We start from the raw sequence: 107,092 nt of genomic DNA, 5'->3' as shown, positions 1-107,092 counted from the left end.
CTCCAATTGACTCAAATGATGTCAATTAGCCTATCAGAAGCTTCTAAAGCCATGACATAATTTTCTGGAATTTTCCAAGCTGTTTAAAGGCACAGTCAACTTGTGTATGTAAACTTCTGACCCACTGGAATTGTGATACAGTGAGTTATAAGTGAAATAATCTGACTGTAAACAATTGTTGGGAAAATGACTTGTGTCATGCACAAAGCAGATGTCCTAACCGACTTACCAAAACTATAGTTTGTTAACAAGAAATTTGTGGAGTGGTTGAAAAACAAGTTTTAATGACTCCAACCTAAGTGTATGTAAAKGTCCGACTTCAACTGAATGTAAATTTGCAAACATTTCTAAAAACCTGTWTTCACTTTGTCATTATGGGGTATTGTGTGTAGATTGAGGAATTATTTTTATTTAACCAATTTTAGAATAAGGCTGTAACGTAACAAAATGTGGAAAAAGTCAAGGGGTCTGAATACTTTCCGAAAGCACTGTGCAAATATGCATTTAGAATGACAAAGCATTCTGATAAATCTTTGACTAGTTTAGCTTTAGAATAATCATGCTTAAAAAGTAGTCACATGAATGCAAGAGGTTGCTGAAGATGTGTGGAACTTGAAAGAGGTCAATATTTATCTCACATTCACCACCTACAGCAACAGTAAGCAGAGCCTCAACAAAATACCTGGATGTTGTTTCCCCTCTAGATCACCACTGACCTGCATCAGTCCTGCACCTCTGACCATACTGGGACCTCTGCCTCTGCCCCTCTGGCTGCTGGGATTATTGCACTGGCTCTGGAGGCAAAGTAACCACTCCCTTGTCTCTGTGCACCTGTAACTCAATAACGTATTTGTTGTAAGGCWTTGAGTCATTGAGAAAGATGATAAAATCCCAACTTCTCCCACAGCCCAAGACTTACCTGGCGTGATGTGCAACACCTTGTGGTGCGAGCATCAAGACTGGCAGATCTTCGAACGCATGATTGGCGGACCAATGGTGTTGGTAGACCTGGTGAGACATAAAGCACTACCTTCTATTGTTAGGTAGTTTACCATTCAGGGAAACTGAGATGTGATTTGCTAGACTGTAGGGCATGAAATTGAGTATAAAAAAAGAGTGAACTGCCATCTGATTTGCTTTATTATAGTCAGCCATTACTATGGATATGGGCTCCTGGATGCAGGCAGACTGGTGGACTTGGCCAGTAAATGGAAAACAGTCAAACCTCAAAAGAAGTGCACCATTGACCTCATTACCAGATCCTTGTAAAAAAAACACCCTTCTACTTTCATCTCACTTATGGATAGTCAGTAGGAATACAGCTACCTATCAGTGTGTTCTACAGCTGTTTACAGTACACATAAATAGGATCTTCAGATTTTATTGAGCATGAACTGTCATTAAACCAAATCATAATACCAACTTGGCCGGTTAGATTTGTTATACTTTATTTTATGTCTGTCCGATAGTGAATTCCGCATGAAACTAACATTGAGGTGGAATGTGACAGCTTGTCATGGCACCCGGAATTGGATTCGGTCTCTGGAGCACATCCAGGCACGTCTCACACTGACCTATAGCAGACGTGGAGATCTCTCCATCACCCTCATTAGCCCGAAGAAGACAATCTCCAATTTACTCACAACCAGGTAAGGCACAGCCAAGTAAATGGACAGCAAACTTGAAAACCAATAAATAGAAGTATGAAACCATTTATAGATACTCTGTCATAAGGTAGAATAAATATTATACATACAGCATAATGGTGAAGTATCAGGGTTTACAATATAATAACAATTATATAAATATATATATATATTTATATAAATATAAAAACAATAACAATATAACAATATGCAACAAGAGGTCCAAGTGTAACCCATCTTGTCTTTAATGTACAAAAATATTCCAATCCAATGTTGCATCACAGGCCCTACGATAAAACGTCTGCAGGGTTCTCAGACTSGGCCTTCATGAGTATACACTGCTGGGATGAGGATCCCTCTGGATATTGGGTTCTACGGATAGAAAACAACGGAGATTCAACCAACAGAGGTACACGGACTTCAGCAGACATTCTCAAACTGACGAAAACAACYTTTTTGGAATTTAAGGTGTCAACTTCAATAACACAGCGAGTCTCTTAAAACACATCTCTGGTATCTCAATTCAATTAGTTAATGGCAGAAAGAAATAGTATACATTACATCTAATGTGAACTAGAAAAATTTATTGTCATCCTTAACTAGGATTACAAATCAAAAGCACTCGGTGCTGCAGCTGACGTGACAGCAGCTGGCTCTCTGTTTGGCTCTGGCTTTCATCATCTGTTATAGTCCATATTGTTCAAACTCACTCCTTCACATCTCATCAAAATATACTACTTAATGTATTCATGTCATAACATGAAAATTATTTGGTTTTGTTCCCTGGTTTCCCACCGTTACTATTTATTTCTTTGTGCGCTATACATTATGCATAATGAGCATTTTCTACAATGTACTCAGCCACCAACTAGTTTATTTTTTCTTTGTTCAAAGGATTCCTGTTGAAATTTCAACTGGAGTTGCATGGGACAGCTGAACACATGATAGGCCGTCGCATGGAGAGGGCAGTGGTACAGCAGTGTGCAGTGAGGAACTCTGATGGCGGCTGTGAAGGCAGGCTGCTACATTATTCATACCCTGAATTTAGTTTACAATGAAACAGTTGCACACACACTGTCATTTCACTCTGGAAGACATCTAGAAAATGTTACTAACCAAGCAAGTATCCTCTGTTTATAGAGTGCATATACCCACTGTACGTATTTGAGAACCTCTGCCTGATGTCCTGTCCACCTCACTACTACGTATCAAATGGAAACAGCACCCGCTCCTATCAGAGGTGCTTACCCTGCCATCGCAACTGCCACACTTGTTTCGGCAAACAGGACACAAACTGTCTGGACTGCCCTCCGTATTCCACCTTGGATTCTCGTCGCAGTACCTGTAGTCCCCCCGTCTACCCCTGGGACCACAAAGGTAAAGTAACAAATGGCATGGATCGGACGGCAGCAGTTCTGGGTATTCTGATGGGAGGGCCGCTGGTGATTTTGTTTGTCATGTGGGCGATTGCATGGATGGTGAACAGGTCGTTTCTACCACGTGGTGCTGCCAGGAACCAGGTGGACATAAGCACCAGTCATAGCAGTGATGAGTCCAGGGATGTGGAGATGGTGGTATTCAGTATTACAGAAAGACAGGCAGAGAACAGCGAGAGTACATCTACATTCACCAACATTCCCAATACTTCAAGAGAAACATGACTCACTTCAGTCAGCATAGAATTCATTATTGGCTAATTTCATGTTGACTAACAGAAACAGAAGAAAACATTTTACAAATAGCTTTTATTGTTACTTAAGTATCATTCACAAACTTTTGGATGGATAAAATAAATATATTTTTAAGACCCAAGTTGCATTCATTGTTACTTAAGTATCATTCACAAACTTTTGGATGGATAAAATAAATATATTTTTAAGACCCAAGTTGCATTCAGTGGTTTTTATGAGAGCACATCTATTGGTAGAATATCCATCCATTTGCAATTATACATTTTAAGTCAAAGTACTTCACAGAACATGTTAAATATAGGCAGCGGAATAGCTTAAAATTACACATTAAGATGTAGAACATTGCTTAAAGACTTCCTCCACAACTAGAGGGAGGAACGGCTCTTGCATTTCAGATAATATGCATGAATCCACATAAAAAGGTCCTGTATATGATGAGCAAAATACAACTTAAGCCTTTACAGACTTAGAGGTTAGAGGCATTCTGTGTAGCTTCACTACACAGATCACAAGAATGGGCTATTTCTGGGATAAGCTTTCTCTTGAAGTTGAAAGGGAAAGTGCTCTCCTCCTCACTGAGTTTCCAAGATGTCTGTGGGTATGACCCTATCGGAATTTGCCACTGGGGCTCTGTGACATCTCTAGAGGCCAGGATGAAGGGGTGGTCTGATTACAGAGTGTGTCCCCAGACCCAAAGAGCAGCTGTCGGAGTCTAATGTCATACAGACAGTACAGATCGAAAGCCACCATGGGAAGGAGCGGGAAAATGGTAATCCCTGATCCAAAGRCTCTCCAGGGGCTACAAATATGGAGGCAGAGCCAGTAGACAAGCCAACAGGAATACAATGAGGAGAAACTCAAAACATGATCAGCTTTGCAATGTCAAACAATGAGCAATGGCTTTAAAACAACTCACCTCACTTCAACGAAAACTCCACAGTCAAAATGGGCACCACCCTCAGCTGGTTTTGAGGCAGGAATTTAGCCAGAACCAACAGATTGAGAATGTAGAGAAACAACTGCTCCATAGACGCATAGACAAACAGCTGCTGAATGGCCGGTCTTCCGGGGAGAGCCTTAGCTGCATTCAAAGACCCAGTGCAGAACTGGCACATCACACCAATCAGCATAGCTAGAGGGAGAGTAATGCAGTGTAAAAAGGCCTTAGGTCTCTTAGTATCCGAATTTGAAAACCTAACACAAAACACTTAATGGTCTGTTTGATTCTGTCTGGCATTATGTGTCTTCAGCATCCTTTCCCATCAGTCGGATAATATCTTCCGTTCCTGCTTGACCACCAATAGTTGAAGGGATTAGTTTTGCCATTGTTGCTTTCATCAGTCAGGTCCTTTCAGTAGAAATAAAGGAAATTAGGAAAGTAATGGAAACTATTAGGACACAGCCCAGGTGACTGGAGAACTAGTTATCCTCATCTTTTCTATTTTAGTTTAAGCTATTTATAAGGAGAGGGAGGAAATTGCCAGTAATCCAGTATGGTTAAAAGTGTTGACAATTAAAGACTAAGCTTTTGACAGACAGATTATGAGGCATTTGGAGAGACTTCTAAATGGCATATATTTAAAAAATGGATTGCTCCAACTAAATAAGTAGGTTTGTAGAGCCCAGTATACAGGCACAGTTGTTTGASTCTAACATGAAACAATGATTCAGACATACCCAACAAGATGGGGACTGCAGCTACAGAACAGCAAAGTGTGAAAGTGAGGCAGCTGACCATGTCAGGGCAGTCTGGGGCATCTATGGGAACGTAGAAATAGAGTGCATAGAGACTCCCCGCAGCAAACAGAAGGGAGGCCAGGACTGAGCACACAACAGGAACGTGGCCTCTTCGGCAGCATCTACAGCAGCAACAGAACGGTACCATGCCTGCCACCTCTGGGACAGCCTCACATAGTCAACTCTATGCCCTCCGGTGGCAAGCCGAGCAACGGTTGGCCTTCATCAATGGTGGACACCAGATTGTTGGATTCTGGACTCAATCTCTTTGTGTCTGTGTCATTGGCAATGTCTCTCAGAGAGGTTGACTTTGAAGTGCTGATGCAGTTTTCCACCGGGTCTTCCAAATTGTGCACTGTAACAATCAGAGTGGAAAGAGTTCCATCCTGAACTCCCTCTTCCCCCTCATGCGGTCTTCGCTCGGCCGTGAAGCCCTTGCTGGGTTGCTGGTGGCAGGAATCAAGCTCTATACAAAACAAAACATAACTKATCTTTCTGCCACCATATGTCAATGTTGTGAATAATTAATAATGAATGACACCCAATCTGTTTAATTAGTTGCACTCAAATTAAAAACTGGTTTGTTTGATTATCACTTTTGGACAAGTTGATTGGCTGGCTGGGTTTCCAGAGAGAGGTGAGAACCTGTAACAGAGTGAGGAGTAGAGCTCCTCCACTGAAGATTCAGGACTGTCCGACACTTGTGCCAAGGAGATCTGTGTGTCCAAGTCGAGGAACGGGGAGAATGACAGCCTGTCAAGATCAATGTCCTGCAGTTGATTGATGATGTCACCGATTGACTCCTTCATACTGTCAATCTCCTTGCCATGTTCTGGGTTGGTGGCTTGACGCCTTGTCATAGTTGTACAGCCTACAGAGCAAACAGCAGATAGGCAACTTCACATTAATAAAACCTGACAAGTAATATCAGTCATGTTGATATTGCTTGCTTTTCCTCATGGTTTTCTGCCATTAACCTTGTTCTGAACACCTCCAAAACAAAGGTAATGTGGTTTGGTAAGAAGAATTCCCCTCTCCCCACAGGTGTGAGAGACTCCCCGCACTGCTTCTGAGGGTTTAGAGCTTGAGGTAGTCACTCAAGTACTTGAGAGTATGGCTAGATGGTACACTGTCCTTCTCTCAGCACATATCAAAGCTGCAGGCTAAAGTTAAATCTAGACTTGGTTTCCTCTATCACATCAGCTACCAAACTAACTGTGATCAGATGACCATCGACCCATGCTAGATTACGGAGACGTACTTTATAGATCGGCAGTTAAGGGAGCTCTCCAGCAGCTAGATGTTATTTACCATTTGGACATCAGATTTGCCACCAATGCTCCTTATAGGACACATCACTGCACTCTATACTCTGTAAACTGGTCATCTCTGTATACCGTCGCAAGACCCACTGGTTGATGCGTATTTAGAAAACCCTCTTAGGCCCCACTCCCCCCTATCTGAGATATCTACTGCAGCCCTCATTCTCCACATACAACACACATTATTTAACTAGGCAAGTCAGTTAAGAACAAATTCGTATTTACAAGGACGACGCTGGGCCAATTGTGCGCCGCCGTATGGGACTCCCAATCACGGCCGGTTGTGATACAGCCTGGATTCAAACCAGGGTGTCTGTAGTGACGCCTCTGGCACTGAGATGCAGTGCCTTAGACCGCTGCGCCACTCGGGAGCCCGAGTGTTCTGTTCTGCCAGTCACATTCTGTTAAAGGTCCCCAAAGCACACACATCCCTGGGTCGCTCATCTTTTCAGTTCGCTGCAGCTAGCGACTGGAACGAGCTGCAACAAACACTCAAACTGGACAGTTTTATCTCAATCATGGACACTTGCTGACAGCTGTGGCTGCTTTGCGTGATGTATTGTTGTCTCTACTTTCTTGCTCTTTGTGTTGTCTGTGCCCAATAATGTTTGTACCATGTTTTGTGCTGCTACCATGTTGTCATGTTGTGTTGCTACCATGCTGCCTTGCTATGTTGTAGTTTTAGGTCTCTCTTGTCGTGATGTGTGTTTTGTCCTATATTTTTAATCCCAACTCCCTGTCCCCACAGGATGCATTTTGGTAGGCTATCATTGTGAATAAGAATTTGTTCTTAGTTAAATAACGGTTAGATAAATAAATGTTAAGGTTAAAATAGGCTGCTCCATTCGCGCCAGTCTGCATTATGAACATCTGGGCCGTTTTTCCAAAATGACCTGGATTTMACCTATTGGCTAGGATTAAAAGCATACAAATAGAATGAATAGAAGTTACTAATCATTGACTTGAATGAAGACTCCCGTTCTATTCATTCTATTTATATGCATTTAATCCTAACAGACAGGCGAAATCCAGATTGATAATTTTTGAAAATAGGCCCAGCGGATTATATTTGGAATCTCTGAGACATGCAATAAACCAAACAAGTCACGAGTAGGGTACATTAGCCAAACAAAATACAGATTTACTACGTAAACTATAATAACAGTTGTGCAGATTTTGAAAAGTGGGTAAACAGACTAAGGCATCGAATTGAACTCATACAGAATTTGTATGTAAGAAGAAATGTGCATTTGCCGTTCATTTGCATGTGAACGAATGCCAATTGCAATCATTAGGAGACTAGTGATTTTCTTTATTGACAAGGATACTTGAAGTGGTAGTCTATTGATCAATAGTACATAAATCTAATTCTCCCGTTTCAAATTACAAGAGGAGCAATATGCAAGATAGCCTCATTTGTCTGATTGTACCACTACTCAATGTTTAGTTTATAAATAGTACAGTGAGCCATATGACCAGGCAGTCCAAATATCTTTACAACAGAGAATGTACAGCGAATGTGCCGCCCACACGTATAAAAAAATAAAATAATAATAAGTTACATACTTTCGAGGGATGCAGAATTACTGTTGTTTAAATGTATTTGTAACATTTCTTCCACCCAACTTCGTTTTTTTCCCCTTCCCCCAACTTTTGTCTTATTGCACATTGAACTTCTCAATCAAATTTCAAGTKGAACAAAATACTAAGGTTCAGCCACCGCCCACCATAGGCTTTCATAGGATCGCGATGCCCCCCCATACACTTTTCTCCGTACCATGTCACACAGACCATATGGCGCAAATAAATCAAAAGCGTAGACTATACACCAGGGGGTTGGGGCTCTGTTGTGTCCAGATCGAAAACAAATCTTACTTCAATCTTAATAGYAAGTCACCAGCAGGTGGTCAATCAAATAAAAACATTCTGTAATGCACACCGTTCCTCCCAAGGCATTCTGAAATTAACCTACCCAAAAACCTTTGTTTCGACTGAAAGGTGACCATGTGCCAACCCCTGAGTGACCGATTTGTGAAYTATGTTGGAACTTAAATGTAAGAGAATAGGGAAACCAACAATAGCCGTCTTTGGGTTCTAACCGCATGTGGGGGGAAACAGAGTAGAATTTCACAGTAGCTTTGGCGAGACCGTCCGTTTAAAGGGGGGATGGGGATATGTTCAAGTTTGACAAGTTAGTTCTTAAAATTKATTCTTCCAGGTCACTACATTGTCAGAATTCCATATAAATATACATTTCACAGATTAGTACAAAAAACGACAAAATATGCTAACCATGAACGTCATAGGTTGGGAGTAGGCTACACATTCGTGACATTTCTGCAGTGTAGGCCTACTAAAAAGGCACGCATAAAGGGAGACGATATGCGCGTAAAAATTCCCAGAATTATCCAAACAGAAGACTAAATCATGACATTTCTCAAATAAAATCTGAAAAAAAAAAACATTATGGTTAAAGTTGTTTGTTAGTTACAGAAATTGCTCTGGCTTTTGTTGAGGTGATACATACTGTCACTAAAATAATCAAACAATATGTAGATCACTTTAAAAAAAGCTATTTTCTGTCAATAAATTGGCATGATTAAGTATACACATTTTAAGTTGCTATTTCAAGTTGTGTTCTTTTTTTAACAATTAGGAATGTTTTGCTCTGCAGAGTGATATTGTGTGGAAACATATCCCAACTGTACATGTTTGAAATTAACACACTACATCAGTAACCGACTGGTCATTCAGGGATCATACAGAAGGGCTAGGATAGTACACAAAGATCCAGTTCATGTTCACAATTAAACATATTACAGGATAAGGATGATCCATCCTGTTTGGTTCTCAATCCTCAGAGAGCAATCTGTGAAAGTGGTCCGTCCTCCTCTCTAGTACTTCCCGGAAATCATCCTACAAAAAAATTGTGATTTCAAATTAGTAAACATCAACTATTTCTTTGGTAGGTCAATTGCTGGTGATGTTTCTTGTGGAATACAAGTGGTGGCCCAGTCTTGAACGACATTTCCAAACATAAGACAAGTTTGACTTGTGGTATTTTGTAGAATACTGGCTAAGTGTTTGAGATTGATTCAAGGTTTGTTCCTCTGCTTTCTCTACACCCAAGGGAACATGTTTTTCACAAGGATCCCATTTTATACCCACTTCCCGAATTAGATCTCTATAGCATGCGACATTTGTTTTGTCAAACTGGATTTAATCCTAGAAGACAAGTATACTGAACATAAATAAATGTAACATGAAACGATTTCAACAATCCTACTGAGTTTATACATAGAAATCATTCAATTGAAATATATTCATTAGGCCCTAATCTATGGATTTTACATGACTGGGCAGGGGTGCAGCCATGGGTGGGCCTGGGAGGGCATAGGCCCAGTCAATCAGAATGAGTTTTCCCCCACAACAGACAGAAATATTCCTCATTTTTATCAACTGTCCAGGTGGCTGGTCTCAGACGATCGCACAACTGAAGAAGCCAGATGGAGACCCTGGGCTGGCCTGGTTACATGTGGTGTGAAGCCGGTTGGACRTAATTCCATATTCTCTCAAAATACGTTGGAGACGGCTTATGGTAGAGCAATGAACATTCAATTATATGGCAACAGCTCTAGTGGACATTCATGCAGTCAGCATGCCAATTGCACGCTCCTTCAAAACTTGAGACATCTGTGGCCTATTATTGTCCCCAGCACAAGGTGCACCTGTGTAATGATCATGCTGTTTAATCAGCTTCTTGATATGCCACACCTGTCCGGTAGATGGATTATCCTATCAAAAGGAGAAATGCTCACTAACAGGGATGTCAACAAACTTGTGCACAACATTTGAGAGAAATAAGCTTTTTGTGCATATGAAACATGAGACCAACACTTTACATGTTGGGTTAATATTGTTGTTCAGTATAGGTAGCAAATTATGGAAATGTCAAGATTTCTTTAAAAAGACAATACCCAAAATAAAAACACTTATGCCCTGTGAGGTGGGATACCAAATCATTGTCAACTTACTGCTCCTGACAGTCTCTCAAGACACGGGATGAGCTTCTGAAGTTCTTTGTCATCATCATTTCCAGACCAGCTCTTGATGGGAAGCACATTCATCAGCTGCAGAAATAAAGTAGGAAGTTAAGTTTATTAAAACCACTCTGCATCCCAAAAAAACAACAAAGCATTTTATAATTAAGTGAATAACATCACAGCAAATGTACATGGTAGGGGTACGTGTGTGGAGCGTTGTCCAAAACCACTGTCTTAGCAAGGTCCCTCTCAAGTACACCCAAGTCCTTGACATAGTGCCCCAGAACACAGGTACAGTCCTGTTGATACAAACGGTGTCTATAAAAGGAAATTTAAAAAAGGAGAGTTAAGTARATCCAAATATCAACTGAAATACGGTCCTCAAATCAGATGATATTGTCAGCCTGTCTCTGGTAAACAAAACTCTGCAGCTGCAATATCTCTAAAACAATACAGCAAAACAAGTATGGCTAAAATAACAGACAGCAACACAAGTTACAATGTTAACTTCTCATACCGAAAAAGCCTTCTCTTCGGGTCCAAGATGTCCAGTATTTTCTCTGCATATTCTTTCTTCGCAGATGTATAAACAAACATCTGAAAACAAACACATTTGATATATTTAATTAAATGTCCTTAACCCTCTTGAGTTGGTCCATGCCCCTGCAGAAATCAATTAGCATAATAAAAAAATCCCTATACAAATCCATCAGTTTAAACCAGATGTTTTTTTTTGTTACATTGAATGTGTCTCAATCCAACACATCTGTGGTAAAAGGTGACAGAGCTACAGTGGTGTTTGCCAGACCATGAGACATCCTGAAAATTGGTCTTCTCACAAAATCAACTGTAGCGTCCAAACGGTTTGGCCTACAAACTATTATGACCCCCCCTATGGAAAGACGACTCTCACGAACACGATGGTGTTCGTAAAGTATTCAGACGCCTTGACTTTCTCCACATTATTCTAAAATGTATTATATTGTTCCCCTCCTTATCAATCTACACACAATTCCCAATAGTGACAAAGCAAAAACATGTTTTTCATTTTTATATATATAAAAACTGATATCACATTTACATAAGTACTCAGACCCTTTACTCAGTACTTTGTTGAAGCATCGTTGGCAGTGATTACAGTCTTGGGTATGACTCTACAAGCTTGGCACACCTGTATTCTCCCATTTTTTTCTGCAGATCCTCTCAAGCTCTGTCAGGTTGGACGGGGAGCGTCGCTGCACAGCTATTTTCAGGTCTCTCCAGAGATGTTCAATCTGGGCCACTCAAGGACATTCCGAGAATTTACCCAAAGCCACTCCTGTGTTGTATTGGCTGTGTGCTTAGGGTCGTTGTCCTGTTGGAAGGTGAACCTTTGCCCCAGTATGAGTTCCTGAGAACTCTGGAGCAGGTTCTCATCAAGGATCTTTCTGTACATTGCTCTGTTCAGCTTTTCCTTGATCCTGACTAGTATTCCAGTCCCTGATATTGAAAAACATCCCCACAGCATGATGCTGGAGGCACCATTCTTCACCGAAGGGYTGGTGCCAGGTTTCCTCCAGACATGACGCTTGGCATTCAGGCCAAAGACTTCAATCTGGTTTCATTAGACCAGAGAATCTTTTTTCTCATTGTCGGAATCCTTTAGGTGCCTTTTGGCAAAGTCCAAGCGGGCTGTCATGTGCCATTTACTGAGGAGTGGCTTCCTTCCATCTGCCCACTCTACCATAAAGGCCTGATTGGTTGTCCTTCTGGAAGGTTCTCCCATCTCCACAGAGGAACTCTTGAGCTCTGTTAGAGTGACCATCGGGTTCTTGGTCACCTCCCTGACCAAGGTCCTTCCCCCCCGATTGAGAGTCTGGAACTACCAAAACTTATTTTCATTTAAGAATGGAGGCAACTGTGACCTTAAATGCTGCGGAATTGTATCTTGTCTCGGAGCTCTACTGACAATTCCTTCGACCGCATGGCTTGGTTTTTGCTCTGACATGCACTGTCAACTGTGGGACTTTATAGACAGGTGTGTGCCTTTCCAAATAATTTCCAATCAATTAAATTTACCATAGGTGGACTCCAATCACATTGTATTTACATCTTAAGGATGATCAATGGAAACAGGATGCACCTGAGGTCAATTTCAAATCTCATACCAAATGGTTTAAATACTTATTTACATAAGGTATGTTTTTTTTAAACATTTGCAAAAATTCTAAAAACCTAACAAAATGTGGAAAAGTCAAGGGGTCTGAATACTTTCCGAATGCACTGTAGCTTAGTAGAACCCCCACAATGGGGAAAAAGTTGAGTAGGTTGCAAAAAAACCTAATATATATGGGTACATCACACATAAGAACTTAGCAATCAAGCCTYGAAGCTTACCTCAAAATGTTTTGTCATGGCTTCCAGAAATTCTTTCACATATGGTCGTAGAATCACGTAGACCTATTGAGTTAAGAGAAGATACTACAATCTTTTCTGTCATTATAAAACAGGCATTCATTCTACTTAAAAAAATATAATAATAAACARCAGTCATTACAAGTCTAGAAGGAACTGGTTGATTCACTCACCTTGTACGGATTGTCCTGGAAGCATGTGCGGAAGGTGTACTCTGCATCCTCAATCACATTCAGAGAGCTGTACATGAGCGTTTCATCCTAGAACACAGAAATAATTCCAAACAATTGGTACCACACATGATTTAATACATCAAATAAATATTAATATAATCAGGTAAATGCTTTGTTTAGTCACTGAACTCAAAAAGTTAAACCCAACACTCACCAGATCTAAAACTAGCGTGGCTTGGGGAGTACTCCTTGTCTTAGGTGGGATGTCTCTTATGCAGGGTTTGGATTGCTGGCACTTGGATGGAATGTTCTTGATGAAAGAGAAGCTAAAGACAACAATGCAACGGATTACAATTACTTTCAGGACAAGGCAGTGAGTCCTCCAGAACCACAGACAATGGGAAAGCGATTCTGGGCAGTGGATTATATCAGCAGAGGTGCATCACAAAGCAGGAACTATTAAGTTGGTCAAGCTGGCCAGCTAACTTGTAAGTTATTTGATACCATTTTGGTGGTTTGTTTGTAACTCTTTGATCCTGCATTTTAATATAACCCCATAGGTGATTCAACTCAATAAGTAGACATTGGATTTAATAATATATGGTATGGCGTGCAGAAGGGATGCACCGATATGACATTTTTGGCCGATTCCGATATTTTTTTCTGATACAGATAACCGATATTTTAAATTTTAACGGGCCTTTAAGCACTCTAGTACAGTTAAATAGATAACACACATGGACGCAGCGGTCTAAGGCACTGCATCTCAGTGTAAGAGGCGTCACTATAGTCCCTGGTTAGAATCCAGGCTTTATCACATCCGGCCGTGATTGGGAGTCCCATAGGGCGGCGCACAATTGGCCCAGGTTTGGCCCGGGAAGGCCGTCATTGTAAATAAGAATTTGTTCATAACTGACTTGCCTAGTTAAAATAAAGGTCATACACACCAAAAAGTTATTTTAATCGCCATTTACAAAATGTCCCCCATTACCAGTAAAACAATCAAAACCTATTTCTTTCACTTACTTGCTGTGCTGTTTCATTCTGTTCAGTCATTCATTCTCAACCAGGATTTCAACATACATGTCAAGCAGTGAAGTTTCAGCTGTCTGTCCGTGGCCTCTCTTCCTCGGTGCATACTGTCACTGTCCATTTCCATCTTGTCCAGTTGTGTATGTAACATTTCACGTAAACTCTGCTTCTTGTATGCGTCAAAGTAGCGGTCCTTGTACCTAGCATCAAGCATGGTGGCAACACAGTAAAAAGGCTCAGAGAGAATACCACCGAATCGCTTGTCCACAGCCTTCAGTACTTTTGTAAGTTTTAACCCCACGGTCTGTGTTGGGAGTTTTGTTGAGCAGGCGTTTCAATGCCATGACAGAGGGTATCACGTCTGCTGCAGACGCAGTTAATTAGCTTATTTCTCGAGTCAGTTCGATTGGCGATAGGAGTGTGTTCACGTTTCCAAGTTTCAAACATGTTCTCAAATGCCATTGAAATGGCAGCAGCGGTATGAGAACCAGCACATTCTTGAGCATGCAATATGGCCTTCCTCAGTACGAAATCCTCGTCGACCCACTGTGCTGTCAGACTCAGCATGCTCATGGGGCTGACATCGCTGGTCCAAATGTCAGTCGTGACGCCCATAGCAAGTAGCATAATGAATTCCATTATTTTGCCGTTAACGGATTTTGCCTGAGTTGTCTCGCTGAAATTTTCTTACTCTTTCAAATGACTGCTCAACCTGAACTTGTTAAGTTGTTGGAAGTGTGCACTTAGTATTTTTCTGCTTTTGTTCCGGTAGCGCTGTATTTTTCATGGCGTCATCTACCTACGTTATTCACATCAGCTTTGACATCGGTTTTGAACATTAGCAAACTAGACAATTTTTTTAGCTAATATCAGCCGATTCCGATATGCTCACCGATATATTGTGCAGCCCTATAATTGTATTCCACAGCACCAAGAACACAATATAAAAATGGCATAACTCACGGGCTGAAAGTGTCATTGCGGTCCTCATCTCCAGCGAGAAGGCTAATGGAACCATAGCCAAACACACACTGCTCTGGGCTCATCACATCACCACTGCTGGGGGTTCTCACATCTGAATAGGAAAAAACTGCCTCGATTAAAATGAATAGGGCTCATTCACCCTGGTATATCACTAGACCAATTAAGATGTTACTGTTTTGACCTCATCCACTCTTGCCTCAAGAATCACAGAATGACATGCATGTTTGATAAACAATGCAAGTCCTTGCTAGCCTATACAGTAATTTGTTTATTTGAAACTGACAAATTACCGTTTCTCTGTAAACAAAAAGGCCTACCCAATGGACCCAGGAAAGTGCCAAATCCAAGACGAAGAAAGAAATGTTTTGTGTAAAGCAGAACAGACTATCTGAACGCGGTGAAAAACTGCACACCCATGAACTAGCCTCTGGTCTTTCAGGCAGACTATCCCACCTGCATACAAAAGCTAACACACACACTCGTATGCTTACCTAATAATCAAATCTAATTTTGTCACATGCACTGAATACAAGACCTTACCGTAAAATGCTTACTTACAAGCCCTTAACCAACAATGCAGTTCAAGAAATCGAGTTAAGAAAATATTTACTAAATAATGTTTTTTTTTTTTATTATCCAAAAGTAACAAGAAAATGACATAACAATAACGAGGCTATATACAGGGGGTACCTGTACCGAGTCAATGTGCGAGGGTACAGGTTAGTCAATGTATTTTGTAAAGTGACTATGCATAGATAATAAACAGCGAGTAGCAGCAGTATTAAAACACGGGGGGGTCAATGTAAATAGTCCAGGTGGCCATTTGATTAATTATTCAGCAGTCTTATGGCTTGGGGGTAGAAGTGGTTAATGGGCCTTTTGGTCCTTGACTTGGCGCTCCGGTACCACTTGTGTGGAAGTATGCAATTTTGAACCTATACTTACTTTCCTTGGTAGGAGTGAGGAAATGGACAACAGGGGAGTAGATATTTCGCACAGTGGAATTGAGGGGAAAGGAGGGGTTTAGCTCCGACAGCACCCGGTGATGGCGCACATTAACAGGGGTCTTGAAGCCCAGATCTGGAAATGTATACAGAATGATTCAGTCAGTATTGTGTTGCCATTTAGAAATAAATGTCAATAGAGCAATTGCATTCACCAAAATAAACAGGTACCTTCTCTGTCTTCATAGTCTAGGGCTGCCACCCTTTTCCTCCCACGCCCTTGTACAAGAGGGCGCTTTGTAGCGGTGGGGATATCATCAGAGTAGAGTGACTGGTCGTCTGGCTGTTGTACCTCTTCATCCTACACACAGAAAATATAATTGAGACAACAGTATGAAAAAGTAGCCAAAAGTTCTCATTCAAAGGATCAGAATCTAAATGACGTAGAGAGAGCGGAGACTTACCGATTGATGGCCGAGTTAGCTACCAAAGCCTGCTAATTTTAGCCCTACCAACCTGCGTGAGTCAGCCAGTTGCTATCAACACCTAGCGTACAGCTACATTACACTAAACTAAAGTTTTGAAAATACATAAACTCCATCTAACCAGTTAGCCAACTAGCCTAGCCTGGCCGGCTGCCCAGCCTAGCTAGAGAACAACCACAGACAGGATTAGTTATAAATATATTTGGAAAAACCAGACAGGAACCCACAGAACACAAAGAATGCCAGCAGATAAAGTAGAGAAATCGACTTACCGATTGACTTAGCTACCAAAGTCAAAGAAGAGCCAAGGAGAAGCAGCTAGCTAACCAATAGGATATAGTAATATAGGTTACAGGCTTCACATTCACGCTCAGCACAGAACCTGGTTTCTGTCAGAATATCATTCCCCAACCCTGCCTTCCACTGGTTATACTAAGCCATCAAAGTCCTCCGGGGTGAAACGAGCACCACATACAGTAGACGCGAGCATGGTTCCCATACTCCAATACGCTAGCTTCAACCGGACAAACCGTTCCGACTTCAGTTTGCTTCTCATTTTTGGGCCACAAACGAGTCGTAATCCCATCCTTGTGGGTAGTACTGCACTGTGGGTATTACAGCACTAGCTACAAATGAAAACTACTCTAACATTCACTCGCTCGACTACCAAACACACAGGACATGGTTTCATTGTGGATGTACATAGTAGCTTACCAGCGCCAACACTTGGTTTGGAATGAAATTACATGCTAGTATGGCTAGTAGCTAACATTAGCAAGCTAGAACTAGCTTCTTCTTTTTTTATAGCAAGCTGGAACTAGCTAAGTAGGAAAAGTTCTCCATATGACGTTGAGAAATAGTGCATTGTGGGTAGTTCCTAAGATATCCGAAAATAAGTTAATATGTACTTAAAAACGCTAAAACTGAACGGTTTGTAGTTACAGGTAACCAGATCGTGACTACAACTACGTTACTAAGTCTTTGGTGAGTAAAAACTAAATGTGTCCTACCCTTTAAACGGAAGAAAACGGTTTAGGGACCTACCTGAATTTGTCCATTGGAAACTCGTTTTGCTCCGTTTGCCCCTGCAATGAGTGGTACATTGTAATGCCGCGTTCAAACTGGGAACTTGGAAATCTCCGACTTCCGGACGTTCTAGACAACTAGGAAAAACGTTTTGAATGGTCATCCAACTCGGGCATCTTTCTAGAGCTCCGTCTTTCCGACTTGAAAATCACTGACGTCATGATTTGACCTATTTTCCCGAGTTCCCAGTTGATGTGAAAGCACCATAAGTCGATTAGCCACATGTACGCAAGCGCGTAATTGTTTTACTTTTCGAATTGTACAAACATAGCTAGGGGTCGTCACAAGTTCCCACAGACAAAGTCATAAGACTAAACCCACCTATTTCTACAACCTGTCTCATAATAATCTGACTAAACCGTAACCACACTGCCAACCTTATGAATAACCTTAAATGAAGACCAAAAAGCATGTGTTTTCATAAATCTTTACGATATAACCAATTTTGACAACCATTAGCTAACTAACGTTAAACCAGTTAYCTATCAAGCTCCTATGGCAGTTAGCTACTGTAGTTTGTTCGCCAACGATAGTGCGTAATACGCATTCGAAGTTCACATTAAGCCAAGCAATTTTGGCAAAACAAGTTTCTCGACTTACCTTTTGAGTTACGTTCCGCGCCTTTCTCTTTGAGTTCCACCGACCGTTAAACCGTGCTGATGAAGGGTCAGCAATACTTCGAGACCGAAGTCTCATCTTCACAAACTGAAATGTGTTGTGTAGCTACACAAACATTACTCGTTATACAGCTCGTGAAAATAATCTTGGGCCTACTCAAAATTTCGAGAGAAAAAAACAGTTCCTGTTTGTGATTGTCTGTCGTCTCCCATTCGTTCTTGTTCCGTCTAGTTTATTTTTTTATCTACCGGAAAGGTTCACACGAAGAGAGCATAGTGTGAAGATAGGTAGAAACTGCTTCTCCGATATAAATCCCCGACCACGTTTATAGGCGATGTTGGTTATCTAAACTCGTGCCCACAATACGTTATCGGGTCTAACGGTCGTCTCGCGCCGAACTGTGCATGTAAAGGCCGTAAAATCAAAGGCACTCTGTCGATTTAAAGTTATTTTTGACGAAAATGAGATTGGAGTATTAACATGTTCAACTAACACTGGCTAGAATCTAGGTTGTGCCTTTAGATTTCTAGAAAAGTAACAACTAAGGAAGAATTCGATACAAAGTGATTTTCGCTAACCCTAACCCCCTTCTTGACATTAACCTCAGTCTCCTAACCTGCTACGAAAAAGTCACTTTGGTATGAAAATAGTGTTTCCCCTATGGAAAGAGCCTGTGACACAACTTGCGCTTTTGGATGTTAACAAGGCAACACTCAGAGATAATAGATCATGGATATAACCCTTTTTAGCATGGGCATGGCCATTGAGGACTTCCACCATGCTTCTGCCATTTTAAAGTAGTCAACTAGGTGGGGATTCAAATGGGTTGTAGCCTCAATGGTGCTGCCCATGCCGTCACAGACACTATGATGGCACCGATATAAAGATGAATACTTTATCTTATGGCGACACTCCTAATGTAGCAAGCATAAAATAAATGCCTGAAACTAGTTCTATTTCGCTTGAGGGTCTATGCTAGTCACTCAATGGGATATCCTTCCGCCTGGCAGCAGGATGAGTTGAGATATTAACGCAAGCAGGTGTTAAGATGCAGAGCGGCTTGGTGGGTCATGTTTCAGAGGATGCATGACTCGACCTTCGCCTCTCACGAGCCCGTTGGGGAGTTGCAGCGATGAGACAAGATTGTAACAACCAATTGGATATCACGAAATTGGGTGAGAAAAAGGGGGTAAAAAAAGAACAAAAGAGAGAGGAACACACAGTGCCCCCTCTGGTTCTCGATATCCAACCCCAACCCTCTAGTGGGCCTAGATGCCCTGGCCCACTAGTGGCTGATTCCATCGATCCTGGACAGAATCAGGGAAGTGGGTCACCAGGTCCTTCTGATTGCCCCGAGATGGCCGTAACGCCACTGGTTCAGCACAATACTGTCACTCCTAGAGGGGGCAGCATGGGAACTACCTCGGAGGCCGGGCCTATTGTCACAGGCGGGGGGCACATTGCGGCATCCGAATCCCTCCGGCCTGCAACTGTGGGCCTGGCCGCTGAACAGCGAAAATGGTCTGGTTTACATCTTGAGCCCTCTGTTGTTAACATCGTACAGACTGCCAGGAACCTGTCCACCATGTCAACCTATGACATAAGGTGGCACATGTTCTGCCAGTGGTGTGGGGAACAGCGGCTTGTTCCAGAATCTTGCGGCATAAAAACCGTTGTCCAGTTCTTGAGGTCTTTGTTCAATGCTGGCAGGGCTGCATCCACACTTAAGGTGTACGCAGCAGTCATTTAAGCATGTCATGATGAAGAGCAAGACGGTCCACTTGGCAGCCATCCGCTCATGGCAAGGTTTCTTAAGGGAGTCCGTCGATTACGCGCCTAAAGAGCCCCCAAATGGGATTTGGATCTGGTTCTTGGAGTACTATCTAGACCTCACTTTGAACCTTAAGACACTATAGACTTGAAACCTCTTCTTAAGACTGTGTTTCTGGTGACCATTGCCTCTACCAAGAGGATTGGCGAGCTCAATGCTTTATCTGTTAGTGTTTTTATTTGTTTAATTTTTATTTATTTAACCAGGCAAGTCAGTTAAGAACAAATTCTCATTTACAATGACGGCCTACCCCAGCCAAACCCGGACAACGCTGGGCCAATTGTGCGCCACCCTATGGGACTCCCAATCACGGCCGGATGTGATGCAGCCTGGATTCGAACCAGGGACTGCTGTGACGCCTGTTGCACTGAGATGCCATGCCTTAGACCGCTACGCCACCCGGGAGCCCCAGGCATGTGTTACAATGCGGCCTAATCCTGCCTTCCTACCAAAGGTCCTGCCCCCAGGTCACGTGAACAAATGGTGCTAACAGCCTTATCCACCTCCATGCCCACTGGGGCTAATGATGTTGATGGATGCACTCTTTGTCCTGTGAAATCCCTAAACATGTACGTGGAGCAAGGTGATCTGTGCTTTGGCGATAGAGTACAGAGCAAGCCTCTCACATTGGATTGTAGACATTATCCTGCAAGCCTAGCTGGCTGCTCAGTCACATAGTCTGTGGTAACGTTGCCACCTCCTGGGCACTGCTCTGTCTGACATGTGCGGCTGCCAGATGATGACTAGCATAGACCCTCAAGTGAAATAGAACAAAGGTTACTCACGTAACCACAGTTCTATTTTTTTATTTATTTTATTTTACCATTATTTTACCAGGTAAGTTGACTGAGAACACGTTCTCATTTGCAGCAACGACCTGGGGAATAGTTACAGGGGAGAGGAGGGGGATGAATGAGCCAATTGTAAACTGGGGATTATTAGGTGACCGTGATGGTTGAGGGCCAGATTGGGAATTTAGCCAGGACACCGGGGTTAACACCCCTACTCTTTACGATAAGTGCCATGGGATCTTTAATGACCTCAGAGAGTCAGAACACCCGTTTAACGTCCCATCCGAAAGACAGCACCCTACACAGAGCAGTGTCCCCAATCACTGCCCTGGGGCATTGGGATCTTTGTTTAGACCAGAGGAAAGAGTGCCTCCTACTGGCCCTCCAACACCACTTCCAGCAGCACCTGGTCTCCCATCCAGGGACTGACCAGGACCAACCCTGCTTAGCTTCAGAAGCAAGCCAGCAGTGGTATGCAGGGTGGTATGCTGCTGGCTATGAGCTAGGGACTATACTAGTCCAGATGTCGGTTCCCTTGTAGCCTCAGGAAGAGTCTCGAGGAAGTGATGCTATGCGCCCAGGTATTTATAAGAGGTGGGGGCACGTGCATCACACCCGCGGCACGGAATTACTCGGATAGTAATATCTCGACTCATCCTGCCGCCAGGCGGAAGGATATCCCATTGAATGACTAGCATAGTCCATAGCTCATAGAACTGTATGTGCGTAACCTTCTATTCACAGAGCTAGATCCCCTACAGCAGGGGTGTCCATCTCATTCAATGGACTGCCTAGGGTCTACAGGTTTTTGTTTTTTATTTTCAATTAAGTCCTAGACAACCATGTGTGGGGAGTTCCTTACTAATTAGTGACATTAATTCATCAATCAAGTACAAGGGAGGTGCAAAAACCCGCAGCCACTCTGCCCTTCGTGGAATGAGTTTGACACCTGTGCTCTACATTGGTCTTTGACGAGAAGAAAAAAAACTGTCGGGGGAGGTACTCTTCTGCACTGTTCAACCAGTCCAGTAAATGCGAAGGAGGAGTTAAGATGGAGAGTTGCCTTGTTAACACAGGGCGCGTTTGAATGGTAAGGCTACACCAACCGACAAGATGCAAGTCGGAGTGAAGTCGGGGGATGTGCATCTGCGACAGCCAAAAGTCTGACACTAATATGATTTTCCAACAGCAAAGCTCAGATTAACATGGCAGTGTTGCCATTGTATATATATAAAAATATATAATGTGGAAATACACATGTCTCCAAACCCCATATCACACACTCACAAACTGAAATCATGTGTGTACATTGTATAATCAGTGAGCCTTAAATATCACATTAACTTGTAGCCACTATGAATTATGGCAAAGTTGGTTGCTGTTTCCGTCATRGTGTGGGTCGAACAAAAACACCTTAATGATTGGTTGACAATGTATTAGATATATATAGAGCCTCCCACAATGCAGCCGATGGCTGCAGGATGAAGTTGGTGAAGAGCAACTGCAGAAACTTGTAGTCGACTGCAGTCAACTTCATGACCTTGTAAAGTTCATGCAGTCACCATGTAGGCACAAGTCAGACAATTTTATCCATGCAACACACTTTGAAAGGTGGTGACCCTTGACAAAAGTGATCCGCTTGAACAGGCCCACAGAGTTTCTAAACCAAGAAGTGCATCATCGCAAGACAACTGGGAGCCCTTGCAAAACAGACCAAGTAGATCAGGCCAGTGACGACTGGGGTTTGGGGTTTGACAAGTCAAATAAAATGTTATTGGTCACATACACATATTTAGCAGATGTTATTGCGGGTGTAGCGAAATGCTTGTGTTCCTTGCTCCAACAGTGCAGTAGTATCTAACAATTCACAAGAATACACGCATTTAAAGTAAAATAATGTAATTAAGAAATATATAAATATTAGGACGAGCAATGTCGGAGTGGCATTGGCTAAAATACAGTAGAATAGAATACAGTATATACATATGAGATGAGTAAACACTGCTAACGTTAAATGAAAACCAGAAAGTGGCTGTGGTAACTAGTGACAAGCCTTGTAACGCTGCACTTGTAATCAATGGATGGTGGTTCAGAAACAACCTGAGTCAACGGGCGCATTAGAGCGGATCACTTTTGTCAAAACATTGATCAACGTTGGTCACCGACTTTTAAAGTGTGTTGCAATATGGGTATAAAAGTTGTCTGACTTGCATGTCGACTATGAACTTGACAAAAATCATGTGATCAACGGTCATGCAGTTTTTGAAGTTGCCTTGGTTTTGATGAAGTCGCCGTCAAGTCGCTGCAGTTGCTTCCGACCAACTGCAACATGCAGCCATCCATAAGGATACCTGCTTTGCATGAGGTAACGATTTAATCATTACCATATAAACACCTGCTATGCTGATGAGTGACATAGGAAGCAATGTGAATTGTGTTTACTAAGATGAATTAAGTGACAAGCCATTCAGACCAGCCTTCCTGATTTAACTTTCATAAACTACAGTACCAGTCATAAGTTTGGACACACCTACTCATTACAGGGTTTTTCTTTATTTTTACTATTTCTCACATTGTAGAATAATAGTGAAGACATCAAAACTATTAAATAACACATATGGAATCATGTAGTAACCCAGATTGTTAAATCAAAATATATTTTCTATTTGAGATTCTTCAAAGTAGCCACGCTTTGCCTTGACAGCTTTGCACTCTTGGCATTCTCTCAACCAGCTTTGAGGTAGTCACCTGGAATACATTTCAATTAACAGGTGTGCCTTGTTAAGTTAATTTGTGGAATTTCTTTCCTTAATGCGTTTGAGCCAATCAGGTGTGTTGTGACAAGGGAGGGGTGGAATACAGAAGATAGTCCTATTTGGTATGGCAAGAACAGCTCAAATAAGCAAAGAGAAACGACAGTTCATCATTACTTTAAGACATGGTCAGTCAATCTGGAAAACTTCAACGTTTCTTCAAGGGCAGTCGCAAAAACCATCAAGCGCTATGATGAAACTGGCTCTCATGAGGARCACCACAAGAAAGGAAGACCCAGAGTTACATCTGCTGCAGACAATACATTCATTAGAGTTACCAGCCTCAGAAAATGCAGCCCAAATAAATGCTTCAGAGTTCAAGTAACAGACACATCTTAACATCAACTGTTCAGACTGCGTGAAATCAGGTCTTCATCATCGAATTTCTGCAAAGAAACCACTACTAAAGGACACCAATAATAAGAAGAGACTTGCTTGGGCCAAGAACCACGAGCATGGGACATTAGACCGGTGGAAATCTGTCCTTTGGTCTGATGAGTCCAAATTTGAGATTTTTGGTTCCAACCTCTGTCTTTGTGAGACGCAGAGTAGGTGAACGGATGATCTCCGAATGTGTGGTTCCCACCGTGAAGCATGGAGGAAGTGTGATGGTGTGGGGGTGCTTTGCTGGTAACTCTGTCGGTGGTTTATTTAGCATTGAAGGCACACTTAACCAGCATGGCTACCACAGCATTCTGCAGTGATACGCCATCCCATCTGGTTTGCGCTTAGTCCCACTATCATTTGTTTTTCAACAGGACAATGACCCAACACGCCTCCAGACTGTGTAAGGGCTATTAGACCAAGAAGGAGAGTGATGGAGTGCTGCATCAGATGACCTGGCCTCCACAAATCACCCAACCTCAACCCAATGGAGATGGTTAGGGATGAGTTGGACCGCAGAGTGAAGGAAAAGCAGCCAACAAGTGCTCAGCATATATGGGAACTCCTTKAAGACTGTTGGAAAAGCATTCCAGGTGAAGCTGGATGAGAGAATGCCAAGAGTGTGCAAAGCTGTCATCAAGGCAATGAGTGGCTACTTCAAAGAATCTCAAATATATTTTGATTCGTTTAACACTTTTTTGGTTACTACATGATTCCATGTGTTCGTTTTGATGTCTTCACTATTATTCTACAATGTAGATAATAGTAAAAAAGAAAAACCCTTGAATGAGTAGGTGTCCAAACTTTTGACTGGTACTGTATATTTGTGTTGACAAGAACAGCACGTAACACCTCAGCTGACATTCTAGGAAAAAGTGATATTTATTAAAATCCCAAATAAAACATTCACACAAACACATATTGATTAAATATGCAAGAATAGTTCATCACCCCTCAGAAAATGGTTAAAAGCATTAGAGGTCACACATTCTAAAAAGCATGTTGATGATCTGTTATTTGGGCACTACACCATACTAATAACTGGTTATTAAAGAGGCACCACATGCCACACTTCAACTTCACMTGTTTCCTCATATTTTGGGAAGCATCCCATTCAGTGGAAAGGTTCATCGTAGAAAATAATGAAAAAAAWAATAATTGCACACGTGTACAGAACAGATTAAAAAATACTTTTGTGCCTGTATCTATAAGAAGTAGTTGAAAGCTGAAAAACCAACTAGAACACCAATGAAGAGTGCGACCCCTTGTGCACCCACTAACTTTAGCCCTAGCAGGGATACATCTGTAAAACTGGAGGTAGAAGTATATTCCTGAGAAGTAAAAGACAAAAAGCCTCATTTATACTCTGAATTTCCAAGTACTGTACATGAAAACAAAATAGTTAACAAAACCAAGGCCGGTATGTCAACCTAGTGCTTCCCCAAATCTCACAATACTATTATCGTCATTAATATTATGACTGTTATTATTAATATTATGATACATGTCATCATGTAATCTCTGTGCTAGGTTTCTATATCATATTTTTTAAAGAAAGAACTTAAACGTGAAAACAAAGTAAGTCATATCTACAGCCATCCAAAGCCTTTTCAGAAGTGTTATCTATACAGGTTAATTCATAGAAGAATTGTCACAGCATAAGGCATCTTGCAATTACAGAAGATATTTTATCATAACATTTCATTTAATCTCCACATGTTTTGGTTGTCCCTGCGATATACTATCTACCAAACAAATTGTTAAAGCAAGTGGTAAATCTCATATCAAGGCTGAAAATTCATGGAATGATTTTGATTAGAAATAAGTAGGTCTCTTAACTTTGGTTGAGATTAAGAAATGGGGGGGGGCTTGCAATCAAATATAAACAGGGGAAAGGCAAGTAATTTTTTGAAAGAGAATACTTCTGTACGCTAGCTATAAGGGCCAAAAAACAACCATATCCATCCCTGAAACGTGATTGTGCGCTGTAACAAAGAAATCCACCAGGGGGCAGCATCCCAGAGCAATAAAATAAGTATTCCTGACTGAGGCTAACCTGGTCTCCATTGCATGTTGCCAAAACAATCCAAAGTAATTATCATCAGCTATGATAGAGGAAAGATTAAAGGTTTAATATGATTGTCTGCAATAATCTATCCTTCCAACCATTATTTATCAAAAGCTGAATTCCCTGACCACAATCTAACTACAATCTCTTATCTCTGTCAATGCATTGTACAGTATAAACCCAAGCCATGAAGCGCAGCATGATATTTCACACTTTAAGATATAACCGCAATATACTACTTCATTAAGGTACTGTGTAAGGATCTTACAAGAGACATAGTCTAATCATAGTCTTTGAGGTAGAGGGGCTTCATTGTGGAAAAATAGAACACACGAGGTATACAATGTTGTAACATCTCCTGATTGTCAGTACAATGAATTCAAAAATCCACCCTCGCTGAGGATTCTAAATTCAAAAAAAAAGTACTGAGTGTGAATCCATGCAGTTTCTTGAAGATGCAYAAACAACCTTCATAGTAGCTGTGGTACCTTAGCAGTTAAAATGCAAATATTTCTGAGCGCTGCAAATCAATGGATACCTACCTGATAAAAATAGATATTTTCTTAATTACCAGATGCTCAGATGTTGCCTTGGGGACAAGGGGGTCAAAAGGTCAATTTAAAGAGCAATGCTGATCCAAAGACAGGAATTGATTGGCTTTTCCACCCCAATCCTTTACATAAGCAGCGCTACATAATGCAAGCATGTAGCTAAATTCATAAACGCTTTGTTGTTATGAAGATGTCATATCAATGTGTAGGTGCTTTTAAGACATGATTTCAAGCCCCTAAGTAAAGCTACTTCAACCCCAAATCTCTGTTTTAAAGCCGCACTATTGCAGAGCTAAGAATTCCTGCACCCATCAATCCCCTACTAAAAGCTGTAAGTAAAGACATCCAAAAGAGCAGCTAACTTCAGAGTGATGATCCCTCTACTTATAAAAGTACAGAGGACCCTGGGTAATTGATGAGACAACCGGATAGAAAACTAAATTCTATAACTAAAAACAAATGGTTTAAATGGGTCATGAAAGAAACAAACACTCAAACCAGCAAATACAGTTGTATAGTTTGTAACTATGACAGAAACATAGAGCAGTGAAACACACAGTTATTGTTTCACAGCAAGCTGGCGGACACCTGAGAAAAACCAACATGTCTGCACATATAAGTACCAATGAGAATGAACAATTCCTGTTGACTTCCACCGGGGGAAAAAAAAAGTTATCTGTGTCTGAGGTACAATTAATAGAAAATCTCAGCAAAGATTGATTTGTGTGCGACTGCATTATGCAAATGTAGAGGTTTTCTATAACATGAGGTCACAATGTTACTTTGTTATGCCCTGAAGAAATAAAATCTTTAAAGCTTTTCTACTTAAAATAGAAGATATTTAAAATTTTATAGAATCCAAATATATATATTTTTTGCATTGACTATATTGTTAGTGATGATAATCATAATAATAATAAAGATGAGAATAATAATGTTAAAAATAAAATAAGTTTAATTGTGAGTCAGTAGCTGTGTTAAATGTGTAAACAGTGCATTACCCTTCCAACCTATTATTTTTATTTGTTCTTAGATAATCACTGCATTTATGTAGAAATAAATTATTCACAGGCTGTGCATATATCGTAATCATATACCGGCTCTTTGTTGGGTTATTCAAACTTATTTTGGCTAAAGAACAGAAGAGGGGAGAAGATATGAGAGAACCTGAGAGAGACCACTTGAAGTACACCGAGTTTTAGTTTGTGTTTTGCTGTATATGTTTTTTTGGCATAGGCTATTTAGAAAATGTGGTTGTTTCTTTTGGCTTTAGTTTTGGCATCAAAAAGGGAAGGAGTTGAGTTGTTAAGAGTTGTTAAGATGATGGGTTGATTGAGGTAGGTGTGTAGGGTAGCGGCTGGGCCCACCAGGGGCTTTGTTGTTACTTGATGATCCAGAGGGGCCTGACGAGGCTGACCCTGCTGCCTGAGCAAAAAGCACACCTGCATGAAAACAAAAAACAGAGTTACAGTAACATTTAGTGTAACATTTATGTCATTGCAAAAAGATAGCAAGTTGAAAGTTCAACTTGTGTTTTCCTGACCTACAACGGTCCAATGTTGTGAGTTGCAACAAGTCAGGAGTGACAGTTGTAACACAAGAGTGTTGTAGACTGACTGGTGACTCACCAGTGTACATGACTCCGTTGAGCTCCACTGACATACTGATGCTGCTCATGCCATTTGTGGTGAGATTGAGAGCGGAGTCCTGCCGGCCATCTGAGAAAACACACACAGCATGTAACGTACACAGCGGCAATCAGCAGTTGAAACAACGAGTTTTCCCTGCTCGTTTCCATAAAAAGCTGAGGGATGGGGCTGGAGAAACATAACCACTCTCAAATTCATAGACATCGATATGGATGCAAGGACAGACCATCCATATCAAAATGATAGTTTAGCCATGTTTTGAGGCTATATAGTGTTTGTTTACATTCATTTTGTTTACAAATCTGCTGGAGGGTGGTCCTGGAGTTGAGAGAGAACTTGGGCAAATACAATGGTGCAATTACACTTGACATGTGGACTGACGATTTTCGAAAAATAGGATACTTGTTTACAAACATTGGAGTAAAACATGCTTATATTTCAGGTTGATGGGGTATGACAGTTAAACTAAGCTCATGATGCATTTATATGTTATTCTTCAAGAATCAATGGGTAAATATCCTTAAATTATATGTACAATTATATGTGGTGAAGTTATTAATTGCACTTTGGATGGTGTATTAATACACCCAGTCACTACGAAGATACAGGTGTCCTTCCTAACTCAGTTGCTGGAGAGGATGGAAACACCTCAGGGATTTCACCATGACTTTAAAACAGTTACAGAATTTAATGGCTGTGATACAGGAAAACTGAGAATGGATCAACAACTTTATAGTTACTCCACAGTACTAACTTAATTGACAGAGTGAAAAGAAGGAAGCCTGTAAAGAAACAAATACTACAAAACATGCATCCTGTTTGCAACAAGGCACTAAAGTAATACTGCAAAAATGTGTCAAAGCAATTAAAAATTATGTTTGGGGCAAATCCCAATACAACACATGAATGAGTATCATTCTCCATATGTTCAAGCATAGTGGTGTCTGCATCATGTTATGGATATGCTTGTAATCGTTAAGGACTGGGCAGGTTTCTAGGATAAAAATGGAGCTAAGCACAGGCAAAATCCTAGAGGAAAACCTGGTTCAGTCCGCTTTCCACCAGACACTGGGAGATGAATTCACCTTTCAGCAGGACAATAACCTAAAACAGAAGGCCAAATCTACACTGGAGTTGCTTACTAAGAAGATAGTGAAAGTTCCTGAGTGGCCGAGTTACAGTTTTGACTTCAATCTACTTGAAAATCTATGGCAAGACCTGAAAATGGTTGTCTAGCAATGATCAAAAATGGATTTGACAGAGCTTGAAGAATTTTGAAAGGAACAATGGAAAAWTTTTGCACAATCCAGGTGTGGGAAGCTCTTAGAAACTTACCCAGAAAGACTCACAGCTGTAATTGCTGCCAAAGGTGGTTCTACAAAGTATTTACTCAGAGGTGTGAATAGTTATATAAATCAGATACTGTATTTCGTTTTCAAAAAACTTGCTAACATTTCTAAAAACAGGTTTTCACTTTGTCATTATGGGGTATTGTGTGTAGATGGGTGAGAAAAAAAATCCATTGAATACATTTTGAATTCAGGATGTAACAACAGTTTGGAATAAGTCAAGGGACAGGAATACTTCCTGAAGGCACTGTAAACTAATTAACTAACTGCACAACCTAATTTATAAACAAACAAATTCATTAAACAATCTAACACGTACAAATGGATATCTGAATAAACTAACTACGTGAACAACCCTAACAAACGGAACAACCTAATATATTAAACAAAGTCACTGAACAACCTAACATTTACATACTAACTGTACAACCTATTATGTAAACTGCCTTGCTGAACTATACATACAAACAGCCTGAACAACCAAACGTCTGAGCAACCATGAAAACACAACCCTACTACTGAAGCACAGACACACACACAACCTCATAAGTTTCTGTGAAGACTTGCAAACTACTGTTAAATAGACAGAAAACACAAAAGAGAAGAGTTGAGGGGGGAAAAGCTACATAGCTTTAGGTCATTTCCATGAAATAGTACTCATTCATTTGAACAAAAAAACTAAATGTCAAGGAAAATTCCCCAGCATTCTGTAATTTTACTAGACACTGATAAGAGCATAAGAAAGTTCTGCTGTTGAATCCCCTACGTATAGAGTCTGTATGCTGCTGGGGCACATTGTATGTGCAAAAGGGGTCAATGTACGCAATTGTTTGACATGGCCAGTTCAAGATCGACAATTTTGCTTCAGAACAGGAGGCCTGATCTACATGACATAAATACCCTTTTAGGACTGTACTGTAGACCAGTGTTTTCTCAGATGATGAGTTGAGAACCACTAATGGGTTGTGTGGCCAGTCCCTGGGTTGTAGCTACAGACTGGGTTGTGGCTTAGAGATACGGTTTTGTCTAATGTGGTGGTTGTCAAGGAGAAATTGAAAGGCCTTCATTAGCTAGGTCACAATGTAAAAAAGTTTGGGAACCAATGCTGTATATGTATTTACTATGGATCCCAATTAGCTGCTGCCAAAACTCTTCCTGGGGTCCGGCAAAATTAAGGCAATTTATACKATTTTAAAACATTACAATACATTCACAAATTTCACAACACACTGTGTGCCCTCAGGCCTCTACGCTGTGAGTGACATACTTTGGTTATTAACCATGCTAAGACATATGTTATTTTACTGGTGGGCTGCAATGGTGGCCCAATATTGGTACCTTCAAATCAAACTTTATTTAAAGTGCATCTAAAATTGCAACACTCTTTACCTTGGTTGTTGATGCGGATGTTCATGGGCATCTGGGCGGTCATGGCCAGCAGGTTGTGCTGCAACGCTCTCTGCAGCAGTCGCTGGTGCTCCTCGGCAGGCAGAGCCATCTTCTTCTCCGGGGGCTCGCCCGCCTCCAGTCTGTCCCTCAGCTGCTCCAGAGCCGCTACCTGGGCCGCCATGGCTGCCTGGGCCGCTGCCGCCTGCACCACTGCCACCGAGTGACCCGCCAGAGGATGCCCAGACATGCGGCCCACGCCAGACAGGGGCTGACCGCCCTCATCTTCTGCAGGGGAAATGGAGAAGTTTGGAACAGGATAGTGTTGGATGTGTTGGCATTTCAAATAAAATGTGTGATGCTATAGGTTACTGTTCACTTCAACTGTTCTGTGGTAATCTGTATGAACCCACCCAACACTTTGTGGTTGTGTTCGTGTTATGGTTTACTGTTCACTTCAATCTGAATGATATGAATGAACCCAAAGAAGAATTTAAATTAAATAAAACAAACTTCCTAATTTCAATGCAGCATAATTATCCTCTAAAAGATATCTGAGCAAAACCCGTTGCTCTCCAACAACACCTTTCTTGATTTTCTGGATGGGAGTGAGAGATGCTCCGTTGGTGGCCACGTTCATCCCCATGTTCTGCATGGACATCTTGGAGGAGGACAGCATGGTGGGGGTCCCATTGGGGGAGTAGGTGAAGAGGGAGCTGCCGAAGCTCTGCCGCCGGCCCTCCCGCCGGTTACTGTCGATAGCTGTCTGGAGCTCATTGGGGTTGCTGAGGCTCCTCTTGTCACATTCATATGGGTACAGGTACTTCATGTATCTGTGAAAACGTCATTTCAGTTGGTATTAGGAACATTATGAAATCATGTGAAAAACACTATTACAATGGATAAGTATACCTTGAAACAAGTTTACAAATTGTAAACTGGGACTAATTCAGATAATGTATATCATGACAACAAGATGCCCAGCGCTTCAAGCCAAGCCTCCTCCTCCATCCGCAAAATTTCAATCGCATCTCACACCCTACACTTGTCTGTCCAATGCATGTAAATAGCTTGCCCGCTCCATAGCAAGCTGCTCTATCCACACTGATTGGTGAAGTTATTTAATGTTGTGCTAAATGTACAAAATAAATGTAAAAAAGTTGATTTCAAAGGTTTAAAAAGGATCAGAAAGGAACGATATAAACAGTTACTTTGTTTATGTTGGTTCCAACCCCTGGTACTCACTGTGTCCTGAGAGTAAAGGCAGCACTGGTAATTGAGGTAGGCAGGTTGAGTCCTTTAGTGATCTCTCTCCACAGCTTCTTGTTGATGACCTCCACCAGGCCTCCCTTCTCTGTCACCAGCTGGTACAGCATGTACAGGTCCAGGACCTGCTTGGCCATGATGGGGATCCTGTTCACAGGGGTTCCTAGAGACAGGGAAAAGACAACTCACTGCCTGTGGTTACGCCATACTCTTTTGCTAGGTTTCTCTTTTGATACGTTGCTATGGAACTGAGTGTGAACTGACAAAGCCTTCTAGTAGTTTGAAACGGTTTGAACGCTTCAGGAGTACAACACTGCATTCAATGGGCGTGGCTTTGGTGACAGAAATGTCATGGTCTAATAGACAGAGGGTATTGTTTTCCTACAGAGTGTCACACCTTTTCTGAGCACACAATACTTCAATACATAATACATTGTCAATTCCATGTCTGTTTTATTCTTGTTATGGTATTGGGTCTTATTATCCTTTCAAATACYTGACATCTTCTTTAACAATTAAGAAAGCTATTGAAAAAAAAAAACGAAAGATATTTTTCTCCTTTGTCTTTTGTCAATTCCCTATATTGTCCCTAGAGGGCAGTGTCCAATTATTAGAGAAACTATGCACGCAGACCCGCCCATCCATTTGTTTGAGAGTAAACACACTGTAAACATCCAAAACTGGATTTTCCACACGGACTATCTTGACGTTTATTTATATTTATTGTTATTACATTTAACATGTTGGCCTTATACTTCCAAAGTAGAACTCATTTGTGTCTCAACATTATACAATGTACTGTGCTGTTTGAAATGCTTGAATAAAAACACTACATGAACCCACAATGACTACTCTCCATGATGTTTCTCTGCATCGTTTTGTAGATACAGTCTGACTATGATGAATAAAATATGCTTGTGTGCAATTGCCATGTTCTGAGGCAGCAATTCACACTTGGAATGCTGAACCAAACCAAACACCATAACTGAACGGAGCAACATACAAACTCTGGAGCCTAAACATATGCGTAAATACATTCCTAACTCAATACATGCACTCTTGTGTACGCTCTACTTTTAGACGCGCTGGGAACAGTGAGGGCTTGGCAATCATCTCCAAATGAATAACGATCCACCTATGGAGGTGAAAGCTGAGAGTGGTGTTTCGTATGTCAATGAAGGGGGGAGGGACGGGGACGGGGGGGTTAGAGCAGTGTTTCCCAACTCCAGTCCTCAAGTACACCCAACAGTACACATTTTGATTGTCGCCCTGGACAAACACACCCGATTCAACTAATCATCAAACCCTTTGAGTTGAATCAGGTGTGCTTGTCCGGGCCTACGATCAAAATGTGTACTGTTGGGGGTAGTTGAGGACTGGAGTTGGGAACCACTGGGCTAGAGAACAGAACACTGCCTCCCAGTACTAATCCACCAAGGCAAACAGTACAGCCTTCCAGTCTCCATTGAGTCATGGCAGTTACTGGCATTGATGTGGCTCTGCTAGATACAGGGACAGAAAGGTACAGTACTCTCTGGCACATTCGACACTCCCTCACCTCTCTTTTGCATGAAGCTGAATAGGTCATCCAGAAACTCTTTTCTCTTGGGGTCGCCATCTAGTTCATAGAGCTGTTGAGGAGATGAGAAGAGGGGAGGGGGAAGAGATGAAACAGGTTACAGCTGGGAGCAGATTACCAACGGAGGTTGAGAGCCATTATTGCCCCAAAATGGAGGATGGAGCCTCAGCCTTAGAATGCCATCAAGTCGAGAGACGAGGCCCAGTCTGATGAAAACCTGATGTGGCCCTGCTGCTATGGCTGAGAGCTCCGGAAAGCTCAGTGAAAGTTAACAGTAAAAGTGGATCACATGCTCAGTGGAATACAGTGGGCTATTGAGGCAACTTCCATTGCGGTATGAAGATTGTTCACAACAGCCTGATTCATACTTGCTGGTGTGAAGAGTATCTTTGACTGGCTAGAATGTTAAACAAATGTGCATCTTACAAACCAAATGTATACCTGAGGTGAAAGAAATTATATATATATATATATATATATATATATATATACCTGCTACACAAGGTTCTTCATCATTACAACAGTTCGGCCAGAACACACAATGTAAAACTCTACTCTGGTTTGGGAGTGCTTTTTTCAGGCTCTTGCTGTGTAACCACAAACAGGCCATTCTCTTTGTGGCATTTAGCGCTCATTAGTGACGCCAAGCTGCCGTAAGATCTTATTATCAGAGGGATGGGGGGCTGGATGATTAGGCGGGGAGAGCGGTAATGTAGGGCTGGAGGCAAGGCAAGTCTTAATTACAGGATGCCTGCATTTCGAGGAGTGCCGTGCCATAAATCTTCAAAATGGCTCCCCTCAGTCTCTCTCGCTCAAGTTTGTAATAGATCTCCCCCCCATGCCTCCCTCCACCTCTTCCTCCTCCACAGAGCAACTMCCGTGTTCTTCCTTCTCCTTCTATCCAATCCACACCGGTCTGCTCTGCCAGCATTCCTACTGTAGGCTCCTGAGATAGGCCTAACCTGCCTGGGACAAGACAATCGCCTTGACAATAGAACTGTCTGGACAAAATGAGATCACATAAGTTACAGCAAACATAAACAAGAGGGCATATCTGTTTGCCACAGAGCATCTACAGTTGAAGGCAGAGGTTTACATACACTTAAGTTGGAGTCATTAAAACTTGTTTTTCAACCACTCCACAAACTTCTTGTTAACAAACTATAGTTTTGGCAAGTCGGTTAGGACATCTATTTTGTGCATGACACAAGTAATTTTTCCAACAATTAGTTAGACAGATTATTTCACTTATAATTCACTGTATCACAATTCCAGTGGGTCAGAAGTTTACATACACTAAGTTGACAGTCCCTTTAAACAGCTTGGAAAATTCCAGAAAATTATGTCATGGCTTTAGAAGCTTCTGATAGGATAATGGACATAATTTGAGTCAATTAGAGGTGTACCTGTGGATGTATTTCAAGGCCTACCTTCAAACTCAGTGGCTCTTTGCTTGACATCATGGGAAAATTAAAAGAAATCAGCAAAGACATCAGAAAAAAATTGTAGACCCCCACAAGTCTGGTTCATCCTTGGGAGCAATTTCCAAACGCCTGAAGGTACCACGTTCTTCTGTACAAACAATAGTACGCAAGTATAAACACCATGGGACCACGCAGCCGTCATACCGCTCAGGAAGGAGACGCGTTCTTTCTCCTAGATATGAACGTACTCTGGTGCGAAAAGTGCAAATCAATCCCAGAACAATAGCAAAGGACCTTGTGAAGATGCTGGAGGAAACAGGTACAAAAGCATCTATATCCACAGTAAAACGAGTCTTATATCGACATACCCTGAATGGCCGCTCAGCAAGGAAGAAGCCACTGCTCCAAAACCACCATAAAAAGCCAGACTACGGTTTGCAACTGCACATGGGGACAAAGATTGTACTTTTTTGGAGAAATGTCCTCTGGTCTGATGAAACAAAAATAGAACTGTTTGGCCTTAATGAGCCAAACAGCCGAAGTGGGGAGGGGGTGGGAAGTGTGCTTTGCTGCAGGAGGGACTGGTGCACTTCACAAAATAGATGGCATCATGAGGAAGGACAATTATGTGAATATATTAAAGCAACATCTCAAGACATCGGTCAGGAAGTTAAAGCTTGGCCGCAAATGGGTCTTCCAAATGGACAATGACCCCAAGCATACTTCCAAATTTGTGGAAAATGGCTTAAGGACAACAAAGTCATGGTATTGGAGTGGCCATCACAAAGCCCTGACCTCATCCTATAGAAAATCTATGGGCAGAACTGAAAAAGCGTGTGCAAGCAAGGAGGCCTACAAACCTGACTCAGTTACACCAGCTCTGTCAGGAGGAATGGGTCAAAATTCACCCAACGTATTGTGGGAAGCTTGTGGAAGGCTACCTGAAATGTTTGAGCCAAGTTAAACAATTTAAAGGCAATGCTACCAAATACTAATTGAGTGTATGTAAACTTCTGACCCACTGGGAATGTGATGAAAGAAATAAAAGCTGAAATAAATCATTCTCTCTACAATTATTCTGACATTTCACATTCTTAAAATAAAGTGGTGATCCTAACTGACCTAAGACAGGGAATCTTTACTCGAATTAAATGTCAGGAATTGTGAAAAACTGAGTTTAAATGTATTTGGCTAAGGTGTATGTAAACTTCCGACTTCAACTGTGTGTAGTCAATAGGGAGATTTGTGTGCTCTCTTCATCTGGTATAGGATACCCTTTTGGCTTCATAGCTTAACCAGGGGTCTGAGACATGATGTCTGGGGGCCGAATTGTATCCAGCCATCTAATCTAATGTGAATCTCAATGAATTCAGTCAATTCTGATTTGGCAATGTGGTAATTGCTATACTGTGAGCCTGTACTGTATATTGAAAATAAGATTTTCTTTAAAAACAATGGGCCATTCGCTAAAATTACTTTGGAGGTCCCTGGTTTAGACTGGAGATTAGCATGAGATTCATGTCAAAGGAAAGTTGATTAGCTGGGCCAAGCCATAGCAAAGGGTTTGGAGTACCAGTGGCGGGTGAACAAGACAGTTGGAGAGGTTGAGGGACAGCAGCAACCACTCTGAACAAGATTACCGACACCATCCCTGACAAGCAGAATCAATTTACTTAGGCAAAGCCATGGAGCATGCTCCTCTTTCTTTAAACAGTTAACTTTCCTGACACTAGAGAAACCCACCAATCAGGTTCCCCTTACCCAACCCCCAGCCTGAACCCTCTCTCTATCACCACCACTCCCTTTAGTTGGGCCCCTCTCTCTCATATTACTGGATACAGCTGCATCCTTTTCCCAGGAAACTCTTAGAGACCCCCCACAACACACCCATCTAATCCCCCTCCAAACCAGACCCCCCCCCCCCCCCCCTCATACCTCTAGTAGAACACATCTGTTTATCTGGCCTGGGTGGGGTTTGGGGGCTACAGGTTGTCACATCAACCTAAATCTATAGTATACACACTGATAGGGGTTGACCGTCTCCTTGTGTGCGATTGTCTCGCAAAGAGCTGTGTCAATGAGCAAAAACATTGGTGGTGAGCATTACTGTACATTACTTTTACGTGTGCCCCAGTGATACTGCGGCAAAGTAGGCAGGCGTTTTAGATGTAACTTTTAGTAGCAGGGAGTTTAACGTGAGCAGGTTTCCTGCCAAACCAGATTTCCTTAGATCCACCCAGAATGTTACAATGTGAATAGGCAAACGGATAGTCAGAGACCACTTCAATGCATTGTCTGTGCAACTACATAAAATGGTTGAGCGTGCCAAGTTTATTTGGCTGTTTACAATGTTTCTTCATTCGTAACTCTTGGATCATTGGACACAAGATAAGCAACATGTTCATTTCAAAATGCTCTAACTACTGTGTGCAGGTCAAGCTTGTCGTGTGGCTGTTGGGTTAACACACACACACAAAAAAAATCTGTTTCATGTCAAATATCATAAATAATTCAAGCGCAGGTAGCTGGAATTGGTACTCAAACCAGTTAAGATAAACAACAGCAACCGGAATCCCATGCAAATCATCATGGCACGTAGCACATAATTGGGCTAGCATTTGAACCCTATCCCACACTGCAATTGAGAGGGACTGCATTGAGCTGATGTGTCACACAAACACTTACCCATCTTTCACACCTGACAATCACCCCCGGGCAGGGCTGAACACACACACACACACACACACACACACACACACACACACACACACACACACACACACACACACACACACACACACACACACACACACACACACACACCACACACACACACACACACACACACAACACACAACCACACACACAATCGTCACACACACACACACACACACGTGGGGGATGGGAGGGAAAGGTCAGGAGGGGGAGGGAGCAAACATGCAGCTCGACTTACCAGTGTGAGAAGGTTCTGGATATGGTTTGTGAACATCGGTACATGATCGCTCTTATTCAAATAGTGCATTGTTCCTAGCTGTATCCCTCCTATGCTAGCTTTCTGCGTTTTCACATGGCTGTCAAGTGAACAAGGACAGTTCAACACCACAATGTGGTGCTGGCTGTTCCCTTTCACTCATTATCACACTCATACACACTCAACTCAAAGAGATAATAAAAACCACAGTTCCAAATAAGAAACCACATTAATGGAAATGCATCACAGTGAGGTAAGGAAGATAAAGAGCTAACAGTACGCTAGCTGAGTTTGCTAGCATTGAATTAAAAGAACCAACTGTTCTGAATTTATCAATTTGAGTTGGCGTGTAGAAACAGATAAATTATTGAGTTGAGTATAATACCCTTATTTTATGCTAGGGCCTACTACATTACACAACTAAGAGCTTACCTTTTTATCCCCCTAAGAAAAAAATGATCATCATAATTGTGTATATTTTGTGCCTTCTAGAGAATATTTCCACTCAAGAGGAAAATCATTTGTAGAAGTCAAGTCAAAGTTTTACTGGGCTGCAGGAACAGGAAATTAAGACTACATGGTAACCTGGCGGGTAAACGAAAGGTCACTGGATCGAATCCCCGAGCCGACATGGTACAAATCTGTCGTTCTGCCACTGAGCAAGGCAGTTAACCCCCAAATACAACTGCTCCCCGGGAGCCGATGACGTGGATATCGATTTAAGGCAGCCCCCCCCGCACCTCTCTGCATCAGAGGGGTTGGGTTAAATGCTGACACATTTCAGTTGAATGCATTCAGTTGTACAACTGGTATCCCCCTTTCCCATAATCTAAGCTCAAGAAGAAGGAACCAGCAAAGTATACTGTAGTTTGTTGTTGAAGTGAAAATAAGGAGCTAATACCTACAGGGTAAGTGACTTGCAGAATATACCAACGTTGTATGTAAATAAAGATTAACGTCTTCCAAAATCATCCCCAGTCTGTACCTCTTTCTAGTGTAGTGCGAAGACATAATTAACACAGTAAGAAAGAATGCACACTTGCAGATGGTCAATGAATGAATAGCAAAAGAAGTTCCACTCTGTATTTGAATGAGTCTGAAACTAGTCCATTTATGACTTTCCAGTCTGTCTCTCTCCTCTTTCTATACCCAAACAAATACAGAAACCTATGCATGAGCAGACATTTACTCATTTTAAACCTGAGAACAAATGCAGCCTTTCTGAGCACTATACCTACAGAGACAGAAGCCACTGTCAAACACGCTCCAACACATCTTAATCCTGACTGAATTCCCGATCTTTAAATCCAAGATTCACCTTATGAACAGAGGGTTGGGGGCACAATCAAGGGACTAAGATGCAGGGAAGTAAGCATTTRGTTGAACGGTGTATACCATGTGTATCCTGTACATAATAGAACTTAAAACTGAAACTGAAATACTCAGAAGCAAAAACAAAAGCTGTTTCTCGTAGTGAGTATTGCTGCATTTTCTAAGAACTGAAGAGAGTTGAGAGGATTGTCAAAATCATTTCAAGGAATTGATTTGTGTGGATTAAGAGTAATGGTGATAGCACATGTAATATGTTTGAATTCTGCCAATTAATGTAGTCAATAAAATAACTACATTTAAATGATTCAAGTAATCCTATATAGGGCCTATGGCAAAGTAATAATCATGTCTTTCGTTGTATATATTTACATTTGAAGTGAAAAGAGAGTGAACACRACTTGACGATACATGACATGGAAATAGAATGAACAAAATTCAAATGATACATGTATCCCATTCCCACTAACCCCAGCTGTTCTTACATACAGCCAGTACAGACTTTGATAATGAATGTAGAATAGTTGGTAGCTTGTGAGAGCCTCTACATGGCTAACTGCATTGATGATGTATTAAAGGTCTATCCTTACTACACTTAAATGATAATGCCAGAGAAGCCGATGTTTGGAGGATATATTGGCATGGGTGTCGTTAGGCCCGAGACGAAGTTGAGGCCTGGCAAACCGTGCCAATATACCCTCCAAAACAACAGCTTACCAACCTATTCAAATAATGACCGACATATTTTCATGAAAAACCTTATTTAGATGAATTTATTCATACCATTTCATCATTCCACGAGATATAGTCCTGACACAAATCTGAGGTTGCTACCCAAGCCATCTGGTCATTCGTTCTATCGGTTTGGTTGCCAGAGACACGACCCAGTTGTGAAGTCTTTTTGTTCTGCATCTATGGATGCGACACAATCGTTTGTTCTAAATGTTATACTGGCTGGCAATGTTCTTATCCCTTGCTTGTTAGCTAGCCAACTATGGCTAACGTAGTCACGTCAAAAAGTGCTGCCAGAATAACAGCAAAATAGCTGCATTTGCATTTGTTAAAGCTGTTTTCTAGTGACATTTATTTGGATACATTCATAAGAATGAGCTAATGATGCGCGATTTCACCTGGCATAGAAAATGTACTCTCTCATCAGAACACGGTTGTTCAGAGGAGCTAGCCAACAACACAGCTATCACAATCACTTCAAACTGAAGCTGGAAAGACAGCTGCATTTCATTTCATTTCATTTGACCTGTTTTCTATTGACATTTCTTTGTTTATATACATACAAATTACGCTGATTCATGATTTCGACTGGCTGAGAAACGCTGCCTGCCTGTCTGTCTCGTCTCCCGACCCCGACATTATTATGGGACAGCTGGAGATCGAATTTCATTATTGAAACAATGTTGCAAATGTCAGACAGACAGACAGCAATGTTTAAACAAATCTCCACTATTGAAAAACAATTTCTAGTCTAAAAGAAATGGGAGATAATGTCTAGATGCTTTTTAAGTGGAGATAAAGTTTATAAATTGTCTGGCTGGGCTGAAGAGAGTGGATTGCGCAGTGAGATGGAACAGAGTAAAAAGGCATTTCAACGGCAGTTTTAGCCGGTGGTAACTTCTGGAATAGACACCGTCTGGAATGCGATTTTAACCAATCAGCGTCCAAGATTAGACCCACCCATTGTATACAGTCTAATGAATAGTATCATGTTTATAAACGACAAAGAAGGTAGGGCAGAACTGTGAGCAAGCTGCAGTTTCACATGGCAGCAATGTGAGTGGGTGGGGAAATGTTTTATTGGCACGAACAAGAACAGGTTCTAGGAACGACAACATCACCTAACAAAACAAAGAGGTCCTTTATATAGATTGCAACCTTTCCACACTACATTACCACGTTAGAGACTGATAAGCGTAATTAAAATTTCTGCTTAGCAACGAGATAAACATCTAATGACTATTCATGTGCAAGCTGGAAGCATTTATTCAGCGCCAGTGGAGATGAAGTGATAATGTTGTCTCTAAACGTTGGAGAGATGGAGACAGAGATAGGAGCGAAACTCATGGTTCAAGCCAGTGTCACAAAACAAACCAGAGCCTGCGTCACCTAACAGGACCAGCAGACAATCTGGAGGGAACAGAAGACGTTATGTCTGGAGAGAAAGGCTCCAGTTGTTTGTGCAGCAGAGGGCTGGGGTAAGGCGCCTCAAGTGTCAATCAGAATGATTGATGGCTTGGGCTATGAAGGTAATGGTTGACGACAGCCCAGGTCCTGCCCCCTCAGCAGCCCTTTCCATAGGGCTCTTTAGGGAAGGAGATGTCCTGGTCGCGTGACCGGACCATCCAGATCAATAGGTTGTATGGGTGAACGTTTAACCTCTGCTGACCCTTGATTTGTCCTCTCCTTGTCAGCTGTCCTCCCCCATGTTGTGGAGATTGAGTTAAAGAACAAAGAAAGGAACCACGGAGGTGGTAGGAGGTGTGCTACTCAGCCTGGACTTGGCAAGCCCATCTCCTACCAAGACAAAACAGCTGACAAAGACCCACCATTGTCATATGAAGATCAGGGGGAGTCATGACACTGTCCACTYTTTTGACTTGAATCCTAAACATCCTCCAGATGTAAATGTATTCCAAACAAGGTGTGGCTTGCTAATCTCACACATCATGCTTTGTATGAATGTCACGCTCATAATGGGTCTTTACGGATTAAATTGTAAYTTCATATTTTACCCTACTGACATTTTCCTATCAGACCAATCTATTTCAAATAAGGTGGATTCAAAAATGCGAGGCAGTGTGAAACACTAATACATATCTTTGTATTATTGCACAAGGTCACATTCTAGGCTTTCATACAGTAAGAAGGTGGGGAGAACCAAATGGAGACATGAGAGTTTAAGCCTTGTATAGAAATTTATAGATTAGACACTACAAAAGACACAAGGCATCCACAAAGACAGATGTATGGCTTGAGAAGTCCAGCAATGTCAACCATTTTAGTTTTTTTATTGCTTTAAGCCAATAAAGGAAATGAAAGTTGTATAATCTCAGTCCACTCCCTGACAATGTATTAGCAGACAACTCACGGTTATGCCTAAATCAAATCAAGTTATGAAGAAATACAAGGCTAGACTTTTCAGATAACTAAAAACACTGTATAGGTGCCTTCTCTGATTCAGAGGGGTTGGGTTAAATGTGGAAGACACATTTCAGTTGAATACATTCAGTTGGACAACTGACTAGGTTTCCCTTTCAAACCAAATACAAAAAAGTTCAAACACCAAAATGTGAACACGCAAAAAAGTGCTGGCCTTTATGCAATCTTTGTTTACATTCCTGCTACTAGCTACCCCCCTTCAACGCCATATTGAGCGCCTGCCAATTTCCAGAATTCCCTTGGTTGCACAGTTCTGACATCAGCTGCAKAGTAACTAGAAGCTGGACACTTTCCAACACTCTACTTCATAGCCAAAGGCCAGTATTCACTACACTTGTACTGCTTGGCTGTTGTTCAAACTGTAACTCCTCCCTGCTCTCTCCCTCCCAGACCCTTTAGTTACATCCCTTAATTTCTCCTTGATTCAACAGGAAGACTTTAATAGGGCTTCCCATGTCGCTGTTTCTTTTGTTTTCATTCCATAGTTTTTTGTGGGATGCCAAGTTCCATTAACCCTGTTCCTTCTTTGTGTTAAACGGAGCCTGTCGCACACCCAAAGGTTCCCCAGGGCACTTTAAGGCAGATCTGTAGAAAAATTCAGTTGTCAAACTGTCTTCAGCATATGATCCTCCAATGGTCTGTTGTGCACAATACAAAATGGTTGGATCACAAGTAAATGCTGTGCGAACTGGARGCAATACTTCACTGATTTTGCTCCAAGTTTTGATTTCATTTATTTATAATCCGGCCAATGGACTACATTTGTATGAGCAAACCTTTATAGGCTAAATGGTTTCAGAGAGACAAACTGTTTTACAGTGGTTACACCAAAGGCAAAAGGCTTAAGTCACATTTGAGCAAGACTGTGTGTTACAAGGATGTTTCACTAATATTCAGAGTCATTGGCTGATCAATATCATGTTTTTAGGATTTAGGCCTAAATGTAGAAGTCTGTTAAATTATATTAAAAGCTAAACCTCAGGATATAGTGAAATTGTTTTTTTAGACAGTTCATATTTTTTTAGAATGAAAAAATGTAATTGTTACAATAAATAGACAGCAGCTGGTAAACACCAAGTCATACAAAATAAATAACGGTTAGAAAAATACTGAGATAAGCTAAAACGCAAAACTGCATGGCAGTTGCTTTTGACACGAACAAGTATGCTYGCCTAGCTATAGGCTACATGTATTTTGTCATTTGAGCGCTGACTAAACAGTCAGGAAGAAACTGTTAACACATTTCAGAAGCGAACATTAAGGAATGCCATCGGTATAGGAGTTGTATCAGCAGAATCGTGCTGGCGAGCAATCCCAATAAGTGGCACTCTGTATTGGCTCCAATTCGCCCTTCATTTCCTGTGGTCACTGCCCTTCCCCCATTCCATGTGTGTGTGTGCAAATCAATATTTAATGCCAAGTCCCTGATAATAGGGAGTGCAATGAATTTTTAAAGAGATACCCTCTTTACTGTCCATCTGTGTTCCATCTTCCCTGCTGTGTGTATTTAAAAATACAGAAGGAGAGAGACAAGAGTGGGTACAAAGGTTTTTTTTGCTTCTGGAGTTTTCTAGCCTGAGAATGGTAGTGTAATGGGAGAAGGGTTAGGCAATGGACAGTCGGGAGGTCAACACAATTATTTCTGAAGCACTCTCCGCCTTGTTTGTGGACAAGCAGCAGATTCCCCTTCAACACAATGACTGTTGTGATTAGTCAACTTTAAGGAACGTGGTAATTGTTATCCTAAAAGGCCCAAAAATACAAAAATCCCAGATAGTGGTTTCGTCTGGAAATCGTTAAGTTAAACGCTAATAATTTTACTTAAAAATGTCTCTCTATTTAAAAAGTGCTTGCAATGATCTTTGAATTGGACATGTTTGTTATAGAGGTCTGAATACACTGCATGCTGTCATCATAATTAAAACGTGTTTGAACAAATAGAAGAGGTGAATATGTATGTCTACACACTAGCTGCAGGGTTAATCAGTCAGTTCTGAACAGGGAGGTAAAACATGGAGTTTACCCTCTCATGGTCCTACAGTGCATCCATTTTATGCTAAATATTTTGCTGTGCGACCTAGACTTAATTTAGGAGCCAAAGTGCGGCTAGAAAAATCTAAGATTCTAGCTTTAATAATTTCTAATATTTTTCATTGTGCTTCTAAATTCCTTTGCGTGCGCCTACATTTTCCAACTTAGGCGCACACGTGCTCCTTGTAAAAAAAGGTCAGTGTTGTCACGCCCTGACCATAGAGAGCCTTTTATGCTCTATGTTTGGTTAGGTCGGGGTGTGACTAGGGTGGGTTATCTAGGTTATTGTATGTCTATATTGGCCTGGTATGGTTCCCAATCAGAGGCAGCTGTTTATTGTTGTCTCTGATTGGGGATCATATTTAGGCAGCCTTTTCCCACTGGGTTTTTGTGGGATCTTGTTTTTTTTGGTTAGTTGCCTGTGAGCACGCCATTAGCTTCACGTTTCGTTTGTGCTTTATTGTTTTTTTGTGCCGGTTCACTAAATAAATATGTTGAACCCATACCACGCTGCACTTTGGTCCGACAATCCTTACAACGACGTTCGTGACAAGTGTAGATCCCTGCCTCTGGTGAATYAGCACCAAGGCTGCTTCTGAAATGGCACCCTATTCCCTAGATAGTGCACTACTTCCTGGACAAAAGTAGTACAGTGAACAGGGTGCCATTTTGGACATAACACAGGTACATTTTCACTGTGGAAGTAGCCCCAAAAGCACCAGATTCTCACCTCATGTGATTGTGATAATGGATGGTTATGATGACCTATGCCTTATCAGATGTCAAATAGTAACAGATACATGTAGGCCTACAGGTTGGTAGAGAAAAGAAAAGTGAAAGATTCTCCCTCGTGTTTGAGGGAGTAAACAACTCAGAATGGAAAAAGAGGGCCGGGTAGTAGTAAAACAAGTGCTGTCATATAAAAATATCTGAGGATAGGTGTATGTATAGGTGCCAGGGGGTGGGGATGGGTCTCACTAAAATAACACAGTTCAAATGGCACTATACCAGGGGCAAATCAGTTTAACTGGCAAACATTATCCACTGCTGGTATAATTTGATATCCACCCAATGAATCATTTTTCAAATTCAGCTGCCTCTGGCAGATATATTCTATCAGAGGCTACTGGCAACCTGCCTAGAAATGTTGATTAATTAATGACCACATATTTTATCAGACCTCCGCCCAGACCACATTGAGGCTGATTTAGTCAGACCTTTCTTCAGCCAAGAGGATAGACACTCCTATGTTTCATGACCAGGTTTGACTAAAGGCAGCTATACACTGGCTGTCATGTAACATGGACATCCATAATACGCTCACCTGAATGTCTAGTTTGTATGTAGGGCCCACATATCAGATTGGAATGGTTCCAACTGGCACAGACTGATAGAGACATGCAGCATTCTGAGAGGGTCTGGGTCCAGAACGGACAGATTATCACGCTCCCTCAGGCACATTCCAACTGCCTCCACCCACCTACCCAAAATAAACTCTACAGTCTTAACCCCTTCCTCCCCAGGGAGAGGCACAGACCATCACAATACTTCTACTCAGCTATTATCGTAAGAAAAACACATTTAACTGGGGGGGAGGGGTAGGCAAAGAAAYAAAACATACTGGCACTCTTAATTATTAACTGTCAACAATATTCATCATTTCTGAGGTAACCATGATATAACTCGGATCATTTCAGCAACACTAACCATGTTTCCATCCACAGTTATGCGAATAAAGTCATACCGTACAAAATAAAATCCCGACAGCTGTGATGGAAACAGGAAGTTTCGATACAAAWTTTTATAAATGCCGACAGATCATTTGTTTGTTTGACATGGTGGGATTTTTTGTGTCTGTAAAATGTATTCTGCGAGAAATGGTGGTGGAAATGCCAAATATTAATATAATGGCCATTGTATCGAAGTAAACTTGGAGTCACTCGATGATATGGTGTGTGGTCCTCCCACTACGACTCGGTAAACCATGRAGTTTGTCAGGCTGAAGATGAAATAAGATGAACTTCACAGGGTGGTGAAAGTGCACAGTGCTCCTTTCCAATAAATACCGAGGGCCTTATTCTGGTGACATGATGATCGATGCTTGACAGCCGTTTGACAAATWAAAATATTCTCTCTTATCCATAATAGTCTCACCATGTAGACTGTATCCTCAAGCTGTCGGCTAGAGTGCACGTGCCGAGACCAGAGTAGGCACATTTGCTATTTGTGAGAAAACTGTAGAGTTGAAAATGCGATGGAAACATATTGAACRTTTAAAAAATGATTCGGTARATGAAAACTTAAGGGKAAAGGTACATTTTTCAGGACGTCATCACGCGCTGATTTTTATCTGCAACAAGACAATTTGGTGGAAATCCACCACTGGTGGAAAAACGTGAATATTCACAGGGTAATCCGTCGCCAATTGGWTGGAAACCTAGCTACTGACATTTCCTGATAACATGTACTACAACATGACAAATGCAACACATTTTGCAGTGGGTCTTATAACACAGTCAAACATTTGTTGAAAGCAACAATTTAAGTAACTCACATTAAAAAGGCACATATCCTTTTAGATAAACTCATAAGACGTGTAATTATGGTTAAAAAAAATGTAGTTACAGTGCAATATGACCAAGTACACAAACTCCCCTATACATTACCACCATTTTTGTGTCATTATTACATAACTTCCYAAGTCTGATCAAATAATGACAATCTGTGTAGCAAACCTTGCATTTCCCAATTTTTCTAAAATACCCTGTGGCAGCGTTTACAGCGGCTGGCTTATGTAGAAGTGCATATTTCTGACAGCTAGGCATGTTAGTGCTAACAATCATGTTTTATGGTTGATAATACTTTGTTTTCACACCAGATAATATCATTTAGGTTTAAATAATGCAATTGAATTCACAGGTTTAACCTATTATTTTCCCACAACTAACCTTTAGCATTGCTAAACCAGGCATTAGCATTAGCTACAATGGAAACATATGCATAAACAATGTGGATGCAGGACTGCCCTGTGTCCTGCACATGTTTTTTTTGCCATTTGCCATTGTTTTACGCTAGGAGTATAAATGCAATGTCCCAGCTTTAAATGTATGTACCAAATGGTTAATGTTTGTTCTTGAGAGCAACTAAATGTACTACTGCGCTCAACTACAGCTGCTCATAACCAAAATCCTTTACAGTAAACACGAGACTGCTAAGGAAGTTTAAAGGTAGACTCAGCATATATGACATCCTCATACACAACTAGGCGTCTTCCTGCTTACATCAACAGAATTGAAATTTGCCAAGACTCTTTCCAATGTGAGCATACCTCAATGGAGGGAGGGTGCAAATGGGAGAGCCCCGCTGTGTATTATGATATCCTACTACTACTACTACTGAGTGTACTATAACATTTACATTTTTGTCATTTAGCAGACTCTCTATCCAGAGTATACAGGGGCAATATGGGTTAAGTGACATGCTACAGGGCTCATGACAGATCCCCCCCCCCCCCCCCCCCGAGTCCTACCTGTCTGAACTGCTCTTCGTAGGTCCAGTCCCCATGGTCCAGACCACCCAGCTGGCTCTGGGATCCGTGTGGGGGGAGGATGGCCGCTCGGGGCTCCTGGTCTAGGTCGGTGCTGGGCCGGGCCGGTTTCAGCAGCTGGGAGTGGGGGTGCAGCTGGCGGTGAGGCAGCAGCAGGATGCCCTTCCCCGGGGCCACCGCCTCCCGGCCTGTAGGCAGGCCCTCGTTGACTAGCTCGTCCTCGTAGTCCTCCTCCATCTCCCCCTCAAAGTCCTCCTCATCCCACTTCTGCTTTCTGCAGCCGAGAGAAAAGCCACGCCACCCGCATGTTACAACACCATACACAAAATGGCATATACCTGAAATATACCTGTATACTGGTGCACTTGTGTAACCAGTAAGGGCAATGATCACATTCGATGGAAAGCTAGCTAACACACTATTGAAACTTTAAAAAGGTGTTGCATTATATAGGCTAAATGGTAAAGATTGAGGAAATGTGTATGAAACGCTCACCCATTACAAGTGAACAAAGACCAGACAAAACCCTAGACCAGAGCAAAGCACCCAGTCAGACATTCAAGGTGAAATGAAGACAACAGGGTAGAAGAATGAGGCAGTCCTACTCACATCTGCTCCTCTTCCACAGAGTCCATCATATCCTTGTACTGCTCCTCTCCTTCCTCATCCTCGTCATCCTCCTCCTCTCCCTTAATGCTGCGCTCTGAAGTGGGGCTGTCTGAGGCCCTCTGCAGCCCTGCCGCCACTGCTCTCATGGCTGCCAGCGCCGCCATCTGGGCGTGCTCCGCCTCGGGGGCGGGGCTTCCCATCAGCTCATCCCCAATGCGGGCGGAGGTACATCCGTGACCCTGCAGAGCGCCACCCTGCTGCAGCTGCTGCTGCTCCAGTTCCATCAGCAACTTGGCCCTCTGCTGCCTGTGAAGGTTCTCCATCACGGCTTGAAGCTTCATCTCAAGGGAAAGTGATGCACCAGTCAGTGGTCTCCTTCCCRTCCCCCCTGAACAGCTCCAGTCACAGGGGCCGGTGGGGGCTGCCACCTCTCTAAGCCCTGATGCTYAGGGGCTGGATAGAAGGCCTGACCAACTAACTCAGCGGCTGCAGAGCTCTTTTGACGGGTAGGTTCTTGAAGAGTGGGAAGGGTTCTTAGAGCGATGAGACATGCACTCGGACACTGTCCACAGCTCCCGAGCCGGAAGACTCGTGCCGTTTCTCAGTGCAGGGAAGGTCAGTGAAGTCTCACCACTTAGCAGCGTCCATGTGAGTGCTGTACTTAAGAACTAGTGGCTGAAGAMCTCTCTGTGGACTTCACGGGAAGGGCTTTACCAGGGCCGGTGGAAAAGAGAAAAACACATGTGAGACAAAGCACCAGCCACTGCTTCAACATTTTTTCACATGTTGGTAAGCACATACAGTACCAGTCAAAACTTTAGACACCTACTCATTCAAGGGTTGTTCTTTATTTTTACTATTTTCTACATTGTAGYATAATAGTGAAGACATCAAAACTATGAAATAACAAATATGGAATCATGTAGTAAKCAAAATAAAGTGTTAAACAAATCAAAATATATTTTCTATTTGAGATTCTTCAAAGTAGCCACCCTTTGCCTTGATGACAGCTTTGCACACACTTGGCATTCTCTCAACCAGCTTCATGAGGTAGTCACCTGGAATYCATTTCAATTAACAGGTGTGCCTTGTTAAAAGTTAATTTGTGGAATTTCTTTCCTTCTTAATGTGTTTGAGCCAATCAGTTGTGTTGTGACAAGGTAGGGGTGGTATACAGAAGATAGCKCTATTTGGTAAAAGACCAAATCCATATTATGGCAAGAACAGCTCAAATAAGCAAAGAGAAATGACAATCCATCATTACTTTAAGACATGAAGGCCAGTCAATTCGYAAAATGTCTATGCATGCCAACCATGTGATCTCAATCAGTTTCATGGGAAGATGCATTTAGATCTTGAGTTATGTAAGCTACAGCAGGGTTTCCCCAAAGTCGGTCCTGGGGCCCCCCTGGGTACATGTTTTGCACTACACAGGTGATTCAAATTACCAACTCATCATCAAGCTTTGATTGGTTGAATCAGTTGTGTAGTGCCAAGGCAAAAACAAGACATGCATCGGACATGCATAAACAAGTTTATTTTGCCTAGTGGTGCGCGCTGTTGAGTATTGGCCACCATTCGCACAATCATTATAAAATCGTATAATTAAAGAGGTGGTATTTTTGTCTTAAAGTAACGTTATACTATGCTATTATATTCGGTTCTGTATAATACTGTCATTATGTGATCTTTCAGACATTGATTCAGCTTTRTTAAATGAGCACCATTCGCCAGAGTAGTCTGTTCTCTGGGTAGCCGAACGAGTAGAGACGGTGCGCAAAGTAAAGAATCCTGCACATGCGCAGAAGCTTCTGACCTTTAGCTGTCGGGAAGAGGGGTCTAGAGAAGTTGGATCCGCAGCCACTCAGTTTCATTTGAACGACAGGGTGGACTGTAACAGGGTTGACAATTTTCTCTTAAATGTGTGTTGTGTGCAACAGGGAGGGGCAATTGAATACAAGCCTAACAAAAAAWGTAAACTAGCCTATCTTTCTATGGGTAACAGGGTCGACGMGTTACGCTCATCAGCTTTGACACTATGATTTCACTAATAGATGTTCAATGTTTCTTAATTATAATATCTATATTTAAGGAATAGTTTTAACATATTAAAACGAGAGTTCAACTCACAGGAGAGGGTTGACCTTCAACCTGAGGGACAAACGTAAATGAATCACATTAGAAAAGTAAAAATCTTCAGAAATTCCTTTCCCAAAGTTACAAAATAACTAGGGCTTTACAGTGATGGTAGAAACTTGGGAAAATCTTGGGGTTAGGTGGGTTAAAATATTCCTAGAAGTTGGTCAAACATTACGTGAGACAAGCCAAAATTGGGATTTTCTGAGAAAACAAAGAACATACTTTAATGACAACACACTGCTATTAGAATGGTTTTGTTTAATTTAGTTAGATGTCTGTGATCCAACAGTTAAATTTACACACATAATGGCTGAAGAACATAAAAGGCACCCTATTCATGGTAGGACATATTTTTGGTCAGAAATTCAAATATAAGGGGGAAATCCATGACACAGCCCCGATTTGCATGACCAGTATGCAATTTGTCCAATAAAACATTACTCAGAGTATTTTCTAGGATGACTAAGACCTATTTGTACTGTACTCAAATGACTCACATGAACAGCAATTCATAGAGACATGCCAGATTTGACACCTACAGTGCCTTCAGAAAGTATTCATACCCCTTGACTTATTCCACATTTTGTTGTGTTACAGCCTGCATTCAAAATGGATTCAATATACATTTTTCTCTCGCCCATCGACAACCAATAACCCATAATGACAAAGTGAAAATATGTTTTTATAAATTGCTTTACATTTATTGAAAATGAAATACAGAAATGTCTCATTTACATAAGTATTCACACCCCTGAGTCAATACATGTTAGAATCCCCTTTGGCAGCGATTACAGCTCTGAGTCTTTCTGGGTAAGAGCTTTCCACACCTGGATTGTGCAACATTTGCCCATAATTCTTTTCAATGTTCTTCTGTTAAATTGGTTATTAATCATTGCTAGACAATCATTTTCAGGTCTTTCCATAGATTTTCAAGTAGATTTAAGTCAAAACTGTAACTCAGACATATTCACTGTCTTCCTGGTAACCATCAAATGTGGAAAAAGTCAAGGGGGTGTGAATACTTTCTGAAGACACTGTAGTTGCTTCTACGGTCTCCATTTTGACTGAACAAGGCCTAGGTCACATCTAGGTCAGAACAAAGATAACCTTTACACATGTTGCTCTAGAAACAATAGGACACACTGACAGGGATATGAAGACAGATTCTCCTAGCAGGTGTTGAAACAGACTAGGTTGCCTCTGGAATGACACCCTGGCCAATACCCTGTACTGCACTGCTTTTGACCATAGGCCTATGACTCCAGTCATGAGTGTTCACGATGAATGTGCTTCTTTACTCATTACAAAATCTACTGCTTTCACATAGGATTCACTGTATTTTGCCTGTAAAATAAATTGACCAATGCTTATATAACCCCCTTACAAACAGGCCCATTTTTACCACATTCTTGCCTGCATACTCCTTTTAAACCTCCCATGAGCATGCTGGGATGCCGGGGAGGAGTGGTAGTAGTGGTGTGCAGATGTGGGTGGGCGTCTATTTTAATAAATCCATTGAATATACACCATCAAAAAGAAATCCATTATTAATTCGTTTAGGCCGGTCCTAAGAAACATAAGACTAACGAAATGCATTTTCAAAACAATAAAATGGCATGGTTTGAGTTTAATTATTCTACACCCAAATTAATTAAATCAATAGTTCATTATTTTGTTCAATAAACAGACAAGACACACCTACCACGATCACAGTCAACACACATTTTGTATTAAGAATATAATGGAATATAACAGAATAAAATACAAAAMAATATTTTTCCAGACTGAAAATAATAGCAATCCTATTTTCAAAAGCTGTCTTGTGTTCATATTTCACGACCTCCGTTGGCTTTTGGAGTTGCCTATACGCGATCGGGCAAAATAATAGGCCTACACTTGATTTGGGCTGCATTGTTGCATGCTAAAAGTTTCTGATCAGTGATAGATGAGCAAACGAATAGATGAGCTATACCACCTCCACTTTTTTACCGAAATGATTACTAGGTCGTTAAGCGGAAAATAAAAAAGTTTTGGCTTTGATACCGGKAATACCTTTCAGAWWTAAGGAAAAGGCGGAAAAAAAGTTGGCGGTATGGTAAAGTTGGCAGAAAAACGTCTTAGTATGAATGGGATAATACAGTGACTAAAACAGCACTGGCAAATCTCTTTGTCCCTTCTATGGGCTTGTGTGTCAGGAGACAAGAAATAAACACCAGATGAACAGTTGTACTAGCAGAGGTGAGAGACATTCAATATTGATTCACGCAACATTATTTTCTGGCACAGAGGGCAACTGTGTCACTGCAGTTGTTGGATCCAAAATAGTAGCTATAGAACATCATACAATACATGGCCAAAAGTATGTAGACATGCTCGTCAAACATCTCATGCCAAAATCATGGGCATTAATATGGAGTTGGTCCTCCCTTTGCTACTATAACAGGCTCCACTCTTCTGGGAAGGCTTTTCACTAGATGTTGGAACATTGCTGCGGGGACTTGCTTCCATTCAGCCACAAGAGTATTAGTGAGGTCAGGTGCTAATGTTGGGGGATTAGGCCTGGCTCGCAGTCAGCGTTCCAATTTATCCCAAAGGTGTTTGATGGGGTTGAGGTCAGGGCTCTGTGCAGGCCAGTCAAGTTCTTCTACAACGACCTCGACAAACCGTTAAGATTTCCCTTCACTGGAACTAAGGGACCTAGCCCAAACCATTATTCCTCTTCCACCAAACTCTACAGTTGGCACTAAGCATTGGGGCAGGTAGTGTTCTCCTGCATCTGACAAACCCAGATTAGTCCGTCGGACTGCCAGATGGTGAAGCGTGATTCATTACTCTAGAGAACGCGTTTCCACTGCTCCAGAGTCCAATGGCGGCGACCTTTACACCACTCCAACCGATGAATGGCATTGCGCATGGTGATCTTAGGCTTGTGTGCGACTGCTCGGCCATACTTTTGGCCATATAGCYTATCATATTGTATCAACTTCTATAGCACTATGGTAACAAGTATCTTGTCTGTTTATTGCAACCATAAAACTAGACTAGGGGTTACAGACCAAAACTGTGGTGTTGCTATTACATTCTAAACATACATGTTGAATCATCAACAGTCAAATGCATTGACCATAATTATTTATCTTACGCCAATTTGCAGCCCCCAATGTTTCACAATACAGTTTCATTAGCCAGTGGTTAAGCCCAATTCAAAACTAACCGCTTCACGAATTTGGCACAAAATGTGCTTCCCTATATTTGGAAATATTCCATTACAGAGACACACCATAGCAGAACAGCAAACTGCTTTCAAGGTCTTTGCTGTTCCTGATTAAAATACATTGAATTGTCGGAGGTGTTAGTGGTTTCTCTGCTTCAAATGCCTTTTTTGGTGGCCAACATCTTTGATTTCCCACAGACATGGCAAGATAGAGTGAGGACTGTATGTGTTAGATCATCCATTCATCATTCTGATTGTCAATAGGGAACACTGAAGCACTGCATCGCATTAATCACCATTATATAAACAACTTTGGGACTATATCAATGATTCATGTGATTGCATAATAATGCCATTATCATTCATCTTTGTTGATGTAAAACTGATGTAGGTGTGGTCAGCCTTCTGGTACAAACAAGTTATTTTGCYTCACAGGTTATGGCTAGGGCAAACTGAGTAACTTCAGTATACTGCTCTACACTACACACAATGTCAACCACAACCTTGAGTCAATCACTGTATCATTGCAACCTATTTAAATGTATTTTGGCTTCAAACTACAGCAATGGACACCCATAAGTGATCTGACCATAGGGTTATTGTTGGAGGCTAGATGAAACTGGATGAGGGGGGAACTGCCACGAAGCCAACCGGGTGGACAGCCGGTTTAAAAGAAGGATAAGGGACGAATGATGAGAGCTATTGGGTTAATCCTCTGGTTACCTACTGGCACAGAGGCTGCGGGAGGGGTGAGGGTGGAAGATTGTGAGGTCTGAACAAACAGGACAAAGAGATAAGGAAAGCGCTAAGGGTCTAATTCCAAAGTGATAAAGGGTCTCTYCCGCCTCACATAAAGGGTGCTCTAATATTCAACTATAGTAAAGAACGCATGAGACAGTACAGAGCACTAAAATTGTGCATTGGTAACGTTTGTAATTTGCAGTGTATATTTAACCGGCAAGCTGGTATTGGACAGAAAAGCGCTAGTTGAGTTTGGAAGTGTGTAGGGATCTATCCAACATACTCTGAGACTACGGACCACATCTTGACATCTCCTTTTTGCTTAGAATACAGGTGGAGGCCTTTTGCAGACCAGATAATCACCATAATACATAAGGTCCGTTTCTAAAACCTGGTCAATAGTGCTGGTCTTGATTACTGGTACGTGGTATTCTGTCACATTCCTCCAAGTATTACCTCTGGAGAGAATAACACTGCTTCTATTGAGCCCATTACACTAACAACACGATCATTCAGGAAGTGTCACCTGCACTTTCCACCAACCTCTTCCACAATACATTCAGAATGGGACTCAAATCTGATTAGCAAAGCCAGCCATTAAATTACGTTGGTCGAATTTRAGAATAATCGTAATCCAATGATCTCCTTATTATAAAAGTTTAGAGGAATTTTGGGGAGTTTTCAATCAAACACACATATTCAGCCATTTTGAAAATGCTGACACAGGTAGTAACCTACTGACTATTCACTTCAATATAGTCCTGATGGAATGAAACTGCAAACCAGTTTTTATTCGTTTTTCAGAGCAAAAGCATGGTCAATCAATGGGACTGAAAATACATGAAGGGTGGATGGATTGACTATGGCCTGTGCTCATCTCTGAATGATAGGCTAACACTAGGCTAGCAACAAGGCTAGCAACAACCCTGCTATCAAGAGCAGCATTGTACTCTCCATTGAGCCATGGGAGGGAAATAGTGTGACGTGGAAGTCAACCTACGATTGGCGCAGTCAGGATTTCAGTTGAAACTAGGGCTGTGGCAATCACAAAATTGTCAGCCGCTGATTGTCAAACAAATAACGGTCAGTCTCACGGTAATTTACATGAACACATTTAGCATCTCCTGGATTCCACACAGATGCAGACCTTTGGGAACATCTACATTTTAAAAAGTCGAATAAATCCATGCAATATAGCCTACACCTTCACAAAAAATACATTATTTATTTTAGACAGGTCTAAAGAAGCATGACATGAAGAAAATTTGGTCTATTTCAGAAGAAAAGCATACAGAAGAAAAMAAAAGCATACTCTCTGTGGGCTACACTAGTTCATTTAGCAGACAAGATTTGCTTAGAATTCCGTGGCATTATTTTATATTATTATATACTATGAAGAATACAATTGAATAGAAAATATATTTTCTCCAAACGAGTGCGCACATGCAACTAATTTGTGTTGAGTGGTTAACAAAGAAATAGGTATTCCTATATGCTTAATTTAGAGTTATGTAACTTTAGTTCTACAAACYTATGGCTATAGGTTTAGATTTTTAATACACTGTAATGCTGTATGATGCAACTGTAATGATGATTTCAYAAAAGGTACTTGTAAGGCATGGGCTCTGCTTTGTTTTTTGTGRAGGCTGTACACACTTTATCAGTCTCTCATTCACAATTTGACAAGCACTTGATAATGCCTCGAATTTCACGGCGGCATCCGCTTTGTGTGGCTGTAATGCACCCTAAAAAAATCCATGCCTTCTGATATCCAATGGCCGTTGTGCTGGAGTGCTGCGTTGTGCCCTTCTCCCTGAGTGCTGCCCGCTCTCACATGGCTCTCAATCACGTGATTGGGTATTTCTCACAGGCTACAAGTGAAGACAGACACATCGGGGATGCAACTGCACCTGTCCTTATCTAATTGAGGTGCATATTGAAGATATTGGAAGAATTGTCCACATTTACTTTTCATCAGCCAACAAAAAGAGTAGGCCTAACAAACAACAAAAGCACTAGCCTATGTCAATCTARTATCCCCATAGTACAAAAGTTGACCTATTCTGTGCTAGAAATAAATATTCCAAACATAGTCTAGGACAGTTGTGGGATGTGATAGATCCCACTAGCATACAACCACTAGCATCAAAAATACATTTTTACGCAAAGTGGCTGACGCAACAGACCAGAACGTTTAGTTTTAAATGACAAATCAAAAAAAAWTATTAGTCACATCCGCCGAATACAACAACAGGTGTAGACCTTAGTGAAATGCTTACTTACGAGCCCCTAAACAACAATGCAGTTAAAAAAATACAGATAAGAATAAGAAATAAAAGTAAACAAGTAATTAAAGTGCAGCAGTAAAATAACAATAGCGAGACTATATACAGGGGGGTACCGGTACAGAGTCAATGTACGGGGCACCGGTTAGTTGAGGTAATAAACTCAGCAAAAAAAGAAACGTCCTCTCACTGTCACCTGCGTTTATTTTCAGTAAACTTAACATGTAAATATTTGTATGAACATAACAAGACTCAAAAACTGAGACATAAACTGAACAAGTTCCACAGACATGTGAATAACAGAAATTGAATAATGTGTCCGTGAACAAAGGGGGGGGGGGGGGGGRKAAAATKAAAAGTAAKAGTCAGTATCTGGTGTGGCCACCAGCTGCATTAAGTACTGCAGTGTATCTCCTCCTCATGGACAGCACCAGATTTGCCTGATCTTGCTGTGAGATGTTACCCCACTCTTCCACCAAGGCACCTGCAAGTTCCTGGACATTTCTGGGGGGAATGGCCCTAGCCCTCACGCTCCGATCCAACAGTTCCCAGACGTGCTCAATGGGATTGAGATCCGGGCTCTTCTCTGGCCATGGCAGAACACTGACATTCCTGTCTTGCAGGAAATCACGCACAGAACGAGCAGTATGGCTGGTGGAATTGTCATGCTGGAGGGTCATGTCAGGATGAGCCTGCAGGAAGGGTACCACATGAGGAAGGAGTATGTCTTCACTCATTCCTGTAAAGCTCATTCCTTCGACGATAAACGCGAATCCGACCATCACACCTGGTGAGACAAAACCGCGACTCGTCAGTGAAGAACACTTTTTGCCAGTCCTGTCTGGTCCAGTGATGGTGGGTTTGTGCCCATAGGCAACGTTGTTGCCAGTGTTGTCTGGTGAGGACCTGCCTTACAACAGGCCTACAAGCCCTCAGTCCAGCCTCTCTCAGCCTATTGCGGACAGTCTGAGCACTGATGGAGGGATTGTGCGTTCCTGGTGTAACTCGGGCAGTTGTTGTTGCCATCCTGTACCTGTTCCGCAGGTGTGATGTTCGGCTGTACCGATCCTGTGCAGGTGTTGTTACACGTGGTCTGTCACTGCGAGGATGATCAGCTGTCCGTCCGGTCTCCCTGTTGCGCCGTCTTAGGTGTCTTACACTACGGACATTGCAATTTATTGCCCTGGCCACATCTGCAGTCCTCATACCTCCTTGCCTAAGGCACGTTCACGCAGATGACCAGGGACCCTGGGCATCTTTCTTTTGGTGTTTTTCAGAGTCAGTAGAAAGGCCTCTTTAGTGTCCTAAGTTTTCATAACCTTGACCTTAATTGCTTACCGTCTGTAAGCTGTTAGTGTCTTAACGACAGTTCCACAGGTGCATGCTCATTAATTCTTTATGGTTCATTGAACAAGCATGGGAAACCATGTTTAAACCCTTTACAATGAAGATGTGTGAAGTTATTTGGATTTTTACGAATTATCTTTGAAAGACAGGGTCCTGAAAAAGGGACGTTCCTTTTTTTGCTGAGTTCATGAAGGTAGAGATATTAAAGTGACTATGCAAAGATGATAACAAGAGAGTAGCAGCGGTCAGCGGTGTAAGAGAGGTGGGGCAATGCAAATAGTCTGGGTAGCCATTTGACTAGGTGTTCAGGAGTCTTATGGCTTGACTTTGCGCTCTGGTACCGCTTGCTGTGCGGTAGCAGAGAGAACAGTCTTTGACTAGGGGGGCTGGAGTCTTTGACAATTTTTAGGGCCTTCCTCTGACACCGCCTGGTATAGAGGTCCTGGATGGCAGGAAGCTTGGCCCCAGTGATGTACTGGGCCGTTCGCACTACCCTCTGTAGTGCCTTGCGGTCGGAGACCAAGCAGTTGCCATACCAGGCAGTGATGCAACCAGTCAGGATGCTRTCYATGGTGCAGCTGTAAAACCTTTTGAGGATCTGAGGACCCATGCCAAATCTTTTCAGCCTACTGAGGGCGAATAGGTTTTGTCGTGCCTTCTTCTTGGTGTGCATGGACCATGTTAGTTTGTTGGTGATGTGGACACCAAGAAACTTGAAGCTCTCAACCTGCTCCACCGCAGCCCTGTCGATGAGAATGGAGGCGTGCTCGGTCCTCTTTTTCCTGTAGTCCACAATCATCTCCTTTGTTTTGATCATGTTGAGGGAGAGGTTGTTGATAAACTATTACGTTATTTCTTCATTATAAGTGCAGCAATGCGCACATGGCAGTAGGCTATAAGCATGAATGTTCCATTAGCGGGAAAACACCATTATCAAAATGGTGAWTTTTTTATGGTGAAAATGATCTTCCCCAAACTTGAAACTCACTCGCTGCTTATGTATGCCAGTTAGGCTCTACACCCCTTGTAAAGCGGCATAATGTGCTTAATTTTATGAAGTTATTTGGCCACTTTAGTTGTGATACAAACCTCATCAAAAAATAAGCCTAAGGGCTAGGCTACATGAGGTGTGCAACCACGATTCGAAAAAGTTTCAACAAAAATAAGGCAGTTTCTTATGCTGGGCATTATTCACAAGTGATATATAATTCACAGGTGATAGGCTAATAGTCAGTCATCAGACTATTCTTGATTTAATCTTGTCTTTACATATACTAAATAATATGRGTGTGATTCATTTTCAAGCCAGCCGGTGTGGCGGTAATACGGTCATCGCAACAGCCCTAACTGAGACTATACGTTCCAGATTGACCATGCAGAAGAGTAAACCAGCCACGTACTTCCAATAAGAAAGCTAAAATCAGAGAATAAGGTTGCTGTAATTGGAAAGTCATCAACAACTTTAAAGCAGATGTAACTAATTCAGTTTGATAGGTTCTCTCTACTGCAGCACCAGCAATGGCCATTGCAGTTTTGCTAGTGCTCAGTTGTCTAGATTCTGACAACAGCACTCTGGCTTCTGAATCAATGGTGATCTTAGTATATCAGATCTCCTGCGTAACAAACAACTAAACCTTGCACAGCTGTTGCAACTGTAAGACTACTCTTGTATAGGATGAATGAAACACACATAGATGTTATTTGACCCCTGAAATGAAATTCTGCCTGTCGATACAGTTAGTTCTCTCTTGTGGATATTGGCCTTTCACTGCCCATTATCCATTATTCCCTGTTTGCACATAACATTGATAATGTCTGATTCTATTAATTCCTTTAAAAAGCACCATTATTTATATAATTTCTCGGAGATTTCAGAAACAGCCCTAGAAATGCATTTCCTAGATAAGACGCAGTGAGACTCACTTCCATGTTCACTCTTTACGTGACACAGGAAAATAATTCTCCCTAAGGACTGAGCTGAAGAGGCGGAACTTAATATGCGTATGAAGTGTATTTACATTGAAACACCAATGCCCCAAACTGGATTAACTTGTTGATTCATAAAATTGCAGAGAGGCCTGTCTTGAACTCAGTCATTGTTACTAGCCAGCTACCACACAGTACTCTACCCTGCACCTTAGAGACTGCTGCCCTATGTACTGTACATAGTCATTTAACACTGATACCTTTAATCATGTTTACATACTGTTTTACCCACTTCATTTGCATATACTGTCTTCTAGTCATCCTATATAACTGCTGTACATACCTTTCCTATTCAGTATATATTCACACACACCGGACTCTGACATTGCTTGTTCTGATATTTCTTTGTATTTTTGGGATTTGTGTGCATTGTTAGGTATACTGCACTGTTGGAGCTAGAAACATAAGCATTTCGCTGCACCTATCATAACCTGCGATGCCAATAAAATTTGATTCAATTTAATCTTGTACAATCCAGCCATTGTCTGGGTAAGTGAGGAGCGATAGGCAGGAAACAGCTCTTTGGCATGGATTCCTAATCTAGTCTGGTGAAATAATTTACACGTACATGTGGGCTACATGACACATGCTGTGTGCCTGTGTATGCAAAACATGCAACCGACTCGGGAGCCCAGTCGGGAAAATATAGTTATCCAGTACCTCCGTCTTGATTTTATTCTGGAGGCAAGTTGCCAACTTGCTCATTCAGCACACATTCATGCCAAGGGGTGTAAATATGAAGCGCATATAAACTCCTAGATGGACACGTGCGAAGCTCTGTGTTGGTCTCAAGGCAGACACATGTAAGGATAGTCCTGGATGACTCTGGCTTTCAATAATTGCACTGGCAGTTGTCCACACAAAATGTATATCAATGTTATTGGTGGACAAATAACATGGCTCTTCCCACAGAAAGATTCTTACCCAAGCTTCATTCCACCTACATTACGTCACTATCAGTCTTCCGGGATTCCCCCATGGCTTCAACCCAAAGAGTGAAGTAGTGTTTTTCTTTTCCTTTTTTTGTCAGGAGAAACACAGAAACTGCTTGTGTGCCAGAAGGAGACTTTGATATGTGGGTTTTGGCAAAGGAACAGCTGAAAACGAGCCAACTCACTACACTTCCCCTTTAAATGGCAGGGAACCTACAGTAGTGGAGTAAAGAGGCAGGCAGTTGGGGACCAGTCACACACACACACACACACACATTTTGGGTTTGTGTGGTCACTGAGCAGCAGTAATAGAAAACGACATACGATATTACAATTATACAAGACAACAGATGTCAATTTACATTTTATAGTAACAAATATATCTGAGCAACAACAAGACGATGACAGTACAAAAGCATGATCACTACAAATAAAGCACTCAGTTCAAGCATACAGTATTTGACGTTGTTGAAGATTTATCCTCCTTTAAAAACAAAATCTCAATTCATTGGCCTTGTGGTTACTGTTCACTGATACTATGGACTTATTCAAATTGCTTACTTGTCTGTTATGAATATGTCTCGCAAATATCACAAGATGTATGTAATACGGCAAAACTAAATGTGTATTTAGAGGACGGTCATCCTTTGTGATATGAAGTCACTTGAAACCAATTACACTGTAGATGTAAGATTGGATAGTAACAATATTTCACCAGTCATTTCTGTCGTAACTATAGCTAAAACTGATATAAACTGAGCTACATTGAGATATAAACGTGTCTATAAAAACGTACATTTCAACAGCAAACATAGGCCACACTTTTCTTCTTCATATTTTGCCAGTGTGTTCATAAACAACTACGCTGTTAGGCGAGTCTGTATTTTCAATGCACCTGGGAAAAGGAGACATTCACACAAGGCTATAGCAGAGAACTATTGGACGGATGTTAAGCTCATAGCTTAGAAACACGATAGCTCATTTCAAATGGATTTTTAGCTATTGTAATGTATCGACAAGGATGAAGATGCTGTCACTGTTCTACAAATTGCCCTTGTTTGACTACTTTAAAAAAAGAAATAAAATGACTGCTGATTGAATTCCAGATGCAACAACAGGATTAGTGTCGTGTTACAGGAAATAGTGAATCATTCAGTTACAACACTGAATTTATATTGAGCGTTCAAGACACAATGTGCAGAATCTCATTGTTTATATAATTCCTGACATATTCTGTAAAACATAACTAAGTATCATTCCATTAAACAAGAGTATGAAGATCTCCAATAGTTTTTTTTTTCACACAAAAAAAACAAGAAATAAAAAAGGGAGGGACCAGGAATATTTTCCACAAAAGGTTAAAAAAAATTAAAAAGTCAGCTGACTCCCCGGCTTCCTAGAAAAATGACATTATCTCGAGACTACACCATATACAAATCATATGATAGATGGTACATGTCCAACCAAAAGTACTTGTTTGTTTTCCGGCTCACTATTTCAGTTACAGTTTCCACTTTGATGGAACTACAAAAGCGCTTTCTTAGTGAGCCCAGTTTGGGCTCTGAACACATTCTAAACAATTTCRTGGACACAACATGTGGCCAGCTGTAACATAAATTCTGCCTTGACAAGGCATGTTATTCATTAGACTGCCTTCATTATGCAAAGACATTGGGCCTTTAAGATCTGAGCTTGATCGCCTACCATACGTTTCTAATCCAAAGAGGTCCAATCACTGAGCAAATCCCCCTTTTCTTAACGAGGACTCATTGCAGGCTAATATGGAGAATGGCCCGCCATTGGAAAAGGAATATGTATGGGATGCTGAGTTACAGTAGGCTATAAATATGGAAAGGCACCAAGTGAGCAAATATGGTTTCATAATTTGGCATGCTGTCCACACAGATACTACCTTGGCTGGGTATGATAGTGAGATAAAATACTGTTTTGATGTATTTATTTTATTCATGTTAGCCTGACAAATAACAAACAAACAACAACATTGCATGTGTGTGTGTTTTCTGGACTCTTTTTTCCAAGAGTATATTGTAAGTCAGCCTCTGTATACACACAATGATTGAAAGTCTTAGCAAGTTCTTCCAGAGTTTAACCCTGGTTAGTCATCTCCAATGAAATCACAAATGTCATGCTTACAGCTCACCCAAGGGACATTTTTGTCACACACTTAAAAGAGACTTGTGATGAGGCTTTCTCAAAACCTTTACAGGCCAGAATCAATGGATTACCAAATTGAAACCATAGACACAGGGACCCTATGTCATGATGTAGTAACAGTCAAAGAGATGACATTTGATTGTTGCAGATTTCATTTCCTTCCATACTGCTAGACCCAAACACCCTTTTTTGGGCACTTACGTAAGACACTTCCTATCCCCTTGCTTTGCTCTACTTATTCAAATTTGCCATCTCAACATACAAGTTGGGCTGTCTAAACAAATATAGACATATAGATGAATATACCACACATATATACATTATGCACTATAGTTGATACACATGTAGGCATTCATTAGCAATTTACAAAGCAAGGATGGCTTGTGCAAATAAATATTGGGGTAACACTGCTTGTSTATTAAAAGTCTTAGAAAAAGGAGTTCCAAAGGGGTTTTTCAGCTGTCCCCACCTGGTTCCAGGTAGAACCCTTTTTGTTCCAGGTAGAACACTTTGGGTTTCATGTAGAAAGGGTTCTACATGGAACAGAAATGGGTTCTTTGTACCTGGAACCAAAAGGGTTCTATCTGGAACCACAAATTGTTATTCAAAGAGTTCTCCCATGGGGACAGCGGAAGAAACCTTGTAGGTTCTAAATAGCACCTTTTTTCCCAAGAGTGTAGTGTTTCCCCCTCACCATTCATCTAAATGCTGCAACTTTTATGCATCTACAAAAAGTCAATTCAATTCAAAAACAGACCAGCAGTGCTGAAAAGGCCCAATTGATTCCATGCAATATCATGTAATTTACCTGATAAATATAATAGGCCCATTGGTTTTTATATTCATAACTTTCATGAAAGTTTTTTGTTAACTATTTAACTTGGCTTCAGGCCAGTTGTAAATACAGCTACCATATCTGTTTGCAACTTCCCCATTCCCCAGACTAACGTGACCATCACATTAGTGAGTGGCGCAGGGGTCTAAGGCACTGCATTGCAGTGCTAGAAGCGTCACTACATACCCGGGGTCAATCCCAGGCTGTTTCACAACCGTCTGTGATCGAGAGTCCCATAGGGCAGCACACAATTGGTCCAGCGTTGTCTGGGTTAGGGGAAGGTTTGGCCGGTATAGGCCGTCATTGTAAATAAGAATTTGTTCTTAACTGACTCGCCTAGTTAAATAATGGTTAAATAAAATAAAAAACACAGCACACTTTTTTATATTAGAAAGTCTATTAAATAATTATTTGCAAATGCAAAATTAACCCAAACTCTGGATAACTGCAGTTGAAAAGGCTTCACAGAAACATATTGGTCACAGCTGGGTTCCATAATAATAACTGAAGCTTTTATATCATAACGATCATGGAATTACTTGGCACGTCGCCACATATCGAAAAGGGCATGTACTGCACACATGGCAGTATACGTATACGAATACATTAGACTGTATCCGATTAGTCAAGTTAAATCAGACATGATATATATTTTTTAAACATTAGGCAGAATAAGCCTGGCGCTTATTTGTATAAATCCAAATCAAATCGAATATGTGAGCCACAATAAGAGAGAGAAAAAAAAAGGGGAAAAAAACTTACCAAATCAGCTTCCGTTTTGTTTTTGCACTCGGAACAAACATTCCTGATTTCCCCTGAATCTACGGCGTTCTGGTGGTTATTGATTGTACATTTCATATATAGTAGTAAACTGATATCAATTGTTTGTGATACTTCTATTCGGTTGTATACATCTTATTCGATTTCAACGTATGGCTTTGATTCAGAGGTTACATTGTATATTTGCCTAATCCAAGGCGTGCTCACGGTCGTAGAGTCAAATCATTGGTTGACAAACAGCAATCGGATGCAAATTCCTAACCTCTGAATCAGAGGGGGCCAACCTACCCCAATACAAAGGGAATGTCGGCAAGTGTAATATATATGTGCTGTCAATGTGGGGGGAAATAATTGCATTATAAACCGACTTTATACGTTTCATGTTGTTGAAATAGCTAAGAGATGTTGAAACGTTCTATAATTCGAGGAATGCGTTAACAATTTTCTGCCTAAGCACACCTCGGCGTCGTCATGGTTGGAAACTTGGCAGATTGTCCCTTGAAATTATAATGAAGACTACCTAACCCATGTAGAGCTTTTGGCGACGTTCCCTTAGGTGGTGATCATTTTAACCCTATAGCGGGTAGGTGGGTGGTGTCTACTGTATGCTTAATATATAGCACAAGAAGTAAGCAGACCGAATGAAGAGTTAAGTCCACGCCTCCTAATTATCGCTTATACATTTAACTTATTCCTTACCAAACTTACCATGTGAATTTTCTTGGGAAATAAACGTCAATTTATTTCATTATTATAATATCATTAATAATGCTTATTATATTAACTATCATTAATGCATAACAATTAATAAGAGAAATCTAGCGTTTCTTCAGAGTTAGACTACTTGTCCTATAAAGGGGATATGCATTTCAATCACCCAGCAAAGGTTAGCTACAATACAGCTACAGTATTTGTAATTATAAATACCAATTACTAAACCGAAAATAACTGCATGAGCTCTAATAGATACATTTAAATGATTGTATCATTAATTAATGTATCAGATTACTACTACTCTCCTTAAATTATTTAAAGAGTCAATACAGTACAAGAATGGTCAAACTACTGACCATAGCAAGAATTAGTTGAGGTCACCTATTCTTGCCCAGACTGCAATCCTGATAAGATTTGGCTACTCATTTAAACAAATGCGATACTTGAGCAGAATTGCATTTCTGATTTAAGCAGCATAATGTGTTGATATCATTTATACTTTTAAATCAGGTTTGGTTCCATATATGTTTTTTCTTGCCATTGAAGGTGATATAATGAAGAATGTAGACCTTTGGCACAAATTGTATACATTTATAAAAATATTTGGTTTGCAGGCCTAGTGTAGGCCTGCTATATTTTATAGTCAAATATAGTCAAATGTCAGTTTTAACAATGCTGAAGTGAGACAGGACTTAAAGAGGCAATCTGCAGTTGCTACATCCATTTGTTTTACTTATATATTAATTATGTACCCATTCATTCTTGAAGAAAATAGTTCAACTTTCGTACCCCATCAGAACCCAAAATAAAGCTTGTTTTACTCCATGTTTGTAAACAAAGTAAATGTAAACAAACCCCATATAGCCTCAAATTTGATTGAAGCATAATTTCATTCTCATCAGTATCAACAATTTACCTATAAGACATTTTGTGTCAGTTAACAAATAAAATAAAATCGTTTATTGAAGTTTACTGAGGAAAACTTAAGTTTCTTCTAACACATGAAAGATTGTTTAAAAAAAAAATTCTAAGACATTAAAGTGACCTATGCAGAAATCTCAGTTTTCTGGTTACAAAAATTCTAATAGTTTGCCTAGTTTCAGTTTATGTGACAAAACAAGCAAGTACAGTGTAGAGAAACATTGTACTATCTAAACTGCTGTGAAATATATTTTCCATAACCAAAAATATTGTATTTTCAGCTGTTTGAAGCTGGTGTACAAAACCAGAAGTAAAAGATGCAAAAACAAAACTTTAAAACAGCAAGCACACACAGAAATAGCACACATAAAACAGATAAATCCCCTCTTTGACTTGCTTTCAATGAGAATGTCAGATTTATAACTAATTTCTACGTGAATTTTGTCAGGTTGCCCAAAAAGTTACATATTTACAGTTTTACCAACATCATGCATTACTAACATCATGCTGCCATCTAGTGGATAGATTCATGAATCATGGCAACTCTCAAAATAGAAGACACTGTCTTGCAAGCAATTTACTGTAGCAGAACTCTTGACAGCGTTGCAAAACAACTGACATGATCACTAACAAAACATTGTGTCATTTACCATGCACATATAGGCCTATGCTAAATGTGTGATTTATTTCCACACTGCTAACAGGAGGAAATACTGCCAGAAATGAACCAACTGTAACGGGCGTGACTGTGCAGCAGGCATATGCACAGACAGGCGTCAACCTGTGCCGAGCACATACCCCTTTGCCCTCCGACTTGCAAAATGCCCTTTTGGGTGGCGGTAAAATGAGACACTTTTGTATAAAGTTGTATCATTGTTGTTCTGAACCGTCAAGTGTGTTTAGCTAGCTACCTAGTTTAAATATCAACAGTACTGCCACAGCAGCATAACATTTGATCATCAATATTCGGTCTGATTGGCTAATACGCACAGCAGAAAGTCAAAAAGGAGTGGTAGCATCAAAGACCCTTGCTCCGACCCAACTCCATCCCTTCCTCAGTCTGCAACAGCAACACAGGTAGTCTAGCCTCTAACTAACCAACGCATAAAACGAAGTATGGTTTAAGTACAAAAATAAATGAACATTAAGTTAAACATACATCCTGAGTTTGTGCTTTCTTTCCCAATTTTCTGAAACTTTGACACAATCAAAGATACACGGTAAAAGCCCACTTTAGAAGTTGCAGCAGATATTTTATAAAATAATCTTTGGATGCAAGATCTATTGACCAATTGCACATACACTTTTTTGTTTAGTTCAGGTTTGTAATTGGTTAAAAATGTTCAGACTTTCACATTGTGGTACCCAACTCACAGAAAAGTAGATGTTTTGCCAGAGGTATTGCATTCTTGTGGACATTTCCTCACATTTGAAGCAGAATTACATTCTACATTTCCTGTTATGTAATCAATTATTTTAATTACTTTTGTAAATGACGTATTAAGTGTCATTCAACCAGTAATATTTTCTATGTTTTCTATACTGAATCCCTGCCAATCATTGAAACTCATGACTTATGGTAGGGAGTCTCTCTGCTCCATCATACTGCTCTGTCTTACTACCCTTTGTCTATTTCATATTACAAATGCAAAATTATATTTTAAGATGTTCCTGAAATACTGTTTGAATCAATGATTAAATAATCACCTAATTTAAGAGTCATTGAACACTAGAATTAACATTTATTGCAATTGTCTATTCAGACATGGCTATCAGCACTCTTTTCCAGTAAGGATTACACAACCAATTGCTTAGAAATAGGAGAAAAGTTAATATTTACAAGCTACACCACTATATTACGAATGTTGATTATTTTCCTAAACATGTACTGACTTTACTTAAGATATATACACTACTGTTCAAAAGTTTGAAAACAAATGTCCTTGTTTTTGAAAGAAAAGCACATTTTTTGTCCATTAAAATAACATTAAATTGATCAGAAATACAGTGTAGACATTGTTAATGTTGTAAATGACTATTGTAGCTGGAAACTGCAGATTTTTTATGGAATATCTACATAGGCGTACAGAGGCCCATTATCAGGAACCATCACTCCTGTGTTCCAATGGTACGTTGTGTTAGCTAATCCAAGTTTATCATTTTAAAAGGCTAATTGATCATTAGAAAACCCTTTTGCAATTATGTTAGCACAGCTGAAAACAGTTGTTCTGATTAAAGAAGCAATAAAACTGGCCTTCATTAGACTAGATGAGTATCTGGAGCATCAGCATTTGTGGGTTCGATTACAGGACTAAAATGGCCAGAAACAAAGAACTTTCTTTTGAAACTCGTCAGTCTTATTGCTTCTTTAATCAGAACAACAGTTTTCAGCTGTGCTAACATAAGATAGTCATCTGGAATGCATTTCAATTAACAGGTGTGCCTTGTTAAATGTTAATTTGTGGAATTTCTTTCCTTCCTCCTTAATGCGTTTGAGCCAATCACTTGTGTTGTGACAAGGTAGGGGTGGTATACAGAAGATAGCCATATTTGGTAAAAGACCAAGTCCATTTTATGACAAGAACAGCTCAAATAACCAAAGAGAAATGACATTCCATCATTACTCTAAGACATGAAGGTCAGTAGTAGCCTCTCAAAGCTAAATTAATAATCAATAACATCCTTCCATCTCATTTGTCTGGAAATTAGTTAATTGGGTCATAATTTCCCACAGTATCTATGCAAGTCCAGTCTTTCGCCAAGACGGACGTCTACATTTTCACCTCGGAAAATCTTCAGAGGGAAAAAGTACCTGCTTCCAAGGTTGGTGGCGTAAACAGAGTGAGGTTGAGCACCAAAGAAACTGAGAATGTTCTCTTCCAAGTACCTCAAGTGTCCCCTAAACCAATGTGAGTGAGGGAAGTAAAAGTGTCTATGACTAGGTTTCCATCCAATTGGTGACACATTTTCATATGAATCTTCTAAAATCTGTATTAAAAACAATACAGGGATTTTCTCACGAGAGGTATGTTTCCATCAAACTGACTTGTTGAGGATAAAAGGCTGTGCTGATGACGTAGTGCACATAAACTGGGCCGGATTACTGAACGGTCACGCAGTGCCCTGGAGGTTGATGCCCCGGCGCACCAAATGCGATAGTCCGGCCCTGCACATAAAAATAAATGTTGCATTAAGTTCCCATGTAACAAATAAAACATAAGTTAAATGGGTTTCTAACTCTACTGATGGTTTTGTCACAAAAACGGTTGCGATAAATAGAAAACTTGCCCATTCTGGTTTTGGCGCATGCTCTCTAGACAAGAGTTTGCTGTTAAAGTGGACAGGTTAGGCTTATTTGATGACATATGGATAAGAGCAAGATCATTTTATTTGAAAATTGGTAGCCAAGCACTGATCATCATGTCACCAGCATTCAATAGCCTATACTCGATATTTAGCCTATTGTAAATTTGCATTATCACCGTGCACTTAACCACCATGTGAAGTTCATAATTGTCACGCCCTGATCTGTTTCACTTGTGCTTGTCTCCACCCCCTCCAGGTGTTGCCCATCTTCCCCACTTATCCCCTGTGTATTTATACCTGTGTGTCTCAATCTGTTGCCAGTTTGTCTTGTTTGTCAGCTCCTATCTTTTCCCAGCCTCTTTTTCTCGTCCTCCTGGTTTTTGACCCCTGCCTGTCCCTGACCCTGACTGCCGTTCTCTACCTTTGCTTGACTTCTGGATTACTGAACTCTGCCTAACGCTGAGCCTGCCTGCCGTCCTGCTCCTACTCTGGATTATCGACCCCTGCCTGCCTTGACCTGTCATTTGCCTGCCCCTGTTACAATAAACATTGTTACTTCACACAGTCTGCACTTGGGTCTTACCTTGATACCTGATAATAATAACTTATTTCATCAGCCTATAAACATTTGATGCTCTTCCACGTTGTGGTAGGCCTACAACGTAACATCACTTCACATTTACATCGATATGATGGTTATTATATCAATATTTGCGCATCAAGGCATTTCCATCACCATTTCTCGATTCATTTTATGGACTCCATATCGAATTAACAGTGTGTCAACATTTATGAATTTGAATCGACATTTCCTGTTTCCATCAGCCCTGTCATTGTTCTTTTTTTATGAGTCAGGTAATTCATCTGCATGAAATGGTTGGATGGAAACCTGGTTAGTACGTGTCGAGGATGACACGTGTCACTAGCATGACTAACAGTGTCCCTATGTTTGGTTAAACCATGGTGTGGTTAACAAGCATGTCTCAAAATGACATTAATGATTAATCGTGACTCTTACAATGGGAATTTTTTGAGCGTAGCACACAGCCGAAGTAGTCTTGAGCATTGAAGTCTGGATTTACTGCAGAGTAGAACATTTATCAGTTCATGTCAACTTCATGTGTCCCAAAATATGCATGTTTCAAACTATGAAACATTGTTAACTAACTTGTAGTGATAAAACACCTCAAACCAAAACATAGGCTTGGTAATTAACTTTCTTTAAAAAGTTAATTTTGTGATATCCAATTGATAGTTATGATCTTGTCTCGTCGCTGCAACTCCCCAACAGACTCGGGATAGGTGAAGGTCAAGAGCCATGCGTCCTCCGAAACATGACCCGCCAAGCAGCACTGCATCTTGACACACTGCTCGCTTAACCCGGAAGCCAGCCGCGCCAATGTGTCGGATGAAACGGACAACCGAAGTTAGCTTGCAGGCTCCTGGCCCACCACAAGGTGTCGCTGGTGCACGATGAGCCAAGAAAATCCCCCCGGCCAAACCCTCCCCTAACCCGGACAACGCTAGGCCAAATTGTGCGCCGCACCATGGGTCTCCCAGTCACGGCCGGCTGTGACACAGGTAATGAACTTTCAACAGCTTAACTCTACAAGCTTGTTAGGGGAGTGTATGTTGTAGTGTGGCAGGCATTGACCCTGGGCTCTCACCCTTTCTCTGGTCCTTGAGGAGCTTCTCCTGCTCCTCTCCAGAGCGGTTCATGAAGTCATTCCATTGCTGGGAGACAAACAAGGGGACAATGAGCTACAGTTTAGGGGAAAACATTTAGTTAGGGGTAGTGGTGGTAAAACGTTCAGCGAGTCTCACTTGCAACAAGCGAGGCCTGATTGAAGATAAATTGTTGGGACCAGTAGAATCCTACCTCCACGTAGTTGCCATTGGTGCAGACCACAGTGAAGTTTGAAGGGAGGGCAGTCGCTGCATACCTCTGCCTCATCTTTGGAGGACTCATTTCTTTCAAGAAGATGGTAGCAACCTTTTATTTTTGGACAGAGGAAAAGAATAGGCATCGTTAAATGTTGATAAAMATGTTGATAAAATGCTGTGTGGCTAATGGCTATGACTAATGGATGTGTTCAGACATGCTGCAATCAAGCTAGTGGGTATTGATAATATGTGCTGAACAAGCATCTTCTATCTGTAGCAACCCAACATCTGCAGCAGAGTGAGAACTTACTGTTCTCCTGCCGCCTTTGGTTCTTCTTGCCTTTGACTCTGGGTGTGAGGTCAGAGTTGCGTATAGCCTGGTTGATGAAGAACTGTTTCTTCTTGGTCAGAGACACACATTTGGCTGGGGAGTTGGGCAGAGAGGTGCATTTGTGCTCCTCTATCAAGCTGGGAAAAATAGAGAGCATTCATTTTGAGGACTGATGCATTTGGAGGTGACCTCTTCACAAAATATTGATTTGTTCCTGTGTAGCTAGTTACTTCTAAATGGCCTTACTATAGAATAAAGTAGTATACCATCTTGCTATAACTATACTGAGCATAGAATAGGTTAGATTTCAAAGCCACGCTCCATTCAGATTCTCGAGCTCTGATTGGTCGTTTTTCACTGTTGCCACTTTTAGACCAGATGGCAACATTGTAGTTGAGAGAAGGTGCACAAACAAACACATTGCTCATGCAAATTAAGTTGCTGACGATCTGTCATGATGAGAAACAAAAAATTGTTGGCTGGCTACATCGTAAAAGTACGTAAGTGTATGTAGAAGAGGTCTAGTCAGAGAATATAACGACTGGCTATAAAAAAAGGCTGCCAGATATCTTGCATGAGCAGAGCAGAGGGGTAAAGGGCTCAAGCATTAAACTGCTAACCAGTTTAGCAACTTGCTTACTTACTAGGGTCTGATATTGAAATGGCTTCAATATCAATGTAACATCTGCCCCACACAGTATCTGTGCGTTGGCGATGTTGATGAGTATGACGTGTCTCGTCTCTGATGCCCAGGAAGCTACGATTCAAACTTCCATTAGACAACTCTGCAAGCGTTATAATGTCAACGTATTTTAGTTACTCAAAAAATATGGAGTTTCGCTGAGAAACTATCTTCATTTACTCCCGTTAATACCAGTATGTACTTCCAAAAAAGGTCTTAATAAAAATGTACAAGCAGCCAGGGTCACACGCCAACATTCAGACATCATTTAAAAACAAAGCATTTGTGTTTAGTGAGTCCGCCAGATCAGAGGCAGTAGGGATGACCAGGGATGTTCTCTTGATAAGTGTGCGAATTGGACCATGTTCTGTCCTGCTAAGCATTCAAAATGTAACGAGTACTATTAGTTGTCCGGGAAAATGTATGGAGTAAAAAGGACATCATTTTCTTTAGGAGTGTAGTGAAATAAAAGTAAAAGTTGATATAAATAGTAAAGTACAGATACCCCAAAAAAGTATTTAAGTATTTTTACTTAAGTACTTTACACCACTGATATTTAGTAACTAACATATTTCAACATTATAACCAGTGGTGATTTTAGCATGTAAATCTTGGTGGGGCAAACTAAAATTATATATTTTTTGATGCATGCCAGCAAAGCCACAACAACACTAAACAATATATTTATTGCACTATAACGGTGACAAACGGTGCACACAAACTGTTAGGGCCTACATAAAGCTGTCCCAACAGCAGTCCCAAAACCTTACTACTGCTACACCTGGTTATCAGCGGAGCCTTGTCTGGCAGTGAAACCGTTCATTCAGCCTCATTTACTGCCTTTAAAAAAATAAATAGCTGATATGGCTGACTTGTTTAAACAAATGTGGTTTCTATTGACAATTGAGATGTACAAACTATGGCAAAAGGGGAAGACGAGCGGATTAGAGGAAATATGTAATTTCGATTAAGACATTACTGAGCGAGCTAGGATATACACGTAGCCAATATAACTATTTGTTCAGCACGTTTGAAATGTTCTGAATTCCGTCGTTGTACATGGGCCGTTCTTACAGTATTCTCCCAGTAKACCAAGTCAGAACCGTAGGATAAATAAGGGGGATATAAGCAGACAATGAAAGCTCTTACAATATTCAATGATTACATTTCTATAAAACATGCTATAGGCTAGCTACATGTGCGCCACCAAGTCAGAACAGTAGGCAAAATTAAGAGGGAGAAAGGGACCAAATTATTAGGGTGAGGCACATGGGATACTAACAGCTTACTACACAACATACACTTAGTATTCACTTTCTTAGCTACAGTATACATATCTCCCTGGCATATTACATAATTCATGCAGCAGCATTCAATACATTTTTGGACTCAGCTTGTTGTGCGTTGCTCACTTGAACAGAAAGGTGGCGCGGCAGTCCTTCGTGGGCAAATTGTGTCATTAAACTTTGTCATTCTATGGATTTATAGTGCTTTCAAGACAATTGGGAACTCGGAAAAAAACAAGGTTGAATCATGATGACATCAGTGATCTTCAGGTCGGAGCTCTAGAAAGAGGCCAGAGTTCCCGACTGCAATTCCGAATTGGATGACCATTCAAAACGTATTTTCCCAGTCGGAGCTTGTTTTTTTTCTGAGTTCCCAGTTGTCTTGAACTCACTGAAGTTAGATTTCCCAGTCCTGAGTTTCCAGTTGTTTTGAGCACGGCAGAAGTCATGTTGGATTGACAGCATGGCCAATGTTGAATGTTTATCCTTTTAAGCTTGGAAAAGAGACCTTTAAATACAGACTTGGGACCACACATCCACTCAACTGAATAACAGGCTAGAGACTGCTTTGCAACACTTGCAGTTAGCCACCGGCAGTGGCTAACTTCCAAACCATTCATAGTTGAATTTGCGATTTCCAACTTGTGTAATGTTTATGTTCAATGGCCGATGAGCACCGATACGTTTTATCTATAATTTCTATTCATTATTTCTCCTCCTATGACAAGGATTTAAAAGGATTTGCCAGTAGATTGTCGACTTGATTCATGATGATGACTGCTAGCTTGCTAGCTAAGATTTTGAAAGTATGATGTTGACAGTCCAATTAAAACTACTGTAGATATAACGTGATTTGAAGTCATTTTCTCTGTGGTCAATGACCTTGAGCCTTCTTGGATGGCCCTTCTAATGTAACTCTGTGGAAGCACCCAAGGGGCTTGAATTTTCTAGCTCTCACCTGAAGTAGTGTCCCCATGAGTGACAGAAAACTGAGTCAATTAAGGCACAACTAGAGAACATTACCAACCCCTACGCTCCGTATTATCCGCGGGCTGCCCCACCACCACAGAAAGCACTGAGCTATGCTGAAACCCCTGCATTTTGGAGCTGCCTTACTCAAGAAAGCAAAAAAGAAACCATGTTTGTATGCGGCTTTAACTCAATGATTCAAAAAAAWTTTTTTACATTGTTTGCAAACTGATATGTGACTCATATCAAGAAACTAGGCGCATGTCGCGTCGTCTTCAACGTGAACTTTCATGTGCCTTAATAACAAACTTGTATGCCATCTGTAAATACGAATACAATTGTTAATTTATGAGCCTAGTTGGCTTAGCCACGGAAAAAGACAGGAACCTTCCCGCTAGCCATGATTAGCTGAAATAATGAGTGGACATGGACATGCCGAGAGATGAGTTCGGATTGGTCTGCAATGTAACACGCTTCTTTCTAATATGAGCTGGTCAGTATGTGTAGGTAATCCTTTTTAACACAGCTTTTTGGAAAGATATCACATAGTAGGACTGCATAAGTGTGTCCTACTTCCAGTGTGCGCTCTGAACACTCCGAGAGCGAAACGCTCTGAATTTACAAACGGCCAGAGCACACTCTGGCACTCCAGATTAAATTTACGAACACACCCGTAGTATAAGTAAGCCTTTAGTCGTGAAATCTTTGGTTGTTTAGTACATGGCCTCACATGTGAATCCTTGAAGAGATGGGTGGGGCTAAAGCTTAAGAGGGTCTGAAGGATACTGAATGGGTGTAGACAAAGAAGAGCTCTCAAGTAGGTACCAAAACTTGTAACCTCACTTTTGAGAAAATGGCCCTTGAATGTTTATCTTTCAAAGCAGAATTACTTTCCCATTGTTCCTCAACTGTAGTGTACGATATACAATTTTCTAGCTCGGAGTCTCTACTTTTATCCAATGTAAAAAGCATATTTTCAAATTTTGCTACATAAGACCCAATATAGCCGGTCGGTCACGTATGTGACACGTATTAATGCCAGAATAACATGCAAAACAGGCTAAACAGGTGGGCCTCTGCCTCAACTGCCCTGAATGACGGGTCACCACTGAATTCTATGATTTCATTTTTTCCCCGTTTTTGTGAGAGATATGGCCAATTTAGTTTGTTTCCCGGCGTTTCAACTGAAGGGTATTGCGCTACTCTGCTCAACATGGCTTTCCATACAAATCCCTCCATTAAAAAAGGAACCTGGTTTTTGGTCGCTTTCTCATTATAAAAACCGTCATGGTGAAATGAATCCTACCACTATGTATAGCTTTATTATGTGTGCCTGCGTCAGCCACATAGCCTAGAAAAACCGCCATGCATGCATCCAATTTATTTTGTCAGGCAAGTCCACATTATTCTCACATATTTTAGAATGTAATAATAATTTGAATATCAATCCATTGGCAAGGCCCAAAGTATTCATTATTCTTAAAGTGGTAATAGCCTACTTTGACACTTTTCTACAATCACCAGAGAGAACTCAAAGATAGTAAATCCGTGTTTCCTATCGAGTGACATGTGTGTAGATCTTTGTTTTGGTAGCACTGTGTGACGTACTGTCATCTACTTCTACACATGGACACAGCTGTGTCGCAGAGAAATGACTAGTTCTGGCAAAGATGCTGGAGAATTCTAGATGTGCGGCAGCTTGCGCGGTACAAAATGATTTACTATCTTTGAGTTTTCTCTGGTGTTTGTAGAACCACCTGCAACTGGACACTAAAATTTATAAGATTCGTTTTCCAGAATCGATAACGAAGAGAGTATCACCAATACCAGGTTAGTTGAAAAATCTATGGCTGTATTTGTCTAGGCAAACCTGTAATACTGACGAATGAGTTTAGAAATCAAGCTCTGTTTATCTTATTGCAGGGCACATTGGATACATTTTGCCCAGCTGTTTTTAGAGAAGATTATATTGCAATGTATGCTATGTGTGTTGGATATGCTGTGTTGGCTAATATGCATTCTAGCATACATGACACACACACACACACTTGTATCTACATGCTTTTATGTGGGTTTCTATGCAAAGTAGATGTTTGAATGTTTTTTAAGCCTGCGGCTAGTTGTTAAACCTCCATTCTAGCATACTTGACACACACAAACATATTTGGATCTACATGCTTTTATGTGGGTTTCTATGCAAAGTAAATGTTTGAATGTTTTTTAAGCCTGCGGCTAGTTGTTAAACCTCCATTCTAGCATACTTGACACACACAAACATATTTGGATCTACATGCTTTTATGTGGGTTTCTGTGCAAAGTATATGTTTGAATGTTTCTTTAAGGCCGCAGCTAGTTACTTGAAATGAGACATATCATGATTCAAAACTGTTATTCACTGACAAAGATGGCTAATGAAACATTAGCCCCTCCTGAGCAGGCAAATGTACATTTACAGTAGCTGGCTAGGCTAGTAAAAGTTACATTGGCTAACTTTCAATAAATTGGCTAGGTGTAGGTAGTAGGTGTAGATATCGCCATAGGCTACTTTGGGCCATTTGGTAGTTTAGTCTCCCCAGCAAGTTGAAAGGACATATAGGCAAGCCGACAAGAATCAACTTTTTTTTAAATACCTAGACGTTCGAGGGCAGCAAAGACTGGAAGTAGTTATACGACATATCTAAAACAAGCGAATTCGATAGAGAAACTTCTCTAGCTAGCCAGCCAACTACTYTCATTGTTAGCAGGTCGTGTAACAAATTAGTGGTAGAATAACTTTGTGACAGCCAAGTATGTTAATAACGACACGTGAGGCTGCAGAAAAAGTTTATTGAAATGGCAAAAAAGGGTCAGTAAGTTGCTTAGAATGCCGCCAAAGTTAGGCTAATTACATGGGAGTAAAGGCTGTACCCTACTCGGGGGCGTGGCCACATTAATACTTTAATCCAGTTGAAGCAATCTGATTATATAGTGTGAGTTCTACAGTAGACCTAGCTACATAAACTGTATGTGTGTAAGCATCTCTCTCTGACAATGTGAACTTTTTGTTTACAACAAAAAAAGTTGGGGGGTTATCAGCATTGCTGGCTTCATTAAAAACGGTCAATCTGTTGTTTCCACTTCCCAATAACAGCACTTACAGTTGACTGACGAACTGATTACAAACTCAAAGACACCAGCAATAGTGCTGAGGAAAGCGGATGCCCCACACTCCTATGTGGTTGACCCAGGCTCAGCTGAGGTACGGAAGAACAAAACACACGTCAGAGCTCTACCAGATCTACCAGCCACACAGGCTGAGGCCACAGACAATGCACAAAAAGAGGGGGAAGGAGAGAGAATGCTCACAGAGCCACAAGCTCGCTCAAAAAGGGATGTGAAGCCACCAGAGTGGCTGAAAGACGATATTATGTGAATAGAATACATACTGTTGGGGACTGAAAAACATCCCCACAGCATGATGTTGCCATCACCTTGCTTCACTGTAGGGATGGTGCCAGGTTTCCTCCAGACGTGACGCTTGGCATTCAATCTTGGTTTCATCAGACCAGAGAATCTTGTTTCTCATGGTCTGAGAGTCCTTTAGGTGCTTTTTGGCAAACTCCAAGCGGGCTGTTATGTGCCTTTTACTGAAGAGTGGCTTCTGTCTGGCCACTCTATCATAAAGGCCTGATTGGTGTAGTGCTGCAGCGATGGTTGTCCTTCTGGAAGGTTCTCTCATCTCCACAGAGGAACTCTGTCAGAGTGACCATCGGCTTCTTGGTCACCTCCCTGACCAAGGCCCTCCCCCAATTTTTCTCAGTTTGACRGGGCGGCCAGCTCTAGGAAGAGTCTTTGTGGTTCCAAACTTCTTACATTTAAAAATGATGAAGGCCACTGTGTTCTTGGGGACCTTCAATGCTGCAGACATTTGTTGGTACCCTACCACAGATCTGTGCCTCGACACAATCCTGTCTCTGAGCTCTACGGACAATTCCTTCAGCCTCATGGCTTGGTTTTTGCTCTGACATGCACTGTCAACTGTGGGACCTTATATAGACAGGTGTGTGCTTTTCCAAATCATGTCCAATTAATTGAATTTATCACACGTGGACTCCAAGTTGTAGAAACATCTCAAGGATGATCAATGGAAACAGGATGCACCTGAGCTCAATTTCAAGACTCAAAGCAAAAGGTCTGAATACTTAGGTAAATAAGCCATTTCAGTTGTTTTTTTTGTTTATACATTTGTCAACATTTCAAAAAAACTGTTTTTGCTTTGTCGTTATGTGGTATTGTGTATTAGATTGATGCGGGGTGAAAAAATATTTGATCCATTTTAGAATAAGGCTGTAACGTAACAAAATGTGGGAAAAGTGAAGTGGTCTGAGTACTTTCCGAATGCACTGTATATTTGTTAGCTGAGGGATTSTCCTAAGACATGCAAAACATGTCAACATGGTGAACTATTGCCCAGTTCCTGTGCTATATTTGGATGTGTGTAATAATCACTTTCCTTTCAACACAGAGGGATTGGCCTAGTCCCAGAAATGTCAGTCAGAGGATTGTAATGTGGGAGGCAACCAGTTTGCCTAGGAAGACAAGGATTGGCTTGAAACCAGAGTCTAAACACTCTCACTGACGTGAACCATGGACTCAAATGCAAACACTAAGATTAACCTGAAATACATACAATATTATGACTGTGTGATTGAACCACTGCATGACAAAGGTCCTTAATAAGCAAGATGAAGACGAAGAGCCTAACAGGTTGGGGAAAGTGTGTGTGGCACCCAGCATCACTCTTACCTAGCTAATCAGCTTATGTGATTGGCTGGAAATTTCAGAGGAGGGAGGGAGCGTTTACCCTGTGTGTTACGGCAGAGGTGGTAGGCAGCTTATACTGGAGCAGCACTGTCAACACAAGAGAAGACTGAATGATGAGCACTCACATTTGCTCGGTTCGTAGGGAGGATGAGAGCGACGCACTGAGATGAGGATGAGGAACAGGAACAGGGGATCTGGAGTAAGGGAAAGGGAAGACATCATCATACACACAGGGGCTAGTGGCTAGTATAGCCCAATGGCCATAAAGGCTTCATTCATTAGACTACAGCATGGATATCAATTTCATTCATGATAAAAGGGGACATGTTCAGTAGAAACGTTAGAKTCAGAAACAGAATACATTATAGAATTTGTATAAAGAGAAATGTTGGTTCTTTATATCCAAGTTGTCTGTTAATGTGATGTAGGGCCAACTACTGCTACACCACAAAACCTGTTTTGTTCAATTCCCAACACGTTCCTTCTGCGGTAGATGTTCTTCCAGAGTAGGAGCAATAGCAGAGTCCCAATCCCCATGTTGCGCTGCAAGGTGCTACCAACCCATTGTGCAGCACTATAGGAACAAAACATGAGGGAGAGCAGAGTTACTTACCTGTGTTCTGACCCCCCAAGAATTACACAACAGCAGTGCTAGCACCTCCACTTGGAAATGTCAAACAGGCAGAAAAATAGGGATATTTGTTATTCCAACTGATATCTTATTTCCACTTAATGCCAAAGTACATGGAAAATTCAGGTGCAGGCGGGAGCATACTGTCCTATAAGTCCTACTTCCCTACAGGCAGCAGACGACACCGGTAGATCACACCAGCTTAATCCAGAAAATAAACAGGCTTTTTTAATACACCTGTGATGGAACATTTTAACTTGTGAAGAGACTGACTTGAAAATGTTCATCTTGTCTTAGTGTCATAAATAATCCTTGGTTTCTGCCTGTGCTTGGTAAAGATATGAGGGGGTGGCGACATGACCTCCTCCTTAGGACCACCTGGCAGAACACCCAGAATATGTTCTATAAGTTAAGATAGGAGACTATGCCAGAGACTTGCTGGAACCAACCCTATGAACTACGCCAATGTAACGTGTCTGTAACCTGTATATAAGAGATCTGACGGGACTGCCCCGAGAGAGCTCCTGACAGGTGTGTACTATGGTGCATCCAGTTTCTTGGAACCTCTCCAGTTAACTGTTAATAAACAATTATTAATTTAAGATTGACTTCGAGTGACCCTGTGTAGAATTTCCACGACACACCTTTGTACATTACAGATGGGTTTAGTGTAGCTACTAGAGTTTTTTTTACACCTTTATTTAACTAGGCAAGTCAGTTAAGAACACATTCTTATTTTCAATGACGGCCTAGGAACGGTGGGTTAACTGCCTTGTTCAGGGGCAGAATGACAGATTTTTACCTTGTCAGCTCAGGGATTCAATCTTGCAACCTTACGGTTAACTAGTCCAACGCTCTAACCATCTGCCTCACGAGGAGCCCGCCTGTTACGCGAATGCAGTAAGAAGCCAAGGTAAGTTGCTAGCTAGCATTAAACTTATCTTATAAAAAACAATCAATCATAATCACTAGTTATAACTACACATGGTTGATGATATTACTAGTTTATCTAGCGTGTCCTGCGTTGCATATAATCGATGCAGTGCGCATTCGCGAAAAAGGACTGTCGTTGCTCCAACGTGTACCTAACCATAAACATCAATGCCTTTCTTAAAATCAATCCACAGAAGTATATATTTTTAAACCTGCATATTTAGCTAAAAGAAATCCAGGTTAGCAGGCAATATTAACCAGGTGAAATTGTGTTACTTCTCTTGCGTTCATTGCACGCAGAGTCAGGGTATATGCAACAGTTTGGGCCGCCTGCGTCATTGCGAACTAATTTGCCAGAATTTTACGRAATTATGACATAACATTGAAGYTTGTGCAATGTAACAGGAATATTTAGACTGATGGATGCCACCCGTTAGATAAAATACYGAACGGTTCCGTATTTCACTGAAAGAATAAATGTTTTGTTTTCGAGARGATAGTTTCCGGATTCGACCATATTAATGACCTAAGGCTCGTATTTCTGTGTGTTATTWTGTTATAGTTAAGTCTATGATTTGATAGAGCAGTCTTGACTGAGCGATGGTGGGCACCAGCTCGCTCGTAAGCATTCATTCAAACATATTCCTATTTACAAGTGAAGCTGTCCCAAATAAGTCATTTCAGTAACTCGTTGATTTAAACTCTCCATTTCAAGTGTTTGTAATTGGAGATTAAAACATCTGCCCACTGGTCGATGTTGATTGGCTAAAAGATGATTATGACAGGGGGTCACAGAAACCCATTTCCTATCTGATTGGTTGCAACTCTGTCAATTCTACCTATATTTTGTTACACAAATGAAGCCTATTGGCCAGGAGTATGAGAGTTACGGTTAAACAAGGTTGACTAATATTGCTACATAATAACAGAAAAAAGTACAGAGGTTATAATATATTCTTAGGTGTAGAATAAAACAATATAACTCAACATTTCTTAGTTTTTTTGTAGACGCCTTCCTTTAAAAAATATAAAACATTCTGCATGACATATTGCATGCACACAACATTCAACAGGAATTGTGTTCSCAAAAGAATAAGTGGCATTGCAGTATACAACTGATTTCAATAGTGGAGTGATTAAATATTCATCAAGATCATTTTATTCCGTTGCACAACTTTTCAAAAAATGTGCTATTGTGTGCCCTTAATACATGACCCTGATACTCACCTGTGGTGGCTAATGTGGCCGGGCCATATCCCCATCACAGAAATMATGTAGGGCGCTAGATGCCATTGCCACCCTGTCACTGTAGGGTCAGACCTAAAACTCATAAAAAATAAGTTCCATACATTGCAGAGAATGACCCACCATACAGCTACTCCCACTTATGAGCATTCTAAGACATCAATATTGTCACAGGGTTATATATATATTTTTTTTTTCTTCCATTTTTCCATTATTGGATCAAATATGAAACTTTGGAGGTAGAACAAGGACATATCACACAATACCATCAGAACAGCAGCATACAATACAGGGTTTAGTCACACGTCCCCAGTTCATAATCAATTCAATTGAAAAACAAATGGCAATTGTTTGGGATATATTATTTAAATAAACATACAAAACTGCAGTCATWAAAAATATACACTAAGTGTACAAAACATTAAGAGCACCTTCCTAATATTGAGTTGCAGCACCTTTTGCACTCAGAACTGCCTTAATTTGTCAGGCATGGGCTCTACAAGGTGTCAAATTGGCTGGACGTCCTTTCGTGGTGGACCAWTCTTGATACCCATGGAAAAGCTGTTGAGCGTTTCCCTGTTCAAAAGCKCCTTAAATATTTTGTCTTGCCCATTCACCCTCTGAATGGCACACATACACAATCCATGTCTCAATAGTCTCAAGGCTTACAATCCTTATTTAACCTGTTTCCTCCCCTTCATCTTTCTACACTGATTGAAATGGATTTAACAAGTGACATCAGTAAGGGATCATAGCTTTCACCTGGAATCATCTGGTCAGCCTATGTCATGGAAAGAGCAGGTGTCCTTAAGGTTTTGTACACTCAGTGTATATCTCTAACACTAAAGGCAGTTTCCTTTGATTCTGAAAATACAGAACTACGTTCTGAATTCTTCCAGGCACTGAAATGGGAACAATAGGGAATGGCATGCACAACGTAAAATCTTTCAGCATATTAATAGTACACTGTTCGGAGATACATAACAATGTAACAGTGATGTAGTAGTCGCTTGTTGATGTGCATGTTACTCAATGACATTGTTTAGAGGTGGGAAGCACGTAATGACGAGAGATATGGACCAGCTATCTTKAATTTAGGCTCCTCTCCATGAATTCAAGTTCCACTGAGCTGAGGCACATCGGCAACTAAAGAATGGTGGTGGAAGCAATTCATTGGAGGTACTACTATAATTAGTATAGTAGTAAGATAACTGAGATTGTCAATAGGAAAAGTGAGGTTATCTGCTTTAACATCTCATAAATATAAACAGAGATTTATTAACAATTCGATCTTTCAAAACATTTGCTGTATCATCCTGATATTCCAGCATACATCATAAAATATTCTGTTCAGGTGGATAACCACATTATGTTCAGTGGTGTATCAATAGCCAGGTGATACAGTCCAATTGCATAGTCCTATTTGAGGCTGCATGTGTGCATGTGTATAGCTTCAAAACGGTATTCTTCCTTGTTTGCTTCTGAGAGCACCAGCAGCATTCTCTCCTCCGTTCTCTCAGAGAAATACTGGCGTTTCTTGTCCCGTTAAAAGGCGATATGTAGAGGCTGGCATGGTCTTCAAGTGAATCTGTTCAGAAAGACGAACACAGCTATGAATGACAATGCTAATATTTCTATGGCCAATTAATTGACTTATTGAGTAATGTTCTGTCAACACAGAGAAAGTAGGATTCATGAAATGAAAGTGTGAAATCTAGTGCTTCTGATCTGAGTTGGTGTTCAATTCCTCTCTCACCTCCCCGACTGCGTTAGTCAAAATGTGGATGATCTTCTCGTGAGGAGTGGCTACCACACTCTGCCCATTGATTTCAATGATGCGGTGTCCGACCCGGATGCCCCCTCTCTCTGCGATCCCTCCACGCATCAAACTGCAGATCTGCTCAAGGCAATGAGAAAGAGGATGGATGAGAAAGATAGAAAAATACAGATTAAAAGATAAGTGAGAGAGTTTTGAGGTGAGTGAAAAAGGACAATTGACAATTTTAGCTTGACTACTATAGAGTTCCTAAAATGGATGCCGTACACCTACTATTCAGTCTAAAATGCTGTTTCAGACCACATCAATTTAAGATTCACTTTTATCTCTATTCCAGACCATGTTCACTGTGATAAACGAAAAGAACCTCAAATTAATACTACTCAGTAGTGACTGGACTGGGCCTTAGCAAAAACAAAAAAAAGAATAATAAAAACGTAAATAAAACATGAATGTTGGATCCTGTTTGGGGATTCTGTCTGGCAGTTGTATCCATACAAGTTTGTAGAGTAAAATAATAAAGCAACTGTCACTTACAATCCCGTCCTCTACACTGAAGCCKAACTGAAATTTTGGGTCCGGTCGCTTGATAATTGCCATGGTGACGGGAGGGCAGTGAACGATACTGAGCTTCACCTCTGCTTGTTTTTTAAAATCCTTTTACAAAAACAAAAGTGGAAAAAAGACATAATACAAATACTAGAAAGATGTCTGCAAAGATAAATGTCTCTGTCACCTTAAAGTATCTGTTCACTAACTGCATTCTGTGCTTCTTAAATAATGAAAGACATTCACAGAATGAGAGGAGTATTGTGTGTGTGTGTCCGTGCATGTGCATGGAATACATTTAACAAAACAACATTAGGTGACAAAATGCAACAACCTGCCATCAGGTCCAACCTCATGCCGAAATAATACCTGGAAAGCAAACATTTCCACCAATTCTTCTCCCTCTACATATCACACGCATCAGTCTCTATGACTTCAGCAATACAGCACCATCTAGTGTACATTCTAGGAACGACACAATAGACACGGTCAAGACAGCTCACAGGAACGAATGAAACAGGCACAGACACAGTCCCTCTCTTACCCGTATTATACTCTGGCAGGTGGCTATGGGGAGGCCCACCAGGCTAGTGCCATTGACTGACATGATGCGGTCTCCTATGCTGAGGGCCCCGCAGCGTTCTGCAGGACCACCGTGGAGCAGGTTGGCCACGACCACCGTGGGCAGGATGGAGCCCCAGCCCGACTCCACCACAGCCACCCCCACTATCTCCCCGGGAGCCTTGGAGATGGACACCTGGACACAGACAGTAGGGAGATGGTTTAAGAGAAAGGGGGTATTTCATGGGTGGTGTTCAATAGAGAAACACTGTAGCAAAACGTTTTGCAATTGAAAACAAAAAACGATGTTCTAATTGGAAAAGTTCAGGTATTACCTCACTCCATTTCAAAATGTTTTTTCCCCAACTGAACACAATGTTGATGTACATTCCACTTAAGACACATCATGAAATGTATGGTTCTGTTTCAACACTGTCTTGAGCAAGAAAGGAAGTGCTTGTTGCATAGTGTACAACCAGCAAATATCTATTCGGTTTATGAAGGCCAACATTTAACTCCATGCACAACCAAATGTTAACATAAAACAGATTTCATAGGCTCCTGGTTGATGGTTAAATCACCACTGACTACTTTCGATATGCGAACATGAGTCAATTAGATAAAGAGTAAAAACAGATGCTTATCTAGGCTAAAGGTAGGAGGAATACTGCGTTTAAAGGCCTACACTCAAAAGGAAACCCTGGCTGGTAATAACAACATGGTGCTGAAATACTGACGGGTTTCTGTACCTCTCTGATGTTATCTGAATCCGAGAAGTGTACCAGGTCTCCATTGTAGTGCTCCTGTGTCCCCAGGTAGTCACTATACTCGCTGGGCCTCAGCTCACTGGCCTTGATGCCGTTGGCTTGGAGGAACTGCTGGTAGGCCACACCGAAGGCCTGGCCAATCGCCTGAGCGATCACCTGGGCCTGCATGCAGGAGAGACACAGTGAGCCAGTGGGCATGTTCAAACGTGTCCCAGACTGGCAGGTAAGAGTACAATAATCCTTGTCATATAACAATACGGCAATCCTGTTCCTCCTCACAATCTAACAGAGCGTTTCAAGTTGTCAAAATAGTGGCTAACCATCAAGATATGGCCCATTGGTTTACCTCAATCCTAATATTAAACCTAACCATAATCTATCCCAAACTCTAATCTAACCATAACAGTAATGAACTGCTAATTTCCTCTTGTTTAATAACTCCTGGCATGGAAAAGTAACCTGGCTGCCAGGCTGTTTGTTTTTGTATTCAACAAAGCTCCGCTACCTAGTTGCATGGCAAGTACTGATGGCTCAAGTCCTGTAGAAAAAGACTGGCACTGGGAATAAAACATATATATTTTTTAAACAGTGCAACCTAATCTGATTATTTTCAACAACAAAAAAACGCCACAGAAAACCAATTGGACATAATGCTGTACYGTTTCTGCTTGAATGACTCACCTTGTCAGAGTTGAACACATGGCAGATCATGCAGCACTTTGTCTGTGGCCCGGGGGAGTTGACCCCAGCAGGGTTCCCCTCCTGGCCCTTACGCCCCCCGGCCGGCTTCCTGCGGGCCATCAGGACCACGGTGCTGCCGATGTCTGCGATGTAGGAGATCATCTGGAGAGGATGGTCCATCATGGCCTCCTGTAGGTGGAACAGAAGGGGTGAATGTGTGGAGGAAACATGTACTAACTGTTTACTAACACTTTCATGTAAGTTAACTAACACGTTAATGGTGCCGAGGCAATGATTTTTGGTAAAAGAATGTGAAAAAAATCCATGATGGACCCATTCCCACTKGGTCTAACAACGAAGAGGGCTAGGTTAGTCTAAGGCTGCATTTACACAGGCAGCCCAATTCTGATATTTTTTTCACTAATTGGTATTTTGTCCAATTAGATCAGCTCTGAAAAAGATCTGATATGAAAATATCTGATGTAATTGGTCAAAATACCAATTAGTAGAAAAAAATACTAGAATTGGGCTGCCTCTGAACACAGCCTAACAGCACCCACTATATAACTAGACGCAGCCAGCCATGCAGAAGGGAGCAAGCTGACAAACTGACCCACTTTGATTCTCTTTACTAGTCAACTGTACAGGATGAGTTTGACTCAAATTAGAGACACTGCTATTCAAGGAATGACCTTCAACTACTTTGTCATCCATTCAAACCACGTCATGCTCGGCTGATTGTGTCAATGGCAGCAGTTGCCTACCTGTGTGTCTGCGCTGAGGACTTTGATGCGCTGAGTGGAGATGAAGAGATCCACCTTGGTCATAGGCTGAGACTCTCCCTCTGGGGCCTGGAAGAAGACAAGAGCAAACCATTTGATGATACTTTTTAAAGCAGATCACCCATTCTTAGCAGAATGGTCTGAGCCATTCTGCCACCTCTGGTCTATTGGCCCTCCCATCCTTATGAGAGGCCAGTTTCGCACTCATCCCAGTCGAAGCTCTTCTCTGTCCTGGCATCCTAAGGAAGGAACAAGCTTCCCCCTAATGTCACTACACTCCCAGTCCATCTTCRGTAACGTCTGAAAACCTACCTCTTCAAACAGAATCTTAAATAATCCCCCAAAGAACAAACACCTTACCATTGCACTTGCCTTTCCTGCACTAACACTTGCATTTATCTTTTCATACTAGCCTTGACTTTGRTTAACTTTATTGAGGAAAGGTTTTCCTTTCTATGATCGTAGCAACACCCCATAGCAAGAAATATAACCCGCAAACGGTTCTGTCACAGCGTACTCTTACCCCAGCGGTCCGCAAACAACTGTGATATGTGATTTTTCTTACCTAGCTACCTTAAGAATAATGCACTTACTGTACGTCGCTCTGGATAACAGCGTCTGCTAAATGACTACAATGTAAAATGAAAACTCACTTTGATCCTGTCCACAGCCTCCTGGGCCTGTTTCATTCGAGCGTTGGTGGAGGGGTTCTTGTCAGACTTGAGCTGGGTGGAGCCCAGGTACTTGGCCCCAAATATGACCCCATCCAGGAGGTCATTTGGGTCACAGGGGCCAGGTACTGACAGAAACACATTACTATTATTATTTAGAGTCCAATGAGAGAAGCATAGACGTTTTACATACAGCCTAAATTGAGATTACCGTCTTTATAGGTTGGATGGTCCTCTGCGCCCTGTAAATGAAGAGGTCAGTGATTATTGAACAAAGTGAAAGACACAGCTCATTTGAACCAATCATCAGCAAAGTAATATACACTAATAACACCACCATTCATCATTGATAAACATATTTTAGCATGTCAAACTTACCCGCTGACTGTTGTCTGCAGAGTCTACCTCCGGAGCCTCCTCCCCTAACTTCATCCATACGGGCTCTGGGACCTCGTCCTCCGGGAAAGACTCCACGGAGTCATCCCTATTGCGCAGCCGCCAGCCGTTCCCAAAGTGTTCCCAGAATCTTTCGCCATCCTCCTGGTTGTAGGAGACCGACACCACCGCGTCCATCTCCCCTCTCCGGGCCATGTAAGGAGGAACCTTGATGTCAGAGGAACTGGACTGGGAAGCCCCTATCTCTGTACACTCCAACAGCCTCTCRGAGAAAAGCATCTCCGAGGCCTGTTTCAGGTTCTGCTCTGGGTCTGGTAGCAATGGGCTGATGTCCATCAACAGAGATGGGCCTGGAGGCTCAAATTCAGAGGGCTCAGAGAATMCTGATGGTGGTGGTGTAGGGTCAAAGGTTGAGTCCCTGGGGAGAGGGCTTTCTCCAATGACCTGGAGTCGGCTTAGCAGGTGGTGGATCCGAGTGTGGTCTTCGTCACCTGATCTCCTGATCTCAACCTTCTCCTCCACCTCATCCCCCACCACTCCTCCCTCTTTGCTAGGATCCAGAACCTGTTTGGTTGGGGTGTTATCCTCAGGAGCATAGTCGATTAGCTCCTCCTGGCTAACTACCTCAGAAGAAGCTGCAGTGTCACTGGTGTACAAGGGAGGTAGGGACTCACTTAATCCGTCCTCTGAACTGTCCACAGGGACCGAGGGAGGGAAGCTAGGGTCGTCCATCTCTTCCACTGAACCTGCTTCACTAGAGTCGTCTGARRTCCATTCTAGAGGAGGGGGCTCTATCAGGTTAAAGGAGTACAGGTCTTCTGATTCAGGGTAAGAAGCCTTGGAAGRAGCTCTAGAGAACTGAAATACAGTGTTCTCCTGTTGAGCTGAAGGTGAGGAAACGGTTTGTTTCTCCTCGTTTCCAGCAGGGCAATTACCTGCCTCCATTTTTTGGATAAGAGCACYGATCATAGGCAGCACATCACCAGGTTGAAATGATGGAGACTCCACATACAAGCCCCTTTCAATGCTTAGTAGGGTGTTTCTGCAATTTATAGGGGTAACTGTCGGAAGTTTGTATTTTGTCACTGTGAAAGTAGACCGTTTTTGCATTCACCATTTCTTGTGCAGGGGAATAATAAGAGCGACCACTCTTTTTTAGTCTCTTCATTGACCTATGTCCATCAAGATTGCAATGCTATTGCCTCAGGCTCAAAGTACATGTCATTATCATGCGTGTCACCAATATAGAAAGTACCCTTTGTGCATTTAGCCTATGACAATATGGTATGGTTTATTTGTATTAGGCTATTATGTGTATAATAACATTTGATCCATCTCTAACAAAATGACCAGTAAAAGAGCTGTAACAAATATAAAAATAGCATCATCAAAACATTGTATAAGTGATTATGATCATGGTGAGCTACTCACTTACAAATAAATACAAGACTCCAATCTTCTGAAAATAATTACAGAGAAAACACATTATATGCTGGAAGTGCTGCTAGAGAAATTACAGTAGCTGGATTGTCACTGCAGTTTGGATCACCCGAGCTAATTTGCTAGCTATCTAATTTAGCTACCTCTGGCTACTCAGCTAATTTACAGTCAAGAAGCGTCACTAAATAAGCTATCTTCCTGCTGGTTTGCCAACTACGAGACATTGAGGACAATATTGGCATTACCAACATAAATCTGYCATGATCCAGATGCTCACCCGGTAAAATTCTGGATCCGATGACTGACAACTGCTTGAATTTAACTGTCACGGATGAAGTTTACTTGTTTGGGAACTCAGCAACAAAACAGAGAAGTCAGCAATGTAAGTCAGCTAATAGTAATAGCTACAAATGTAACAGCATTTTTGAGAAGTACATTTGCTGGACGCTCATATCGTGTTTATGAAACATAAAACGATGTCGTTGTTTCACTGCAGTCAAGCCGACACTCGCAAAACGCGGTCGACTCAACTCATCCGCTCTTCAGTTTCCGCCTGAATTTCGTTGCGCGAATACACACCACTTTACGGTACCGCGTGTTTTCTGGTAGGGGGAACAGTGTCGGAAGCACTGTCACGCAGAGACAGAGACGAAACCATTCAAAGCAAACAGTTTCATATAACGAGTAAAATGAGGCTGCAGAGGCTGCAATAGCCTAACGGTGGTGCTGTTCATGAAATGTTAAATTGTCAAAGCACACACACCTTCACAGCAAGATCGCTTGTTATGTTTTTAGTAGAGAATTCATCCAGTGTGATGACCATTTCGAACCATACGTTGCCAGCTTAAAATATGGGTTAATATAATTGGTTATTCTATATTACAGTGGACTTTTAAGTAAGATAATAAAACATTTTGTTGCCGCGGTTTCCATTTCTCAAATTGCACCCTGTGTGGCTGGAGTAAAACAAAAATGAATAAATGAGTGGCAACTTTATCTGGTAGACTTCCAATTCCATGAAATAGACTGACCTGGTGAAAGCTAGGATAATTATTGCGTGGCAGTTTGATGTTGTAGGGTGTTTTAGTTTCAGACATAATGCCCATTGATACTGGTAGATAAACGTTTGAATGCCACATGATATCTGAACGTCATTGCCAATCAGGTGCGTCCCTTTATTGCAGCAATGTATCTATCTGCCGATGTGTTTGTTCGGCTGGATATTGCTTCATGCCACAAGGATAGGGTAGGGTTCATAATGAATGGTTCCAGCAAGGATATACCATAAAGGGATGCATTTGATTGACAACGAAGTTCAGATACCTTGTTGTCTTTGTATGTTGTTTTACTGGTATCGTTGGCCGCTATGTGTGCCATAAAAACACGTTTCAAAAACGTGTTTTTTTCTAAACGTAACACAAATCAGCATACGCTATCAACCAAAATAGCCTGGCATGGTAATTAAAATATAAACACTTGAAACACAGTTAAGTCAACTAAAAATAGGTTTGTTATTGTTTTGAAAGAGCAAAAACGAACAATTAATTTAGAAAATTAATTTAGAAATACGTCACAGTGTGGTTTCATCTACGTACCTTAAATGGAATATACAATACATACTCTACGTGTCTTGTTGAGTCCTTGTGTTCTCTCAGAAGAGCTGGGTGTGTTTCCTGGTACACTACATGACCAAAAGTATGTGGACACCTGCTCCTCGAACATCTCATTCCAAAAATCATGGGCATTTATATGGAGTTGTTCCCCCCTTTGCTGCTATAACAGCCTCAACTCTTCCTGGAAGGATTTCCACTATTTCCACTGTTGGAACATTGCTGCAGGGACTTGCTTCCATTCAGCCACAAGAGCATTGGTGAGGTTGAGCACTGATGTTGGGCAATTAGGCCTGGCTCGCAGTCGGCATTGCAATTCATCCCAAAGGTGTTTGATGGGGTTGAGGTCAGGGCTCTGTGCAGGCCAGTTAAGTTCTTCAACACCGATCTCTGTATGGACCTCACTTTGTGCATGGGGCATTTTCATGCTGAAACGGGAAAGGGCCTTCCCCAAACTGTTGCCACAAAGTTGGAAGCACAGAATCGTCTAGAATGTCATTGTATGATGTAGCGTTAAGATTTCACTTCACTGGAACTAAAGGGCCTAGCCCGAACAATGAAAAACAACCCCAGACCATTATTCTTTCTCCGCCAAACTTTACAGTTGGCACTATGCATTGGAGCAGGTAGCGTTTTCCTGGCATCCACAAAACCCAGATCCATCCGTCGGACTGCCAAATGGTGAAGCGCGTTTCCACTGCTCCAAAGTCCATTGGGGCGAGCTTTACAGTACTCCAGCCGACACTAAGCATTGTGCATGGTGATCTTAGGCGTGTGTGCGGCTGCTCGGCCATGGAAACCCATTTCATGAAGCTCCGGACTAACAGTTCTTGTGCTGATATTGCTTCCAAAATCAGTTTGAAGTTTGGTAATGAGTGTTGCAACCGAAGACAGACGATTTTTACATGTTACGCGCTTCATTACTTGGCGGTCCCGTTCTGTGCGCTTGTGAGGTCTACCACTTTGCAGCTGAGTTGTTGTTGCTCCTAGACGTTTCCACTTCACAATAACAGCACTTACAGTTGACCTGGACAGCTCTAGCAGGACATCAATTTGACGAACTGACTTGTTGTAAAGGTGGCATCCTATGACGGTGCCACGTTGAAAGTCACTGAGCTCTTCAGTAAGGTAATTCTACTGACAATGTTTGTCTATGGAGATTGTGTGGCTGTGTGCTGGATTTTATACACCTGTCAGCAACTGGTGTGGCTGAAATAGCAGAATCCACTCATTTGAAGGGGTGTCCACATACTATTGTATCATCCAGCCTTGTAAGATGCCTTGGAAGACGGATGTGCTTCAGGTCCCACTGGCTCTTTTTCATCACTCCTTAGGAGGGTTGTTAACACCGTGCTATATTTTATTCAATATTATCTTACTCATCTTTGTAAACTAGAAAATGTTTTCTATCCATTTTTACAGTGTTAAAATTTGATTATGTTGGCTCAAAGTTGTTATATACAGTAAACTAGTATTTTTCATATCTTTTAGCTGGCCTAATAGTGGCGTGTCATGCTTTGCAATGTTAATGACTATGGATTAGTGATCTGATACTGGCAGATGTGAGAAAATGTTTACCATCCATTTTGACCGTGTTAAAATTGAATTATGTTCAATTAAAGTTCTCTATAATGTACAGTAAACTAGTGTTTTTCCAATGTTGACGCTGGCATGATATGGGCATGTTATGCCTTGCAATGTGAATGACAATGCATTCGTGATGTACTAGTGGCAGACGTGACAAAATGTTTACCATCCATTTTCGTAGAACTACAAACATGAGCATATCAGAACCACTGTACACTAGTGTCTACAACCTTTATTAACAGATTATGCCTAGTTAACGGAAGAATCCTGCGTGCCAGTACTGACATAACATTGATAACGTTAAACAAGTCGCTATCCAGGTGCTGATGTACCAAGCTCTTTAACTTGCGTCTTTCGAGGAGGTGGCCATGGTGCTGAAACGTCTGCGAGGACTGGTGAGTAAAGTAGGCTGTCCTCCGCTTTTCCCCAACCCTGACGACGAACAAACAATTGATTAAAACGTAGGCCTATTAGCAGATCATTTTCAAATCTTTTAGATAAAAAACAAACTATTATCACACTATTTTGCCTTACTCACCATATCAAAAAAAGCCCCACATTGTCTTGTGCTATGTTCAGTTGAAGTCGGAAGTTTACATACACTTAGGTTGGAGTCATTAAAACTTGTTTTTCAACTACTCCACAAATTTCTTGGAAACAAACTATAGTTTTGACAAGTTGGTTAGGACTACTTCTAGTCCTAACTACTTTGTGCATGACACAAGTAATTTTTCAAACAATTGTTTACAGACAGATTATTTCACTTATAATTCACTTTATCACAATTCCAGTGGGTCAGAAGTTTACATACCCTAAGTTGACTGTGCCTTTAAACAGCTTGGAAAATTCAAAAAAATGATGCCATGGCTTTAGAAGATTCTGATAGGCTAATTGACATCATTTGAGTCAATTGGAGGTGTACCTGTGGAATGTTTTCAAGGCCTACCTCCAAACTCAGTGCCTCTTTGCTTGACATCATGGGAAAATCAAAAGAAATCAGCCAAGACCTCAGAAAAAAATTGTAGACCTCCACAAGTCTGGTTCATCCCTGGGAGCAATTTCCAAACGCTTGAAGGTACCACGTTCATCTGTACAAACAATAGTACGCAAGTATAAACATGATGGGACCACTCAGCCGCCATACCGCTCAGGAAGGAGACGCGTTCTGTCTCCTAGAGATGAACGTACTTTGGCGAAAAGTGCAAATCAATCCCAGAACAACAGCAAAGGACCTTGTGAAGATGCTGGAGGAAACAGGTACAAAAGTATCTATATCCACAGTAAAACGAGTCCTATATCAACATAACCTGAAAGGCAGCTCAGCAAGGAAGAAGCCATTGCTCCAAAACTGCTATAAAAACCCCAGACTACGGTTTGCAACTGCACATGGGGACAAAGATCGTACTTTTTGGAGAAATGTCCTCTGGTCTGATGAAACAAAAATAGAACTGTTTGGCCATAATGACCATCATTATGTTTGGAGGAAAAAGGGGCAGGCTTGCAAGCCAAAGAACACCATCCCAAAAGTGAAGCACGGGGGTGGCAGCATCATGTTGTGGGGGTGCTTTACTGCAGGAGGGACTAGTGCCATTCACAAAATAGATGGCATCATGAGGAAGGGKAAATATGTGGATATATTGAAGCAACATCTCAAGACATCAGTCAGGAAGTTAAAGCTTGGTCGCAAATGGGTCTTCCAAATGGACAATGACTCCAAGCATACTTCCAAAGTTGTGGCAAAATGGCTTAAGGACAACAAAGTCAAGGTATTGGAGTGGCCATCACAAAGCCCTGACCTCAATCCTATAGACAATTTGTGGGCAGAACTGAAAAAGTGTGTGTGAGCAAGGAGGCCTACAAACCTGACTCAGTTACACCAGCTCTGTCAGGAGGAATGGGCCAAAATTCACTCAACTTATTGTGGGAAGCTTGTGGAAGGCTACCTGAAATGTTTGACCCAAGTTAAGCAATTTAAAGGCAATGCTACCAAATACTAATTGAGTGTATATAAACTTCTGACCCACTGGGAATGTGATGAAAGAAATAAAAGCTGAAATAAATCCTCCTCTCTATTATTATTCTGACATTTCACATTCTTAAAATAAAGTGGGGATCCCAACTGACCTAAGACAGGGATTTTTTACTATGATTAAATGTCAGGAATTGTGAAAAACTGAGTTTAAATGTATTTGGCTAAGGTGTATGTAAACTTCTGACTTCAACTGTATGTGTCTTTTTTGGCAGTGGCAGGGCAGTCAGTTGTGTTGGCGTGTCTCCTTCCTTTACTTAGCCATGCCTTCACATATGGCAAGGGGTGGAACAGCAGCAGTGGTGGACTGCTGCGTTTGAGGAAAAGCAGATTGGAAAGGTGGCTGACTGCGAGCGCATTTCGCTTGCTAGTCAGGATGTCGTTCATGCTGCTGAATTTATGCTCGCATTTACTGGTGGATATGGCAATGGTGTTCTACCGCCTTCATCAGAGGTGACAAGGAGACCTGTGTTTTTGTAGCTTTGGAATCCTTGAACTATCGGAATCCCTGAACACACTCCATCCCATCTACTCTGAACACCTCGCACAGGTGTCTCACTGCATTGTCTCCAAACTGTGGCTCTTCAGGCCACAAGTCTGGATAGAGGACATTCACATCTTCAATTATCTCTCTCTGTTTACCTGCTCTCGTTGTCCATTGTGCTGACGTGGGAGGAGGTTGTTGGGGTAAACAAATTGGGAGTGAACACTTTTATCTRTTTCTCTGTACGACTCAAGCACATTCACAAGCGACTGCAAGGAATCTTGCATTATGTACCTCTAAACACAGTAGTAGTGGTCTGAAATTCAGGAGCACGCAGCTTTGTTCACTTCAAATGTTAATCAAATTGATCCCGCCCGTGTTGAAAGCGTCAAAGTAACGATCTGTAAATGCACGTGACAGATGTAATCTTTTTCAGGATGAAGGTTTACACGAGTCACGACGTTGAGTGAAATACAGTACTATGTAGGGCCTCATACAGGTTTCTTAAACAATTTGTGCAACAGAGCAAATCTTTTACAGTTAGTGCAATCCAAGATCATTGGGACGTCCCTACCCTAAATCCCAACGAAATACATTTACACATGCATGTTATTCAATAATTTCCAGTGGCGATTTTAGCATGTAAATCTTGGTTGGGAAAATTTAACTTTTTGTTGTTGTTGATGCATGCCAGCAGAGCCACTACACGACACAACACAACACTAAACAATACATGAATTGCACTATAATGGTGACAAACGGTGCCCGCAAACTGTTAGGGCCTACGAAGCTGTCCCAACAGCAGAGCTTACTTTTCAGCACCATTGAGTGAATCCTTACCACCGCTACACCTGGCTGTCAGCGGAGCCTTGTCTGGCAGCGAAACTGTTCTTTCGGCCTCATTTACTGCCTTTAAAAGAAACATAGCTGATATGGCTGACTTGTTTAAACAAAGTGGTTGCTTCTGGCAATTGAGATGTACAAACTATGGCATAAGGGAACGATGAGCGGATAAGAGGCAATCCTTAATTTCTATTAAGACATTAAGACAAATGTATTGGTCACATACACATATTTAGCAGATGTTATTGCGGGTGTAGTGAAATGCTTGTAAGAAATTACACACAAAAAAAGTAAATAGTGCAAAGTTGCTTAGGAGCTAGAAGCAGAGCTGCCATGTCTGTCGGCACCATTGTTCACTTTTGAAATGTGCAGGACAGAATTCAGAACATGGGCATTCTTACAGTATTCTGCCTGTACACAAAGTCAGAACCATAGGACAAATAAAGGGGGCATATACGCAGACAACGAAAGCTCTTACAATATTCAATGATGACATTTCTCTCAAACAGGCTATAGGCTACATGTGCACCACTAAGTCAGAACAGTAGGCTAAGTTATGAGTGGGAAAGGGACCAAATTATTAGGGTCAGGCACATGGGCTACTAACAGCTTACTACACAACATACACTTAGTATTATTTCATTAGCTACAGTATACATATCTCCAGCATACAATACATTTTTTGGACCTACCTTGTTGTGCTGAGCTCACTTGAACAGGAAGGTGGAGCGGGGGTCCTTCTCATTTGCAAATTTTGTCATTAAACTTTGTCATCAAAGTCTAGCATTCACAGGATTTATAGTGCTTTCAAGACAACTGGGACAAGGTCGAATCATGACGTCAGTGATCTTCAGGTCGGAGCTCTAGAAAGAGACCCCAGTTCCAGACTTGGAATTCCGAGTTGGATGACCATTCAAAACGTATTTTCCCAGTTGGAGCTAGTTTTTTCCCGAATTCCCAGTTGTCTTGAACTCCCTGAAGTCTGAGATTTCCTAGTTTACGAGTTTCCATTTGTTTTGAATGAGGCAGAAGTCATGCTGGATTGAATGCATGGCCAATGTATTCAACCTTTTCTGGCCCATGGTGTTGCATTTGAATGTTTATCCTTTTAAACTTGGAAAAGAGACCCTTAATCCCAGACTTGGACCATACACTCTCTCCACCGAATAGCAGGCTAGTGATTGCTTTGCAACACTTGCAGTTAGCCACTGATTCTTTCCAAACCAGTCATTGTTGAATTTGCGATTTCCAACTTGTTGTGTAATGTTTATGTCCAATGGCAGATGAACACTGATACGTTTTATCTGTAATTTCTCTTCATATGACAAGGATTTGCCAATAGATTGTCGACTTGATTCATGATGTGTCACGACTTCCGCCGAAGTCGGTCCCTCTCCTTGTTCGGGCGGCATTCGGCGGTCGACGTCYKCGMCSTTCTAGCTATCACCGATCCACTTTTCATTTTCCATTTGTTTTGTGTTTGTTTTCTACACACCTCGTTTCAAATCCCCTCATTGCATGTTCATTATTTAACCCTCTGGTTTCCCTCATGTTTGTGTGCGTGTTTGTTTTATTGTCAGGCTATGATTCTGACGGCTGGTATTATTGTTGCCGGGTTTTGTTGTTACGCCCGTTTATTCGTGGTTCCGGTATTTTTCCTGCACCATTGTATTGTGTTTGTTCTGGTGTTTACTTTATTAAATACCTTGTCCACACATCTCAGCTCTCCTGCGCCTGACTCCTTTTCACCAGTTACCCACAGCCTTGACAGAAACACAGGAGGAGCAGACAGCCCCCCCTTTGCGGTCGAGGAGCGCGTCCAGCAGCATGCGACCATGTTGCAACGTCTCGGCACCGCCATGGATCGCGTGCTGCAGACGATGGATCGATGGGAGAGAGGAGAAGTACTTCCAGCGCCTCCACCAGCACCACTACAACAGGCACCACGGTTCACCCCTCCTTCACCAGGTCCCAGTGGGATTCAGCTCGCGCTCCCGAGGGAGTATGATGGGACGGCGACTGGTTGCCAGGGGTTCCTACTCCAGCTGGAACTCTACCTGGCGACCGTCCACCCGGCTCCTTCAGGACGTGAGAGCGTGTCCGACCTCGTCTCCTGTCTCTCAGGGAAAGCCCTGGAGTGGGCCAACGCCGTATGGGGGGAAGGAGAAGTGGTGTTGGACCATTACCCGCCACTTTCGGGCAGTTTTCGACCACCCGCCTGAGGGTAGAGCGGCGGGTGAACGTCTGTTCCACCTGAGGCAGGGGACGAAAAGTGCACAGGAGTTCGCCTTGGACTTCCAGACCCTGGCCGCCAGCGCGGCATGGAACGTCAGGGCCCCYATCGATCACTACCGGTGCAGTCTGTGCGAGGACGTCCGTCGGGAGTTGGCCTGTAGGGACACCACTCTTATGTTTGACCAGCTGGTGGACCTGTCCATCCGGCTGGATAACCTGCTGGCTACCCGCGGACGTCCGGATCGGGGCCTGTCAGTTCCGTCCCCCAGCTCCAACGCTCCAACGTCCATGGAGCTGGGAGGTGCTGCTCCTAGGGCGACCGGAGGAGGAGTCGTTCCCTGCACCATCTGTGGCCGCAGAGGTGCTGGGGAGGTTCCTCTGGGAGTCGAGGCAGCAGGCAGGGCACTCTCGTGTCACCCCAGGTGAGACGGCACCAGGCTCACCCAGAGCCCCCCGTTGCTCACATGTTATTGTTTATACATTTACCTGAGTTTTCCCCGCATTCCCAGCATAAGGCGCTCGTAGATTCAGGCGCAGCTGGGAATTTTATTGACAGGTCATTTGCCCATAGTTTAGGGATTCTCATTGCTCCTGTGGATATGCCTTTCCCTGTGCACGCCCTAGATAGTCGACCATTAGGGTCGGGGTTAATTAGGGAGCCCACCACTCCACTGGGCATGGTTACGCAGGGGGGTCACAAGGAGAGAATCAGTCTCTTTCTGATATATTCTCCTGCGTTTCCCATGGTGCTGGGCCTACCCTGGCTGGCCTGTCATGACCCCACTATTTCGTGGCAACGGAGGGCTCTCACAGGGTGGTCAGGAGAGTGCTCGGGGAGGTGTTTAGGGGTTTCCGTCGGTGCTACTATGGTGGAAAGTCCAGACCAGGTCTCCACCGTGCGCATCCCCTCTGAATATGCCGATTTGGCTCTCGCCTTCCGTAAAAATAAGGCGACTCAATTACCACCCCATCGACGGGGGGATTGTGCGATAGATCTCCTGGTAGACGCAGCACTTCCCAGGAGTCACATGTATCCCCTGTCGCAAGAGGAGACGGAGGCTATGGAAACATATGTCTCCGAATCTCTGGGGCAGGGGTACATTCGGCCCTCCACTTCAACCTGCCTCCTCGAGTTTATTTTTTGTGAAGAAAAAGGATGGAGGTCTGCGCCCGTGTATTGACTATCGAGGCATTAACCAAATCACTGTGAGGTACAGTTACACGCTGCCGCCAGTGCGATCGAGTCAATGCACGGGGTGCGCTTCTTCACAAAATTGGATCTCAGGAGCGCTTACAACCTGGTGCGTATCCGGGAGGAGGACGAGTGGAAGACGGCATTTAGTACCACCTCAGGGCACTATGAGTACCTCGTCATGCCGTACGGGTTGATGAATGCTCCATCAGTCTTCCAGGCCTTTGTAGACAAGATTTTCCGGGACCTGCACGGGCAGGCTGTAGTGGTGCATATCAACAACATTCTGATATACTCCGCTACACGCGCCGAGCATGTGTCCCTGGTGCGCAAGGTGCTTGGTCGACTGTTGGAGCATGACCTGTACGTCAAGGCTGAGAAATGCCTGTTTTTCCAACAGTCCGTCTCCTTCCTAGGGTACCGCATTTCCACTTCAGGAGATGGAGATGGAGAGTGACCGCATTTCAGCAGGGATTTTGGTCACCTGAAGGCTCTGTTTACCTCGGCTCCAGTGCTGGCTCATCCGGATCCCTCTTTGGCATTCATAGTGGAGGTGGACGCGTCCGAGGCTGGGATAGGAGCCGTGCTCTCTCAGCGCTCGGGTATGCCACCAAAGCTCCGCCCCTGTGCCTTCTTTTCGAAGAAGCTCAGCACGGCGGAGCGAAACTATGACGTGGTGGACCGGGAGCTGTTGGCTGTTGTCAAGGCCTTGAAGGCGTGGAGACATTGGCTTGAAGGGGCTAAACACCCTTTTCTCATATGGACTGACCACCGCAATCTGGAGCACATCCGGGCGGCGAAGAGACTGAACCCTCGCCAGGCAAGGTGGGCCATGTTCTTTACCCGTTTTGTCTTCACCCTGTCCTATAGACCAGGTTCCCAGAACACTAAGGCAGACGCACTGTCCCGGAGCCCAATCCAGCCAAATCCAGCCAAAGAAATTTCCGCCATGTTGGAGTCAATAGAAGTTAGAAATAACATGATAAATATTCACTTACCTTTGATGATCTTCATCAGAATGCACTCCCAGTAATCCCAGTTCGACAGTAAATGACTGATTTGTTCCATAAAGTTCCATAAAGTCCATCATTTATGTCCAAATAGCCACTAGTTGTTAGCGTGTTCAGCCCAGTAATCCATCTTCATGAGCACTAGGTCCAGACAAAAACTCGAAAAGTTCCGTTACAGGTCGTAGAAACATATCAAACGATGTATGGAATCAATCTTTAGGATGTTTTTAACATAAATCATCAATAATGTTCCAACCGGAGAATTKCATRGTCTGTAGCAAAGSACTGGAACGAGAGCTAACTCTGTCGGGAGAGCGCSTCACGAGCCTGAGACACTCTGCCAGACCACTGACTCATTCAGCTCCCATTCCCCCCTCCTTTATAGCAGAAGCCTGAAACAAGTTTCTAAAGATGGTTGACATCTAGTGGAAGCCTTAGGAAGTGCAACTTAACCCCATAGACACTTTGTATTCGGTAGGCCAAGCTTTGAAAAACTACAAACCTCAGATTTCCCACTTCCTGGTTGGATTTTTCTCAGGTTTTCGCCTGCCATATGAGTTCTGTTATACTCACAGACATCATTCAAACAGTTTTAGAAACATCAGAGTGTTTTTTATCCAATACTACTAATAAAATGCATATATTAGCATCTGGGACAGAGTAGCAGACAGTTTACTCTGGGCACGCATTTCATGCAAAAGTGAAAATGCTGCCACCAACCCAAACAGGTTTTAAAGTTGGTTGCCAACCGCCATATGAAGTCCACAGAAAAAGAAGAAGACGAAGAAGGAGAGATTACTAGAAACTAACTCGGTGTCCTCTTTTATCTGTGGATTAATTGTCAGAGTAGAGAACACACGATTTTGTGTGACCCAAAAAGGGTCAAAATTCTACAAAGATCCAGAAAAAAAGGACCTTGTGCATTTCAGGTAAAATAATGACCCAATGTTTATATCCCAGGACAAATTAGCTGGCAGCAGCTAGCTAGCAACAGCAAGCTAGCTAGCTAAATGGCCATGAATGTTTAATGTGTTTTGACCTGTCCCCAAATTAATATAGTAGTTTCAGAGTTAATTTTGATATTGCAATATGCGTGTCCTGACATCCCAAGGATCCCGCAAAGCCTGGACTATTATTGTATTTGAACAGGAGGTGCTGCAGTAATTTTCAGCCAGGCAGCAGTAATAGAACACAAATTCAAATATTTACTTTGTGAAAAGGGGTAGTAGTCAAGCTAAAGAAAATGTTTAACTTGATCATTTCCATGAGTGCTTATAAATGAGTATAAATGCTTTATTGTCAACCGATTGTATGATTGATCGAGTAAAATAKAATTTTATTGGTCCCATACACATGGTTAGCAGATGTTATTGCGAGTGTAGCAAAATGCTTATGCTTCTAGATCCGACAGTGCAGCAGTATCTAACAGGTAATATCTAACAATTCCACAACAAAACCTAATACACAGAATCTAGTAAAGGAATGGGATAAGAATATATAAATCTAAAATATATGGATGAACAGTGGCAGAGCGGCTAAAATGCAATAGATAGTACAGAATAGATAGTGTAGGATACAGTATATACATATGAGATAAGTAATGCAAGATATGAAAACATTCTGTGGCATTATTGAAGTGACTAGTGTTCCATTTATTAAAGTGGCCAATGATATAAAGTCTGTAGGTAGTCAGCCGCCTCTCTGTGCTAGTGATGGCTGTTTAACAATCTGATCGCCTTGAGATAGCTGTTTTTCAATCTTTCTGTCCAAGCTTTGATGCACCTGTGCTGACCTTACCTTCTGGATGGAAGCGGGGTGAACAGGCAGTGGCTCGGGTGGTTATTGTCCTTGATATTTTTTGCCTTCCTGTGACATCAGGTGTTTTAGGTGTCCTGGAGCGCAGGTAGTTTGCCCCCAGTGATGCGTTGTGCAGACCGCACCACCCTCTGGAGAGCCCTTGCGGTTGTGGGCGGTGCAGTTACCGTACCAGGCGGTGATACAGCTCGACAGGATGCTCTTGATTGTGCACCTGTAAAAGTTAATGAGTGTTTTCGGTGACAAGCCACATTTTTTCAGCCTCCTGAGGTTGAAGAGACGCTGTTGTGCCTTCTTCACCACGCTGTCTGTGCGCGTGGACCTTTTCAGTTTGTCGGTGATATGTACACCGAGGAACTTAAAACTTTCCACCTTCTCCGCTGCTGTCCCGTCGATATGGATAGGGGGTGCTCCCTTTGCTGTTTCCTGTAGTCCACAATCATCTCTTTTGTTTTGCTGACATTGAGTGAGAGGTTATTTTCCTGACACCACACTCCAAGGGCCCTCACCACCTCCCTGTAGGCTGTCTCATCGTTGTTGGCAATCAAGCCTACCACTCTGGTGTCGTCTGCAAACTTGATGATTGAGTTGGAGTTGTGCATGGCCTCACAGTCATGGGTGAACAGGGAGCACAGGAGGGGGCCCAGTGTTGAGGATCCGCGGAGTGGAGATGTTGTTTGCTACCTTCACCACCTGGGGGCGGCCCGTCAGGAAGTCCAGGACCCAGTTGCACAGGACGGGATCAAGACCCAGGGACTCAAGCTTAATGATGAGTTTGGATGGTACTATGGTGTTGAATGCTGAGCTGTAGTCAATGAACAGCATTCTTACATAGGTATTCCTCTTGTCCAGATGGGATAGGGCAGTGTGTAGTGTGATGGCGATTGCATCGTCTGTGGACCTATTGGGGCGGTATGCAAATTGAAGTAGGTGACAGGTAGGGTGGAGGTGGAGGTGATACGATCCTTGACTAGTCTCTCAAAGCACTTCATGATGACAGAAGTGAGTGCTATGGGGCGATAGTAATTTAGTTCAGTTACCTTGGCGTTCTTGGGAACGGGAACAATGGTGGCCATCTTGAAGCATTTGGGGACAGCAGACTGGGATAGGGAGAGTTTGAATATGTCTGTAAACACACCAGCCAGCTGGTCTGCACGTGCTCTGAGGACGTGGCTAGGGATGCCTTCTGGGCCGGCAGCCTTGCGAGAGGATTGTCGGGGTAGGATCCTTGTTCCTTTTCAATCATTGGCTTATTGGTAAAATCAGCAGTCAGACAATATCTTCTTTAAGTAAGTCAGTCAAACCTTTATAAATGCAATTGCAGACAGAAGTTGACAATGGAAACACAGCACGTATGTTACAGAGTAAGTTCTGCAAAATTAAACAGGTCAAAGTTGCTTTAATATACTTGCAATCAACCCCTAGTGATGTAACTGCCTACGTCAACACCTTCTACTCATGAGACCAAGCCCACACATATACAGTTATACAAACTTGCAGGAGAGAACAATAGTCCAGTGTTTTCTAAGGGCTCAGCAGTAATGTTCCATTCCCGTGTGGCTTACAGTGGTGTGTCTGACTTGTCTCTTATCTATTTGCTCCCCTGCAGGGGTCTGTGTCTATGTATCTCTTTTAGCCTTGAGGCGCTTTCTCACAGACATCCTGTTTAGACCGCAATGGCTCACACATCTGCTCAGACCATTTCTATAAGAGGCAGAGACTAGAAAAGTACTGTGGAACAGTATTAAACCTTATAATGCATATATATATTGCTAATCTGTGGTCCAGGACCCTATAAATGTAGTGGGGGGGTCTTATAGCCCTTATCCTTCTATTAATACAACATAAGCATAATCAATTATTATAATACATCAATCATTTGGTGCAGCACCTATCATGACCCCAAGGTGACCCCCATCAGGGTTAACACGTTTAAATGTTTTACTCACTGATAAATTCATAGAAATGTTATAAATATTCTGGAATTCTAAATATAATACTAAATTATGAAATACAAATGTACTAGTAGTAGTATGTTAACTATTTATGAATTGATTCTTATCCATAAAAGTTTTTATAAAGTGTTTAAGATTAATTTCCATGAGCCTTCTGCAGCTTATCAATAAAATACACTTTGGTCAGCAATCAATTCTTGTGAGAATAATTTTTCCAACTCAACACTCATAAAAATGTAATAACACTGATGAAAACTAACCAAGTGCTCCAGGACAAGTTGTCTACAGAAATAAAGGAACTTAAAATCAAGAAAATCAACCAAGACAAAAAAGACAAGGCGAGGACAAAGTCTACTTCTGGAGAAACCCTGACAAAAGAGGTCCTGATCCTCCTCTCCATGACAGACGCATGAGGGAAGCCGCTTCCTTCTATCCACTCCCGTCTGACCAACGCTCTACAACCAGCGCCTCATCCGCTTCCAGTGTCAGTTTTTTATCCAACGAGAGACTGGGCGGACGGAAGGAAGGAGGTGGTCGCGGGCACGCGCACCGACGAGATGCCGCACCCGACGGGGTAAGAAGAAACGACCACCAGAGGCAGAACCCACGGGACTGAGTGTCTTTAATTTATCAAGCAAGATATTGAGCCCTGCCCATGTCTCATTGCAAAGGACACGCTCTATTATTGAATCTCTTGATCCTCTCCCTGATAATACTTTGTTAGTTACTTTTGATGTTGAGTCGTAATACACAAATATTCCACATGAGGGCGGTATTGAAGCTATGGAACATTTTCCTCTGCAACGTGACCCTAATGAACTACCTTCCAGTGCATGCATTATAACATTGGCTGAAATAGTACTCACACACAACTACTTCATGTTTCTAAGTGATTTCTTTATTCAGACGAAGGGTACTGCTATGGGATCCCCCATGGCTCCTAACTAAGCTAATTTGTATGTGGGTTACATGGAGAAACAGTCCATTTTCAATCCTCTCAAAAATATTTACTTGCCTAACATTATTATGTGGAAACGGTATATTGATGATATTTTTGTTCTATGGAGGGGTGATGCAAAACAGCTCCAGGCGTTCCATGCTTTTCTTAACTCTGATATTTACTATGCAATCTGACACACGTCAAATCAGTTTCCTTGATCTTCTGATCTTGTGTGAGGATAATGTTCTCTACGCCGATCTTTACAGGAAACCTACTGATCGTAACAGTTTGTTGAGGGCTGATAGTTGTCACCCACTTCCTTTGAAAAACTGTTTGCCCTACAGCCAATTCTGTCGAATCAAAATCATTCAGATTTCGACAGAAATATGGCTGAGATGCAAAGAAAATTCAAGGATAGGGGGTACAAAATTGGTCAGATTAATACTGCCATTGAGAAAATTAAAAACAAAACAAGACATGGCCTTTTCAAGGTCAGTCTCGCAAAAAGAAGCATTCTTGCGTTCTAACTACCCGCTATTCAAAGTGCTCTGAACAAATTAAGGGGATCGTTCACAAACATTGGCACATTCTAAAATCCGATGACAGTATCGGTCATGTGTTTTCGGACCCTCCCTTGGTCGTATTCTCGCGGAGCAGAAATCTCAGAGATCAATTGGTAAACTCCGGTTTACCACCCCAAGATATCCCTGCACAACGTCTAT

At 41.8% G+C, this 107,092-nt stretch overlaps 4 protein-coding genes, 1 long non-coding RNA gene and 1 pseudogene across 7 annotated transcripts in view; 2 read left to right on the top strand and 4 right to left on the bottom strand.

Annotated features, from left to right (window-relative positions):
• LOC111975923 (furin-like) overlaps nt 1–3,307 on the top strand; it is an 8,746-nt gene extending 5,439 nt beyond the window's left edge. Inside the window, exons 9-14 of the mRNA XM_070447714.1 lie at nt 705–805; nt 908–1,011; nt 1,148–1,265; nt 1,470–1,649; nt 1,931–2,055; nt 2,787–3,307. Of these exons, the coding sequence (XP_070303815.1) occupies nt 705–805; nt 908–1,011; nt 1,148–1,265; nt 1,470–1,649; nt 1,931–2,055; nt 2,787–3,307 (1,149 nt within the window). The remainder of the gene's footprint in view (nt 1–704; nt 806–907; nt 1,012–1,147; nt 1,266–1,469; nt 1,650–1,930; nt 2,056–2,786) is intronic.
• A 4,377-nt stretch (nt 3,308–7,684) lies between these two features.
• On the bottom strand, nt 7,685–18,723 carry LOC111975770 (CTD small phosphatase-like protein 3). Of its 2 annotated transcripts, XM_024004342.2 has the most exons (12): nt 18,138–18,723; nt 16,198–16,327; nt 15,968–16,102; nt 15,002–15,113; nt 13,221–13,332; nt 13,007–13,093; nt 12,816–12,878; nt 10,957–11,036; nt 10,631–10,757; nt 10,431–10,526; nt 10,171–10,191; nt 7,685–9,312 (listed from the first exon to the last, which is right to left on the bottom strand). In XM_024004342.2, the coding sequence occupies exons 1-12, from the start codon at nt 18,231–18,233 to the stop codon at nt 9,247–9,249; spliced, it is 1,125 nt and encodes a 374-aa protein (XP_023860110.1). In that variant the 5' UTR covers nt 18,234–18,723; the 3' UTR covers nt 7,685–9,246. The 2 variants fall into 2 exon arrangements, with proteins under 2 accessions (XP_023860110.1, XP_023860111.1); XM_024004343.2 differs by lacking the exon at nt 10,171–10,191.
• Nucleotides 18,724–24,832: 6,109 nt separating this feature from the next.
• Nucleotides 24,833–65,888, bottom strand: LOC111975563 (AT-rich interactive domain-containing protein 3A). Its single transcript, XM_024003918.2, has 9 exons — nt 65,324–65,888; nt 48,908–49,615; nt 48,281–48,572; nt 33,802–33,874; nt 32,223–32,406; nt 31,563–31,810; nt 30,981–31,265; nt 28,222–28,311; nt 24,833–28,035 (listed from the first exon to the last, which is right to left on the bottom strand). The coding sequence occupies exons 2-9, from the start codon at nt 49,246–49,248 to the stop codon at nt 27,899–27,901; spliced, it is 1,650 nt and encodes a 549-aa protein (XP_023859686.1). The 5' UTR covers nt 49,249–49,615; nt 65,324–65,888; the 3' UTR covers nt 24,833–27,898.
• A 3,446-nt stretch (nt 65,889–69,334) lies between these two features.
• Nucleotides 69,335–83,692, bottom strand: LOC111975922 (R3H domain-containing protein 4-like; annotated as a pseudogene).
• Nucleotides 82,938–90,340, bottom strand: LOC111975619 (amyloid-beta A4 precursor protein-binding family A member 3). 2 transcript variants are annotated; one of them, XM_024004046.2, is made up of 10 exons: nt 89,213–90,340; nt 89,046–89,076; nt 88,817–88,962; nt 88,146–88,232; nt 87,382–87,570; nt 86,683–86,862; nt 85,917–86,129; nt 85,361–85,480; nt 84,803–84,943; nt 82,938–84,634 (listed from the first exon to the last, which is right to left on the bottom strand). In XM_024004046.2, exons 1-10 carry the CDS (start codon nt 90,338–90,340, stop codon nt 84,563–84,565), a joined length of 2,307 nt encoding a protein of 768 aa, XP_023859814.1. In that variant the 3' UTR covers nt 82,938–84,562. The 2 variants fall into 2 exon arrangements, with proteins under 2 accessions (XP_023859814.1, XP_023859815.1); XM_024004047.2 differs by lacking the exon at nt 85,361–85,480.
• LOC111975621 (uncharacterized) lies at nt 88,872–89,317 on the top strand. Its single transcript, XR_002878858.2, has 3 exons — nt 88,872–88,959; nt 89,057–89,148; nt 89,233–89,317. It is a non-coding gene; the product is annotated as an uncharacterized lncRNA (long non-coding RNA).
• Nucleotides 90,341–107,092: the final 16,752 nt, after the last annotated feature.

This window comes from Salvelinus sp. IW2-2015, linkage group LG16 (genome assembly GCF_002910315.2).
Source record: "Salvelinus sp. IW2-2015 linkage group LG16, ASM291031v2, whole genome shotgun sequence".
NCBI lineage: Eukaryota > Metazoa > Chordata > Actinopteri > Salmoniformes > Salmonidae > Salvelinus > Salvelinus sp. IW2-2015.
The sequence above is the reverse complement of the archived record's forward strand: the minus strand, read 5'-3'. Positions and strand labels throughout refer to the sequence as shown.

Excerpts from the sequence above, each read along its gene's own strand:
- LOC111975770 (XM_024004342.2), bottom strand. The coding sequence starts at position 18,233 with ATGAGACTTCGGTCTCGAAGTATTGCTGACCCTTCATCAGCACGGTTT. Across the intron at positions 10,758-10,956 it reads CCGAAGAGAAGGCTTTTTCG|ACACCGTTTGTATCAACAGG; the intron begins GTATGAGAAGTT and ends TTCCTTTTATAG. Across the intron at positions 9,313-10,170 it reads ATAATCCATCTACCGGACAG|GATGATTTCCGGGAAGTACT; the intron begins GTGTGGCATATC and ends ATTTTTTTGTAG.
- LOC111975563 (XM_024003918.2), bottom strand. The coding sequence starts at position 49,248 with ATGAAGCTTCAAGCCGTGATGGAGAACCTTCACAGGCAGCAGAGGGCC. Across the intron at positions 32,407-33,801 it reads CAGCTTCATGCAAAAGAGAG|GAACCCCTGTGAACAGGATC; the intron begins GTGAGGGAGTGT and ends CCCTGTCTCTAG. Across the intron at positions 28,036-28,221 it reads CAACGGAGTCATGTACACTG|GTGTGCTTTTTGCTCAGGCA; the intron begins GTGAGTCACCAG and ends GTTTTCATGCAG.